Here is a 117,942-nt window from a genome sequence, read left to right as displayed (position 1 = left end):
ATATAAGCATATTGTTGTATGCTGGGGGTCATGCTAGTTATACCAATGTGGATTATGACATTTTTAACATTCTATACCATTTACAGTAGCTGATAACCAGTAATCAATGAGGGCACACAGACTTTAAGGCTACCTGATCAGTGTCTTCACTATGTCTAGAGAGCTGTGCGGGTTGGAGAGACCTCGGTAAGGCTGTGAGGTTGTTCAGTGTATTTTCTGCAGTCAAAAGTCAATGCACCCAGCAGAGCCCAGAGGTAACTTTAAATACAAATACATGATTTTTTATGATTTAAATACATGATCAGTTTTAGAGATCAGAGTGTCCTGTGGAAGGCTTTTGTTGTCTAAAAACTAACATTAACTCTTTAAAGTGACGTTTCAACCACACTGAGAAATCCAGATCACAGTTGACAAATGATTTAGTTCGAATGTTAACCGAAAGCTCTTTTTGATACACCTGTCTACTACTATCTCCCTCTTCAATCATTCTGTCTCCTTGGAAAACTTTGCATCTAATGTTGAGACAGGCTAGTTTAAGAAGAGATATTTAGAAATGTCAATATAGTGTCCATAATATTTGCTATTTTAGTTTCTCATAGAAATGTTTATTTGATAAACAACCCAGGCTGATAGCCAAGCTTGAACTGCCAACCCCACACATATAAGGCACAAGCTTAAGCCATCACACCACAGACATAATCGCATGGAAGAAAGTGAAACTGAAGCAGACATATCCAAAGAAAGTGTACTACTGTGATAATTTGAGCTACAGTACTAATATAATTATATCATTATTAATTTCTTTAGATACATGATTCTATATTATCCCTATTAATCAAATTCTAAAAGTATGCCTTTGTTTACTGCAATAACGAGCATATTTGCAGAAAAGGTTAAAACATTATAACTTTTAACAAAGTATATAAACTTAATATAGTCAGAAGGAGCACGTAAAAACATTTCCAAAATAACCACATGTAAGACTTTGATACTTAAAATGTTTAAGAAGAAAGTGGAATACTGGTGCGTATTTTTTCTTTAAACTACCAATACCAGCCATATACAGTTTACATACAAATTACATAAATATGTTTATATTCCTAAATTAATATTGTTTATGAGCATATGAAAGGTATAGTGAATCAGAGATTCTCAAAACTTGCTTTGTATGATTGGAAACAAATACGTGATTGGATCAACAAAATGCTGTGGTGTTACTATTTGTCAATGAAAGTCTTTTCGTTTACAAAAACAGTTACAAAGAAAGTTGACCATGGTTATATTTTGAGCTTACAGCTTGTCCAAGGTCATTCATTATTAATACTATTAGTAATATCTTCCGTAAAGACTTTGATGCATAAAATATTTATGCATATTTAAAATATTTATGATAAAGGTGGTAGGTTGTGTGCTTTTGTCCAACTGAGCAATCTTGTTTTTTTTAAATATACCGATTTTTTTATGTTTAATGATTAACATGCTGTAATACACAGTTTAAAATGATTAAAAGTCTAAAGAGAATGCAACTTAAATTCTTAATTGGAAAAAGATTGTCTTTCAACATTGACAGGATTTTTTTTTGATTATCAGAGATGAATAGAATCATCTTCATCATTACAGCCATGACAGCTTGTTTCATGCACTTTCACTTAATTCTGTGCAGAGGTGCCTCCTGTTCTTGAATGGAAATACTCTTTCCACACCTATTCCTTTCCCCAGATCCAGCCTTGATCCAGGTGGTGATCTTGACATAGGGCATCTGATAACCTAAGACCCCTTCGGGATTCTGAATTTTCAACCAGTCCTGATTCCTCTCCTGTGTTCTGTGTTTTCACTGTGAATAAAGTATGCAGTGTACCTGGCTTTATTCAATGTGTTTTAGACCCAAACCTTCACCAAAAGCTACTCTACCATCACACACTGGACAAGGGGATGGTGTCCTTATAGAACAACAGGGCTGGCTAACAGGTGAGGAACCCTTGCAGAAAGCACTAGAGAAAACATAACCTGCTTCGAAGCACTTTGTTTTCGTTTTAGAAATTTTCATCGTTTACATTGAATATGCATTTCTAAGCCAGTACAATTATTTTATCTCCAGACCTCACTGATTTTTACCAAACCTTGGAAAACATTGAAGGCCCAAACACCCTCCTGTACAGTAGCACCAGTTGTGTTTCCTACTGTTGTAACAGAAAGAATAAGGTTCTGGATCCCGAGATGAAGTAAAACAGATGAGTTATTGCATGCAAGGAACAATAAAGCCAAAGTCTTGTTTCCCGCAAGAAACAACAAAACCGAGGTATTGTTCAATGTGCCGGTACAAATTTGAGGCTTATATAGTCCTTCCTTGCTGTTCTGATTCGTCATTCATTATTATGGTAAAGGGGGGAGGTCACGGGTTTGACCAGTTTACAGCTTTTTGGCCAAATAGACAGGGATAAGTCCCCAGGGCGTTCACTAGCTCTCCTAGCTGGCATCTGGAATCCTTATCAGTTAACCCCCCTTCCTGCCATAAACTCCAGTCTTAGAAGTCTAATCTTCATGCAGAAAGGACTTAAAATTAACCCCATCTTCACATCTTACTTCACTACTTTTAAAGAGATTTCTTCAAGAGTAGATCAGAGTTGTTGGTATAAATACAGGCACATGAATTCTTTGTTCTCTGCCAGTTTTAGGGATAAGAGTAATTACTCAGGCACGCTTGGTTGAACACATATTTGTTTATAATGACAATACAAACAGCACACTACACACAGCATACAGTAAACACACAATACAACACACAAGTTACTGTATTTAAAAGTATACAGACAAGGCCTACATCTAGACCAACATGAAAACCTCAAGCTGCTACTGAATACTTGGCTTTTTAATAATGCCTACAGAGGCCAAAGGAGAGATAAGCTGCCTTCTAAACTTGATAGGATACAATCTATGCTTGAATCTCTCTCTCTCTCTGCAAACCCAGATGCCACATAATAAATGGGAGCCGAAAAATGGGAGCAGAAAAACAATTCTATATATGGTAAGTTTTAGAGCACAGCTTCAGAAAAGAGGATATGCGGTCAACATTTCATAAGGCGTTGTGCTCATGCTATTGTTATTCGTGCTGAAACAGCATCAATCCTGTGGTGCTTACAGAGGAGCAAAGGTGAACAGTTTACTTCTTTGCCGAGAAGCAAGAAAGATTAAAGAAGAGTAGTTTTAACATTTTTTAATTCCCTCACACCCAATAAGCAGGAGAGACAATTTTAAACAAAGCAATTTTTCAGGAACTCCAAGTTTCCTAAAAGCTACTGAATAGCAAGCTGTCTTAGCATGATTCAGTTTTTGAGCTCCAATTGAGACTTTTCAGATGATCTTGAAGGTGGGACTCTTGTCTGGCACAATCTTCAAGTGACGTCTGCTCCTGTTTTCTCTTTCTTGTAGTGCTCTACTTTTCCTTCTTTGTCATTTCTGTCCTCCTCTTGATGTGATCTTATATAGTGTCTTTCTGGACTTCTGATCGACACTTAAGCATTTACTGAGATCTTAATTAAGGTAAACTGAGGTAAACTTTATGACTGCTTTGATCACAGGATCTGGACTCTCTACACCTCAGCAAACATTCCTCCTGATTTGAAGCTGGAAATGTTTACACTGCCAGGTGTTACACACTTTATCTAGATTCTTAGACATCTCAATTTCCATCTACCTCAGCCTTAAAAATATTTAACAAAAAGTAACAATATTTACAAAAACAAGAATTCAAATGTTATTTAACATGAACAATTTTAATATGAATATATGAAGGATGATGAGCACTAAATGCAGGAACCTCTTTTAAATATTAACTTTTTAGCTGACTGACTGTACCCCCAGGCACCTTGAAGACCCCTTGAAGACAAAGATACCTTTACCCCTGTAACAGGCACTCAAAGACTGTTGACTATCTGTCACTGAGGACACTGTTAAGAGAACAGCTATTTGTTACTGTTTCTGGTTCAAAAAATGGGGAAGTTGCTCCACCTTATGGCCACTCTGAGTTGGGGCTCTCTTGCTTGAGCATGTTTGTGTCAGGACTGTACATTGATCTGAACCCAGACGGAAGAGCCTCAGGCTTGTAACTGGACAGCTCAGTGTCCAGCTACCAGCCCACTGTCTCTATCAAGTGTACATGGTTCAATTAAACAAAGACAACAAGAGGTACTGATTGAGCACAAAGGTGTAATTCTAATTATGTTCATTTTCAATTAAAATATGACCTTTATTGGGAATTGATTATTTCATTATTTTATCATCAGAAAGTACTAAATAAAAATAAAAAAATAAATTTGCCATTTCCAGAGTCAGGATTACGACATGATGCATATAGGTTGTGGAATGGGCTGTAGACGGGCCCCGTCACACCTCCTCCTCCCTATCCAACCACCTCCCAGATCTTTCCAGCCTTATAGTTTAATCAGACATTGAGTGTCGGGACAGAACATCTGCCACTTGATTACAAGCCACAGGACAAAGACGAACCTGGAATGGATATGGTTGATGAGAAAGATACCAAAGTTCAGGATCTCAGCCGTTCTGCCGTTCTACTTGCCATCTCTACTGCTCCCACTGCTGCTGCTGTACTTCCATCACAGCTTCCAGTAGCTCACTAAGATCTCCAACAGCTCTTTTATCCAAAGCCTTTTGTGGAGCTATCCCCAGGGCCAGCAGAACACTCTGAGAATAAACACTTGTTCATGCTGCAGCTCCAGCAGTCCTTTTTTACCCATGTCCTGGCATCTTAATTGATGTAGAGGTTATCCGCTCCAACTTTTCCACTCAGACTGTACTACATGTTTTTGGTCTGGCATCTGTGTCCTTAACAGTAGTAGTATCTGGCATCCTCCAGACATTTTCACTGTGGTCAGTTTCCATCCCACCCCTTACACCAACTGTCACTCTCACTCTTTTCCTGCACAGTCACCTGTGCTCAGCTCTTAGTAGGTGCCCAATTAAACCAATCCACAATCAAAAAGATACATAAAAAGTCCTAATTTATTTATAAAGCAGCAGGCACAGTTACTCAAGAGAACAAACTCCATTTCTCCAAAACCCATAACAATGGGACCAGAGCAGCTTCAGCAAAAGGAAAAAGGAAACTGGACTGAAAAACTCATTCTATTTTGTCCAAAAATCAATCTTATCAGTTTTAATTGTGTAATATTAGAGTACTTTAACTTTGTCTTTTGTATAAACTTACAATATTTTCTTGTTTCAACATTATTTTCACTTAGAATGTTCTGTAACGCAATTCTTGCCTCTCACTAGTAGTTTGTCACATTTTAAACTAGAACCTGTTTCAGTTATGAATAGTTACAGATGCAGCCATTCAAAATGCGCTGGCGATACCGTATTATTTTCCGGTACACTGTACGCAGTCTACCGCGAGTTACCGGTAAATACCGCTAGTTACCGTAAATTCTCCTATAATACCGCAAGCAAAATAATAGTATCCGGAATTTCCGCAAGGTGGAGCTAATAAAGCTCAACCTCTCATGTTTGAGCTGTCGCCATCAAAGTCTTTAACGAAGATATTACTAATATTATTAATAATGAATGACCTTGGACAAGCTGTGAGTGTAAAATCAAAGTATTGCCCTGGTCCACATTCTTTTTTTCATTGACCGTCTTTGTAAAAGTAACACCACAGCATTCCGCAATCACGCATTTGTTTCCAATCATGCAAAGTACAGTAATTTTTGAGAATAGATTCACCATGCCTTTCACATGCTCATAAAAGAGATTGATTTAGGAACATAAACATATTACCGTATGGAAACTGTACTGTATACAGTATGTATATGTATATTTAATGTCTTAACTGTGCCCGTTTAAGTTCTGAATATTTACAGTGCCTTGCGAAAGTATTCGGCCCCCTTGAACTTTTCAACCTTTTGCCACATTTCAGGCTTCAAACATAAAGATATAAATGTTTTATTTTATGTGAAGAATCACCAACAAGTGGGACACAATTGTGAAGTGGAACGAAATCTATTGGATTTTTGAAACTTTTTTAACGAATAAAAAAATGAAAAGTGGGGCGTGCAAAATTATTCGGCCCCTTTACTTTCAGTGCAGCAAACTCACTCCAGAAGTTCAGCGAGGATCTCTGAATGATCCAATGTTGTCCTAAATGACTGATGGTGATAAATAGAATCCACCTGTGTGTAATCAAGTCTCTGTATAAATGCACCTGCTCTGTGATAGTCTCAAGGTTCTGTTGAAAGCGCAGAGAGCATCATGAAGACCAAGGAACACACCAGGCAGGTCCGTAATACTGTTGTGGAGAAGTTTAAAGCCGGATTTGGATACAAAAAGATTTCCCAAGCTTCAAACATCCCAAGGAGCACTGTGCAAGCGATCATCTTGAAATGGAAGGAGTATCAGACCACTGCAAATCTACCAAGACCTGGCCGTCCCTCTAAACTTTCAGCTCAGACAAGGAGAAGACTGATCAGAGATGCAGCCAAGAGGCCCATGATCACTCTGGATGAACTGCAGAGAACTACAGCTGAGGTGGGAGAGTCTGTCCATAGGACAACAATCAGTCTTACACTGCACAAATCTGGCCTTTATGGAAGAGTGGCAAGAAGAAAGCCATTTCTCAAAGATATCCATAAAAAGTCTCGTCTAAAGTTTGCCACAAGCCACCTGGGAGACACCCCAAACATGTGGAAGAAGGTGCTCTGGTCAGATGAAACCAAAATCGAACTTTTTGGCCACAATGCAAAAGGATATGTTTGGCGTAAAAGCAACACAGCTCATCACCCTCAACACACCATCCCCACTGTCAAACATGGTGGTGGCAGCATCATGGTTTGGGCCTGCTTTTCTTCAGCAGGGACAGGGAAGATGGTTAAAATTGAGGGGAAGATGGATGCAGCCAAATACAGGACCATTCTGGATGAAAACCTGTTGGAGTCTGCAAAAGACCTGAAACTGGGACGGAGATTTATCTTCCAACAAGACAATGATCCCAAACATACAGCAAAATCTACAAAGGAATGGTTCACAAATAAACGTATCCAGGTGTTTGAATGGCCAAGTCAAAGTCCAGACCTGAATCCAATCGAGAATCTGTGGAAAGAGCTGAAAACTGCTGTTCACAAACGCTCTCCATCCAACCTCACTGAGCTCGAGCTGTTTTGCAAGGAAGAATGGGCAAGAATTTCAGTCTCTCGATGTGCAAAACTGATAGAGACATACCCCAAGCGACTTGCAGCTGTAATCGCAGCAAAAGGTGGCTCTACAAAGTATTAACGCAAGGGGGCCGAATAATTTTGCACGCCCCACTTTTCATTTTTTTATTAGTTAAAAAAGTTTCAAAAATCCAATAGATTTCGTTCCACTTCACAATTGTGTCCCACTTGTTGGTGATTCTTCACATAAAATAAAAAATTTATATCTTTATGTTTGAAGCCTGAAATGTGGCAAAAGGTTGAAAAGTTCAAGGGGGCCGAATACTTTCGCAAGGCACTGTATATGGAATTTTACCACTGAAGGGAAATCTTAGTGCCTGAGCATAAAAAGAATAGGAGCATACTGCAACGCGTGTGAAGGCCATAAACGATATAAATTTTGGAACTTAAACATACAGTATATGGCTGGTCTCGGTACTTTAAAGAAAACATACACACCAGTATTCCATTTCTCCCTAAACATTTTAAGCATCAAAGTCTTTAACTAACGTGATACCGGAGTCAACAAGCATACTTTTAGAATTTGATTAAAAGGGAATATAATATGGAATCGCGTATCTAAAGAAATTAATAACGATATAATTATATTCATGTACCGCAACACAAGAATAGTACACGCTGTACATTGTCTGTCGATAATGTTTCTGTAGTGCTTTTTCAGCTCTCTGCATGCGACTGTGCTGATGGCGCTGTGGGTTAGTTTCCTGACTCCCATGTCACATGGTCTGTGATCAAATCCTACTGGCACTATGAATTTACTTTTCAACAAACATTTCTTTGAAAAAATGAAACGTTTCCCTTGGTCAGAGATTAAATAAAACTTCACTCGCACCAAACAAATTTATATTTCTAAATATCACAACATGAACGAAATCGCGTATCTAAGGAAAATTGGAGTATAACTTTGTTCATGCACAAACAGTGGCATGTTACATTATTAATTTAACCTCTTGCCAGAAAGCTCTAAATTGCATTTTGAGTGCGGTTTTTGACTTTTTCTAAATTGCAACCCATAAATAAAGCTGATACAGTTTAGACTTACTGTATTTTAAACTGTATTATAGCAGCACATTGGACAATGCAACGTAAATTGCAAAAATGCACTTGGAATCTGTCCAAGCCCTACTTTGTCAGGCATCTTCTTTTACTGCAACAGACATAAAAACTCTCTTGCTTTTAACAGAGCAAGAGAGTTTTTATGTCTCATGTGTTTCATAATTTCTAACTACGAAAATTATTTAAGCTGCGACACTTATCATTCATCTTTAAATAAACTTTATTTTATATAGCGTTTTAAGCGAATAGGTAATTAGATTAAGCCTAATCGCTTTTTCTACATAAACACAGCGTGGTTGCTCTCTGAAAATGCCTTTTCTTTATATTTAGGCTCAGATTTCAACTATAGATCGTATTATTATAAACTTTCTTGGAAAAATGTATTTTATGTAAACCATGTTTGCTATTAATTCATTTAGGGCTAGAATACGTTCATTGTCTTCCAATCGAGCCGAGTTGACATTGGAAGCTTGCCACGCCCGGACTGTTACACCAACGCATTAGCATGTTAAAGCGATTTCATTGAGGAGCCTAGCTTCCTTAACTAGTAAGTACTGTACTTCCTACTTTGAAAATACCTGTGAAACCGGTTTAATTCGTCACAGCCAGCACTCCCGCAGAGAGGGGGGTTGTACTCGTTAATATCTTAGCACAAAGCAGAAACTTCTTGTATTTTCCAATGACATACAAGTGGAAAGATTACAGATTTTAATTGTCTTTTTTCTGAACCAGGGAAAATCTGATCATGTTTCTCTATAACAATAATAAAAAACTTTATTTTACATTATTTTACATATCCCGCTTACACATCGCACGACTTTAATAAATCTATTCTTTATTAATACTAAATAAATAATACTAAAAATACTACAGCAAAGAGGTCACTTGATTTTTGGAATAATTCCAAATAGCACAATGATCCACTGGCATCCCTGAAGTCTGTTTAGTCCATAATCTTCCAAATACAATCACTAAGCAATTATAAGAATTATACCATCCTATTTCTTTGTGATGTCCTGTAAAAACGAAACCTATTTTTATAAGGCTTTTACTCAAAAGATTTCCAAACACACAAAGCATTTGTGAAATACTATAGTATTTCTAGAGGTTACTGGTACAACATCAATCATTAAAGCTTAACAATAAAGTTTAGATTGCTGACTATTGACTAACTACATTAACTAACTGCAATGCAACAGTATACATTGTACAAGTAAGAATATCTGGTTGAATTATTGCATTTGTAGCCAATTTAATGTGAGAGATTTTAAGTTTTAACAGAAGAAAACTACGAATATGAAAACAGCCATTCATGTTCATGTACAGCTGGAAAAAACAACTTCTAAAACAACAGTGAAGGCTGCAACATTACGCCCATGCTTTTCCACACTTGTAAGGATAACCTTAAAACTTAGGCTGTTGAGTCCAATCAATTAAAGCTGGAGTTCTGCAGGTTGTACAGGCTTAAAAGGTAGATCGGTAGTTTATCTGCAATATAGTCCAGTACTTTAGATGTTTCTTGGTTTAATTTTCCTGCTTATTAATGCTTACTTTCCTACATTTCCAATGCAGTTCTCTATCATTATACACAAAAGCAAAACCATAAACTTTGAAGCTAGCAGACTTCAAGAAAACACCTGTTGGTGTTAAATGGTGAGGTTTTATTATAATCTAAGGTATGAAAACAAACTTGCTACATTTTTAACACACTTTATAATACACCACTTGTTTGTTGTATCCCAAGTGATTTGAAACATTTCTGTTTTAATTGAACTTCTAGAGTTATTTCTCCAATGTTTAGGAGAATATCGCCATAATAAGGGCATGCTTGTCATATGCTAAAAGAATAGCTTATAACAGGAAATGCAAAGTCTGTTTTTTTTAAAAAAGCTCCTTTAAAGCCTGTGCCCCAGAAGGTCCATTTATCTGTCCAAGCCATACTTTGTCAGGCATTTTGTTTTACTTCAACGGGCATAAAAACTTCCTTGCTTTTAACAGGGCGTTTCATAATTTCTAACTACGAAAATGATTTAAAATGCGACACCTATCATTCAACTAGAGCTTAAAATATCACAAGGATCCTCAAGAGCACAGCAAAGAGTGTATTAAAAGACACTTGTATTTATCAACGCTTTCTTTTCCGTATACCAGATTTTATGGAACCACTTCAGAGGGGTGTTCCAGGAATCGGCACTTTAAAGAAAAAAATACACACCAGTATTCCATTTCTCCCTAAACATTGTAAACTTCGAAGTCTTTAACTAACGTGATACCGGAGTCAACAAGCATACTTTTAGAATTTGATTAAAAGGGAATATAATATGGAATCGCGTATCTCAAGAAATTAATAACGATATAATTAGATTCATGTTGCAAAAGAACTGCAACGGACATAAAAACTCCCTTGCTTTTGTAGCAGCGAGGCTTATTAATAAGGCAGAATTAAGTGTTTCTGAGCCTTCCCAAATTAGGCCCCATTTCTCTGTTCATCTGTTCAACAGAGAAACCATTCATGCAAGATGTTTTCTTTTGATAAGGACAGCTCCCAAAGGGGGATGCACTTAGCTAAGCCTGGCTATCATGATCAATGGTCATCCATTGGCGCCTATCTGTCTAGGGAGTGCCAGTTGGACATCTGGACTGCATTACTAGGTGTCAGGACTAAGTGACTCATATCTCACCTTGATCAACCAATCAGGGACTGGTAGGGCCGAGTAACCCACGTGGGACTCTGATGCCCATGGAACTTTCAGCCAATCAATGAGCTGAAGTTCCTCCAGGTAAAAACAGGCAACACAGAGAGCCTGAGAGATTCAGATTCAGATTCAGATTCAGATTCAGTAAGATTCTGGAGAGGATTCTGTGGACTGTTCTAAAGGGAATTCAAAGGAGAATTCCAGGGCAGGACGGCCCAGGAGCAGAAGGCTCCCAAGGGCAGGACATTCTCACAGCGCGCCTCCTGACCATCCTGAGACTCAGCCCGGACAACCACGGAACGGCCAGTGTGTCCGAGTGCCAGAACTTTCCTTTGTTCTAAGAGTCTGGAGTGGAGGTTGCCAGAGAGTAACCAGCAGCAGGCCTCGTGAACAGGTCGGAACTGTGGAAAGCTGAATCACTATTCAGAACTAGCTCTTCATCAGGAACGAACCAGTCCTCTTCCTGACTTGCTGGGACCCACAGTCATCTTTTCTCCTGTGCACAAACTTTGCTAGTTAAAGCCAACAGTGAGCATCAGCAGCGCACCGTCACAAGCCGCACAGCACAGCCTGGCACGGAGCCAGAGAGCGCGGATTGGACAGCCACAGCCTGCAACTGTTTCTTTGTGCCCGCAGGAGATCTGAATCCCCAGAGATTGGATGAGTATTCAACTTCAATGCATTACAGCTCGAGAATTCAATTGTTATCCAAACCAGTTGATATCAATTTAATTCCTAAGAGTTATGTACTTGTTTGAGTATCTAATGTAGAAGTTATAACCAAGTTCATTTATGAAACGGTCTTAATGAATGATATAATGAACGTATGTCCTCTTGATATGTATAACTCTTTGTAACTGACATATACCCTTTTTTATTCTGATAACCCTCTCGATAACATCTGTTAGGTTTCTATGCATATTCTATGTATTAATAAATGTATCCTCGTGTATTAGTACCTGTGTGTGCGCGTTGTTTGAGTTATGTCGCATGGTTGGATTCTAAAGCCACCAAAAGAATCAACTTTGTGATTTACTGCTACAATTAATAATTGTCTCAGTAAATGCCCAAACCCTACAGAACTGGTGCCTTCAGAGAGCCACTATGATGACATATTTGGCGTCCCTGAACCGGTTTTCCCTACACTTTTAACAGAGCGTTCCATAATTTCTAACTACGAAAATGCCAGGTGAAAGGATTTGTAAACATATTTTGTTAAAGCAAGTCAGTTTTTTCCGCAGCACATAAAATACATTTTTCCAAGAAAGTTTAGCCTTTGTCACTAATGAAACCACTAAATAAAGACATAAATATAGAAATCTTAAGATTTGTTTTACTTAATGTTGGTAGCAGGATGAACTGTCAGAGTGTATATTTTGTCGCAAAGTTGCTGCAAGATGTTAACAGTGAAAAAGGTATTTAGAAATGAGTTATTTCAAGATGAAAAAGAAAACATACACGAAACATGGTTTCATTACGACCAGAATCGGTCTTGAGATATTTTTAACTTGATTTACAGTATTTGAGAGGTATGTCTTAACACCGATACTACAGTGCTTAAGTACTGCTCACGTATATGTTTCTAGGTTTATATTATGCATTTCATACGGTCAAATTACTTTTGAGCAACTAATAAGAAGCGCGAAATGGTATGCGTTTTACTTTCGTTTTGTGCTGGGACCCGTGGATTGATTAGAGATATCAAGTACATACAAGTCAGTTTTTAAATGTTGTAGTTCGTCTTCAAAAAATGTTACGAGTACATCATCTATCAACAATCACACAGGTTCTGTTTCCATATTGCGGATTTTGGTTAGGTATTATCAAATCCGGTGGCGCTGTTAGTTTACTGAGTCCCATGTCACATGGTCTGTGATTGAAACCTGTAAAACCGGTTTAATTCGTCACGGCCAGCACTCTTCAGGTGTGAGGGTCTTCTGCTCAGAATGAAACGCTAAAATGTTTGTGTATATTCTAATGGTAGTGGGGGCAGGGTGTGTGGGAACAGGTTTGGTTGAAATTGCATTGGAGATCTATGTTCTTCACACCTGAAACATTTTCTCTGAAAGCATTTTCTTCGCAGTTTAACCGATCTTGTTACAGCATGTTACAGTTTACTATTATTAACCATATTAATTTTAAGTGCTTGATATAAAATCTTGTAAAAATATATTTTCATTGTTCAAATATACATTAAGTCTGACTATCATATAATAAGTTAAATACAAAACTAAAGAAAAAATAGGGTTAAATATAATTCAAAATATTTTGCTAACAATGTTAACTGTTTATGAATAATAAAATGTATTAACTAAGGAGTAGGATGGCACAGTTGTTAGTATGTTTTTTGTTTTGTTTCTTTTTCATAAATACAACAGTAGTACCTGATGTCTCAGTGGCTTTCAAAATTAAATTATGCATGCAAACCTGTGAACTAGAAAGATAACTAAGATATCCATCCATTATATTCCATAATATCCATGAAATATATGGCGCTGAAATATGTGTGACGCAGTGGTGGCCTGACACGGTGAGGTGCCCTGGCAGCTGTATGATGCAGTGGTGGCCTGGCACGGTGAGGTGCGCTTGCAGCTATGTGACACAGTGGTGGCCTGGCATGGTGAGGTGCGCTGACAGCTGTGTGGTGTGGCGCAGTTGTGGCCTGGCACGTTGAAGTGCGTGGTCGGTACCCGACCACCACTGCATCACACAGCTGCCAGCGCACTTCACTGTGCCATTTTAGCATTTCATTCTGAGCAGAAGACCCTCACACCTGAAGAGTGCTGGCTGTGACTAATTAAACCGGTTTTACAGGTTTCAATCACAGACCATGTGACATGGGACTCAGTAAACTAACAGCGCCACCGGATTTGATAATACCTAACCAAAATCCGCAATATGGAAACAGAACCTGTGTGATTGTTGATAGATGATGTACTCGTAACATTTTTTGAAGACGAACTACAACGCTATAAAAACGCTATAAAATAATGTGACTTGGCACAGAACAAGTTTACAGCACAGTACAAAAATAAATGCTGACCATGACTTTAGAAGCATAAATTGCCTTACACTCAATTTAAACACAAGCTGTCTTTAGCCCTCTAAGCTGGTTCATACAGAAATGTAGAGATCCAGGCTCAGAACACACAGCTTCATTAGCGAATACATATGCAGGACAACTAGAGAAGACGTTTTACATAGGATGGATTTTTAGAAACATCCCATCAGACATCCCATCATATTCACAACGTGAAATCTAGAAAATAATATAACGTAACCAAAATCCGCAATATGAAAACAGAACCTGTGTAATTGTTGATAGATGATGTACTCTTAACATTTTTTCAAGACGAACTACAACATTTAAAAAATGACTTGTATGTACTTGATATCTCTAATCAATCCACGGGTCCCAGCACAAAACGAAACTAAAACGCATACCGTTTCGCGCTTCTTATTAGTTGCTCAAAAGTAATTTGACCATATGAAATGCATAATATAAACCTAGAAACATATAGGTGAGCAGTACTTAAGCACTGTAGTATCGGTGTTAAGACATACCTCTCAAATACTGTAAATCAAGTTAAAAATATCTCAAGACCGATTCTGGTCATAATGAAACCATGTTTCGTGTATGTTTTCTTTAAAGTACCGAGACCAGCCATATACTGTATGTTTATGTTCCAAAATTAATATCGTTTATGGCCTTCACACACGTTACAGTATGCTCCTATTTTTTTATGCTCAGCTACTAAGATTTCCCTTCAGTGGTAAAATTAGATATGAATATTCAATACTTAAACGGGCACAGTTAAGACATTAAATATACATATAGATACTGTATACAGTACAGTTTGCATACGGTAATATGTTTATGTTACACGATTAAAAAATAAATAAATAAAAATGAAAAGTCCAGCACCAGCTGGATTCAAACACACAACCTGTCAGTTGGTAGTCACACACCTAGACCAGTAGGCTACAAGACAGCTCACGTGAACAGGCAGGCGAAACAGCCCTACACAGCCCTGCCGCAGTACACGGATATAATCATACCGTAATTAAATTCTTGAGATACGCGATTCCATATTATATTCCCTTTTAATCAAATTCTAAAATTATCCTTGTTGACTCCGGTATCACGTTAGTTAAAGACTTCGAAGCTTACAATGTTTAGGGAGAAATGGAATACTGGTGTGTATTTTTTTCTTTAAAGTGCCGATTCCTGGAACACCCCTCTGAAGTGGTTCCATAAGAAAAGAAAGCGTTGATAAATACAAGTGTCTTTTAATACACTCTTTGCTGTGCTCTTGAGGATCCTTGTGATATTTTAAGCTCTAGTTGAATGATAGGTGTCGCATTTTGAATCATTTTCGTAGTTAGAAATTATGAAACGCCCTGTTAAAAGCAGGGAAGTTTTTATGCCCGTTGAAGTAAAACAAAATGCCTGACAAAGTATGGCTTGGACAGATTCCAAGTGCTTGTACAAATGTGCTAAAGAAATTATACTTTGAGTATACAGCTTGTCCAAAGTCATCCATTATTAATACTATTAGTAATATCTTCAGTAAAGGCTTTGATGCATAAATATTTCTGATAAAGGTAGGTTGTGTACTTTTGTCCAACTGAGCAATCTTGCTTTCATAAAATATACCAACATTTTAATGACTGATGATTAACATGCTGTAATACACAGTTCAAAATTAAAGGCTCAAATGCTGTACATGAGAGGTTAAGCTCCCCCTGGCGGTTTTACAAGGCGACGCCGGATAGTTTTTTTTTTGTGATGGGAACTCACCTATTCCCTTGGTGTATTTATGCTATATTGTCATGTACGGCCAGAATGTGTTCATTGTCTTCCAATGAAAGGCAGGTTCCTTTTGCCGAAGTCAGGAGACATTAGAGGCTTGCCACACCCGGACTGTTAAACCAACGCATTAGGACGTCAAAGCCCATTGAGGAGCCGGGAGCAATAAGTGTTTTGTCCCTTGATTTTCTGATCTGCATTAATTACAGAAATCAAGTTCCTGCTCTATGCAGACGACCCGGTCCTGCTGTTGCCCACAGAACAGAGGCTGTGGCAGAACCTGGCACTGCTGGAGCAGCACTGTCAGACCTGGACAGTCAATCTGGACAAGACCAGAGTTCTGGTTTTCCAGAAAAAAAGCCAGACCTCAGGGAAACAGGTACAAATTCACACTTAACAACAACACATTAACACCTAACAATGGGTGCAGGGCCGAATTAGGCCAGTACCCACTATTGTTAAACATACAGAAAAGAATATTAAATTATTGGCTTTAATATTAGCCATACAGAACATTAAAGAGCCCCTTTCCATTCAGCGGGTGTCTGAGCCGTTGTGTCCTATCTTCTGACAGTCACTGTTGTGAATGTCTGTAGAGTGTATCTTATTTTTAGTACTAGATTTTTATATTATATTCCCTATTAATCAAACTTTAAGAGTATTTATCGGCTTGTCCCCCCCTCCCGCCCCTCTCTGTGTACAGTAGAGTCTCCTGTCCTGGATGGTGGAGCCCATACAGCTGTGTCTGGAGAGAATCCAGGGAGAATCAGCTTCAACCACATGGCTGTGCAGCTTGTTCCCCCCTCCCGCCCCTCTCCGTGTACAGTAGAGCCTCCTGTCCAGCCAGTTAATTGTCCATAATATTGCTATTCTATTTTTTCAAAGAAATGTTTGTTAAAAGAAAAGTTGCAGAGCCAGCTAGATTTGAACACACAACCCATAGGTCAGTAATCAAGCATGTAGACCAGGGGGCTACTGGGGAAGTCACAAGAAAAGAGAGGTGAAACAGCCCTACACAGCCTTGTTGCAGTACACAAATATAATTATATAATTATTAATTTCTTTAGATACGTGATTCCATATTAGCAGAAATGCTTAAAACTACCACTTTTGTACACGCTATTTCACATGCTAAAGACTTCGATGCTTAAAATGTTTAGGGAGAAATGGAATACTGGTGTGTATTTTTTCTTTAACGTACTGATTCCTGGAATCTGACTGTCTGACACCCTTCTGAAGTGGTTCCATAATATCTGGTATACGAAATGAAAGCATAGATAAAAAGCTTGGATTCTCATGTACCTGATACAAGTATCTTTTAATACAGTCTTTGCTGTGCTCTTGAGGATCCATGTGATATTTTGAGCTCTGGTTGAATGAGTGTCGCAGTTTAAATAATTTTAGTAGTTAGAAATTATGAAACGCTCTGTTAAAAGCAAGGAAGTTTTTATGCCCGTTGAAGTAAAAGAAAATGCCTGACAAAGTAGGGCTTGGACAGATTCCAAGTGCTTGTACAAATGTGCTAAAGAAATGAGAAATATTGTTTTTGTTCAATTCGTTTTGAAATCTAACGTTAAAGAGTGAAGAAATGACTTTAAGCTCTGTGGTAACTGCATGGGGTTTTTTTTAAATTTTTTTATCATAGTAATCAAACTATCAAAGTAATTCCTTTATCATATTGGCTAGCTAATGTCCTGCCCTCATTAGTTAGATCAACGAAATGCTGTGGTGTTTGTCAAAGAAAAAAATAAAAGTATTTTCATTTAAAATGACAGTTAGAATGAATGTGGACCAGCGTAATACTTTGAGTTTACAGCTTGTCCAAAGTCATTCATTATTAATACTATTAGTAATATCTTCGGAAAAGGCTTTGATGCATAAAATATTTCTGCATAATTAAAATATTTATGATAAAGGTAGGTTGTGTACTTTTGTCCAACTGAGCAATCTTGCTTTCATAAAATATACACCCACCGCAGTATACCGCGAAATACCCCACCTGTTTTGAATGGCTGCATCTGTATATAGTCTGGGTCTTCTTCGCAATATAACTTTTCTATCTTGGGCAATTGACATGGACAGACAGCTGCTCAGAGAGAAGAAGTTATTCAAGTAATTTGATTCCTAACTTCAGCTCCCTGTGATTTGAGATTACCTTCCTGCATTTTACTGGATGATTTAAATCTTCAACATTCCAGCTCACAAATTTGACTGTATTTGATTAGTCACTATCCAGTAAAAGACATAATAAATACACTAGCTATCAAAAGCGAGAGATGTAGTGGAATGGGAGATATCCAGATGCCTCAAAAACTAAACCATGAAATAAACTGAAAAAGTTAGAAAGAAATAAAACAAAATCCCTACAGCCCCTCAACCTCTTCCCAAAACAGCTGCCCTGGAAATGAGTAGCACACAGAGGTCTTGAAACTTGCATGAACCGTTGCCACCTGCAGCACCGATTCCTTGTCTTCATACTGGTGAAATCACATGATGACAGGGTGAAGCCCTGGGCTAGGAGCAAGGGAGCAGGGGCTTCAATTACTTCTTTCCCCAGCAGCTCCATAAAAAAGCAACTCAGAGAAGATATAGTAGCACAAGGCCCTTCAATTGACTCAGACAAGCCCACATTCTGTAGATCCTGTCTTCTATTACAGTTCTCTAGATCTGTCAGCTTGGCCTTGACAGCTGTTGACTTTGAGCCACCTTCAGCTCTGAGACACTAACCAACATGTCTTTGTCTATGTGTCCCAGGTTGAGAAGTTGCTGGACCTGCAAGTTTACAGCCAATGTATTGGAGTCAAGCTTTTGGCTCAGTACTGCAATAGAGCTGAAAAGGCTATCCATTTCTGATTTTGCAGTTCTGGAAATACCACTGCGATTGTGGCTACAGCTATATCAGCCAAAGAAAAGGAAAGATGTAGTTGGGCTGATACCTGTAGCTGCAAGCTCTTCACTTGGCAAACTGCAATAAGCTTTAGGTTTAGACAAAGTTATGGACTGTAGAATGAATAATAACTAATTTAAAATAGTAAAAATAATCATGCGTTTTAACAATTAAAAATGAAAAGTGAGCAAGAGCATGAGGAGAACACATTTACATTACTGAGCACCTAGCCAGAAGTCCCCTCACAGGGACAGTTTTTCTCAACATCTTACATAGCATGTGAAGTAAATCTGAGGTACTTCCCTAAAGGTTTTTGTTATCTTTGCCACAGGTAGCAATCTCTGTACACATTCCTCTGACGTGGCATATTCTCTCATGTTGAAGACATCAATCTCTTTCTCAAACAGCAGTGAAAAATAAGCGTGCTGAACACCGGGAAGGTGAGAGACTTTGTCCTGAACTTTTTGTTTTATCCAGAGTCACATTGAACTCGTCAATTAAAGACTGATCCTTTAGTTCACTCAGACAATGGAAAAGGTTGAAGCATCTTTCAGGAGAGGAAGTTTCTGTAATGAGCTGCTTGATGTATCCTGCCGTTTCCTGGATGTCACTAGAGTGATCTTTTGTGCCTGAAAGGAATCCCTTCAGAAGCTCCTGGTTATTTTTCATTCCCATTCCCAAAAGGAATTGGACAAACAGATCAAGGTGACCAGTTCTGCTCTGGATGGCTCTTTCTAGAGCACCATTATTCAGACTGAATAAAGGAATAATAGATGGATAAAGGAATTGTTTCAACCAGGAAAAAAAACAAATTGTTTTCTGTAGTGGGTTAATATTATAGCTTTGATAGGAACCAAAAACATGCAGAGCTGCAAAATATTCCTGGACAGTCAGGTGTAAAAAGCAGTACACCTTTTCCTGAAACAAGGCTGAATTTTGCTTGAATACTTCCTTGTACACCCCTGAGTAAAGTGAAGAGTTGAGATCAATGTCATATTCTCTCAGATCTTTTTCATAGAATACAATGATGTTTTTCCTCAGACTTTCAAAAGCCCATTTTCCCAGCTTCAGAATTGCTTCTTGATTTGATTTGAGGACATTTTCTTTTCCTTTCTTCTGTTCCTTTGCTGTCAGTTAGACAATGAGATAGACTGTATAGAAATCTGTCAAAGTCTTTGGATTGTCAAAACTCTTCTCTTTCAATGTGTGCTCCAGAACAGTAACTACAATCCAGCAAAAAAAACAGGAACATAGCACAAAATGTAAAGACTCTTCAGTGTCTTTATATGTGAAATAATTCTGTCTGCTAGAGCCCTGTTCTTACAGTTCTTTCTGATGTACTCTTCCTTCTGCTGATCTTCAAACCCCTGGACTTCTGTCACCCTGTTGATGAGCTCTGGAGGGATCAACCGGTCTGGAAGTGATCCAGATGGAAGAGTCAATGGGAAAGTTTCCCTTGATGAGGTTTGTTAACAACGTATCCGCTGAAGTTGGCTTTTTCACATCAGACCAGATCTGGTCTGTTTGAAAGTTCAAAGGATGTCTGCTTTCATTCAGACCATCAAAGATAAACAGGACTTTACAGTAATCTAAAACATTAGAGGATTTTATCTCTGGGCAGAAACACTGAACCAGTTCCTGTAAACTCATCTCTGATGTGATCAAGTTTAATTCACAGAATGGAAGAAAAAATATAAAGCCAAAGTCCTGGTTGTCTTTTCCAGTAGCCCAGTCGAGAATTAATTTTTGCACTGAGAATGTTTTCCCGATGCCAGCGACTCCCTTCATCAGTACAGTCCTGATGGGTCTGGTCTGTCCTGGCAGTGGCTTGAAAATATCACTGCACTTGATGGAATGGGTCTCTAAATGTTTTACTTTAGGAGACCGTCTCTATCTGTCTGACCTCATGTCCATGATTCACCTCAACACAGCTGCCCTCAGTTATCCATACGTGTGTAAAGACATCATTGAGTAGGGTCTGCTCTCCTGGCTTAGCAATTCCCTCAGACACAACTTCAAACTTCCTCTTCAGAGCTTCCTGGTGCTTGTCTTTCAGTGTCTCCAGCCACCCTAAAACAGACAGAACACATGATAGACAGAAAAGACAGAACACAGTCTGAGGCTGCAGGAGAAATCCTGTCAGTGTGACGTGATGACAGATTTCAAGTGCGATACCCAATCAGAACAGACGGACACGGTCCGTAAAATACAGTCCATCAGAGTCAGAGCTGGAGCTCCAGGTAGCAATCCTTCATTTTTAGTGGCCCTCTGATAGTCATGTTCTGCTCTCTCACAGACTCACCCTGGCAGGAGCAGAGCTTCCTCACAGGGAATATTTTCATTCCCTAGAATGGAGACTGGTTCTGCTCTATCCTGGATCTCAGAAAGCTTCAGTTGAAATTAGTTCAAGATGTTGACAGACCATTGTGGCAAAAGGCAAATGTGTCATAATTCTTGCATATATTTAAAATATTTATCCACTGTAGTGACATGATTGTTGAATTTACTAGAACAATTAGAAAAGAGAACAGTATAAGCACTATTTGCACATGGTTTAAAAGTACACAATAATGTAGTAATACAACAGCAAAATGTGCACAGCAAACCAAAAAGAGTATTTATACTGTGCCTATAGAACTCTTTCAAAATTGTCACCTTTTGTTGCCTTAAAGAATGGATCTAACATCATACCCCTCAACATCCAAGTGAAAATATTTTACAACTTTTTTAGCAAATAGTAGATCTAGAAACTGAAATAGCTTGGTTAGATAAGAGTCCACCCACTTGTAGCAACGATTCTAAATTAGCTCACCTTCAGAATCACGTGTTTGATTGATAAAAATAAAGTAACAGCACAGTAACACATAGGAGAAATATACAGTAAATCAACTGCAATGAAAATTAAGAAACAATGGCTATCTGAGTGAACACAGTAATAGGAGGAAGGAGTACATTGTTGAATGTCTGTTAAATCAGTGACATTATTTTTCCTAACCCAAAACTTATAATTATATATAGATTGCACAATGTTTCGGCCGTGGAGCCTTCTTCAAGTGTGAGGGTCTGGACTTCACTCACACCTGAGGAAGTCTCCACGGCCAAAACCTTGTTTTCTTTTTTCTCTTTTCAGCATGGAGTAAACCTATTACTCATTCCTTTGCAGCCTACGCATGCTGACGCAGCTACCCACCTGAACTGTACAGTATATTGTAAGGAATCCCTAATGAAGAGATAAGTAGATCCTGTGCAGACACAGGAGTAGGTAGGTGTCGAGGCAGGCGAACAATCCAGAGCATCAAGCAAGATCATGGTCAAAAAGGAGAAAGGTGGTTCGAAATCCAGGAAGTAATAATAAAGGCAAACAATCCAAATCGAAAGACGAGGTCCAAGGTCGAGAGGCAAAAGGAGAACTAGGGTTTAACCAGTAAATCCTCACCTACACCACTGATGCTAGAACGGGGTTGAGTAAATAGTATCATACCTAAACAAAGTCATAATCTTAGGCCTTTCCAACAGGGAACAGCTGAGACTGTAACAGGAGACCATATTACCCAAAACTTCATATCAGAGGGCTCAGCTGATATGCATGACTCGTAGGTAACCTGCCTGGGCTGTTGTAAGGTGGTTTACAGGACTGAAAGGCTTGACCTGTGCAGGCCGAAGATTTAACCTTGAACTCGCAAAAGCTCAGCATGCTAACAATAATAAGAAATGTACTGACAGGAAGTACAGTCCATGAAAACACAGGAAAGAACAAACAAAAGGGAGTGGAACTCAGAGGTTGAGAACAGGATGCCCTCAACTGGGTTTCTTGAGCTATTATAACAGTAAATAGGAAACATCTGTGAACAGCCTTTTGTAAAGACAGGTATAAGCAGCTGTCTGCTTCTGGATTTTTTGAATTGTTGGTGAGACATGGAACTCTGTCGCCGAGATTCTCCCTCTCTGGAGAGTGAATGAAGCTGAATCTGTTGAACTCCTTCTATTAAGTCACTGATTTCTAATTTGGATTTGACACATTAAAAATATATCATGGATTTTATTCATGGATAGATATTTCTTCCCTTAATACATATAATCCCCTTCTTTGTCAAGGTAAGGACATTAATTATACACATATTTTTTCATATTCAAGTGGCTGACAGATTCATCCATCCATCAGTTTTCTAACCTCCATATCTAATTCAGGGTCATAGGGTTGTCAGAGCCTATCCTTCCAAGCAGGGGGCACAAGGAGGGGTACACTCCAAACAGGACACCAGTCCATCGCAGGACACACATGTGTACACACACTCACATAAATGTCATACCACTCCAAAGACATGACAGTATATCCAAACAATACACTGTATTTGACCAAGGTTGTGAAAGGCTGCACTAACTGTTAATGGCTTTTAATTCCAGGATCAAGTGCAATTAAAAGCAGTGCACAAAGTCAGTAAAGGAAGGAGACAAAGCAAGGAGTTAATTGGGCGATACTTTCAAACAATAAACCCCAGGAGGTTGTAGGAAACAATTAAATCTGTCACAAATATGATTGTGAGGAAATGCATGCATACAATAGATGAACTGGCTAAAGCTCATTAATGATTTTTATCATTTTGAGACACAGGATGTTTCTGGTGCATGCAGCAATGTACAGTATTAGTACAGTATTGGTATCAGCTATTACAGTGCTGTTGAAAGACTAGAAATCAATCATAATCGCATACTTCAAATCAGGACACTGTAATAATGTGTAATATGCATGATAATATAATATAAAGTATCTCATTTGGTTTTGAATCTGTCAGATCCATGTAAGTAGAGAACAGTAAATGTGACTCATTTTCAAGCTAGACATATAGACTACTGGAGGTATTTTAGTAGAAACTAACAGATTGGGTTGCCTGGTTACAAATTCGGCACTGCCTTGCCAAACAGAAGTGTGATAGTGAATGTACAGTACAAAAGATTTTTCAGCAATTGTACTGTATGTAATCGACTTAAAATGCATTGGTAACCTTGCTGTCTCTTCTGTTTTTCATTAAATGTAGTGTGAACTCAACCTGTACCCAGTAACCCTTCGTATTGCAGTTGCTCTCTCAGTGACAGCGGCAGGAGCAGAGAATAACGTTTTTTAAAACTCAAGTTTTAAGGCTAAAACTAAAATTTAAAACTTGAGGGTGAAAATATAGGCAAATTATTTACAGAAAGTTTGTTTTAATAAAATGTTCCTATGTACTTTGCCTAGCTGATCTCAACCACCTTGTTGTGGAGTGCATGTGTTTTATTGTTACTTAATGTCATAATTATTTCTACAATTCCCTTCTACAAAGATTTCAGTTCAGTGCTTTATAAGTTATGATTTCTTATCATTTTAAGGTCTTGTTCATCATTATGCATTGTTATTAATGTTTCTGCTTGCTTTCAATGTTAAAATGAGTTATCTTTGTGAAAGGCATGCTTCACTTTCATTTTTATGTTATTATGTGTTCTTTAAAACTTTTAATAGTTTTAGAACTAATTTATTTAATTGCTCTAAATAGTAAAATAAGGTAGTGTAGTGTAGTGTAGTGTTGAGAGCTAATAACAGTAGTGTAGCGGCAGGTCATATTCTGGAGGGGTCCCATTCCAAGATCTTGCCTAGTACCCCAAAAAATTGATGGCGGGCCCCAACTTCAATGACCATGAGTTTAACAGGCTTCCTACCTGATCAGTATAGTAACCTGCCCTGACTGACCAGCCCTGGTGAGTAGAGACATGGCCGGATGCTGCAGTAGCACGAGCCCACTCCACAGCACTCCAGTGAGGGTGAGCATGACAGAGTCTGTATGCAACCTTGTTCAGAACAAATCTCTTGATATGGCAGAAAACTTGTACTGTAAAATTCTTTGCTTGTTGCTAAACCCGAGATAGTTCCAGATTACACTTTGGCTTTGTTGGTTGCCTTGAGATTAAACTGTGCCAACTTTTCCCTCTTAAAATAGAAACCTATTAAAGGTCCAACCCTCTATAGTCATGGAATGTCTTCCATTATGTTTAAAAGATGTTTGTTTTCCGGTATAAAAAGAGCACTGTAACTGCTGAGAAGCTCTGTTAACTGCATATTGTCAGAGAGGCACACCAAGTGATAAATAAATATCTTGTTTAAATTTTTCCTTCAAACGTACGTTCTAATCGCACTCTTACACTTAATATCTTATTAATAACAATAGCAATAATTTCAGGTATTTGTAAACTCATATTTGTAAAATTGAATCACATGCAATTTATGTGGTTGTAGCTGTTTGGTTGTCTGGCTGTTGTAATAAAATTATTAAGAGCTAATTACTTTCTCAATAGACATACAGTACTAGACCCTCCATGAACTGAGACTGTTGTGTGGGCGATGGTCACAATTAATAAAAAATTCTCTAAGCCACATTATTCTAGTACTTGAGCTGGTTTGTTTGGTTTAGCACTTCTGTTTCCACTCAGGTGCTTGACAATCCTCTTGGCAAAGTTGGGTGACTTCCCAATTAACAATACAGCTATTATTTCTGGATGCTGTCTTGTTAGTAATATGCTTCAAATGCACCCCCTTGAAAAGAGCGCATTTAGAAATTTTAGTTTCCAGCCATTACTTAAAATATTTTTTATGTGCGGTCAACTTTCTTCATTCATTTGGGAATTGATGTGCCAGGAGGGCACCGGCAGAAAGTATATTTCTTTCCAGCAAAAGCAAAATGCCTGGAAGGTAGAGCTCACTCTAAAGTGGCCACTTCTAACTGATTCCAGAGCTGGAGAGCAGTCCACAGCACTCCAGCACAGAAACATTCAGAAACAAATACCTGTCTGGGATTGTCAGTATCACAGAATGATGTTTCAGTAAACATACCATAAAATGATTTGGACAGGATACAAACTTCCTTTGGGCTACCAGTCTACAACCCCTTCAGATCTCTAAAAAATAGGCCTCATTGGCCTTCCGGTCAGGGATCTGGAATATGATGTGGCTCCTATTGATTTTTAACAGCAGTAATATTCATTGCAGCAGGTCAGCAGTAATAAGGATAACAACAGCTAATGTTTTACTTTCCTACAGGTCAGTGTCCTGGAAGCCAGTGACCGAATTGGGGGCCGAATTCACACATACAGGAAGGAGAGCAGGGGATAACACCTGCAAAACAAGTTGTGACTCGCCTAGGCTGTGTTAAGTAGTGATGGGGAAGTACTGACCTCTTCTGGGGAAATTGCTGCGCAGTGGAAGGAACAGTTGAAGGAACTCCTCAACCCGGGTGACATGCCCTCCTATCAGGAGGCAGGGACAGACATACGTGGTGCTGGGGAGCCTTTCACTGTCGCAAAAATCACTATGGTGGTCCGAGTACTCCACAGTGGCAAAGCTGCGGGGTGGATGACCAGAGATGTTGAAAGCACTGGACACTGCTGGGATACGGTGGCTAACACGCCTCTTCAATATTACATGGAAGGCAAACTGGGGTGGTGGTCCCTGATTTTAAGAAAGGGGACCAAAAATTGTGTTCCAACTATAGGGGGATCACCTCAGCCTCCCTGGGAAAGCCTATGCCGGGGTACTGGAAAGGAGACTCTACCTGGTAGTTGAGCCTCAGATCCAAGAGGAACAATGTGGATTCCATCCTGGCCATGGAATAGTGGACCAACTCTTCTCCCTGGTGCAGCTGCTTGAGGCTAATCCAGTCCACATATGTTTTGTGGATTTGGTGAAGGCATATGTCAGGGTCCTTCGGCATGAGCTGTGGGAGGTGCTGCAGGAATATGGGGTATTGGGACTGCTTTTGGATGCCATTTGGTCCCTATATGAACATAGTGAGAGCTGTGTCTAAATTCTGGGCATTAAGTCAAATCTGGTCACTGTGGGTGTCAGACTCCATCAGGGCTGTGTCTTGTCACTGCTCTTGTTTATGGTGTTCATGGACAGCAGTAATGAGGTTTCTCTACAGGGCTGCTGCGCTGGCTTTCTGTAACAATTACTTAAAATATTTTTTATGTCAGGTCACCTTTCTTCATTCATTTGGGAATTGATGTGCCAGGAGGGCACAGGCAGAAAGTATATTTCTTTCCAGTATATTTCTGTAGCGATTCAGGAGAACCTCAGAGTAGAGTCATTGCTCCTCCAGATCAAGAGGAGCCAGCTGAGGTGGTTTGGGCATCTCATAAGGATGCCCCCTGGTTGGCTTTCTCTATAACTGTTCCAGGCACATCCAACTGGGTGGAGACCCTGTGGCAGACCTAGGACACGCTGGAGGGATTATATTTCTCGGCTGGCTTGGGGGAACCTGGGAATCCCACAGGAAAAGCTGAAAACTATGGCTGGAGACAGGAAAGTCTGGGCTGATTTGTCTGCTTGCTGCAAACGCGACCCTCACGAGGAAGAGTGGAATGCAAATAGTTGGATGGATGGAGAAAAAAGACCATTTCTAATTGTCTACTGCACCTTTGTTACTATTGCAAAATCTGAGAGTTTTGTCATGCAATACATGTTTCTTATCTCTTAATCTGTGGGTAATATGCTCAATCAGATATATTTCACTCAGAAATTCCTTCTTTTTGGTGAACACTAGTACCATCAAGTTTAAACCAGTTGCTGGTGATTTGTTTCTGACAATTCACAACAAATATAGTACATGAATTGAAGATATTCACCTTCCAATTAGATTATTATGAGAGCAGTTTATCAACAGTATTGGTAATTTTGGTACAATGTTCACTGGAACACTGCATCTGGACCACTATCTCAATAGGTCTTTACTGATGTCCGATTTCTCAGAGTTTACAATGATAATTGTATTGAATTGTATTATTTGCCTGTATGAACTGGATTCCAGAGCCTAAATCCTAGACTCTTCCACACGAATCTACTCAACACTAAGGTGAGGTAGTCTTGATCCTCTGGAGATTCAGAGTACATGAGAAGGACTTTCTTTGACCAAGTGGCTGAGAGGGGGACAACTTCCCCTTAATGGTATAGAAAAAGTGTATAATATCCTTTACCTGGTTGGTCAGGTAACCTGCCTGAGCACTCTTCGAGCTTTGAGTAGTGTCAGCTTGGAGAGGGACATTTACTATTCACCCAGAACTTCGAGGATGGGGCTCGATTACTTTTATCGTGTCTCGTATTTCTGGCCTGACTGCAGTAAATTTCTTCTTCTTTCTTTCGCCTTGTGCAAAAGGTTTCAGAGTCTTAACCTGAACCCACTACTGTTGCAGTTAGCATTCCACTAAAGATGTCAGGGTAGCAGGCAAATCCTGTCCAATAACTATTTTACCATTTATAATGTTTGACCACCATTTTTACAAATTCTGCCTTTGACCACATCCTCTGTGTGGCCTAATCAGTGAATTATCCAGATACTGTAGCATTAGACAAATTTCTGATCCGATATTTCCTACTGCAAACACACCTTGATATTATTACAGCTATATGTGACTACTAAGTGTGTCTACAAGTTTAGATAAAGTGTGTGACACCTGGCAATGCACACATTTCCAGATTGAAAGCAGAGAGATGTCTGTTGATATGTAGGGGAGCCCAGTCCTGTGATCAAAACCAATCATAAAGCTAACCTTGGTTGACCTAGATTATTAAATTGTGGGTAAATGATTGTCAATCAGCAGTCCAGAAACCACACCATATAAGATAACATCAAGATCACTGAGGAGAAGAGATAAAAGAGAAGGAAGGACAGACCACAAGAGAGGAGTCAGGAGGAATTCAAACTTGAGCCAAGTGAGAGCATCTACTTCTTGATCATCCAGACAAAACCCGACTGGAGTTAAGTATTTGAACCTTGCTAGGACCTTGCTAGAAGAGAGCTGGCTGTTGTTTTAGAGGACTTTGATAATATCCAATAATCAATAATAATAGTCAATACCTTGGTTAAAGACAGTCTTTCCTGCTTAGGGGTGCATTTTTAGAATAAGGAGATAGGCTCCCATTAATTTTGTGGCATCCATTTTTGCAGAGAGAGAATTAATGGCAGGTTGTATTGCATTCTTTTTATTTAGAAGGCAGCTTAGCTCTTATTTTGGCCTCTGTAGGCATTATTTAAGAATTTATTATTTGATAGCAGTCTAGGATTTTCTGGGTGATTAGGATGTTGGGTCTCTGGAATGTCTCTTTTGTAAATTTCTCAATATAGTACTGAATTTGAATTTGTTTGGTGTATGTTTTTGCTTTGTGTAGCATAGTTTTTGTGTTGTCATTGTTATAAACGTTTGTTTAACGAAGGGTGCCTGAATTGTTACTCTTTATACCAAAGAGGTGCCAGATAAAAAATAATCCATGTGCCTCTAACTATACCAACAGGCTGGGTATGTTCTGGGAGAAATCACATACAAGTTTGAGGCTATGAATAATTATATAACTTATTGACTTAATGACTAAACCTCTCGGTAAATTCCTGATATTCACCATTATTAATTGCTTATTTATAACAATATAAAAGCACTTTGCTTCACCTTTTTGTGTCAATAGACCCAGAAACTACTTAAAACCTCTTTTAACTACCTTCATTGGTGGAACTAATAACCTGATCTAAACTTTTTCTGGGATTTACCCACTGTATCATATGGATGGGTGAAGGAGGGTAGGTGGAACCAAGTTTTCTGATACAAAATGGAGGGAACTTCTCATTCTCAGGGGATAACCCCAGAGTTCCTTCACATGTCCAGGCTGCTGAGGAGAAGGATATACTGTAGTTTGTGGCTGATCTGAAGCAAGGTTTGCTCTATTCTGTCTAGATAACCAACACTGGAGTTTTCTTTGCAGCTCCTGGAATTAGACTTTCCCAATTGTTCTCCATTATCTAGGTTTCTATGCATTGTAACATGGCTTACACAATCCAGGTCTTTCCTTTTTCTCTGGGCTACTTGCAAATTTTCATGCTTTTAGTTCTAGGTTCCTGATCAGAAATCATTGTCATTATACATGAGTGCACAACATAATCATGTCTCTGTCTGCCTGGTGAAATTATGCAATACATAACCCCTGAAGGCTAACATTCTTACAATTGTCTAATACGTCTAATTTGCTGAATAGCAGAAACCTCTGATAGAGGGTCAGTTAAATTAAATAATCTCATATCATCACCACACACAGTCCTTTAAAATATCTACAGTGATCCATTAGATTGAAAGCTCTTGCATTAAATAATTATAGTGTGTATGGTACAGATGCAGCCATTCAAAATGCGCGGTAAAAACCCGAGGTACAGTAACCTACCCACAAGCCACCGCGGGGCACCGGAGGGCACCGCAGGGCAAGTGATTGGCTGGCCAAAATAACCGACAGGGGCACTCGTGGTGCATTGGTTGGTAGTGCAAAGATTTAATCATTTAATGTCTTTACTGTGCACATTTTAATCCGCTTAGTTTTGAATATTTATATGGATTTTACCACTAAAGGGAAATTTTAGTAGCTGAGCATAAAAAGAAGAGGAGCATAACGCATCTGAAGGTCATAAACGATATTAATTTAGGAACATAAACATTACTGTATGTATGTAAACTGTACTGTGTATGGCTGGTCTTGGTAGTTTAAAGAAAAAATACACGCCAGTCTTCCATTTCTCCCTAAACATTTTAAGCATGAAAGTTTTATGAAACGGTACCCAAATATGCGATTGCTGTATAGAATGAATTTTAATTTAAAAAAATTATTTAACACGAACATTAAGCTGTTTACATCTTCCGCCTGAGAACAGTCACCCGTTGCTACCCAACGCAGAATGGTGATTGGCTGACACCATCTGACACCCCTCTGATTGGAGAAAAAAGACGTGCTGGTTTGCTATACATACTGTACCAGGAAGAGGATTTCTTTCTATTCAAAACGTGTATTTTAAAAGTTTAAGAAGTAAAAACCTTACAGCGTACACAGATTTCTAAACTGATCAGGATCGTTATCTTTGTCTTATGCATAATAATGTTCACCGCTCTGTCCAGCAAATTAATAATAAACTTTATTTTATATAGCTTTTTAAACGAATAAGTAATTAGATTGCTCATAAACCTAATCACGTGCTTTTTCTTTTTATTTAGGCTCAGATTTCAACTATAGATCGTATTATTAATAACCATAATAACAATCAACCAACAAAAACAACCATATAAACATAATACCAACCAAAAACATAGATAACAACCACAATACAAAATCAAATAATCAAACCATTTTACTCTCGCAAAGTCCTCTAATTATCATAATCCCACCCCTTATGCAAAACCAAACCTTCCTCCCATCCCAGTTTATCCTGTTTATCATAAACAAAATCCACCTCAATTTTCAACATAAAGCATTACACAAAATCAATACCTCAACACTCCATACTCAACAACGATAATTCACAAACAGCCAGAACATGTAACTACACATTCCCAAACATACCTAATTTCCATAGCCCCGCCCCTTATGCAAAACCATCATCCCTCCCCTGTTCTCTCTCTCCCCTGGCGGTTGTAATTGTTTTTATTTTCAAATAAATTTTAGCAAAGTCATGTATTTTAAAAATCTTAAGATTTTTATATTTATGTCTTTATTTAGTGGTTTCATTAGTGACAAAGGCTAAACTTTCTTGGAAAAATGTCTTTTATGTAAACCATGTTTGCTATTAATTCATTCAGGGCTAAAATATGTTCATTGTCTTCTAATGAAAGAAGGGTTCCTTTCGCCGTAGTCGGGAGCCTAGCCTTTAACTAGTAAGTACTGTATTTACTGGGTTTTTGAGGGGGGTGTCTTTCGCTGGAAATCTCGCCTCCTACTTTGAAAATACCCGTGAAACCGGTTAAATTCGTCACAGCCAGCACTCCTGCAGAGAGTTGGGTTGTACTTGCAGTGCATACAGTACACGCGTTATGCTCTTCGTTAATGTCTGTGAAGTTTTATTTAATCTCTGAGCCATACTGATTCTTCTGGAAGCCAGTTTCCGCCAGGGAGTAAAAAAACAAAACACACTATGGTATTCTCGCCAATGCAGTGCAGTTAAAAACATACCTCTGATGCTGCTCCTAAATGAATATCGTTTATGACCATCAGAAGCTTTATGCTCCTTTTCTTTTTTCCAGTGGATTGAACAGGGAGAGGCATTTCATGATGTACTTTTCACTGATGAAACAACAGTGGCTCTGGAACAGTTTTCAACCAAGTCGTTTTATAAAAAGGGGAGATATGTACACGTTACTGAAGCTAAAAGTTTAGCCTTTGTCACTAATGTAACCACTAAATAAAGACATATAGAAATCCCTACGTTACAGACTGTATATGGCTGGTATTAGTAGTTTAAAGATAAAAATACACACCAGTATTCCACTTTCTCCCTAAACATTTTAAGCATCAGAGTCTTACATGTGGTTATTTCGAAAACGTTTGTACGTGCTCCTTCTTACCATGTTACTGTTTACTGTTACTGACCATATTAAGTTTAAGTGCCTGTGGGCACTTTTCCTGTCCGTGGGGGGTGGACCGTCTTTCATTAGAAGGTTAGTCTGTTCTACTCTGAGAATGTAGAGGGGGTGGAAAGTGCCCGCGGTCATTTAATTAGTATTAAAATCTTAGTTATCTTTCTAGTTCACAGGTTTGCATGCATACTTTAATTTTGAAAGCCACTGAGACATCACGTACTACTGTTGTATTTATGAAAAAGAAACAAAACAAAAAACATACTAACAACTGTGCCATCCTACTCCTTAGTTAATACATTTTATTATTCATAAACAGTTAACATTGTTAGCAAAATATTTTGAATTATATTTAACCCTATTTTTTCTTTAGTTTTGTATTTAACTTATTATATGATAGTCAGACTTAATGTATATTAATGTATATTTGAACAATGAAAATATATTTTTACAAGATTTTACATTAAGCACTTAAAATTAATATGGTTAATAATAGTAAACTGTAACATGCTGTAACAAGATCGGTTAAACTGCAAAGAAAATCCTTACAGAGAAAATGTTTCAGGTGTGAAGAACATAGATCTCCAATGCAATTTCAACCAAACCTGTTCCCACACACCCTGCCCCCACTGCCATTAGAATATACACAAACATTTTAGCGTTTCATTCTGAGCAGAAGACCCTCACACCTGAAGAGTGCTGGCTGTGATGAATTAAACCGGTTTTACAGGTTTCAATCACAGACCATGTGACATGGGACTCAGTAAAGTAACACACAGCGCCACTGGATTTGATAATACCTAACCAAAATCCGCAATATGGAAACAGAACCTGTGTAATTGTTGATAGATGATGTACTCATAACATTTTTTCAAGACGAACTACAATATTTAAAAAATGACTTGTATGTACTTGATATCTCTAATCAATCCACGGGTTCCAGCACAAAACGAAACTAAAACGCATACCGTTTCGCGCTTCTTATTAGTTGCTCAAAAGTAATTTGACGTTATGAAATGCATAATATAAACCTAGAAACATATACGTGAGCAGTACTTAAGCACTGTAGTATCGGTGTTAAGACATACCTCTCAAATACTGTAAATCAAGTTAAAAATATCTCAAGACCGATTCTGGTCGTAATGAAACCATGTTTCGTGTATGTTTTCTTTTTCATCTTGAAATAACTCATTTCTAAATACCTTTTTCACTGTTAACATCTTGTAGCAACTTTGCGACAAAATATACACTCTGACAGTTCATCCTGCTACCAACATTAAATAAAACAGATCTTAAGATTTCTATATTTATGTCTTTATTTAGTGGTTTCATTCGAAGCTTACAATGTTTAGGAAGAAATGGAATACTGGTGTGTATTTTTTTCTTTAAAGTACCTAGACCAGCCATATACTGTATGTTTATGTTAAGATTTCCCTTCAGTGGTAAAATTAGATATGAATATTCAATACTTAAATGGGCACAGTTAAGACATTAAATATACATATAAATATTGTATACAGTACAGTTTGCATACGGTAATATGTTTATGTTACGCGATTAAAAAATAAATAAATAAAACTGAAAGGTCCAGCACCAGCTGGATTTGAACACACAACTTGCCAGTTGGTAGTCACGCACCTAGACCAGTAGGCTACAAGACAGCTCGCATAAACAAGCAGGCGAAACAGCCCTACACAGCCCTGCCGCAGTACACGGATATAATCATACCGTTATTAAATTCTTGAGATACGCGATTCCATATTATATTCCCTTTTAATCAAATTCTAAAAGTATGCTTGTTGACTCCGGTATCACGTTAGTTAAAGACTTCGAAGCTTACAATGTTTAGGGAGAAATGGAATACTGGTGTGTATTTTTTTCTTTTCATGATAGGTGTCGCATTTTAAATCATTTTCGTAGTTAGAAATTATGAAACGCCCTGTTAAAAGCAAGGAAGTTTTTATGCCCGTTGAAGTAAAACAAAATGCCTGACAAAGTATGGCTTGGACAGATTCCAAGTGCTTGTACAAATGTGCTAAAGAAATTATACTTTGAGTATACAGCTTGTCCAAAGTCATCCATTATTAATACTATTAGTAATATCTTCAGTAAAGGCTTTGATGCATAAATATTTCTGATAAAGGTAGGTTGTGTACTTTTGTCCAACTGAGCAATCTTGCTTTCATAAAATATACCAACATTTTAATGACTGATGATTAACATGCTGTAATACACAGTTCAAAATTAAAGGCTCAAATGCTGTACATGAGAGGTTAAGCTCCCCCTGGCGGTTTTCCAAGGCGACGCCGGATAGTTAGTCACGTGACACACGTGAACCACGTGATACCCCGGTGGGCGTGTCGCGGTATGCCGCGAAATACCTCACCCATTTTGAATGGCTGCATCTGTACTTCAGAGTACAGTACTGTAAAATTCATGTATTGGCAGCCTGCTTCTTTAAAACCACTTAATATAGAATCATGTAACTACAGGGATTTTATGGTATATCAAAATAATAACCAATATATAATGCCTTTTCTGAATGATATAAAAAATATTAATATATGAATATAATTCATACGGCACATAAAGGCATTACAAATCAAAATACTGTGAAATACATATAGTCCAAAGGGGGAATTTTACTACATCAAAGAAAAATGACTTCACAGGCAATAAACAGGAGATTTATATTGTGGACTTTGATCTTTTTAATGTACTGTATCTGGTTTCACAGAAATTGTCAGGAAGACTAGAAATTTCATGGAGTGACTATGAATTAAAAAAACAAATTGTTAATATTGCAATTTTCATTATATTGCTTAAGAATGCACAGCTCAAAACATTAATATCATTTTAGTTATTACTTGTAAAATGTTGGTGTAAATAATTGCATCTACATGAAGGCAGACTGCAAGAAAGCCAGTAATAGTTAATATATGGAAATCTGTGGATTTTACACACTACCTGTTCTCTACTGGTCCCTCCCATCCAGGTACTGACCAGGCTCACACCTACTGAGCTTACTGCTTGATTAGTGATATATACTGTAGTATCTGCTACTTTATATCTTGCAATATAGCAGAACCTAATACAAGATTTAATTCTAATTAGCATTAGGTGGTTTTAATTCTCATTTTTATTAATATTCTCATATAGAGACATTTTTAGCTTACATTGTCAAATTTCTAATTGATATATGAGAATATCAGAATAAACAAGAAACTAAATTGAGTTAATAAAGCTGTTCAGATATCTCTCAGTGAAATTTTAAAATGTAATACATAATTATTAATACTTTACTACTATTTCTTAAATTTCTTTTGATCCATGTTTTCTAAGTGGCAGTTTGCAAATCTGAGTATCTGCAGCAGTGCCGTCAGGGCCAGGACATCAGTGTCATCTTTCAGGCTGGTTTCCACACAGTAGTTCTTCAAGGGAAGAATGCAGTTTATAGGAATGCCCAATATCTGACTAGCCTTTTCTATCTGAAATATAAAGAAAGTGGAGATGAATGCAAAATAAATAGAATGTCCAAGTCAAAGGAATTTTACTTTAAACATTGTCAAAGACTAATGACACATCTAATGATAATGTGAATAAAACCACACACATTAAAATCATGAAAATCTGAAAGAAAAAACAATCAAATATCTCTCTCTATATATATATTTGTATCTATTTTCTGTGAATGCCAGATCTGCAGATCGTGTTATGCAGGGTGACTAATAGTGTGCTGTCCAGACTCTGCTCTCCTTTCTGTTGTGAGAAAATACTCCAGTGCCAGCCCTGCGCCAGCAAGCCATTCCTGTTCCTTAATAACACATCTTATTCATGCCTGCTGTGGCTCACTCAAAGGCCTGTTAGCCAACTCAGTCTCAATCTAAAAAGATCCCTTAACTTCAAAGCTCTTACTGTCTTACTGTCTCCTTCCAGCTGGATGCCGACTGATTATGAAGCACATTAGCAAAGTAATTTAAACTTACCACAATATTGTAATACGGTACAAAACTTGTAGGATTTTTTAAAAATATCTAGGTCAGGATTTGCCTTCTCTTGAGAAGTTAATACATTTATTTTAAATCCCACTGCAGCAAAGTTTAAAATCACCTGTGTTTTGATGTATCTGCTCCTGTACACCTTCTGGAGATTATTTCCTACCAATGGACAAGCTTCATCCACCTTAGTTAACAGCACAACCTGGGGAATACCTGCATAAACAAAATACATTAGTTTTTTTATCAAACCTTCCTTATGCAGAGGTTAAGATTTCAGAGACAGGAAAATGGCAAAAATGGAGCTATTGTTGATTATTGTTTCTGATTTTCTTCCAGGCAATTTGATTTTATACATTGTCTTTTGGTGCTTCACTCATTCGATATTAGGATATTTTCCGGATCAGTCTATCAGGTGTAGTGAATCATATTTTTTGGGCTGTGTAAGGTAAGGCTACACTTGTCATTAAATCCTTGGAATACTTTATACAAATATTTCTTTTATTTGGGGCATTTAATACTTTTATACATTTTTTATTTTGTTTTTCAGATGTAGTGAAAGTGTTGTCTGTACTGTTTAGATTGTATTGTGTTGTGTTTACTTTCATCATTTCACACTGATGGAGAATGTTATCCATCATTATATTACTGGATCAAGAGCACTGAGTACAATTTCTTTCTCAATTTTATTTGACAGTGTTTTAGATGTTGTTGTGAATCTGTGTTTTACCAAGCAGTTTAATAGTGCTAAATGGAAGTTCCCATTTTATTACACCATCGATCAGGTGTAGAATAATTTGGTGCATGTGTGTAAATGGTTGTTGCTATTTTTTAAAATTGCAAAACCTAATGTCCTCATAACTGCTTTATTTATTCTCTTGGCTACAAAACTGTCCATACATCATTACAACTATTTCAGGGTTTAAATTCAGTTTAGGTTGATGGCCACAGCAAAGTAATTTTAAAACTTTCCTTTTAGACAGGACTCTTTCACTTTAACAGCTGTGATGGTACTTACCTCCAGGAGTGAGTGAACCTTAAGGGCTACTACAGTGGTGGTCTACAGTGTGTGGATTCTGAACTATTGCTGTGCAGTGATTGCAGTCAGTCTGACCCAAAACTTTATTAATTCCTTTCATCATTACAGTACAGCCAAATATCTTCTTTTGCAGATTTGTACAGATTGCATATGATATTATTTAGATTTAATGATATTCAAAAATACAGTATAAAAATTATAAAGAATTTGAGAGTATCTTCTATGATACTAGAGGTTTTCATGAAATCCACTGTAGTTTCTACAAATTAATGTCTTAAACAACGTTTACTCCTATTCAAGCACTAAAAAGGTATACTTGTACTTATTTTTAAAGAATTCCTCCTTAATGTTGCTGTGAGCTTCTAGAGGTCACTGTTGAGGAATAAAACAAGGCAATTCCAGACAGAGATAAGTGTTTGACAAATTGCAGTTCACTGCTTGCAATATATTATTCAGAAGCAGCCAATTACAATTGTTTTACTTGTAATTTTTAACTTTTTGAGAGATATTGTTACGAACCGCATTCCTACGTTCACCTCTCCCCGCCAACACTATTTATATTTATACCCCTCACTCCACTCAGTCCCAGCTCACTATTAAGAATAACCTTTGGCTTTCTCTTGTGTGCGTTTACTACTCTCGACCTGATTTCTGGGTACCCAACCTAGTTTTTTCTCCGGCTTCTACTTAGACTATTTTTGATTTGGATACTCTCGACCTGACTCTTCTAATACTCGGCCTAGCTTTTCTACCGCGACTATGACTTTTGCCTTTTGCCCTTGGGATTTGGATACCAAACACTAGCTGCCTACAGTCTCAGTGGCACATAGGGTCCAGCCAGGTACTCTTAAACGACAGCCGTGACAGATATTATCTTGTTTGCTTACAGTAAGTCTTATCAAATAGAAAGACATAGAATACAGTTTGATAATTTTAATGTTACACATAATTATGTAAAAGGGTGTGTGTTCATTGAGTCTCTTAGGAGTTTTTACAATGAGGTCCCGGCTGTCATCCAGCTTGGGAATCCATAACCGTTGTGAATTGAGGGGTTGGTGAGCTACAGCTGTGGTAGTTCTATATAAAGTATATGGCCTGTCTGACTTCACTAGAGAGACTTATGTTCTAACTCATGGAACAAGGGAAACAACGGGAAAAACTTATCCTTAAGTGCATGCACGTTGGTGGAAAAGTCTCCCACACCTGTCAGAAATGTTTATTCTGTGTGTTCTCATCAGTTAGAAATATGAAGAATATACTAGCATATAAAATACTGGCATGATGCAGGCTGGTGTAGTGGCTGGTAACTACGGAAAAACGTTGTGTGTATGTTCGTTGGGCAGCTGGTGTTGTTGATTTTGATGCTACTGAGAACCAGAGCAGACAGATAGTTTTGTTTGTAGGTTCTGCACCCAGTATGCTGTGAGCATTATTATGTCACTGAAGAGATGAAGCTGAAAGTCAACACTGTCCACTGGGGCTCTGAGGGACAGCCTGGTGAGAGCAGACTCATAGACAGCAGAGGTTACTGGCTGTACTTGCCATCGATGAGGCCAGTCTGAACAGTGGAGCAGCTATAGGTTGCAGAAACCTCATAGTGGGTTTGTGTGCTGAGGAGACACCAGAGAAGAGGGTGGATTAATGGCTGAGGGATGATGATCAAAGACATTCAGATGTTCAGGAGGTCTGGTGAGCAGGCTGTGTGTAAAAATGGCGTACAGAAGACAATAAAGCACTGGTGAGGCTCAGCTTCAGCTTCAGTCACCACCGATATGTGGTAGATAAGTTAGTCCCACTGCCTGGAGTGAAGACAGGGGAGATGTGAATTCTGCTCTTGGCTCTGACAGTGAACCAGAGTGAGCAGAGAGAGAGCAGGGAGTGTGGCCAGAAGAACCCTGGCTGTGTTTCAGAAGAGTGAAGTCGGGTGTGTTGGAGAAAGAGAAGGATCCCGGCAGGGGGGAATTAATAAATAAATATTAATCATTAGCAGATGTGCAGAAATGTAACACTTAGTATGAAAACTGTATCAAATTTAAGAAACATTTGAACAAAATAACTAGTGTACAGTACTTTGAGGTGTCCCTGAGAGCTCCACACTCACTAGTAGATTGTTACTGTATTGGTCGACATCAATTTGAAACATGATAATTTTCTTACCAATGTCAGAGGCTTTTGATCTGATTTCTTTCAGAACGTTCAGAACACGATTTTCCATAATGCTCAGCTGATCTGCTGCCATGACGTAGACAAGACAGTGGGCTGTGTCGTTCACAGTGGGATCCTTATTGTAATATGGAGATTGATCACTGAGTGGTTTGATTGGATTGAACTGGTAGAGAGAAAGAGAATGGAAATGTAATGAGCAATATAGCTCTCTTTTCATTACTCTTAATACTTGTTTTTTCTCTTGAGACCTGAGCTCCTCTTAAAACCTGAACCTGTACTCTGAGCTATGGTATACTGGCCATATACAGTACACACGAAGGCAGCCTACTGCAAACTAGAACAGAGGCAGTCCTTCCTGGCTTGAATGTGCATCTTCAATCTTGTAAGAGCACCTGATTAAATCACAAGGTTGTAGTGGAGTCTGCTACTTCTTCTGGACCTGGAACCAGCGGCTTCTCCTACATCACTGAGAACAACCTTAACAATCCTAGACACCTTTTCTCCACCATCAATAGACTGTTCAAGACAAACCTATCTACTACATTATGGGCTTCATCCCAGCTTTGTAACATTCCTAGAATTTCTTTTAGTCTGAAGACAACATCTGGCATCATAGTGTTTGCACCAGCGTTATACTGCTCTACCTCCTCCCTGCATGGCTGTTGTTGCTGGTTCTCCCCTTTCTAGTTTTCACCCTATATCTACTCTTACTTCTTTTTCTGGCTAAAACTTTAGAATGCACTGTTACAATTCAGTTATATCTCATTACAAATAACCTTTTTAAAACCTTCCAATTTGTTTTCAGACAATAACACAGCACAGGAAATACCCCTGTCAACCCTTGTTACTGAAGGGCTCTGTACTGCTCCCCCTACGATTCTGCATGTTCCCAACTGGTCAGTTATTAACATCACAGGATTTGAATGATCATTTCTGTTTAGATGATACTCAAATCTAAGTCCATACTAAACCTCACACTGAAGTAGCTGTGTCTGTACAACCGTTTTGCGCTCACCTGGATTCCTATCATTATGAAAGTCTGTTGACAATGGGGATTCTGGTGACAGGGAAAGGGCTGAATGATCTGGAAGCCGCTAGTCTGGGCTCTGCATGGTAGTGGCACAGGGCTATTGGTCATCAGCAGCTGGGATCTAAGTGACAGCTGCTCCCAGCAGCATGTTTCTGAGCACTGGTTTTAGGGACCACACCATCCTAGAAAAGGTGGGCCACACATTATCCACTCACATTTTCTTAGGTAGGCTGCCTCACCTACTGGGGCATTGAGCCTGGTGAATGAAAACTTTACAACAGTAATGTGTCAATACGACTAGCAATATGGATCATAAGGACTCTTTTGGATAGCAGCTATGGCATGGATAGACCCAAACACAGGGCTGCACTCATAACAGCAGAGTTGAAACATTGTAATATTGATATTGGTGCTCAAAGTGAGACCAGACACGCAAAAGGACTAGAACCCCACTTCTAAGGTTCTCAAGAAATACTAAGAAGAGTGGAGGAGAAATGTACAGAATTTTCTGCAACAATTTCAAAATAAGTATTGGATATCCAAGGTGTGATGCCCTGATGAGCTCCAGTGCTCCTGCACCTTTAATCACCACAGTGCATTCCACACGTGGAAGGAGCTCATCAGGGCCATCGCTAATGAGATCAGGCCAGGCATACCAGCCTTGTTAAGAACCTCACACACTGGTATATTGAGTGAGAATGTGTGTTTGTTATATGTTTCATGTTCTCCAGGGGTTATCCTTTAGTGTTTTCCATTCGCAGCCTTCCACTTCCTGTTTTGCAAATGCTATCACCACTAACTACTAGTCACCCCCTCCTATCTCCATCCCAGACCCGACTGCTTCCCCTGCACATCTCAGATGCCTGCTGTTCTCCTTTCTGCTTGCCCATTAGTACATCCACTCATATCATAAACTCTGCAATCTTCACCGCTAATCAGACTCTGAGGACAATTACTTCACCGTGACCCTTTTTTTTCCTATGAGTCTGGTATAACACAAGGCACATGAAATACAGAAGCATGCAGACAAATATGAAATGCTAATGTCTATGACAACATACTGTACATAGCTATCTCTCTCCCATTAGGAGCACAGATTAATCTATTTAATAAACGGTCAAAGAAAAATAGTACAGAATTAGAGTAACCATTTCCATGTACTCTTAATCCAAACCAACTTCTCAGTTTTGGGAAATCTTCAAATCCTGCCCTCCATCCAGGGTCTTGATCTCCCAGTCACCTTCTCCAAGGTTGATTATGCCATCAGGTCTCACAAAAATTACAAAACTCCTGGACCTGACTTAATCCGAACTGAAATGGTGAATATCGGAGGTTATGTTGCATCAGAACCATTCATTGCTTCATTGTGGAGACAAGGACGTATTCCACATCAATGGAGGGATGAAAACATTATTAGCATTTATATAAAGAAGTCTGTCAGATCCATTTATGGCTACAGCAGGAGGATATCTCTCCTCTCAGCTGGTGGCAAAGGTCTGGCGATGGTCACGCTTCACAGACGTATTGCCACCATAACTGAAGAAGTGCTTCCTGAAATGGTGTGCTTGCCCCAGTCCTATTTAACATCTTCCACCTGTGAGTTACATAACTCCTGCGCAAGCATATGGTTGTAGAGAGTGGGGTATTTTTTAACATTTGGTTGAACGGGAACCTCTTTAATATCAGATGATTCCAAAATGCCATTAAGCTAAGATCAGAATATGTACTTGAGCTCCAGTATGTTGATGATTGTGCTGTTGTAGCAAACACCCCAAAAGCACTGCAAGCTACACTTACAACAGTTGTACAAGCATACAGTAGAATCTTACTGTTCGTCAAAATTACAGAGACAGAGGTTTTGTATCAGTGGTAATCCAGAGCTCCACCTAAATTACCTGCTTTTAACCATTCCTGACTCGATACTTGCTAATGTGCCTCACTTCAGATTTCTCTCCAAGACCTCTGTCTAAAGAGGCTATTGTTGAAACAGATTTTCCCAGAGCAGTTATATTCTGGTGGAATGTTTATGCATTGTGAGTACAATTTACCATGTATCCATCTTTCATATGGCCTTTCATCGCACTTATGAAGTCATCTGGACGTGTCACAAATTCTGTATCGATTCCCATGATGTCATAGATAACAAAAGGGAGAACTCCATGTCCTCCATTTGCACGGTCCACTACATAGAATGGTTTAAACTAAACAGAAAAGACAGAAAAACAAAAACTATAAATTCTGAGAGAATTATCCCCATTGCACAGATAAATCCCCATCACCACAGATAAAATTTAATTACCGCTTTTACAGATGCAGCGATTCAAAATGAGCGGTAAAAACCCGCGGTGCAGTAACCAACCCGCAGGGCAAGTGATTGGCTGGCCAAAATGACCGACAGGGGCACTCGTGGTGCATTGGTTGGTAGTGAAAAGATTTAATCATTTAATGTCTTTACTGTGCACATTTCAATCCGCTTAGTTTTGAATATTTATATGGAATTTTACCACTAAAGGGAAGTTTTAGTAGCTGAGCATAAAAAGAATAGGAGCATACTGTAACGCGTGTGAAGGCCATAAACGATATTAATTTTGGAACATAAACATACAGTATATAGCTGGTCTTGGTACTTTAAAGAAAAAAATACACACCAGTATTCCATTTCTCCCTAAACATTGTAAGCTTCGAAGTCTTTAACTAACGTGATACCGGAGTCAACAAGCATACTTTTAGAATTTGATTAAAAGGGAATATAATATGGAATCGCGTATCTCAAGAATTTAATAACGGTATGATTATATCCGTGTGCTGCGACAGGGCTGTGTAGGGCTGTTTCGCCTGCCTGTTCATGCAAGCTGTCTTGTAGCCTACTGGTCTAGGTGCGTAACTACCAACTGGCAGGTTGTGTGTTTGAATCTGGCTGGTGCTGGACTTTTCTTTTAACAAACATTTCTTCGAAAAAATAGGTAAGCGATATTATGGACAATCAATTGACTTTTATATTTCAAAATATCATTCATCTCTAAATAAACTTTATTTTATATAGCGTTTTAAGCGAATAGGTAATTAGATTGCTCATAAACCTAATCGCTTTTTCTACATAAACAGCGTGATTGCTCTCTGAAAATGCTTTTCCTTTATTTTTAAAGTAGGCTCAGATTTCAACTATAGATCGTATTATTATAAACTTTCTTGGATTAATGTATTTTATGTAAACCATGTTTGCTATTAATTCATTTAGGGCTAAAATACGTTCATTGTCTTCCAATCGAGTCGAGTTGACATTGGAAGCCTGCCACACCCAGACTGTTAAACCAACGCATTAGCACGTCAAAACCCATTGAGCCAGTATTGGCTTTAGTATTCCCCCCTTCTCCCCTCAATTCAATTCAATTCAAGGTGTTTTATTTGCATGACAGATGGGTGCAAGCAGTGTTGGGTATGTATATTGTAACGCTTACGGCAGACAGGCACTGTGTAAGAGCCGACGCACCAGAGCAGCGCACCGAGGGAGCATCTGCATTTATAACTTAGTTTTTAAAATTAGTCAAGCAATATGAAGCATCTCCTTTTACTTAGTGCCTGAGCATAAAAAGAATAGGAGCATACTGCAACGCGTGTGAAGTCCATAAACGATATTAATTTTGGAACTTAAACAGTATATGGCTGGTCTCGGTACTTTAAAGAAAACATACACACCAGTATTCCATTTCTCCCTAAACATTTTAAGCATTGAAGTCTTTAACTAACGCGATACCGGAGTCAACAAGCATACTTTTAGAATTTGATTAAAAGGGAATATAATATGGAATCGCGTATCTCAAGAAATTAATAACGATATAATTATATTCATGTTGCAAAAGAACTGCAACGGACATAAAAACTCCCTTGCTTTTAAAAGAACGTTCATAATTTCTAACTACGAAAATGCCAGGTGAAAGGATTTGTAAACATATTTTGTTAAAGCAAGTCAGTTTTTTCCGCAACACATAAAATACATTTTTCCAAGAAAGTTTAGCCTTTGTCACTAATGAAACCACTAAATAAAGACATAAATATAGAAATCTTAAGATTTGTTTTATTTAATGTTGGTAGCAGGATGAACTGTCAGAGTGTATATTTTGTCACAGAGTTGCTGCAAGATGTTAACAGTGAAAAAGGTATTTAGAAATGAGTTATTTCAAGATGAAAATTGTCAGAATAATTGCAAATCTAGCAGGATAGAGAAAGCACAGAAAACTGGCAGTTAGATTGATCAGATTAGTATGAAAAGTCATTTAGCAAAGGGAATGAGAAGAGTGACAAACTTGTATACTTTAGATCTTTTTTTCTGAACCAGGGAAAATCTGATCATGTTTCCCTATAACAATAATAAAAAACTTTATTTGATATATCACCATTAAAGGTGGCATCTCAAAGCAATACAGTAGATGTAAAAACAGATAAAAGGACCACAGATTACAAAGTAAATGCATATAAGAAAGACAAGCAGTTAGAGGTGCTACCAAAATTAGAAAATGAAGCAGATACAGACACTAAGTCTTCTGAAAAGAAAGGTTCTGAGGTTAGATTTAAACTGGCCCTGGTGTGTGTGCCTTTTTTGAGGCCTGTTTAATTGTGTCTGAAGTCTGATGTTGTAAATTTTATTGTTAAAAAGATCCATGAAAATGTCACTACTAAAGTTAGCTGGTACTGTTGGTATTGTAAGTGGCAAGTAGAGCTCATATTTTAGATTTTGTGTAGTTGCTGGCATTGAACTGTGTGTTGGATGCACATGAATTGAAGGAATGGGCAAACATAGCTGATGCGGATCCACAGAGCCAGCATATTAAGATGTTTATAATTAGAGGCAATTTGTTTAAATAACTAGGTATGGATACTGATGTGCAAGAGAGGTGGAAAGGCTGTTTCCTTAAGCCAGCACTATAAACTGTTTTATTCTCAGTGAGATGCTGTCATTTCATAGTGGGTTTCTAACACTGTGTATGGTTCCATCCACACAGTGCCTTTACTTCCATTTCTAATCTCTTTATCCAGTACAGAGGATTTGGAGCCTATCCCAGTAAGCAACGGACACAAGGCAGAATACACCCTGGACATAGCGCCAGTCCATCACAGGACAGACAGACACAAACACACACACACCAGGGCCAGTTTTCCCATAAACCAATTAACTTACCAGTATGTTTTGGAGTGCGAGAGGGAGTCATATCACACATATGGAGAAAAACCATGTAACCCAGAGAGAACATGTAAACCCCACACACACAGGATGGCAGGAATTGAACCTAGGACCCCAGTGCTGCAAGATAGCAATGCTAACCACTTTGCCACCATTATAAATGGATGGATATCTTAGTTATCTTTCTAGTTCACAAGTTTGCATGCATAATTTAATTTTGAAAGCCACTGAGACATCAGGTACTACTGCTGTATTTATGAAAAAGAAACAAAACAAAAAACATACTAACAACTGTGCCATCCTACTCCTTAGTTAATACATTTTATTATTCATAAACAGTTAACATTGTTAGCAAAATATTTTGAATTATATTTAACCCTATTTTTTCTTTAGTTTTGTATTTAACTTATTATATGATAGTCAGACTTAATGTATATTTGAACAATGAAAATATATTTTTACAAGATTTTACATTAAGCACTTAAAATTAATATGGTTAATAATAGTAAACTGTAACATGCTGTAACAAGATCGGTTAAACTGCGAAGAAAATGCTTTCAGAGAAAATGTTTCAGGTGTGAAGAACATAGATCTCCAATGCAATTTCAACCAAACCTGTTCCCACACACCCTGCCCCCACTACCATTAGAATATACACAAAGCACTCAAATCTTTCGAGCTAATGATCAGGTGACCCGAAAGAGAGCGAGAGAAACACCAAGGGGTGCGGAACTATTTACATGGAAAACGGGTGATCTCCTCAGACTGTCCGCCCGTTTCACTGTTACCTGGATACCTCTTTATTTAGAACTCACTAACACTGATTTGTAGTTTAGAAGGATTCAAGTAGGGTTTTAGATGAAAGGCAGCGACCTTAATCAAGCCCAAATCATAATTGAACCCATTCAGAGCCTACATTACATTTTAGCGTTTCATTCTGAGCAGAAGACACTCACACCTGAAGAAGGGGGAGGTGTTTTTCGCTAGAAATCTCGCCTGCTTCTACTTTACAACCGGAGTGCTGGCTGTGACGAATTAAACCGGTTTTACAGGTTTCAATCACAGACCATGTGACATGGGAGTCAGGAAACTAACACACAGCGCCACCGGATTCGATAACGCTATAAAAACGCTATAAAATAATGTGACTTGGCACAGAACAAGTTTACAGCACAGTACAATCATAAATGCTGACCATGACTTTAGAAGCATAAATTGCCTTACACTCAATTTAAACACAAGCTGTCTTTAGCCCTCTAAGCTGGTTCATACAGAAATGTAGAGATCCAGGCTCGGAACACACAGCTTCATTAGCGAATACATATGCAGGACAACTAGAGAAGACGTTTTACAGAGGATGGATTTTTAGAAACATCCCATCAGTGACATCACTGAAGTCAACTCCTACAGTAGGTACTGTAACTGTCGTGTGGATAGTTTCACAAGAATCAGACAAAGGTTTAAGCATCGCTTGTTCTAGATAAAACTGCAAAAAAAAAACAACAACCTATAATGTACTTCTTTGCGGCTCTGTTTGCCCAAATCATATATTCACAACGTGAAATCTAGAAAATAATATTACGCAAACAAAATCCGCAATATGGAAACAGAACCTGTGTAATTGTTGATAGATGATGTACTCGTAACATTTTTTCAAGATGAACTACAACATTTAAAAAATGACTTGTATGTACTTGATATCTCTAATCAATCCACGGGTTCCAGCACAAACGAAACTAAAACGCATACCGTTTCGCGCTTCTTATTAGTTGCTCAAAAGTAATTTGACCGTATGAAATGCATAATATAAACCTAGAAACATATACGTGAGCAGTACTTAAGCACTGTAGTATCGGTGTTAAGACATTCCTCTCAAATACTGTAAATCAAGTTAAAAATATCTCAAGACCGATTCTGGTCATAATGAAACCATGTTTCGTGTATGTTTTCTTTAAAGTACCGAGACCAGCCATATACTGTATGTTTAAGTTCCAAAATTAATATCGTTTATGGCCTTCACACGCATTGCAGTATGCTCCTATTCTTTTTATGCTCAGCTACTAAGATTTCCCTTCAGTGGTAAAATTAGATATGAATATTCAATACTTAAACGGGCACAGTTAAGACATTAAATATACATATACATACTGTATACAGTACAGTTTGCATACGGTAATATGTTTATGTTCCTAAATCAATCTCTTTTATGAGCATATGAAAGGCATGGTGAATCGATTCTCAAAAATTACTGTACTTTGCATGATTGGAAACAAATGCGTGATTGCGAAATGCTGTGGTGTTACTTTTAGAAAGACGGTCAATGAAAAAAAGAATGTGGACCAGAGCAATACTTTGAGTTTACACTTACAGCTTGTCCAAGGTCATTCATTATTAATACTATTAGTAATATCTTCATTAAAGACTTTGATGGCGACAGCTCAAAACATGAGAGGTTGAGCTTTATTAGCTCCACCTTGTGGAAATTCTGGATACTATTATTTTGCTTGCTGTATTATAGGAGAATTTACGGTAACGCGCGGTATTTACCGGTAACTCGCAGTAGACTGCGTACAGCGTACCGCAAAATAATGCGGTATCGCCAGCGCATTTTGAATGGCTGCATCTGTAATAATACGATCTATAGTTGAAATCTGAGCCTAAATATAAAGATGTTACGACCCCAAGTGTCTAGGGGAAAAGGGGTGTAATATTTAGGATAATTCTTTTGGAAGCAGGTGGGTTTTGGTGAGGGACTAGGAAGCGTGATAACAAGGGTAAGGAACTAGAGTGGTGCCAAAGGAAAGAAAATAAACAAAATGGAGCTGGCTAGGACAGTGAGGGAAAGCTAATCTGACTACAAAAGAAAACCCGAAACACACGGTCTTCGGCGTCTTCAACACCCTAGCTAACCTGCACTGACTACCCAAAACCATACAAGACAAATGGCACTCACCCGTACTAAACTAGTGTACTAATACAAAATCAACTACGTGTGTAAGTGTACCCAACAACCTAAACTAACCTCATATACAAAAGTTCACACAAAAACACAAGTGAACCAGGAATACAAATAAGGGAAAACAAGAGTAATCAACAGGAGCAGGGTACAAAAGAACACAAAAGTTGAACATGTAACACTGGGGCAAGGTAATGACAAAACAAGGATGAACACACAAACAAACGAAAGTACAAAGAAACTAACGTAAAACCAACAAAACAACAAAGCCGAAGCTATACGAAAATACACACACACAAAGCAAAACAAACGAAGCCGAAGCAATAACCAGAAGCCGAAGCAATAACCAAAACCAAACGGGACCGAAGTCAAACAAAAGGCCTCTCCTTGCTGAAAACCTCCATGTTATATAGTGAATAAAATGTGTTCTGATTGGCTGAGGGCTGATTGATGATGACATCATATTGAAACAGTGGTGTGATGGTTGGCCAATGGGGAAGGGAGAACAATCAAGGGTCAGCAGTGTGGAACATAGAAAAAACACACACAGAACACACACTGGGACGTAACAAAAGAAAAAGCATTTTCAGAGAGCAATCACGCTGTGTTTATGTAGAAAAAGAGATTAGGTTTATGAGCAATCTAATTACTTATTCGTTTCTTATTCGAGACTTTCTGTAAGTAAGAATTCCATTGTACCAGTACCAGTTACATATGGCAATAAAGTTCAAGTTCAAGTTCAAGTTCAAGTTTAAAACGCTATATTAAATAAAGTTTATTATTAATTTGCTGGACAGAGCGGTGAACATTATTATGGATAAGACAAAGATAACGATCCTGATCAGTTTAGAAATCTGTGTACGCTGTAAGGTTTTTACTTCTTAAACTTTTAAAATACACGTTTCGAATAGAAAGAAATCATCTTCCTGGTACAGTATGTACAGTATAGCAAACCAGCACGTCTTTTTTCTCCAATCAGAGGGGTTAGACGCTCGGTTAAAAGCAAAGGAAATTGTCTGTTATAGTGGATATAAAAACAAAAGTTCGCTGGCATTATATCCTAGAAGACATAGATCGGCGCCAGACCGGGAGAATGCCCGCAGCGTAAAAGAAAATGCCTGATGAACTGGGGATTGGACAGTTTCCAAGTGCTTGTACAATCGATGGAAATGTTCAAATAAATGTGCAAAAGAAATAAAATAATCATTTATTTCTTTATCATATTGGCTAGCTAATGTCCTCTCTTTGCTAGTAAGTGGCTGTGTTTCTGCGTTGGGTAGCAACGGGTGACTGTTCTCAGGCAGAAGATGTAAACAGCTTAATTTTCGTGTTAAATAATTTTTAAAAATTAAAATTCATTCCATACAGCAATTGCATATTTGGGTACCGTTTCATAAAACTTTCATGCTTAAAATGTTTAGGGAGAAATGGAAGACTGATAATGGAATGGAATGGAATGAATGATAAGTGTCACAGTTTAAATCATTTTCGTAGTTAGAAATTATGAAACGCTCTGTTAAAAGCAAGGGAGTTTTTATGTCCGTTGCAGTAAAAGAAAATGCCTGACAAAGTAGGGCTTGGACAGATTCCAAGTGCATTTTTGCAATTTACGTTGCATTGTCCATTGTGCTGTTGTAATACAGTTTAAAATAAGTCTAAACTGTATCAGCTTTATTTATGGGTTGCAATTTAGAAAAAGTCAAAAACTGAAATCAAAATGCAATTTAGAGCTTTCTGGCAAGAGGAGACACCCAAATTAATAATGTAACATGCCACTGTTTGTGCATGAACAAAGTTATACTGCTATTTCCTTAGATACGTGATTAAAAAAAATACATTTTTTGAATCCACGGCAGAACACATTCCATAAGATTCAGTGCTTTTATATATCGCCTTTAAAGGTGGCTTCTCAAAACGCTTTACAGGATAAAAACAACAATAACAGCAACAACAACAATATTGTATTTCATTGCACTTTGAAAACCAAGTAATAACTTAACTATCTGTGCAAACGTTTTATGATATGTCACTGTTGTGAATGTCTGTGGAGTGTATCTTATTTGCCTGTCTGTCCTGGCTCTCTCGCTCGCCCTCCCCCCTCTCTCCCTCAATTCAATTCAATTCAAGGTGCTTTATTAGCATGACAGATGGGTACAATCGGTGTTGGGTATTAACTTTGCTTTGAGATTCCACTTTTAAAGGTGATATTTAAAATCAAGGCTTTAACTTGCTTTAACTCCGCAATGTATTTAAAAAATAAAAACGATTACAATCTAATCTTTCCACGTTTGATCCCAAGATCCCAAGAAAAATAAATCTAAACGGGGAGAAAGCTATGCTGAAAGTTTATTAAGATACTTAGAAGACAAAGATATCAATTTATGTTGCATTTGTCTGATTGTGAATCAAAAAACACATATATTTAAACCCCCGTTTGCGATTTGAATCAAAATGCGATTTAAATCAATATAAATGTTTATATTGTAACGCCTAGGTGACTATTCATTGTTATTAAAATAACTTAAATTCGATCATGTTGTGATATTTAGAAATATAAATTTGTTTAGTGCGAGTGAGGTTTTATTTAATCTGTGACCAAGGGAAACGTTTCATTTTTTCAAAGAAATGTTTTTTAAAAAGAAAGTCATGGTTCCACAGTGGGATTCAATCACAGACCATGTGACATGGGAATCAGGAACCTAACCAACAGTGCCACCGGCAAGGTCACATGCAGAGTGCTGAAAAAGCACTACAGAAACATTATCAACAGACAATGTACAGCGTGTACTATTCTTGTGTTGCGGTACATGAATATAATTACATCGTTATTAATTTCTTTAGATACACGATTCCATATATTATACATTATACATTATATTCCCTTTTAATCAAATTCTAAAAGTATGCTTGTTGACTCCGGTATCACGTTAGTTAAAGACTTTGATGCTTAAAATGTTTAGGGAGAAATGGAATACTGATGTGTATTTTTTCTTTAAAGTACCGAGACTAGCCATATACTGTATGTTTAAGTTCCAAAATTAATATCGTTTATGGCCTTCACACGCGTTACAGTATGCTCCTATTCTTTTTATGCTCAGCTACTAAGATTTCCCTTCAGTGGTAAAATTCAATATCTACAACGGGCACAGTAAAGACGTTTACTGTAAATCTGTCTACGACAGACCAACGGACCACGAGTGCCCCTGTCGGTCAACCAATCACATACCGCGGTACCGAGCGTCATCGTGCGTCACAATGCGCGACACCATAGCCAATTACCTCCGGTAAGTGTGTGTACCGCGCATTTTGAATGGCTGCATCTGTAATACGTGTCAGCTCTTTTGCCAACGGTAAATAAGGTTCTACAAAAATAGTGTGGGGCTTATCTGCTTTAGCAATCCGCAAGCTTGCATTTTTCCTCATTTCCGTTTCAGGAGTCTGTCTCAGAAGTTAAAAGAAGTTTTTATTTCATATGCATGGGAACGAAACACAGAGACACTCAATGTATTTTTCTCAAATTAACCTAGAACAGTTCTTAAATATTTTTCTGTTATCTATCATGCTTTCCTGCGCTCACAAGATTGCCAGCGTTAGTAGCACGCATTTCTATGCATTCCTGTGTTTACAACATTGGCATTGTTTTAAAGTCACACACATTCTCCTACCTCCCTATTTGCTGGAGATAGCTTTTTTAAAATACAATTGGTCACTTATGTTCATAGAATGCGTTTTTATAGAGTGGTATAGAATTACATTGTAGCTCTGTGTCCAATCAAGTATTAGCACGTGCTGTATCGTAGTACGTAGGCTGCGTTTTCGACATGTATTAAAATAGAAAATATGAAAACCCGTCCCGATTTTTCAGTGCACACAACAAAGTTCCAGGGTCATATGGCGTACCAGCTTGTGGCGCTCTGCGTACCACTCCTGATACCTTTAGAGGTTTTAGAACAAGATGCATAATGCTGTTAATTGCATCATCAGTGCCCCACCGGTGTTTATATGCAAACTGATATGGATCCAGTATAGTGTTCACTTCAGAGCACAGCATGGATACCATAATCTTCTCAAAGCATTTAATCACAACAGACGTCAGTGCTACTGGCCTGCAGTTATTGTTATCTGAGGGACAGGGCTTTTTGAGTATTGGCACAATTATTGCTTTTTTCCACACGGATGGAACAAAGTGAGAGTCAACTGACTTCTAAAAGATAGGACACCATGCTGGTGTTAATTCCTCTGCACATTTTTTTAAAAGAGAGGCAGTGATGCCATCAGGGTCTGTTGCCTTTTTCGCACATATGTGCTTGAAAGATTGTCTGATCATCTGTGGACTTATTACAAGCCTACCAGCACTACTGTCAGCTGTAATAGTATCTAATATACTGTCACATCCACCAGAGAGGTCCTGTGTCTCAAACCTCAGATAAAAGTCATTCAGCTCGTTTGGTTTAGCCAGCTCATCCATTGTATGGAAGCTCTTCTTTGAAGAATTCATGTTTGTGACTATTTTCATTGTTTGCCACAAACTCCTGGAGTTCATTGTTTTAAAGTCCCTTTTCATTGTCTCCTTAAGTAAGCAAGTACTTTACATAAATGAAATGAGATATGTATATATACAATATAAACAGATCTCTGTATGCTGTAGAAGACAAAGCACAGGACAAAAAGGAACATATGTGGAAGTACATTTTAATCCAGGAACAGGAAACATTTTTTGTACAGAAAATTGTGGGAAAATAGAACAAGCTTTCTGGCCATGAGGACTCCCCTCCACCACCACGAGTTGTATCCATTACCATGATGGCAGGTAAACTGCACCAGTACGCTCCCCACACACCAGCTCTCAGTGGGGAGGAAATCGGAGTAATGAAGCCAGTTCAGAGATGGGGATTATTAGGAGGCCATGATTATTAAAAGTCCGGGGGAAATTTGGCCCCAATAAACACCCTGGGATTAAAAAAACACAGATTCAGGATCTTGGCTTTATTTCTCATCTGAAAGACAGTAACTTTTTAACAGAATATTGTTTCCATAGATATACTGTGGCATTAGGACCCACACAGATCGCAGGGCGAGCTTCCCCTTCTATTCAGAAAGGTACTGTAACCTGTGCTTTGTAAAGTTCTTTTTTCAATTTAACAGTCCAAATTTTTGGATGCAGCTCATATTAAGATACATATGGTGGTGAGACAACTGATGTTAATTATTATATATATAATTATTGTGATAGAATGGTTTTTGACTGGACAGCACAGTTAGGATGTACCTGGGAGTCTTATAATAAACTAAATGTGTAGGCAGCGATAATTAGATAATTAGTTGATAACTAGCTGATAATTAGTGCAGACAAGAGAGCAGGAGTGTCTCTTTGGTGAAAGGACCAGTGGAAATAGAGACGGAGAAAGGATACAAGATATATTTACACAGTTGTTATTGTTTGGATGTTTTGAGGTTTGTGACTTGCCCTGGCTTATTTCTCTTTAGGGAAATAATTATTTAAAATGTAGTTGCTGTGGGACTCCAGGAGTATGTTGTTTTGATTGTTTTATTTCTATATATATTAATAATAAACTTTATTTTATATAGCGCCTTTAAAAGTGGCTTCTCAAAGCACTTTACAGAATGGCAACAACAATAAATAAAAAGAATACACAAGTTAAAACACAATTACAATATATAGAGGAGACCGTGGATGGTGGTACTAAGAAAAGCAGAGGGGTGAAGAATGGAACCAGTTAAGTAAAGGCTTTTCTAAAGAAGACAGTTTTGACTCTGGATTTGAAGGAGTTTAGAGAAGGCGACTCTCTGATATCCTTGGGGAGAGAGTTCCAGAGCTTGGGGGCATAACAGGAGAAGGCCCTGTCAACCATACAGTTTAGAGGGGTTTTGGGGACAGTAAGGAGACCAGAATTAGAAGAGCGAAGATTGCGAGGTGGGGAGTAAGGTGATAATAGTTCAGACAGGTACTGAGGTGCCAAGCCATCCAGAGCCTTATAGGTGAGCATGAGGATTTTAAAGTCTACACGGAATTTGAGGATAGGAGTAATGTGATCATTTGCACTAGACCTGGTCAGGAATCTAAATTTTGGACATACTGCAGGTTGTTCAAAGTAGATTTATATACCCCAGCGAGTAGAGCATTACAGTAGTCAATTCAAGAGAACACAAATGTGTTGATCAGCTTTTCAGCCACAGTTAGTGATAGCATAGGGCGTAGCAATATTTCTGAGGTGAAAAAAAGATGTTTTGACAATATGCTGCACATGTGGGTTGATTGTTAAGCCAGAGTCGAATATAACCCCAAGGTTTTTCAATTTTGATTGAAACTCAAGTACAGAACCATCTACAGATAGGGTTACAGGACTGGCTTTACGAAGTTGATGGGGGGTGCCAATAAGCATGACTTCAGTCTTGTCGCAGTTAAGATGAAGGACGTTTTGAGTCATCCAAATGTTTATGTCAGAGATGCAATACGATAGAATAGAGACAGCCACATCAGTGTCAGGTCTGGTATGGATGTATATTTGAGTATCGTCAGTATAGAAATGAAAGCTGAGGCCATGTGATCTTGAAAGTTGACCAAGTGGAAACATGTAAATGCTGAAGAGCAAGGGGCCCAGTATTGAGCCCTGAGGAACACTAGACTTAACAAGACCAATTTCAGACCTATACCCATTAAGAGAGACAAAGTGACAGCAATCAGTGAGGTAAGATTTGAACCATTTGAGAGCAGTGTCAGAAAATCCAAACACAGTCTCAAGAGATCAAGAAGGATGAGTATAGAAAGACAACCAGAATCAGAAGCTATTAGAAGATAGTTAGTGACTTTGACCAGGGTAGTTTCTGTGCTGTGAAGTTGACGGAAGCCAGATTGGAGGGGTTCGAAAAGGTTGTTTGTCATGAGGTGGTTATGTAACTGAAGTGTAACAGCACGTTCTAGAATTTTGTTAAGAAAGGGTAAGTTGGAGATGGGGTGAAAATTGTTAAGGTTGTTAAGGTTAATTGTTAATTGTTAAGGTTATATCAAAGAGGATGTCACCAGCCTGTTGACAGTAGGAAGACTGACTATAAGTGTAACTTTGAATAAGACACTTCATCAATGGGACATTAGTATATTGAGATGAATGAGTGCTACGTTTATGTGTGACCTGTTTATTCTATTTAAATAACATGTAGTGACACCTAGGGGGGATACTGAGAACTCACAGTGAGCTGGTATTTGGACTTGATTATAAATCTTTGGACAGGTAGGTAGGTTTACGTTCCTAAACCCACTAACATCTTACTTACTTGATATGTGCATGCTTAGTGTTTTCCACAATATTACATGTAATCACTTTTCAGAGTATTTGATTTGAGTAGGTGATCACCATTGTCTCCTTGTGTTGGTTCCTTGCATTCCTGAGTTTTGGTTTAAACTCTTTTTGCAGTAATTTCATTTGCACTTGATCCTTGTTTTAAAAAGCGAGTCTTTTACGGTTGATGAAGTTTATCACATCCTTAGTTTTATATGGTTTATTATTTGGGTACACTGTTATGCTTTTCTTGGGTATGACACTGTCCACACAGAAATTAACGTAGTCTGTGACATTCTCTGTTGCCTCATTAACCTCTAGGTTATGAAATATCTCCCAGTCCTTACAAAGAAAACAAAGAAAACACCCTATTAGCATCTCAATACTATCATCTGTCCATACAGTTACAGTCTTAGTAACAGGTTTGCTGCTCTTGAGAGTTGTCCGGTAAGTGGGGATGAGGTGAACAGTATTGTGATCAGAGTTAGACTGAGGCGGTTTGGCTTTGGTGGTATAGGCTTGTTTTATCTTGCTGTAGCATTTGTCTAGAACTCTGTTACCTTTCGTTCCACATGTGACATCAGACCCATGCAATGCCATATCCAGTTTACAGTGGTTAAAATCACCCAAAATAAACATGGGAGCTTCTGAAGTCTGCTGGGGTTGCTCATATAAACAGTCGGGTACCTGAGTAGCAGCAGCCACTGTATTTCCACTGGGAGGAAGGTAAACCGCGCATATAATAATGTTACCGAATTCTCTCGGAAGGTAGAAAGGCCTGAAACTCAGGCACAACAGCTCAAGATTTTTATTGCAGATAATTTTCCTCAAGAGTATTGTCTGCACCACTTATCGTTCACAAAAACACAAATACTACCACCTCTGCTTTTCCCAGATGTTTCAATTCTATTAGAGCAAACATGGGAAAACCCCTCAGTTTCCACAAGAGAGTTCCACAAGTCTTGTTGAAGCCAGGTCTCAGTAAAGATCATCATACAGTGATGTAGGCGAGGAGACGGTGGATGCTTATCCTCTACATCATAGGAATCTGTTGTTTCATTGTAAGAGGTTTGAAGTGAAATCAAGAGTACTTGAGGAGCATGTGAGGCCATCTGTCAAAAAGCTGAAGCTGAACCGTAAGTTGACCTTACAAGTAGACAATGACCCAAAACACTAAAGCAAATCCACAAAAGAATGGCTCAAAAAGAAGAAATGGAGGGAATAGTCAAGTCAAAGCCCAGATCTTAACTCCATAGAAATGCTGTGGGGGAACTTGGAGCGGGCAGTACATACAAGAAAGCCCTCAAACATCACACAGTTGATGGAGTTCTGTAAGGAGAAGTGGGCAAAAATGTATCCAAGTTGATGTAGGAAACTGATAGACAATTACCTAATGCCTATAAGAAGTGATTTCTGCCAAAGGGGGCAACAACAGCAATTGAAGCTAGGGGGTGTACTTATTTTTTCCGCAGCAGACAATTGCATTTCATTGTTATTTGTTAAATTAGATCACCTTTATCTATCAGTATTGTTGAAATGAAGATCAAATATCCATACATGCAAATATGTTGAAAAACACACACCTTTTCATGGGTTGTACTTACTTTTTCACAGCGTAGCGGAGCTAGTTCGGATACGGTGACGTCATCGCCCTCACTGTGAGTAGAAGGGACCTCAGCTGCCTGGGATGAGGGAGGTCTCCTTTAGCTCATGCAGCTGGTTCCCTGTTGTGTAACACTGGATACCTGGGTTTGCGCCCCAGGTGTTGCGGGATGGAACGGGTGGCAGGGGGCACGACACCGCACAGAACCATGACGGTCACAACAGCACTGTATATTAATGTTATATCCTATCCATCCATTTTCTAATTGCTGATTTCAATTCAGGGTCATAGGAGAGCTGGAGCCCATAACAGCAAGCAATGTTTTCAAGGAAGAATACACCGTGGATGGGGCACCAGTCCATTGCAGAGCAGACACAAACACAGACACACTCACACCACGGCCAATTTTCCCAGAAACCAATCAAGCAATCAGCATATTTTTGGACTGAGCACCTGGAGGAAAGTTCATACAGATCATACCCCAGGTACAGAATTGAACCCAGGTTCCCAGTGCTAACAACTGCAGCACCATGCTGGCCATGTAATATTCCATGTTGCAATAAATTAACTTCTAAATATATCTAAGTTAATAAATTGAAGAGTAAAAACACAAAAATATATAATCCTAAATATTGTAAACGTTTTTTTTTTAATTCTTAAAAGAAGAAAAACAAAAAGTACCTTTTCTGCGTTTTTAAATATCAAATGAGTTATCTGAAAAACTGTGTGCAGTAATTCCATTCCCAAAGACTGAGGACAAACGTAACTATTCAGGTTGTAGAATAAGTTTCTAAATGGTAAACTTGACTTTGCACAGGTTAGAAGGATCAGATGAAGCAGAAACCTGGAAACTCTAGCTCTAGATGTTTCTTGCTCTGGTACAATTCTGATCGAATTGAGCCAAAAGCAACACAGGGCCACAGTGATGATAACGATGGCCACAAGATGGAGACAGTTAAACTGTGGCCAGTTCTCATTTTGTCAACTCAAGTCTCTCATTGTTGGTGCATTTTAGACATATTTTTTATAAATCCTTTGTTCTTTTTTCATTATCACAGACATATGACAATTGTGTATTTGTATAGTATTGTAATGTTGTCGGGTTCGGCCAGGATTGACGCATTAATTCAGACTCTCGTTTAAAAGAGAAACGTCACTTTTATTTTTCAGATGGGCGTCCAGCACAGCAAGCATAACCACAGTGCCCACATGCAAGCAGAGAAAGAGAAAAAGAGAGAGAGCGAGAGAGCCAAAAAGAGAGAGAGAGAGCACAACACACTGGGGTATATTTGGGTACAGTTACATAGGGATAAGGTGGAAATTAGGTACAAATATAAAAGGGGTGCAAAACCTTATATAGGTGCAAAATAGCAGGGAACTATTTACACGAGTCTGGGCGATCTCACCACTCTGTACACTCATTTTACAATGGGTCAGCTGCACTGGTCAGTGGCATTCCTAATCCCCACCCTGGCCTGACAATTCCCATCCTGCCCCTCGCCTTGTATTCCAGCTGGGCGCTCTTAAGATGCAGTGCCAGGCGAAGATGCTACACTGCTCCCACCTGAGTATAGGGGGGATACGTCAAACACACAATCCTCCAGCCTACATGGTAACCGGAGAGTGCACCCAATGCGTAGAGGTGGAATCTGGCAGTCTGTCCTTTCAGCTCCCCCGGCCAGTGGAATCTGGACCAGGATGCCCCACTCCCAGTCCGGAGCCCCCTCGCTAGCCCTGAAGGGAGCCAGGCGGTCTCGTTGCAGGACCACCACCCTCCCTTGCTTCCCGAACCAGACACGGTAGAAGACCTCCCCCATGACCTCCAGGACATCCCCAGATCCCTCCCACGCCAGCGCCATCTTCGGGCGGAGGCCCTTGCAGCACCATGGGTTGTCGATCCAGATGAGGTCGCCCTGCAGAGCAGATCGTAGAACCACTTCTGCCATACACTCGCCTGAGTCAGGCAGCTCCGGGCAAAGCTGTGTACTCACAGCATCCTCAGGTCACACTCGTAATCCGGCCTGGTTGGCTGTGCCAGCACTCCTCCCAGCAGCGAACCGATTGCCAAATCCACCTGGGTGCGCATTTTTCGACCAAGCATGACTGAGGTCGGGCTGCATAGCGGTCTGGTACACGTAGAGAGCGAGGGGTAAGGGGTAGTGCCAGTCCCGCTGGTGCCGTGAAACCAAGGTGGCCAGCTGAGGGGAGAGCATCCGGTTAAAACGCTCCACCAACCCGTTGCTCTGGGAAAGCAGCAGGGTAGTCCACGTTTACAGCTTTACTGGTAATGAGGACTCCTCTCCACCACCACCAATGTGCAGCCCCACCTGGATGATGCAATGGCAGCCATAGTGCACCAGACCGCTCACCACACATCAGCTATTAGTGGGGAGGAGAAAAGAGTGATAAAGCCAATTTATATTATTATTAGGATTATTAGGAGGCCATGATTGGTAAGGGACAATGGGAAGTTTGGCCAGGAAGCCGGGGTTACACCCCTACTCTTTTCGAGAAATGTCCTGGAATTTTTAAGACCACAGTGAGTCAGGACCTCAGTCTTATGTCACATTCGAAGGATGGCACCTTTTTTACAGTATAGTGTCCCTGTCACTATACTGGGGCATTAGGACCCACATGGAATGCAAGGTGAGCGCCCCCTGCTGGCCCAAATAACATCTCCTCCAGCAGAGACCTTAGTTTTTCCAGGAGGTCTCCCATCCAGGCTCATACCTGCTTAGCTTCAGTAGGCTGCCAGTTGTGAGTTGCAGGGTAATAAGGCTGCACATAAATACAGATGCAGCCATTCAAAATGCATGGTAGAAACCTGTACCGCACGCAACTGCCTACTTCATACCACGGTATGTGATTGACTGGCCAAAATGATCGACAGGGGCAGTCGTGGTGCATTGGTCGGTGGTGAAAAGATTAAATCATTTAATCTCTTTGCTGTGCATGTTTTAATCCACTTAGTATTGAATATTTCTATGGAATTTTACAATTAAAGGGAAATTTTAGTAGTTGAATATAAAAAGAAGAGGAACATAATGCATCTGATAATCATAATCATAAACAATATTAATTTAGGAACATAAACATATTATGTAAAATGTATATGGCTGGTATTGGTATTTTAAAGAGAAAATACACACCAGTATTTCACTTTCTCCCTAAACATTTTAAGAATCAAGGTCTTACATGTGGTTATTTCTGAAATGTTTTTACGTGCATCTTCTGACCAGATTAGGTATATACACTTTGTGAGAAAAGTGATAGTTTTAACCTTTTCTGCGAATACGCTCGTAATCGGAGTAAACTAAAGCATACATTTAGAATTTGATTAATAGGGAATATAATATGGAATTGCGTATCTAAAGAAATTAATAATGATATAATTATATTCATATACTGTAGCACAAACAGTCTTATAAGACTTTCTATTGATGTGTACAGCTGTTTCAGTGTTTTCCGTGTGAGGTCTGCAGTTAAAGCCCTGCTGTCGTAATGAATTTTCTTTTAAAAAACATTTCTTTGAAAAACGAAAATAGCAAATATTACATTGACATTTTTTATATTTCTAAATATCACATGTTCGAAGCTAAGTCTTATTGTTTATTAATAACAACGAATAATTTCAAACTGCTACTGATATTATTACTGACAATAAATATTATCGACACTATATTGTTATTACAAACGTACGTAATGTCGGCCATACGGCGTATGCATTACTGAAGCTAAAAGTTTAGCCTTTGTCACTAATGTAACCACTAAATAAAGACATAAATATATAAATCCCTACATTTCAGAGGATCCACCCGAGGTTAGCAACAGCAGCAGGCCTCGTGAACTGGCGCGGATTGGACAGCAACAAGCCTGCAACTGTTTCTTTGTGCCCGCAGGAGATCTGAATCCCCAGAGATTGGATGAGTATTCAACTTAAATGCATTACAGCTCGAGAATTCAATTGTTATCCCAACCAGTTGATATCAATTTAATTCCTAAGAGTTATGTACTTGTTTTGAGTATCGAATATAGAAGTTATAACCAAGTTCATTTATGAAACGGTCTTAATGAATGATATACTGAACGTATGTCCTCTTGATATGTGTAACACTTTGTAACTGATTGAATATATATCTTTTGTATTCTGATAACCCTCTCGATAAGATCTGTTAGGTTTACATGCATATTCTATGTATTAATAAATGGATCTTCGTGTATTAGTACCTGTGTGTGTGCGTTGTTTGAGTTATGTCGCATGGTTGGATTCTAAAGCCATCAAAAGAATCAACTTTGTGATTTACTGCTACAATTAATAATTGTCTCAGTAAATGCCCATACCCTACAGAACTGGTGCCTTCAGAGAGCCACTACATTTAATTTTGCTATGGCAACATTACATATTTGGCGTCCCTGAGCCGGTTTTCTTACATATGATATATGTAACCTCATACTGTATATCAGGAGTTTCATAGTTTCTCCAGGTTTCTGATGGTACCAAGCAAAACAAGGGTTTTTTGAGTCACTATCATAACAGGTGTACACAGAGCTGCTGGTCTTAAAGCTGACAGTGACTGTCTGTACTGGGAAAAGAGATTTCACTGCTGGAGTCTGAGTCACAGTAATCTGCCTGCATGAACCTGAAAAAAAAATTATACATTTCACTTTTGAAACACTTAAAATGACATTTCTGCTAATTACAAATCTTCTTGTATTAATTTATTTGCTACTCGCCACGAGTACAGACAACAAGTGTCCATATAAAGACACTGATAAAAGTTATTGTTGCTGTGGATTCTGTTGCCATGAAGGGCAGCTCTCGGTCATGAAGTGTTAAACTCACAGGGCTATAAACACTCCCAGAGCACTGAAGCATGTGCTGCCAATGCAAAGTGTCGTCCTTAATTAATTAACCAAGCTGAGCTGTAAACACGTTTGTGCACTGAGGTCTGTGAAGAAATGTCTGGTTCTGCCTCATTATGCACAATAAACACAACTTCATAGCAGGAATATTTCAGGAGTACCTTTTGTCAACAAACCTGAGGGCTCAGTTTACCTTATGTTTTCCTGCAGATGCAGTTCATGTTATCTGATGGCATTCAGTTTGTGATCTTGTTGTATTCTAATGATAGTTAAATAGATAATTTGCTTGTTATTTTGGTTAGTGCTGCCTGTCAGGCAACACCAGGTTAAATTATTAAATGTATTGCAGTTTTTCAGTAATTCTAGTAGAGTTCACTGTTGCAAACTAGAAATACACTGACTTTCAGTACTTTGGCTCCTCTTCTCTAACACAGAGTGGCTCATCTTTGTCAAAACACAATGATACAAAATAAACTTCAAATGCACACACAGATCACATTTCTAATTTTATGGGTTATATACTGATAAGTATCCAATATAGTATTGTATATTGATCTATTTATGTTTATTTATTCTATATAGATATACTGTAGCATATTGCATTGTAGTCAATGATTTAATTTATTTGCAAAAAAAGAAATTGTATTGCAAGAATTTTAATGGTGTAGTGGAGGTGTGAATACAGTTTGCACTGATTGACAACTGTTAGATGTTTGAAGGCCATATTGTCTCACAAATACTGTACCTGAAAGCAAGCTATTTGTAGGTAGAAAGAATTACAGTATTTAGATACAGTATACATTTCTGATACAGTTTACATTTAATATCAAAACCTCATTGTTTAAACCAGTCATCTACAGTTTCCATGACATGTGAAGCATCCTGGAAACACTCCTGCAGTCAAACTACATCTGTGGTACCCGTTGCACATTTCAGATACTGAATGAGAAGTTTAAACACTGCAGAAGGAACTAAACAAGCAAACGGCCACAAAGAGATTGAACTGACACCACCAGGGTTCAGGGAGCTGTGTACCTGGTTTGTCAGAGAAACACAGAGACAGTCTGATAAATTTCAACTCTCCCATCTGAGCAATTTCTCCCAACAACACAACAACTGACAGATTTTCCCCCACTCCTCTCTCTAAGATGAGGTGTGTATCAAAAATCAATTTGATATTTTTGAAGCACATATATGTATTTCTATAATGTGAAGTACTATATAGATCTCAGTCCCCTCCAAACTCTCAGAGCCCCGGGTCAGCACAGCTGCAGGGAGAGGTCCCAGTCAGAGCCCTGGAACTAGGAATCATTAGGGAGCTCAGGCTAACAGAGTGAGGATCTCCAGGCATCATAACAGAATCAGGATGCCTGGCTCCCTAGGAAGGAATAAAAAGGCTTTGCTGGGGAGCAGGAAGAAGAGGGAAAGAAAAGTAACCCAGACAGCCCGAGAGAAAGGGGTAAGGAAAAGAAAAGAGTCTGATGTAATAATAGGGGCTGACCAGAGCTGTACTCAGACTATAAAACATCCTGCAAAACTGCTGGGATTCAGAGCACCACAGGGATACACCTTGTGTGTAACTTGTTGCATCTCTGCAGAGTGTATGACATAAGAACTTATTCTAGTATAACTGTGAAACTTAAAAATGCCAAAGATTTACATTTCTTTTCCTATTCACTTTGATAATCTAAGATGAATGATTTGAAAAAAATTTAACTAATGTCATTGCCTTTCCTCCAGCACCAGCACATACAAACCACACCAGATTCAGAATTGAACCCAGGGCACCAGCACTGCAAGGCACAATAGTACCACTGTGCTATCATGCTGCCATATCTATTAACTTAGATACATTAGAAATGTATGTGTAAAAATGTAAAATAACAAATATCTACAGTACTTTCAAATATATTCAAAAATAATATGCTGTAGATGTGTACATTATGTACAAACCCAGTGTTGTTCAGTTCTCCTGTAACACCTCTGCTGTTCTTCTTAGTCTCAGACCTGCTGATGAGCCAGAGCAGCTCCTGTAGAGCTCAGGGAGGTTTTTGTACAGACGTGTATCACTGTGTGAGAGGCAGGCTTCTATCCTGCTGACAGTAATAGTTTCCTGCATCTTCAGCCTGAACTCCAGTGATTGTCAGAGTAAAGGCTGTTCCAGACCCACTGCCAGTGAATCGATCAGGAACCCCAAACTGACGGTTTGTTGCATAATAAACCAGAAGCTGTGGAGCCTGACCAGGTTTCTGTACGTACCAGTTCAGTAAGCTGTATCTACCACTGATAACAGAGCTGCTGGCTGTACAGCTGATAGAGACAGTTTCTCCTGGGAGAACAGTCTGAGCTGGAGACTGAGTCAGAACAATCTGATCACTGGACCCTGGAGAGGAAATAGTTATAGATAAGAGAATATTAATAATTGATCTTTATAAACATTTATGTATTGTTTTACATGAGAAAAAAATAATTGCTATAATTTTCATTCAATTATCAGTAAGTTTTATTGTATCACAATTTTCAGAATGAATCACAGAATCACAGAATGCAAGAATTATCTTTAATCCTCACCTTGAGCAAAGAGCCCCAGTGTCCCCAGCTGTAGAATCAGTGGCATCATTGTCTTGTGTGTCACTGACTCTGAAAGGACTGAACAGTGACTGATCCACACTGTGAGTCTTAAAGTGTTTGGAGCAGTGAGGCGGCACAGGTATACAAAGATTCTTCCTGTATACAAATCTGGTCACAGACAGTTAGATGTGATCTGAACTGTGAAAACAGATGGAGTTTTTATAGGAGTCTGTCTCTTTGAATGTCCTCTGTTCTACCCCAGTACAAAGAGTAAGGTCAACGCTTGTGGAGATCTTGAGTTTTGTGGAATATCACAACTGAAATATTTGTATAATATGATAAATATTAATCATATGATAAATTATAAATCTAGCGATTTATTTTCTGAATGAAGCAGTTAGAAAATGGATTAAACATTTTCATTGATTTCTATCCATCCATTTTCTAACTGCTTCACCCAATACAGGGTTATGGGGAGCCAGAGCCTATCCCAGCAGGAAATGGCAACAAGAAATGATACACCCTGGATGGGACGCCAGTCCATTGCCGGACTCACACAGACACAGACACACAAACCTCCTCAAAATGTGGCCAATTTTCTGAAACCAATTAACTTACCACTGTGTTTTTGACCTGTGGGAGAAAACCAGACCTCCTAGAGGAAGCCTATGCAAACACAGAGAGAACATACAAACTCCAGGGTGTCAGGACCCCAGCTCCTGAATTGAACCCTGGGCCTCAGCACTACTGGGCACAAAGGCCAAACACTTCTCCACTGTGCCGCCCTCATTCACTTGTTTGTGAAATTTAAATACTTATTTCCTGAGCAGCTCCAACATTGCAAAGGTGCTGCAATGGAGGACCAAAGAACTGTCCTCATGGCCCCTTTCATGTAGAGTAGCAGGATACTCACTTCATGTAACTTAGTTTTATTTGTTTTTAAGAGGAACGTGACTTTGTTGCCAATGATGACAACAAATGATGACCGGGGGTCTTGTCTGTGTTGGTGGGTTTTACAATAGTGAACGTGGTGGGTGTCCCCAGGGTTATAGAGAGCCGACTGAAGTGAAGGCTTGGAAAGGATGTGGATTAGCTCAGTCTTGGATTGGCAGAGTGGTCGGTCATCATGGAGGAGATGTCTGCTGGACAAGCTGTGATGTGGAAGGAGATCTATGTCTCAGAGGGTGACTGAGGGCTGACTTGACACCCTTCACTCCTCTCCTGTGTGTTTAACTGGACTCAGTGTCAAGGTCAGACATGAGGTAAAGAGGCTTCTGTTTGTATGTCATAAAAACATTTCAAACTCAATTTGATTTTTCAAAGATTAATGTACTTAGTTAATTCTGTAACCCTGCTTTTATCAACAGATATTTGCTATTTGTGTGGAAGTTGCACAAATATGTTTAAATAATTTAATTATAGATGTTCAATTTATTTTTGTGTATTATTTTACATTTTTTCATCACTTTTATTCATAAGAAAAATGTTCCTTATAAGTTCCAACTCATGTACAGCTACATCATTATTGAGCTTGGTGCAGCTATTGTACAGTAACATTGTTAATGAAGATCTGTGTTTGACTCAGGTCAGTTCCTCAACAGGCTGGGTCCTGTGTCTTTGTCTTCACTCTCAGCACCTGCAGGGGAGCCCAGCTCTCTGTGCTGTCCTGCTGAAGGAGGTTTTTTGTAAAGCTATGTAACACTGTGTGAATATAGGGCCGCTTTGGTAACCCTGACAGTAATAATCTGCTGCATCTTCATCCTGGATTCCTGTGATGGTCAGAGTGAAGTTAGTCCCAGATCCACTGCTACTGAAACGCTCTGGGATCCCAGTGTGACGGATGTGAGCTTCATGTATCAGGAGTTTGGGAACTTCCCCAGGTTTCTGCTGGTACCAAGATAGGTAGTGTGTATTAGCATGAACATCAACTGCACTGCTGGCTCTACAGTTCATAGTGACTGTCCAGGGAGGACAGATTTCACTGGAGGATGAGTCACAGTAATCTGTCCAGTGGATTCTGAAAGATAAAAAGAAAAAAAATATATATTTCTCCAGCTGTCATCTTGTCACATTACTTCTTGCTTTGTTTAATTCTTCTAGATATACTGAACGTGCCTTACCATGAGTACTGATGGCAAGAGTCCAAATGAAGATTCTTATTAAAGTCATTATACAGTACTTATGGATTTTGTTGCTATAAAAAGTAAAAGGCAGCTTTCAGTTATGAAATGTAAAACTCACAGGGCTATCAACACCCCCAGAACATGTGCTGCCAATGAAAAGCGTCTCTTCTACGCAAATTGGTTTCCTCTGTAGTGAAGCAAATGTCTGCAAACTCCAGTAGATCATGGAGCGTTATTATAGCAGTGTAATGAAAGCATTCTTTCCAGACCCTATGCAGACTACACAATCCAGGGATGAGTGAGGAAAACACAGGGAAAAAAACATGCGGGAGTCGGGAATGAAAACAGGGGGAGTGTCCATGGTGCGCTGGTGATCGTGGAAGGTGTGGCCGAGGCAAACAATCCAGAGCTGAGTCCAAAAGGGGTATCCAAGATGGGGCAAAAGTCCAAAGCCAGGCGATCCATCCAAGACAGACGAGATTAAAACAAGATCCGGGTCAGAACCGGCACAGGAACGGGAACAGGAACAGAAACTAAAACCTTGACGAGACCAGCCACTTCCAGGTCCCGGACTCGCCTGGTACGGGGACCAATGCAGAGCCCAGAACAGAGTCAGCGTCTGGCTTTTAAGGGAAACTGAAAAGGGGGCTGGAACAGGGAGCAGGTGCAGTAGATGAGCAAAAAACCAGGAAGGGCTGGAGCGTCCTTAAGAGGAGGGGTTTATGATCGTGATAAGCAGTTGCTTGGAGCAGAGGGTTCGGCTTAAATACGATAGCTACCTTTTTTTATGCAAATCCAAAAGTGTGTGACACTGACAGTTCTATATAATCAGTCAGAGTCCGAGATCAGTCCCTTCCACAGATTATCTTTCTCTTATTACAATACCAATAAAATGGACAGCACTGTGGCTCGGTGGTTGCTATTGTGTATTGTGTAGTGGTTAATAGTGGATACTACTGCTGCCTCACAGCACTTGAGCCCTGTGTTCAGTTCCTGGGGTGCTATCTGCATGGAGTTGGTTTGTTTTCACCATGTTTGACTGGGTTTCCTCTGGGTGCTTTAGTTTCTTCAAACAGTCTTAAAAGCCATGCTGATAGGCTAATTGGCTTCTGGGAAAACTGGCTCTGATGTGAGTGTTTGTGTCTGCCTGCGATGGACTGCATTCATGTACAGGGTATACCTGCCCTGTTTGCTTGCTGGGAGAGACTCCAGTTCCACTGCAACCCTGAACTGGATGCAGCAGTTAGAAAATGGATGGATGGAATGTCGGTAAAGTCTAACAACATAAAAAGTCTTTTCAAATGCCTTACTGCTGATAATTGTTCATTATCATGATTTAATTACTCTGTATTTTCTGTAGTTATAGTGATCCCTTGTTTGTGTTTTGTACACTCAGCCCCAGAAACACACAGTCAGTGAATCAGTGCTGTCTTTATTCTCTGCAGTGTGGGACAGGGAGTAGTCAGGGGATTTAGGGAAACTTTGATTTTTGGAGGTGTTTCAGGCATTCCTCCTACCCCTGTATGAACCTATAGACAAGAGGCAGAAAGAGAATTCTAACCTACCAAGTTTAGCTTCTACTGGACTGGTGAGATAAATGAATTACAAGTTGTGGCCACACTGGAACAGCAGACACTCTCAAGACTTTAAAGACAAGGGAGGACCCACTCCAGATCTCCAGCACTGTCCTTCTGTGGTCTCTGTATTACAAATGTTTCCTTATAAGACAAGTTGTACATAAAGTCCAAGAAGGGGAAAAGAAATTGTGTCAATACAGATACAATATTAAGAATTCTAAACAATATCTGCATTGTATTTTCAATATACAATAAGTGTCATTTGTCAAATATACATATAAACTTTGTATAAACATACTATAATTTTCAGATGAGAACAGGGATGTAAAAGGTGCCCCATAGCTTCCTTCACAAGTACAGTTAAAGACTGACATAGCTCAGCTTTCATTACTGCCCTATAATGTTGTGGCTGGAATGTGAAAAGTTGGTAGTTTTGAAAGGTACAAGTATAAGAAGAGAAAATACACCTGGTGTGAGAGGATACAGGAGACAAGGAGATTATCCTGACAGACCTGGAGAGAAGAGGAAGAAGACTGATAGGCTGGAACCCATTCAGGCCAGGTAGAGACAGAAACAGAGCAGCTCAGTGATATTGATATGTTGATGTTGGCAAGGAGCGCCCTCTTGTGGGCATTACAAATGTTTTTTAAGTGCAATAGTGTCATGGGCTGGACACAGGTGTTGGTGCAGGCCGCATGATGAGTGAGTAAACAGGCCTTCATTGAAAACAGATAATAACACATCACCGGGGACTAAAAAGCCTTGATAGAATTCCTCTACAGACAGCTGCACAGCAGTGGAGTGCTCTCACTGCTGAGATATTCAGAAACACTTTTCAGTTAATGCAAATAATTTTGAAGACAGGATAGATACATATTTCTGTCAAACTAGTTTTCACAAAATGTAAATATGAATCTCTGTTGTAACTGAACCTCAGCAGGATTCTGTTTTCACTCTAAACGTCTTTAATACCTGAGAGTTTTGTCTTTAATTATGTGTATCTCTGGGTGAACCTGTGAAAGGTTTTCAGAGAAGGGGCTTTTAGAAGTAAATTCAGTCACTGATCCACTAACACTGAAATGACGTGGGATCTCATACTGAAAGGTAGGAGTAAAAAAAATCAGAGCCTGTGTTGCCTAGTCAGGTACATTATCTCTGTCTTTCCTGTGCACATTGTCACCCATAGAGGAACAGACAGGACTCCTGCTCTGACAGAACAAGGAAAACAGGACTGGACAAAGTGTAGGAGATGATGAGACACAACAGCTGAACCCTTAATCCACTTAACACAACTAGACCAGAGTGAAGTGTGGAGTGACTCTTCAGAGCAGCACTTGACACTGCATGTTCAGAGGGAGCAGGATAATAACTGCCCTGGTGGTCACTCTCAGGACAGAGGGTTAATAATAGGAAGGAGAATTCCTGCTTTTATACAACACCTTTCATGCCAGAGGATCCTTCACACACAGGAGGGACCCACTGCACTGAAGATCAGCACCAGCTGGGAGACGAGCAGCAGCCATTCTGCACCAGCAGCCCCACTACACAGCAGATTCCTGGGAGAAGAGAGTAACAGCAACCCCCTACTGACTGAGCAGGCAGGACCTCAATTTAAATCCTCATCTGATGGGCTGGCAACTCTTACAGCAGAGTGTCTATGGTCTCCAGACAGGAGCAACACCTGGGTATTACTGGCTAAAAACATAGCACAGGTGTTAAGAGTAGAACTAAAATGAGATTAGTATGGTCCTCTGGACACTCATTAAACTGTGTTATTAAATTATGGTTAATAAAACAATAACCTAATTACCTAAATTCTCTGATCACCATTTCTTTCCTCTGTGTTGAGTGGCTCTTGTGAAGTTGTACTATAATCTCACTGTCCCTCAAAAAGTCTTTAGTAACATTATAAGAAACAGAGTTTAAAGACCTCACAGCTCCCTCTGGTGTTACTCAGGACTCTCACTGGCACTGAGGACCACACTGCTGGTGCCTTTCAAGCAGAATGAGACCATGTGTGTCAGTGAATTGCTGCTCTGAACACTTTAAGACACACAGTGTTGATCAGTCACTGTCCAGCATTTTAGAGTCACTGAGGACAGTTAAATTAATGAAAAATATATCACATGTATTTTCTCAGTGTTGCAAGCTGCTTAAAAATAATGAGTGCAACTGGACAGAATCCTTCTCTCTCTATATATTTCTCTCAGTCTCTCTTTCAGATACCGGGCTGTCCCACAGAGTGCAGGAGTGCACCTTCTCTAGCTCTCCTGCCTGCCTCACACCCTGCTGACAAGAGGCCAACTCTTGTATAACAACTGACAGCTGACTCCTCTTAGGCAGTGACTCATTTGACTGCCTGTCACACTCAGGTTATTTCCATTGTTTATACCGTAAATATTCACAATCCATCAACATTTATAAATTATTTTAAATCACTTTCCTCTCGGAGTCAAGATTGTTCTGACTCTCCAGAGCAGACTGGTGTTCCAAGAGGCACTATCTCTATCAGCTGAACAGCCAGCAGCTGCTCTGGTACCTGGAAACCCAGCTGAAGATGCACTAGATTACTGTCTCACTACTGTTAGCTGCTGTTGTGGGTAAGACAGTTATCCAGGTCTGTCCAAAAACCCCACTCACCTCTAAATGAGCTTAAACAATCAGGACAGGGGATTGAGGCTGAGAAGAGTTGCATAACTATTACAGATGTACTAAGCAGAGCTGGGTTTGAACATAATTTGCAAACATTGGTTAAAAAAACATTACATTTGTATTTTAGAAATGAGAAACTTGGACTTTTTTCAAGACAAAATTACAAAAATTACAAATAACTTGAGTTTCTCTGCAATTGATTAACATATACATAGAAGTTAAAAAAATAGTTTTAGTTAGTAAGACCTTTCATCCATGATGAACAAGCCTCAACTCTATACATTGTTGAACAAAGTATTGCTGCTCTGCAGCTGTTCTCAGCCTCAGTCCCCTGTGTTTACAGTTTATGAACAGAGCAGCTCCAGCTGAGTTGAAGAAGGTTTTTGTACAGGCGTGTATCACTGTGTGAGAGGAGTATGTGCACCCTGTCCACAGTAGTAATCTGCTGCATCTTCAGCCTGGACTCCACTGATGGTCAGACTGTAGTCCAGTCCAGATCCTCTGCCAGTGAAACGCTCTGGGACCCCAGACTGACGTTCAGTTGCCCAATAAATGAGGAGTTTTGGAGCTTCTCCAGGTCTCTGTTGGTACCAGTTCAGGTAGTTATAATACCCAGTAATTGAGCTACTGGCTTTACAGTGGATTGTGACACTTCCTCCAGAGAGGACAGAGAGAGCTGGAGGAGTCTGAGTCATCACAACCTGCCCAGAGGACTCTGAAAGAAACAAAGATTAAAACAGGCAGGACTTTTAAATCAAAATCAGTAATCGGTTTGTAAAGAAAGATATAGAAGAATGGATGAGATGTGTTCAATATTACAAATAATAATAATAAAAGCCCTCACCTGGGATACAGATGAGAAGTGTCCAGAGGAAGATGGTGATAAAAGTCATTGTTGCTGTGGGTTCCGTTGCCATCAAGGGCAGCTCTCAGTCATGAAGTGTTAAACTCACAGGGTTATAAACACTCCCAGAGCACTGAAGCATGTGCTGCCAATGCAAAGTGTCTCTTTTATGCAAATTGTCTTCCTCTGTCTGTAGAAAATGGAGAAGATCAGTTGCTGTAGTGGCTCTGGTATGCAAAGCACCTTCTTCTACTGTGTATAAATCCTGTTTAAGACCAATCAATGTGATCTGAGCTGGGAGCAGAAGTAGGACTTGAAAATGGATGGATAGTTTTCCTCTGTTTTGCATCATTCATTAATCACAGGGTTTTGAAAGATGAGAGAAAGGGGTTTCTGGCTGATCCATGACTGAATTTAAGAGAGACATTGAGCAAGGTGAGACCCCCAGTGGGTGAGGGCCAGGGACAGATCATAGCATCTCACTCTGTCCAACATCTCCCTCTGCTGGGGACTGTGGGGAGAGCATTATCATTACAACCCTGCTCTCCTCATGATCTCAACCCAGGAGGAGAAATTTCTCACACACCCTGCTCTCAGCCTCCAGAGGGCAGCAGCTCCCTGTAGAAGAGAGCAGGGACTTGTAGCCTCCAGTCGACAGCAGAGGGAGCTACACTGAGGGGGCTGTTCTTTCCACTTGCTGGAGGGTAGAGTTCACACTTTCACACACCGGTCTGATGCAGAGGTTTTGTTATATACAGAAAATTCAAGGTGGGGGTTGGTGTTGGGTTTTGAAGAGCCTCGAGAGGAAAGATTTGCTTTAATAAAAACTCCTCGCACTGTAATTATTCTGCAATTGCAAGTTTTAATGTTCGGAGGCCGCATGATCCTCATGTCATGAACCCTATTCCAGTGTGCACCTCTGTCCGTCAACACCTGCGCACTAGTTAAGCTATTATCACTTCTCACTCCTTAACCTATTTATACCCTCTCACTCCTCTCAGTCCCCGCTCACTGTTGAGCTTGACTTTTGACTTTCTCTTGTGCACGTACCTCTCTGACCTGACTTCTGGATACCCAACCCCGTTCAATCTTTGGCTTCGACTTCGTCTCTGTCTAGCGTCTTTTGGATTTGGATACTCTCGACCTGACACTCAGGAAACCCGACCCAGCCTTCCTACCCCGACCTCATATTCTTCCTTTTGCTCCTGGGATTTGGACGCCAAACTCATTCAAAATACTCTCTCATCACTGCATAGGGTCAGAGCAGTTATTCTTACATGTCCCTATTGACAACATTGACACCGCAGGTATTTACAGTAGGTTGAGGCAGATATTTTTTTATAGCCAATCACATTATAAATCATAATTCAGCAACAATGATTTTATACAAAGTTGCAGCTTTTTTATTATATCAGTGTTATTTAGTTAGCAGGGTATTTTTTTAATCAATGCGTTTTTCCTTGTTCCCGTCAGCTTGTAATGCTCTAATTGTCTTTATGCTTTCTCTAAGGAATCTAACTACTTAATGTTTGTACAGTATCTTGTGACAGATGGATCTTGTGGTAGTTTGGGAATAATCTCTATGAAAAAGATTACTTTAAGCCTGTCTGTTGAATCTGTCTGTACCGATCACAGCAGAACAAAAGAGATGTGCTGAAGTCAGAGGAACTGATCTAGGATAAACTGTGGCAAAGAGTGAAAGATGAACACAAAGCTTAACAAAGCAGAAAAATGTTCAAAATACTGTAGATACATACAGTATGTGATCTTTCAGAAAGTTTTTTTTATTTAATTGAATGTGAAAATTATAATATCTCTGCTTTCCCAGGAAATGGAGGTATTAGTAATGTAAAATGAGGACTTAGACATCCTACCAAGTATTTTACTTGTAATTACACATACAGTACAGTACTGTAGCGATAATATTTTACTGCATTCAATGGGTAGAAAAAAGCTATTATTTTTGGAAAAAATTGGAGTACTTCAGATTGTGTATGACTCTTCCAGGCTGTATTAAGATTAATGTAGTTTTGAAGCTGAGGTAACCAACTGCAATTCTTTGTGCTGGAAGTGACTCAGCAGAGTTACCAGCAGTGGCAGGAAATGGCAGGAGAATTAAAGGAGAGTCTTCAGTCTGTTCACTTGTATTTCAGATGCAGTACTGTATATACTGTACAGTACCTTATTATACACAACTAAGACTCACATCACATACATTACAATCCACAGGGAATTCTGGGATAAATAAACCTTTACAGTTTTGCATTTAGATAAAGAAATAAAGATTTACTTTAAAAGTAATATGTGTCATTGGATTTCTTGTTCAATTAGCAGGAAAATATTGTGATTGCACAAAGACAGTAAAATACAACAGAAATGCCGACAGTGGAGCACGGAAGTGTACGGAGGCTTATTATTATAAAATATCTCATTTATACGAGATAGCATTGCAGAAAAGTATCTCGTATATGAGAGGCATGTATTGCGTTTACACACAAGTTTATTTGTGGACAATGGTGCCTACTATATTAATACTGTATATTGCACTGTACTGCATATTGTAACGAGACGGGGTCAGCAAGGTTGAAGACAGGAACTCGGGCTCATTTAAAACCACAGCGCTTTATAGTTGGACGTGCGTCCGGCTCAGCACCAGCAACAGAGAAAGGGAATAAAGAGAGAAACAGGGTAGAACACACTGGGGTCATTTCGCGTACAGTACGTGGTATAGAGTGATAAGTGGGTACAGATATAGAAGGGGCTGGAAAACCGGGATAACTATTTACAGGGACTCCGACAGCCTATCCAGGGTGTACACCCGTTCAGAATGGTCAGCGGCACTGGCCAGTGGCTGTCCTGGTCCCCGCCCTGACCACTACCACTACCCCCGTCCTGCCCCTCGCCGCGCACCCCAGCCGGGCGCTCTTCGGCCGCAACGCCAGGCGAGGACGCCACACTATGAAATAATATTGTCCCCTGCAAAGTAGCATTGACTTAAACAACAGCAGAATATTTCCACTCTCCTCTTTTCGGAAAAAAAAAATAAAGTAACACGTGTTCTGTCTTTTGTATACATGAAGTACAACGCCGTGTCAGTAAATACGGAAGCGCATTGCTGCCACCAAGGGTAAAATAATCGCCCTTTCTACGAGATTACAAGATAGCAATGATTACTTCAGTGTATACACAACCTGTTGTGTTGTTCACTGAACGCATATAAAAGCTACCGCTTAGAGCTTGGCTGGCACTTTCGGTTTAATGATCGTGTCAATGTCCGGCGCTACAGAATTAGTACGAATTTACTTCCGGCTGGGGTTTAGTCATAATGAAGTCTTGCGATTGTGAGTAAATATGAACAGAATCATTATAAGCATTAGGACCAGGTGTGGGGGATTTAGAGATCAAAGCAATGATGGCTCCGTTATGAACAGTTACACGTGCAATCAGCTCCACTGCTTAAAACTGTAAGTCCGCACGGAGCGATAGAGGTATTACAGTATATGGCGATCGTGCTGTCGCATGGTCACATAGAGTACGCGAGAATTACTATCTCGTACGAGAAAATTCCTTATCGAGGATTTTGTTTTCTTTAGTGGCAGCAATGCGCTTCCGTAAGTAAGCATTCCCAGGTTAAACGCTTATCGTTTTCGCCGTTTCTGTTAGAAGAGACGTCACGGCTTTCCAAACTTTCAGTATGTTCTTCTTGATGTGAAGCTGCAGAAACATGTCCCCTACATAAGTTGTACATTGCCTCCTCTTTAAACATTGAACGCAATACATTCACTTGACTTGATAGTAAGACTTATGCCAAGTGTTATCGCTGGAAACAGTAAACGGAACGCCAGCCGTGTGCAAGCTGTAATACGGGTTGTGTGCCGTCCTGGAATTTGTCTTTTTCAAAAAGTTTTTGTTTGGCATCACCCTGTCTCTGTACACATGCACAAATACTGTGTCCCATCAAAATGCACTTTTCCTGCATTTTGCTGTGTAAATCCAAATTCAAATTCATTTGATGTCAGCATACTGTAGTCTAAAAGCTTTTAATAATTATTATAATTGCTTACACTTGTACTTTTCTGTATAATGATGATTTTTTTGTAAGAGGGCTGCACAGGGATTACTGTATTATTAGTCAACAGAGGGCAGCACTGAAAACTGAATTGAGAGTCTCCGTCTCTGCTAGCAAACGCTGCTGCTCTTCTTGCTGATGTGACTCTTGTCTCAGTGTAATTGCCATATTACTGACACTAGAGGGCAGCACTGAACACTGAATTGAGAGTCTCTTTCCCAAAAAAACAGTGCTCTGCTCCTCTTATGTGACACTTGTCTCAGTGAGTGAGAACAGTGCTGCTCTTTCATTTCACCCTGCGTGTCCAACAGATTGTTTCATCCTATCAATACAGCCTCTCCTAAGAATCCAGTCTGCCTGATACTGAGATACCTCACCTGTGAACCTATCTTGCTGCCTCACACCTCTTCTTTGTACTTCGGGATGTTCACCAGTTTCACTCTGTTTCATCAGTTTCTGTATATGATGCACTGAAAGTATTGAAATAAGAACAGCATTTGAATCTGCAGCTCATAACAATAAAAAAAACTTGCAGTACAATAATTATACTTTAAGATTACAGTTGAGAGGGTATCTTTGAAACCAACCCTCAGTAAGAGTGATATGCTGCCAAGGTCTGGCAAGATTATTATCTCTGAGTGAACATATGTGTTTTCTTGTAAGTAGAGAATTGTTGGAGAATATGGGCCTGTGCAGCTACACAACCCTTCTCTGAGTTCACGAGCCCTGGCTCTGAGCTTTAAAATCCCTTCACACTCACAGGGAAAGCCTGAATGTGGGAGGTGTCTGCAGAGGATTTCTGGGTTCTCAATGTGCTTCAGACATTCAGAGCTCAACTCAATATTGGTTTTCTTTACTGTTTTGTATTAACAGTATCACTCTGAGCACAATCTAACCTGGTTCATGATCCCTGCAGGTATTGTTTCACAACAAGAATAACATACTGTACATTTGGAAAGCCATGTCATTTCTACTTGTCACAGAAACTGCGACAAACACGCGTTTAAAGTTTGGCATGAAAGTGATTTTGTTTTCAATGATAATACATGTACTGGAACCTCTTCATTACGAATACAGACTTACTCTATACATACAGTACTTGTCTTATCACCTGGAAATGCAGCCTGAAAAATCATTCCTATCCATTGTGATTCAAAATGAAGTTTATGCCCCTCTTAAATCCTTAGATTAAATGATCTTCTTAGCACCAGTTGAGTTCCTGTTTTATTTTATTTTTTTCCATGATGTTCCCCTTGAAGCAGCTCCAGGAGATAAACATGCTCCATTGTTGTCCTGACATTAAAATAAATAATCACCCTGGTTTCAAGCAAGATATAATCATATTAAAATAGAAAAAAGAGACATACTGTAGCTCGTCCAATCTCTATAAATGACTACTACAGCATTTGAGAATTCAATAGCCTAGTAATAGCATGTCTTCAGCCTCTCTCTATAATATTTGTAGATTTCCATGAACATACCTACATTGTCACACCTGAAGAAGGCTCCAGAATCAGAATCATTTTTATTTGCCAGTACTTATCAGGTACAGGAATTTGCCTTAGCACTTGGAACCTGCTCACACCAAAAGCACACAGGAGCATTAACATTACTGAAATATTTACATTGGACAGTATACAAGAGATGGGGAGACACAAAAACACAATCACACTATGTGCTCACATTACAGTTCAGATGTGCAGAAACATGTAGACATCACAGTTATATATAAGACACAGTGCATTTCACATTTTGCAGTACAGTGCTAATGTACAAAAACAATAGACAATTTCAGACCATATACAAGAGTACGATCTGAGGAGTAAGGTGCAATAGTGTAAACATATTGGAAGACATACCAGTTCTTAGGTGCAAAACTTACAATATGTATGAAGCAAGTTGGCAATAATAATAGTTGAAGTTTTTCAGCTGGAATGGGGGATTCACATGAGCAACGGCTTCAGCAGCCGCTTTGTCGTTCTCACGCCAGACCTCCCTCATGGCGGACTTCCTGCACGTCTCGATCCACACATGGTGTTACAACCCCAAGTGTCTAGGGGTAAAGGGGTGTAACATTTAGGATAGTTTTTGGATACAGGTGGGTTCTGGTGAGGGACTTAGGAAGTGTGACAACAAGTGTTGGTGCAAAAGTGATTTATTTTAAGGTGAATAAGTGACTAGTACTGTACATAATAGGACACAATAACACACAGGGGTAAGGAACTAGAGCGGTGCCAAAGGAAAGAAAATAACAAACAAAATGGAGTTGGCTTAGAAAGTGAGGGAAAGCTGACCTAACTACAAAAGAAAACCCGAAACACTTTTTTAAGACTCTCCACACGCGTCTTCAAACACCCTAGCTATCCTTCACTGACTACCCAAAACCACCCATACTAAACTAATGTGACTAATACAAAAATCAACTATGTGTGTAGAATGTACCCGACAACCCAAACTAACCCTATTCACAAAAGTTCACACAAATACATAAGTGAACTACGAATACAAACGAGAGTAGACACAAATAACAGGGCACAAGAGAACACAGAGGTTAATACAATATGTCTGTACAAGGTAATGGCTAAATACAGGATAAACACACAAACAAACGAAAGTACAAAGAGACAACACAAACCAACAAAAGCCGAAGCTCTATGAAAACAAACACACACATGAGGCAAAACGAAGCCGAAGCAAAACCAAAAGCAAAACAAAACCGAAGCTGAGCCGAGAGGGACCAAAGTCAAATGAAAGGTCCATTCATTCAGAAAACCTCCAAGTTTTATATTAAATAAACCGCACTCTGATTGGCTGAGAAGCTGATTGTTGATGACATAATACGGAAACAATGGTGTAATGATGGACCAATAGGGGAGGGAGATCAAGGTCAGGAAGTGTGGAACATAGCAACAAAACACACATGGACCACACACTGGGACGTAACACATGGGCAGGGCAGTATGCTCCCCTGTGAAGCAGACTCTCTGAAAGGGCACGAGCAGGTCCTGGTGATAATCCGTCAGCTGGAAGGGTGTGAAGAGCTCAAAGACACCCAGGCTGGACTCATCCAGGCTCCACTACTTCACCAGCCTGCCTTCGTACAGAGCGCGGGTGCCCTCACCATGGATGGCAGCCAGGTCGCTCAGCACCAGGAAGAACAGGGACTCGTCGGACCAGGGGTGAGACGCCAGAACAGCCCGACTCCGCTCTTGAGCGCTTCACTCACGTAGTAAATAAAGATCGACAGGCGATCCGTGATGGACTTGCCCCCGTGGATCCCTTCCTTCTCCCAGAACCGCTCCTTGAAGACCAGGAAGAGTTTAGTCCAGCTCTCGTAGTGGATGGTCTGCAGGGCCTCTCTCTTGTGCAGGGGGAGAGGGGGGTTAAATCTGATTTATATGAGGGTCCCATAACTATGACATGGAATCCAGGCACAGAGAAACAAGACCTATGGATGCAATGAGGCTGTTAAAGATGGAACTGTAACAGTGGTCAGGAAACATTCGCAGCTCAGAGCTGGAGAGACACAGCAAAGGAACAAGGAAGTATCTGAAAGTCAAGGTCTAGAGAAGCAGTCCAAGTACACAGCAGAGTGAAACTCAAGGAAAGTGCAAAGCTCAAATTGAGACAAATTTGGTCGATAGTCCAAGGAGAAACTCAGATATAGCCAGGAACAAGGTAGTGGCTCAGAGATGAAGCTCTAAACCACAGTCCAGAGCAGAGCTCACTCAGACTTTAAATAGCCTTCTTTACCAGGAGACGGGAGGATGTGGTGATTCACAGGTGAAGCCCGCTTCCTGTCCGACTGCATTACTATGGCAGCCAGCTGACTGATAGAACTGCCAGCTCCACAGCGCCCCCGCGAGGTTGGCAGAGACAACTGGTACATTATACTAACAGCCAGACCCTGACACCACAGTGTTCCTGAGCTGATAAAACTGCAGATTTCTTTAGTTTCTTCTAAAGTTTAAGAAATAAAAACTATCCCAATCCAACTATCTCTAAAACAGACCAGTGGTGTTTCATTAGTACCAGGAGATATAATCTTACACTTACAATGTATCTTTGAAGTATTCAACTGTAAACTTTACAGTTACAGAGGAGGATAAAGACTTTAAAGAAATATAAAAAAATAGGGTTTTTCAAAATGTTTTTTTCCAAAACGTTTCATTCTGTGAGCAGTGTGATTAAAAATACAGTTTGTAGGAATGATTTCTTGAGTTATGGCATCGCTGCCTGGCAGCACTAGGGCACTGGATTCAATTCCCCGGGTGCTAACTCTGTGGAGTTTGCATGTTCTCCCTGTGTTTGGTGGGATTCGTCCAGGTGCACTGGTCTCCTCCCACAGTCTGAAGACATGCTGGTAGAATTACTGCCTACTGAGGAAATTGACCCCACTGTGAGTGGGTGTGTTTGTGTCTGTCTGCCCTGCAATGGACTGGCTTCACATCCAGAGTGTATCCTGCCTTTTGCACCCTTTGTGATTAATTCAAGTAATGAAGCATCATATTGTATTCTGGATATATGTGTTACTTATGTTTTTCTTTCTCTTCCTGTATCTATGTTTTTTATTTCAAACACAACAGGTGCAGGAAAATAAAACCCCTTGAATATCAGAGATGGCAGATAAAATCAATATCTCTCTCTCCTGCCACACAGTCAAACTGATTCAAATGAGAAAAAATTAATCACAGTTCTTTGAATACTGTAACTTTGTGAAAAGATCTCTTATAGTACTAAAATAAACATGTAAGTGCACCTGCAGTGCTGTAGGTCTCAGTCACTGTACATTGCTGCTGAGGGAGGTTTTTGTACGGCTGTGTAACACTGTGTGAACACCCAGTTACTGTTGGGGTAGTGCAAACTCTGACAGTAATAATCTGCTGCATCTTCAGCCTGGACTCCTGTGATGGTCAGAGTGAAATCAGTCCCAGATCCACTGCCACTGAAACACTCTGGGATCAGTATAACGGGAAGATGCATAATAGATCAGGAGTTTAGGAGCTTCTCCAGCTTTCTGTTGGTACCAGGCTAGGTGGTTATTACTATACACTGCAGGACTGGTCTTACAGCTCACAGTGACTGTCTGTCCAGGGAGAACAGTTTTCACTGCTGGAGTCTGAGTCACAGTAATCTGTCCACTGGACTCTGAAAACAAGATAAAACACAGGAAATGCAGGAATTCAAGAACTAGAATGCTTTAATTTATTTTAGCTATTTTTACATTTCTGTAAAGCTTGTACATAATATGTTAATAGCCATATCTTCCATCACAAATTAAAAATATGTTTAAGACAACAACTAGCCAAGTATTAAATTATACCTTGAACAAAGATGAGAAGAGTCCAGATAAAGATGGTGATGAAGGTCATTGTTACTGTGGGTTCTGTTGCCATGAAGGGCAGCTCTCAGTCATGAAGTGTTAAACTCACAGGACTATAAACACTCCTAGAGCACTGAAGCATGTGGTGCCAATGCAAAGTGTCTCTTCCATACAAATTGTCTTTCTGTGTCTGTAGAAAATGGAGAGGAGCAGCTGCTGTAGTTATTAATTAAAACAGTGTGGCTCTGGTATGCAAAGCACTTTCTTCTCCTGTATATAAATCCTGTGCCAGAGCTGCCATTGTGATCTGAGCAGTGAGCAGAGGTAGGACTTGAAAATGGATGGATAGTTTTCCTCTGTTTTCCATCCTTCATTAATCACAGGGTTTTGAAAGATGAGAGAGAGGGGCTTTCTGTCTGGTCACTGACTTAATTTAAAAGAGACATTGAGCAACATGAGACCCCAGTTGGTGAGGGCCAGGGAGAGATCACAAAATCTCACTCTGTACAATATCCCCCTCTGCTGGAGACTGTTGGGAGAGCATTATCATTACAACCCTGCTCTCCTCACGATCTCATCCCAGGAGGAGGAATCTCTCACACAGCCTGTGCTCAGCCTCCAGGGGACAGCAGCTCCCTGTAGAAGAGAGCAGGGACTTGTAGCCTCCAGTCACCAGCAGAGGGAGCTACACTGAGGGGCTGTTCTTTCCATTTGCTGCAGGGTAGAGTTCACACTTTCACACATCGGTTTGATGAAGTGGTTTTGTTACAGTATATACTGTACAAGGAATTCAAGGTGGAGGCAGGTGTTGGGATTTGAAGAGCTTCCAGAGGAATGATTTGCAATGTAATTATTTTTTCTTCTCAAGTTTTAATGTTCTTAGGCCATATGATCCACATCACTTAAGTTGAGAACTGTCACAAATAGATATTTGTATAGCCATTCCTTCACCCTGTGGTATTAACTACCATCTCCCTGCAGTGTTGAAGGAGCCCTCTGCTCTTTGTGATAATGCCATCTGCAGCTGAGTGTTTCCTGTGTGTTGCCTCCTTTTTTACCCTAGGCAAACAGTAAACTATTGGAGGCCTCTATACATTTCTATATATATTTCTGGATGTGCTCATTGTGATTCCAGAACGTTGTTGTAGATATAATCTTGATGGATTTTATTTGAAAAAGGAATATTTTAAATCCAGTTTTATCAGAGGTCTTCCCCACAGCCATAAGACTCCAAAACGCTACCCACTCACAGTACCGCCACTGCTGGGCTTTTGCACACTGCAGCTATCTGAATGCTACTGAACATTACAGTTGTTACCCTACCCAATCAAGTATTAATCAAAAACATGCCTTTTATGTTCACTGCTATTAGTATTTTAGTCTTGCATTTTTTAATTGTAGGTACGAATAGTACAGTAAATAGTAATAGGAAAATACAATATCTTAACTATAGATTTCAGACTTCATGTTTTTGTTCTTATTTCATCTGGGATATGAATAAAGCTGGAGCCACTGAATCTCATTATTGAGCTCCACACTACTATGGAAATGACATTCATGAAATTCAGTGTGTTTGTGTGCAACCAAGCTCCACCTCAGGCTGTGTCCTGTATCTTTGTCTTCACCCTCAGCACCTGCAGTTAGTCCCAGCTGCAGCAGTACAGTCGCTGTGCAGTCCTGCTGAGGGAGGTTTTTGTACGGCTGTGTAACACTGTGTGAACACACCACCACTGTGGTAACTCTGACAGTAATAATCTCCTGCATCTTCAGCCTCGATTCTGGTGATGGTCAGAGTGAAGTCAGTCCCAGATCCACTGCCACTGAAACGACTTGGGGTACCAGAGATTAGTTTATTTACGAGATAAATCAGAAGTCTAGGAGCTCCATCAGATTTCTGATGGTACCAGGCCATGCGTTCACCTGCTGAGTCACTGTAAACTGCAGGACTGGTCTTACAGCTCACAGTGACTGTCTGTCCTGGGAGAACTGATCTCACTGATGGATTCTGAGTCACAGTAACCTGTCCTCTGGACTCTGTAAGAAATAAGACAGAATATGAAGTGCATGGAAGTATAAAATTGTATATTTTAACTAGAATAATGTTCATATATTGTATGTAGTACAATATTTGTTTACATAAATCCTCCACAAATATTGTATCTTTCTACAGTATACTGTATCATTCTTACCTTGAATACAAAGAAGAAAAGCAGAGACAAAGATGGTGATGAAAGTCATTGTTGCTGTGAGTTCTGTTGCCATGAAGGGCAGCTCTCAGTCATGAAGTGTTAAACTCACGGGGCTATAAACACTCCCAGAGCACTGAAGCATGTGCTGCCAATGCAAAGTGTCTCTTCTATGCAAATTGTTTTCATTTGAATCGTGGACACTTCTAGAAAACTGTTTGTCTTTGAATAGAGTTAGATAAGCAGTTAGATTAGTATTAAAACATCCATTAAAAAAACAGATGTATATGGAGAACATGATAAAGTACAAGCAGCTGAGGCCATAATGTATGTGTTAATGTAAAAGAAATAATTTATTTTTTGATAAATTATTTTTAGAAATTATGGTTTGTAACTTGATTACATTTTTAGCTGAAGTCTATTCTGTCTAGTCTGTTCTTATACTGTACATACTGTATGTATGGTGTTCCTATCCTTTCGGTTCTGGTGATAATGACATGAAGGAGGAGTATATGAGAAATAATAAGAATTTATCATTGCATTGCAAAACATCAAAATCCTATTCTTATAAATATGTGTAGTATGATGTTGATGTCTGTTGAGTTGCTATTAAAATGGCAGTATAAAAAATAAAAACAAATTAGAGTTACAACTCCAGAGCAACATAACCTGAGCCTGTTGGTCACACCTGAGAGGAAAAGTCAATTCTAGTGTTGTACAGGAGATCTGACAACCAGACACCAGCAGTGAGATAATTGAACAGAGCTGTCTCTTGAGGCACAATGAGGCAGCAAATACAGTATTTCTCACTGTAAAGTCTTCAGACACTGGTGTCTGATGTTACTTTAATATTTCTGGCAGGTTGCTTGTGAGACAAAATCAGTCACGGTCACTGCCTGTGTGTAATCAAAATGGATTAGCTTGACTTCCTTATGAATAAATCAACTAGCTTTTGAACCAAATTAATGATAAAGAGTTCAAGAGGCACAAATGACTTTTTGTCTTTAATTATAGTGATGTTTATCATTGTGTATTGGAATGTGCATCGTATCACCCAGACTCCTAAATAAAACCCCTCTTCCTCACTGAGCAGCAGGTGAAGCAGGAAAGTGAAGCTGTTCTATGTCTGAGACTGGAGTCATTATTCACACATTGACAATGTTCTAGTCTCTAATGTGATGTATGTGTTACGGCACCAGCATCCCGCCACCAGAGGGCACCCAAACCAGTAGTGCATACCTCATCCATTCTGGTGAGGAGTAGGTTAAGCAGACCTTGTTAATCCATCACCACACCTCCCCTCCAGCCTACTTAAGCCCTGCTCCCTGTTTCATCCTGTCACAAAGCATTCTTTCAGGACCCCATGCAGACAACACAATCTGGGGGAAGTGAAAAAAAGATGGGAAAGAGGCATGCTAAGGGCTGGGAGGAAAACAGGGGGTGTGTCCATGGTGCGCTGGTGTTCGGGGGAGGTGTGGCCGAGGCAAACAGTCCGAGGGAATCCGAGGCAAATCCGAGAGTGTAGCAAATGTCCAAGACCAGGTAATCCATCCTGACAGACAAACAGAGTTAAATCCGGAGCGGGGGAATAAAAAGGGGGTAACAGGACCAGACGCTCCAGTCCCAGTCCCAGATGGTCAGGACACTATGGTGAAGCCGATGCCATCGAGTCACTCCTGGACTCCTTGGTAGGCAGGCTTCCGGGCGTCCATCTTCCAAAGCTGAGTCCAGATTGGCAGGAATGGCTCTTTTATAACACAGGGGGGAGGAACCGGAGGCAGGTGCAGGAGATAAGTACAAAACAAGGAAGGGCTGGAGCGTCCTTAAAGGAGGAGTTTACGATCATGACACATCCTTGCTCAGTATTAGGTTTTCACCTGAAGGTTATACATCCTGTTTTACTATGAGATTCTCTCTGCTGTCCCCTTTTGGCCCATGGACTTTTGCCTTGTCTTTTAACCACAATTTCTGGATTTTCCCTTGGATACTTATTGCTCCAAGACTTTTTGGCTTTTTGACCTATTGGTTGTTTGGACTTCAACCTTGTACTTCCCTGTTTCTTCTGCTTGCAGCTCTTTGAGTTCCCTGTATCTGCATAGGGTCCATCCCTGACTATAAGCTGCTCTCAGCGGAGCAGTATGGATAGAGGCAAAAATATACTGTAGAGGAAAACATGTTTTAATAAATTCAGTAATAGTGAATTAAAAATGAATAGAAAATTCACTCTTCTTTAGTGCAATGGCTCGAAGTCTAGAGCCACACTGAAGAAGTTTGACAGGAAGAGACTGAATGTCCTTAAGTGTTCCAGTCCCAGTCAAATCAAAGACTTGAATACCATAGAAAAGTGATGGAGAAGCCTGACAGCTGAAGTTCATAATCAACCCTCAACAAACCAAGTGAGGACTGAAGCAGCTTTCCCAGGAAGAATAAATACGATTTTACTACACCATCCTGCTGTACACATTGAGGGACATGCACTGTATCCAGGAATGTTGACAATAGTATTTATTGTTAAATTAGTTTCCAACAGTGATTGCCTTAGGGGAATGAATACTGATGCTTCAGTAAATTTCACAGTTTTTGGCATCTTCGAAGATTTACGCTGATATTTATCCTCCTACACCTACTGTATAACAGAGTTCTTTTGAAATGCAATGAAAAAAAGCACTTGAAAAATTACATTAGACACATTACTTGGAATTCAACAAAAGCTGATATCATTGGCAGGAGGTACTGTACATGGTACTTTGCAGTACTACAGCTTTACTTGTACTTAATACTACCCATATGTATAAGTAGGAAAGCTTTGTGGTATGAAAAAAGCCTTAGGTTTTTTCAAATGTAAGAATATAATTATTTATTTCAGGCTTTAAAACCTAAAAATTGCTTGAATCACAAGACTAAACTACAATCAATAGACCAAAAACTCCTGAAAAAGATCAACTGTGTTTTATTATTACTTTGTCACTTTTTGTACTGTAAATCAATGATAGACTATATATTAAACTTTATGAATTGTCTGTACCTATATAGTTTGTTAGATTATTGTATTGACATGTTGTATCTTAACAAAAACATTCTGAATGTGGGAAATGGCCTAATTTACAGAAAGACCTTATTTCTTAAAAATGGCGAGATTAGAAACAGATGCCACAATATCAGAAAAAATGTGCAAATTTGTCTTGTACTGTATGTGAAATTAATAACTGTGGGTAAGAGTGGGGATTTCTTGTACACTAAATAACTGAATAACAGAATACAGTATTAATATAAAAATATTGTATTTTCTCACTTTGTTAATTTTGTTTTTATGTTTGAATATGTGCTTGAAGCTTTTATTTTCCCCGTTGTTTGAAAATAGTATAAATATGAAATTATAGGATTCCTCTAATATTTTTCTTCAATGTTAATCAAACCCCACCTACTGTACAGTATGTGGACTGGGGGCTCAGGATGAGCTGGGATATTACACAGGGTCACTATGAGCTCAGACGGTAGAGACAGTGAGAAACTGTAGGTGTGAGATGAGGACTTTAATAACATCACTGTTCTTTTTCACACAGACTGATTTTCAGATTTATAAAGCTGGGCTTTATGATCTTGTGTTTGAGCTTTCTTTCTGTTACAGAGTGTAGGAATGATTATGATCAGAATTGAATTAATTGTATGAAATACATTATAGAATATGCAAACACAAATTTTAATATTATACCTAAAAAGGATTATTTTGTACGGAAACGTATTGCTGCAACCAAGGGGAAAAAATCTCACCCTTATCTTATAATTAATGATCTTGTAATTATGAATTAGTAATTCTCATGTACTTCATGTGATAACGCAATAGCACAGTTGTCATATAAAACCTATAATATTTCTACGTGCAGACTTACAGTTTAAAGCAGTGGAACTGATTGCAGATGTACATAACCGAACCAGCGTTGCTTTAATCTCTAAATCCCACACAACTAGTCCTCATGCTTGTAATGATTCTGTTCATATTTGCTTAAAATGGCAATTTCATTATGACTAAACCCCAGTCAAATGTAGATCCATACAAATTCTGCAGCGCTGGATATTGAGACCATCAATAAACCGAAAGTGCCAGCCGAGCTCACTGTAGCTTCTAAATGTGTTCAGGGGAACAGGTTGTACATACACTGACGTAAGCATTGCTATTTTGTAATTACAAGAAAACTATCTCATAATTACAAAATAACAAATTATCTCGTAATTATGAAATACCTGTACTTTTCTCGCAATTACTGTTATGCTGGGCATGTGGGTGGAAACGGGGCATGGAGAAGTAATTATTTCCAGAGCCTGTTCAGCGGTGAAGACTAAGGAGTTTATTGGATGATGACAATGGGAAATAGAAGGAGGGATGGTGAACGGCTGAGATGCACAGATGAAGCAGGTAGGAAACGGCAGGCAGGAGAGATCTGCAGGAATGGCAGATGGGTCTGGGATGAGGTCAGGGCGGGTTGATAGATGATTAGCGGTGGCAAGGTCTGGCAACTGGAGCTGGGAGACCAGAAACTGGGGAAAAAAAAAAACTTTAGTTACCTTCTGGAAACTGAAATAGAGAGCAAATAGACACTAGGGTTATTGACTCAATGTCTGAGCCCTGAGGAATACTTCTTCATGAAGCTGATAAGCCCAGCCTGATCTTGTTAGAGATGGTCCTGACGAGCTCCTTCCATGTGTGGAATGTGTCGTGGAATCGGAAGGAATAATTGTGGGAGCATTGGAACTCGCCAGCGTATCACAATTATGAGATAAAGGGGCGTTTTTTTTCCCTTGGTGGCTGCAATGCACTTCCATACTTGTATATTTTATACTGTGTTTAATTATTATTAAAATATTTTCATTCGGGGCATTTCAGTAATCCTTCTTCAGGTGTTTAATTTTAAAGAAATGCAACCATTGGCACAGAAGAGACAAAGCCAACAATGAAAGAACTGGATTGACAAGGGTGAGAACTGCAGGCTGTTCTGTTGGTTTTATCAAGTTGCTGTTGTACAGTGCAGGTAGCAGTGATCTGTCTCTCTCTTGTGATCAGCGTTGAAAACTGCAGTCTGTAACGATTGTCGTTAAATTTAACAATAAACACACTAGGAGAATGATCAAAACTTCTGTGTCTTCAGGCTACTGCTTCATCTGAATGTCATTATAAAAGATCCTGTGTCCTGTGAACAGGCTAAGAAATAAAAAAATTGCCTGAACAGCAGCTTTTGCTTTCTCTTCTCAGTGATTGAAGTTATCATTGGACTATAAACTAAAACTTTACATAATATTTAATATTGTTTAAAATGCTAAACAGCTATACTTTTATTTTATTTTTAATTGTAAAAATGTATAACATATTATTTATTTAGCTGTTAAATGTACAAATCATTCTTCATTTTTAATTTTCAGTTTCATTTAATAATGTGGATATATGTTTACCCAGTAATTTGATACTGACCCCCTGTACTGCTATCAGTACTTGGTACTGCTACCCAGTAATGTGGGTAAAAAAATTACTATAACATAAAAGTTTAATACATTATGTACAAACTTAGTTCTGTTCAGTTCACTTGTAGCAGCTCTACAGTTGTTCTCAGTCTCAGTCCTCTGTGGTTTCTGTTTTTTAGTCAGAGCAGCTCCTGTAGAGTTGAGGGAGGTTTTTGTATAGACGTATATCAGTGCGTGTAAAGTAAGCCAGCAGCCATATCACCCTGCAACTCACAACTGGCAGCCCCACTGAAGTTAAGCAGGTGTGAGCCTGGCCAGTACCTGGAGGGGGGACTCCTGGGGAAAAACTAAGGTTGCTGCTGGAAGAGGTTAAGTGGGGCCAGCAGGGGGTGCTCACCCTGTAGTCCATGTGGGTCCTAATGCCCCAGCATGGTGATGGGGACACTGTACTGTAAACAGGTGCCGTCCTCCGGATGAGATGTAAAACCGAGGTCTTGACTCTCTGTGGTCATTAAAAAATCCCAGGGTGTTTTTTGAAAAAGAGTAGGGGTGTAACCCCGGCGTCCTGGCCAAATTTCCAATTGTCCCTTACCAATCATGGCCTCCTAATAATCCCCATCTATGAATTGGCTACATTACTCTGCTCTCCTCCCCACTGATAGCTGATGTGTGGGGAGCGTTCGGGCGCACTATGGCTGCCGTCGCATCATCCAGGTGGATGGTGCACATTGGTGGTGGTGGAGGGGAGTCCCTGTCATTACCTGTAAAGCACTTTGAGTGGAGTGTCCAGAAAAGCGCTATGTAAGTGTAAGCAATTATTATTATTATTATTAAGATGCTACTCTGCTGACAGTAATAATCTCCTGCATCTTCAGCCTGGACTCCATTGATTGTCAGTGTGAAGACTGTCCCAGAGTAACTGCCAGTGAATCGATCAGGAACCCCAGACTGAAGGCTTGTTGCAACAGAAATCAGGAGCTGTGGAGCGTGCCCAGGTTTCTGCAGGTACCATTGGACGATATTGCCAAAAGATTTACTGGCTGTACAGCTGATTGAGGCAGAACTTCCTGTGAGAACTGTCTGAGCTTGAGACTGAGTCAGAACAATCTGCCCACTGGACTCTGAAGAGGAAACATTTATAAATAAAGGAATATTAATAATTGTAATAAGCCTTTTAATGGTTTTAAATTCAGAATTCAGAATAAATCTCAGACATAGAAAGCAAGAATGATCTTTAATTCTCAAGTTGAGCAAAGAGCCCCAGTGTCCCCAGCAGTAGAATCAGTGGCATCATTGTCCTGTGTGTCAGTGACCCTGAAAGGGCTGAACAGTGACTGATCCACACTGTGAGTCTTAAAGTGTTTGGAGCAGTGAGGCGGCACATGTATGCAAAGTTCCTTCCTGTATGCAAATCCCGTCACAGACAGAAAAGGCCTGAGCTGAGAGAACAGCCTGGTCTCCAGTGATTATCAGTGTAAAGGCTGGTCCAGACTCACCACCAGTGAATCAATCAGGAAACCCAGACAGATGGGCTGTATGCAATATGGATTCTACTCTAGTCCGCAGAGATATCTACACAATTCACACTATCTGAGCCAAACCACACTTTATATCCAATCTTTTTTTAAAAATGCTTTCTTCTGTTTCTCTCATTTCATCTTAATTCTGAATCTTTATACACACGTGCCTCTTTTTTAATGAGTCAGCATCTCTGCAGGATAGAGTAGAATCCAATCTTCCCACAGTAATAATCTTCTACATTTTCAGCCTGGACTCCAGTTATTGTCAGTGTAAACGCTGTTCCAGACCCACTGCCATTGAATCACATCAAGAACCCTAGATTTATGGGTTGTAAGCAATATGGATTCTACTCAAGTCCATAGAGCCTGTAGGTATGCAATGTGTTTAATTACAATCTAGGTCCTGGAGATTGGTAGCAGGATGAGCCGTCAGGTGGGAACGCAGGTGCAGGAGTTTCCCAGGGTGTCAGCAAGGTAAGTGTAGGGAGCTCCAGCTGAGAGATGTGGAAGACAGGCTGATACTGTGCTGAAAGCAGGCTGATAGTTGAGGGGAAGGGCAGGTGGCAGAGCAGAGACACTCTGGGGTAAGACAGACAATGGAGCTGCTGAGCAGGAGCTGTGCACATACTGTCTGTGGAGAAAAAAAAAGTCTCCGCTAGTTCAATGCTATTATTACTATTCATTCTGAAATACCCTATTGATATTTGGTGCAGCCTGGCTCCCCTCAGTTTGCTATTGCCCTTCTGCCCAAGACATTCAGACACCCTCAGCATGATCATTCACTGATGGACCTGATAACATCCTAATCAGTCCTCAGCTGTGATTTCGTACCTTAAAATATAGCCACCAACTCATTTGATTGGTAAACTCACTGGCTCTACTTTTATCTCTGACTAACTTGGCAAATTGGACTTTACCAAGCACGTGACTGCAACAGTCCAGATCAGGACTTAACTTTTCTCCAAGACATACTGTAAGACCCAGACAGTGAGTCGCTAAAGTAAAGAATTCTGCCCGAGATATTCTTCCTACAACACATGAAATCTTACAGTATATATTGCAAACCAATTGTTAATTTCTAATTGATTAAACTGAGGCAGTTGGACTCTTTTTGTCAGCATTCTGAATATCCAGACAAACCTGTATTCAGTTAAGGGTTGTAGCTGGGACAAATCAAGTTTATCCCACCTATCTTCCTTGAGGCTGTATCCAAACAGACAACTGTGACCAGCATGTTTTAAGTGGGCTCTTTCAGGTATGCCTATAAGGAGCAGAGGATGAGACACAATCAGCTGAGCCCTTATTCCACTCAACACAGCTGGAATGGAGTGGAGTGTGGTGAGTCTGGTTAAAGCAGCATATGGCTCTGTGTGTTCAGACATACTGTAGCAGGACTGTAGGATTAAAACTTAACATGTAAGTTGCCATTATAAGACATCAGTTAACTTCTTAATGTTCAGTGACACCGATGATTAAGTCCCTCCTCAATTCCTGCACTTTGTACAGTATGTTGGGCTGGAGAGCAGCACATTCAACAGAACATCTCTGACTTCAGGAATCGACTCTGGGGGAGTTTGCCCTCTGGTGGCACCAAAGTGATTTTACTTTTCTGTGAAAAAGAAATTGCGAAAACTGTGAAAAAGAAAAGTACATTGAATGTACAGTACTTTTCTAAGCCAATATAATTTTCCATCTCCAGAACTCACTGACCTTGTGCAAAACCTGAAAACCATCAGAGAGCCAAACATCCCCTTGTAGCACCAGTTGTGTTTCCTGCTTTTAAAGAGGTTATTTTTCCAAACACTACAATCCCCCTGAAGCACCTCAAATCCAGTACAGAACAGGCTCTTTGTGGGTCCTGGCAGGAAAATAGAGTATCGTTCTGGTTTCTTACTAAATACAATCATATTAAAAATTATACATACTGGAGATCATCGGATTTGTAACAGGTTTCAGATCTGTACATGTTTTGGAGTTTCACTCTGATGCCTGAAATGCAACCAATTGATCTGGAGAAGGAAAAACCTCTCTGGGTGTGTCTGATACCTTGTCTGTCTCCAAAGTGGTTCATAATGTGTCACTCCCACTGTGGGCGTGTCTGATACCACATCACTCCCACCTAACTATTCATCTTCAATTAATCAACTAGTAGGAGCTGTTCAATCAGAATAAAAAGCTGACAAATTAAAAACAGGTCGTGTAAAGATCTGTGTGCCGACGCTGCACAACTGAAGTGTGATAAAAGTGTAAACAAGCAAGAATATCAATGAAGTTATGAAAATGCACTGGAGGAGCAGAGCTCAGCTGGAATGAAAACCAGCAGACTGTGTTTCTGCAGCCCCAGGGCTGGGAGCCACTGCTCTGATTCATTTTCACGTCCAGGGAAATGTGAGACTGACTCTCAGTGAGACTCTGATCTCTGGAGGGGCTCTGCCTGGGCGTACAGACCTCCAGCCTGTAGAGATCACTGTGCTTTGGAAAGAAGAGCCCAGAGGCCCTGCAGATTTTTTTAAAGCTCCGTCTTTATACATGGAACGGCTTCGGCAGATGCTTTGTCGTTCACATGCCGGGCCGCCCTCACAGCAGATTTCCTGGACATCTCAATCCCCGCATGGAGCAGGGCGGTGTGTTCCCCCAATAAGCAGACTCTCTGAAAGGGCACGAGCAGGTCCTGGTGATAATCCATCAGCTGGAAGGGTGTGAAGAGCACAAAGGCACCCAGGCTGGACTCATCCAGGCTCCACTACTTCACCAGCCTGCCTTCATACAGAGCATGGATGCCCTTGCCGTGGGATGGCGGCCAGGTCGCTCAGCGCTGCCTCCTGTCAAGCCTCGTCACTCCTCCCCAGGAAGAACAGGGACTCGTGGGACCAGGTGTGAGATACCAGACCAGCCTGACCCTGCTCTCAAGCGCTTCGCTAACGTAGTAGAAAAAGATCGACGAGCGATCCATGATGGACTTGCCCCTATGGATCCCTTCCTTCTCCCAGAACTCCTCCTTGAAGAGCAGGAAGAGTTCAGTCCAGCTCTCATAGTGGATGCTCTGCAGGGTCTCTTCCTTGTGCAAGGAGAGAGGGGGGTTCAATCTGATTTATATGAGGGTCCCATAACTATGACATGGAATCCAGGCACAGAGAAACAAGACCCATGGGAGCAATGAGGCTGTTAAAGATGGAACTGTAACAGTGGTCTGTAGGTCATAAAATGAACTCTAGAGCTGGAACAGGTCAGCTGGTGAGCAGCAGGCAGGAGCAGCAAACAGGCAAAGCACAGTCCAGAACTGAAGTTAGGAGACAATCGGAGCTTGGAGCTGGAGAGACACATCAAAGGAACAAGAAAATATCTGAAAGTCAAGGTCTTGAGAAGCAGTTCAGGTACACAGCAGATTGAAACTCAAGGAAAGTGCAAAGCTCAAATTGAGACAAATTTGGTCGATAGTCCAAGGAGAAACTCAGATACAGCCAGGAACAAGGCAGTGGCTCAGAGATGAAGCTCTATACCACAGCCCAGAGCAGAGCTCACTCTGAACTTAAACAGCCTGCTTCACCAGGAGACGGGGAGAATGTGCTGATCCACAGGTGAAGCCTGCTTCCTGTCTGACTGCATTACTATGGCAGCCAGCTGACTGATAGAACTGCCAGCTCCACAGCGCCCCCGCGAGGTCAGCAGAGAAAACTGGTACATTGTACTAACAGCCAGACCCAGACACTACATTGTTCCTGAGCTGATAAAACTGCAGATTTCTTTAGTTTCTTCTAAAGTTTAAGAAATAAAAACTATCCTAATCCACCTATCTGTAAAACAGGTCAGTGGTGTTTCATTAGTATCAGGAGATATACTCTTACACTTACAATGTATCTTTGAAGTATTCAACTGTAAACAGATGTAATAAAACCGGCTCAGGGACGCCAAATATGTAATCATAGTGGCTCTCTGAAGGCACCAGTTCTGTAGGGTTTGGGCATTTACTGAGACAATTATTAATTGTAGCAGTAAATCACAAAGTTGATTCTTTTGATGGCTTTAGAATCCAACCATGCGACATAACTCAGGCACACACACAGGTACTAATACACGAGGATACATTTATTAATACATAAAATATGCATGTAAACCTAACAGATCTTATCGAGAGGGTTATCAGAATACAAAAGATATATATTCAGTCAGTTACAAAGAGTTACATATATCAAGAGGACATACGTTCAGTATATCATTCATTAAGACCGTTTCGTAAATGCACTTGGTTATAACTTCTACATCAGATACTCAAAACAAGTACATAACTCTTAGGAATTAAATTGATATCAACTGGTTGGGATAACAATTGAATTCTCGAGCTGTAATGCATTGAAGTCGAATACTCATCCAATTTCTGGGGATTCAGATCTCCTGCGGGCACAAAGAAACAGTTGCAGGCTGTTGCTGTCCAATCCGCGCTCTCTGGCTCGGTGCCAGGCTGTGCTGTGCGGCTTGCGACGGTGTTCACTGTTGGCTTTAACTAGCAAAGTTTGTGCACAGGAGAAAAGATGACTGTGGGTCCAAGCAAGTCAGGAAAAGGACCGGTTTGTTCCTGATGAAGAGCTAGTTCTGAGTAGTGATTCAGCTGTCCACAGTTCCGACCTGTTCACGAGGCCTGCTGCTGGTTACTCTCTGGCAACCTCCACTCTAGACTCTTAGAACAAAGGAAAGTTCTGGCACTCGGACACACTGGCCGTTCCGTGGTTGTCCGGGCTGAGTCTCAGGATGGTCAGGAGGCGCGCTGCGAGAATGTCCTGCCCTTGGGAGCCTTCTGCTCCTGGGCCGTTCTTCCCTGGAATTCTCCTTTGAATTCCCTTAAGAACAGTCCACAGAATCCTCTCCAGAATCTTACTGAATCTTACTGAATCTCTGTGTTGCCTGTTTTTACCTGGAGGAACTTCAGCTCGTTGATTGGCTGAAAGTTCCATGGGCATCAGAGTCCCACGTGGGTTACTCGGCCCTACCAGTCCCTGATTGGTTGATCAAGGTGAGATATGAGTCACTTACTCCTGACACTTAGGAATGCAGTCCAGATGTCCATCTGGCACTCCCTAGACAGATAGGCGCCAATGGATGACCATTGATCATGATAGCCAGGCTTAGCTAAGTGCATCCCCCTTTGGGAGCTGTCCTTATCAAAGGAACCATCTTAAATCAGCCTGCATGAATAGTTTTTCTGTGGCTGCACCACAGAGATGAACAGAGAGATGAGGCCTAATTTGGGAAAGCTCAGAAACACTTAATTCTTTCTTATTAATAAGCCTCACCGCTACACAGAGAAGGATAAAGACTTTAAAGAAATATAAAAAATATGGTTTTTCAAAATGTTTTTTTCTACAGTTTGGTATTGAGCTCATGTGTCATTCTGTGAGCAGTGTGATTAAAAACACAGTTTGTAGGAATGATTTCTTGAGTTACAGCATTGCTGCCTGGCAGCGCTGGGGCCCTGGATTCAATTCCCTGGATGCTAACTGTGTGGAGTTTGCATGTTCTCCCTGTGTTTGGTGGGTTTTGTCCAGATGCACTGGTCTCCTCCCACAGTCCACAGTCAATATCTCTCTCTCCTGCCGCACAGTCAAAATGATTCAAATGATAAATAATTTAATCACAGTTCTTTGAATACTGTAACTTTGTGAAAAGGTCTCTTATAGTACTAACATAAACATGTAAGTGCACCTCCAGTACTGTAGGTCTCAGCTGCAGCTGTGCAGCCCTGCTGAGGGAGGTTTTTGTATGGCTGTGTAACACTTTGTGGACAGAGCTTTACTGTTGATGTAGTGGTAACTCTGACAGTAATAATCTCCTGCATCTTCAGCCTGGACTCCTGTGATGGTCAGAGTGAAGGCAGTCCCAGATCCACTGCCATTGAAACGACCTGGGATCCCAGTTTGACGGGTAGTTGCTGTATAGATCAGGAGTTTAGGAGCTTCTCCTGGTTTCTGTTGGTACCAGGCTAGGTTGTAGTTATTGTACACTGCAGGACTGGTCTTACAGCTCACAGTGACTGTCTGTCCTTGGAGAACTGATCTCATTGATGGAGTCTGAGTCACAGTAACCTGTCCACTGGATTCTGAAAATAAAAATATATATTTTATTTTGTTTTCATTACCAGCATTATATTTTCAAAAGGTACAATGCATTATACAGTACTAAATTTGTATTTCCCTCAAAAAACTATTAAATAATATCTTACCTTGAGTGTATATGAGGAGAGTCCAGATGAAGATGGTGATGAAAGTCATTGTTGCTGTGGGTTCTGTTGCCATGAAGGGCAGCTCTCAGTCATGAAGTGTTAAACTCACAGGGCTATAAACACTCCCAGAGCACTGAAGCATGTGCTGCCAATGCAAAGTGTCTCTTCTATGCAAATTGTCTTCTTCTGTCTGCACAAAATGTTGAAGAGCAGTTTTTGTCGTTGTCAATTAAAGCCGCGTGGCTCTGGTATGCAAAGCACTTTCTTCTCCTGTATATAAATCCTGTGTCAGACTGAACAATGTGAGCTAAGCCGTGAGCAGAGGTAGGGCTTGAAAATGGATGGATAGTTTTCCTCTGTTTTGCATCATTCATTAATCACAGGGTTTTGAAAGATGAGAGAGAGGGGCTTTCTGTCTGATCCCTGACTGAATTTAAAAGAGACATTGAACAACATGAGACTCCAGTAGTTGAGGGCCAAGGAGAGATCACAATGTCTCACTCTGTACAACATCTCTCTCTGCTGGGGACTGTGGGGAGAGCATTATCATTACAACCCTGCTCTCCTCATGATCTAGAAGAGAGCAGGGACTTGTAGCCTCCAGTCGACAGCAGAGGGAGCTACAGTACACTGAAGGGCTGTTCTTTCCACCTGCTGGAGGGTAGAGTTCATGCTTTCATACACCGGTCAGATGAAGTGGTTTTGTTACAGTATATACAGGGAATTCAAGGTGAAGGTTGGTGTTGGGATTTGAAGAGCTTGCAGGGAAAGATTTGCAATGTAATTATTCTTTCTTCACAAGTTTTAATGTTATTAGGCCATATGATCCACATCACTTAGGTTGAGAACTGTCACAAGTAGATTTTTTTATAGCCATTCCTTCACCCTGTGGGGATAACAGGAGTTTCATAGTTTCTCCAGGTTTGTGATGGTACCAAGTAGAACAAGGGGTTGGTGTATTATTAATAATATATTTATATATAAATAATAAAATATACCTCAGATGCTTATTATACACAGTTTCACATTTGAACCATTTAAAATAACATTTCTGCTAATTACAAATCTTCTTGTATTAATTTATTTGCTACTCGCCATGAGTACAGACAAGAAGTGTCCCTATGAAGACACTGATAAAAGTCATTGTTGCTGTGTGTTCTGTTGCCATGAAGGACAGCTCTCAGTCATGAAGTGTTAAACCCACAGGGCTATAAACACTCCCAGAGCACTGAAGCATGTCCTGCCAATGCAAAGTGTCTTCCTTAATTAATTAACCAAGCTGAGCTGTAAACACATTTGTGCACTGAGGTCTGTGAAGAAATGTCTGGTGGAACCTGGTTCTGCCTCATTATGCACAATAAACACAACTTCATAGCAGGAATATTCCAAGAGTTCCTTTTGTTAATGAACCTGAGGGCTTAGTTTACCTTATGTTTTCATGCAGATGTAGTTCATGTTACCTGATGGCATTCAGTTTGTGATCTTGTCGTATTCTAATGATATGTGATAGTTACATAGATATGTTGCTCGTTGTTTTGGTTAGTGCTGCCTATCTGGCAACACCAGGTTAAATTATAAAATGCAATGCAGTTTTCCAGTAATTCCAGTAGAGGTCACTTTTGCAAACTAGAAATACACTGACTTTCAGTACTTTGGCTCCCCTTCTCTCACACTTTGAGTGGCTCATCTTAGTCAACAAATAAAGATAAAAATAGACTTCAGATCCACACACAGATCACATTTCTGATTTTATGGGTTATATACTGATAAGTATCAGATTTAGTATTGTATATTGATCTATTTATGTATATTTACTCTATATAGATATACTGGTGTATTACATTGTAGTCAATGATTACATTTATTTACAAAAAAATGAAAGTGAGAGTTTTAATGGTGTAGTGGAGGTGTGAATACAGTTTGCACTGATTGACAACTGTTAGATGTTTGAAGGCCACAATGTCTCACAAATACCTGAAAGCAAGCTATTTGTGGGTAGAAAGGATTACAGTATTTAGATACAGTATGCACTTCTGATACAGTTTACATTTAAAATCTTAAACCTCATTGTTTAAACCAGTCATCTACAGTTTCCATGACATGTGAAGCATCCTGGAGACACTCCTGCAGTCAAACTACATCTGTGGTACCCGTCACACATTTCAGATACTGAATGTGAAATTTAAACACTGCAGAAGGAACTAAACAAGCAAAAGGCCACAAAGAGATAGAACTGACACCAGCAGGGTTCAGGGAGCTGTGTACCTGGTTTGTCAGAGAAACACAAAGACACAGTCTTACAGGAGCTGGACCCAGGAGGTGAAAAGAAATACATTTCAACTCTCCCAACTGAGCAATTCCTCCCAACAACAGAGCAACTGTCAGATTTTCCCACAATCCTCTCTGATGAGATGTGTATCAACATTCAATTTGATATTTCTGGGGCACAGATATGTGTTTCTACAATGTGAACTACTATACAGAGTTTCTCGTCCCAATCTCAGTCCCTCTTAACACTCGGAGCCCCGGGTCAGCACAGCTGCAGGGAGAGGTCCCAGTCAGAGCCCAGGAACTAGGAATCCTCAGGGAGCTCAGGGTAACAGAGTGATTACCTCCAGGCATCGGAACGGAATCAGGATGCCTGTGTCCCTAGGAAGGAATAAAAAGGCTTTGCTGAGGAGCTGGAAGAAGAGAGAAAGAAAAGTAACCCAGACAGACCGAGAGAAAGGGGTGAGGAAAAGAAAAGAGTCAGATGTAATAAAAGAGGCTGGCCAGAGCTGTACTCAGACTATAAAACATCCTGCAAAACTGCTGGGATTCAGAGCACCGCAGGGATACACCTTCTGTGTGTCTTTGGTGTTATCCAGAAATGGCATTTTTTTACATGAATAAAAACCCATTTCAAACCATCGCTGATCTGTGCTGTAACTTGTTGCATCTCTGCAGAGTGTATGGCATAAGATCTTACTGTATTCTAGTATAACTTTGAAACTTAAAAATGCCAAAGACACCTTTAACATTTCCTATTCACTTTGATGATTTAAAAAAAATTGAACTAATGCCGTTGCATTTCCTCCAGCAATAGCACATACTAACTCCACACAGACAGTGCACCAGATTCAGAATTGGACCCAGGGCACCAGCACTGCAAGACACAATAGTAACCACTGTGCCATTATGCTGCCATATCTATTAAAATAGATACATTCGAAATTTATGAGTAAAAATGTAAAATAACAAAAAATCTACAGCACTTACAAATATAATATAGATTTGTACATTATGTACAAACCCATTGTTGTTCAGTTCTCCTCAGTCTCAGACCTGCTGATGAGCCAGAGCAGCTCTTGTAGAGCTGAGGGAGGTTTTTGTACAGTCGTGTATCACTGTGTGAATGGAGTGCTGTAGCCCTGCTGACAATAATAATCTCCTGCATCTTCAGCCTGGACTCCAGTGATTTTCAGAGAGAAGACTATCCCAGAATAACTGCCACTGAATCGATCAGGAACCCCAGAATAACGTGTTTTTGCATAATAAACCAGGAGCTGTGGAACCTGGCCAGGTTTCTGGAGGTACCAGTGCAAGTAGCTGCTGCTAACATACTCACTGGCTGTACAGCTGATAGAGACAAAGCTTCCTGGGAGAACAGTCTGAGCTGGAGACTGAGTTAGAACAATCTGCCCAATGGACCCTGGAGAGGAAATTGTTATAGATAAGAGGTTATTAATAACTAATCATTAAAAACATGTATGTATTGTTATACATGAGAAAAAAACATTGCTATAATTTTCACTCAGTTATCAGTAAGTTTTATTGTATCACAAAATTCAGAATAATCTAAATCACAGAACACAAAAATCATCTTTAATCCTCACCTTGAGCAAAGAGTCCCAGTGTCCCCAGCAGTAGAATCAGTGGTAGCATTGTCGCATGTGTGTCAGTGACTCTGAAAGGGCTGAGGGGTGACTGATCCACACTGTGAGTCTTAAAGTGTTTGGAGCAGTGAGGCGGCACAGGTATAAGTTTTAATAGGAGTCTGTGTCTTTGAATTTTCTCTGTTCTACCCTAGTCAATGAGTAAGCTAAAAAATGATGTCACTCTTGACTTTTGTTGAATGTCACAACTGTCTAATCTGTATGATATGATAAATATGAATTACACAATATAGTATGATAAATTATAAATCTAAATATTTATATGTTATGATAATTAATATAAATACTGACACATCCTCTATGCTGTCACTTTTTCATTGATTTCTATCCATCCATTTTCTAACTCTTCATCCAATACAGGGTTACGGGCAGCCGGAGCCTTTCCCAGCAGGACATGGCCACAAGACAGGATACACCCTGGACACACACAGACACAGACACACAAACATACTCAAACTGTAGCCAATTTTCCCAGAAACCAATTAACTTACAAGTATGTTTTTGACCTGTGGGATTAAACTAGACCTCCTTGTAACGAATGCGGTGTCCATGAGGTAGAGAAAGGACACCGTGCGTTGTTCTGAAAGTTTATAGGAGATTGTTGGCTACTTTTCCAAATCGCAGGGCCGAAGGTAGGACATCGAAGACCAGGGTTTCCATCAGAGGGGATCAAAGGCTAGATATCCAAATCTGAAGTGCTGAAGACGGAGTCGAGGGATGAAGGAAGAATATTCGAAGACCTGAGTATTAATCCGAAAGAGAATGTCTTGATAGCAACAGCAAGGTAGGAGCTCCAAGGGATAGAGGCTAATACCGAGTGCAGTCCTGAGGGTAATGAGTGTTTAAATATCCTGGGAAGTGGAGGGTTTGGTAATTAGTGTGGTGTCGTGATTGGATAATTGATCTGTGGGCTGGTTCTTGCTGGAATGACCCATAGCTGTGGTCAGTTTAGCAAAAGGTCGTTTATGGTTGCTGGTGGATGTGGCAAATTCTAAACTTTTACAAAATCCTTATACACATCAGAGCCTTTTTAGAATGACTCAGCATCTCTGCAGGCTAGAGTACAATCTGTGTAGCAATATGTTTGCTGCAATCCAGGTCCTGCAATTCAGTGGCAAGGCGAGCTGTCAAGGGGGGGGGCTGTCACAGGTGCAGGGCTCTGGTAGTTTCTGTAAACAGAGTGTAGAGAGTTTCAGATGAGAGATGTACTGTAGACGACAATAAAAGGGCAGGTGGCAGAGAAGTGACACTCTGGGATAAGACAGTCAATGGAGCCGCTGAGCAGGAGCTGGACACAGCAGTAAAAAGCAGAGCAGCTGAATCAGAGCTGTCTATGAAGGCAGAAAGCAGGGAAACTATGCAGAGGTTGCCTGGAGAGAAAACAAAAGTGTCCACTAGATCGATGCTTTTATTATTTTCTTTCTGAAAGGCCATACTGATACAGTATATGGAGCAGCCTGGCTCCCCTTAGTTTGCTATTGCCCTTCTGCCCAAGACATTTGGACACCCTAAGGACAATCATCAAATGACGGACCTGATCACATTCTAATCAGTCATCAACTATGATTTTGTACTTTAAAAGTTATCATCCAACTAATTTCATTAGTTAACTCACTGGCTCCTCTCCTCTCTCCAACTAACTTGGTAAATCTGAATTTACCAACCACGTGATTGCAAGCAGCCCAGATCAGGACTTAACTTTTCTCCATGATGCCACATTAAGACTGTAGTGTGCTCTCATGAGGCACCAGTTCTGTAGGGTTTGGACATTTACTGGGACAATTATTAATTGTAGCAGTAAATCACAAAATGATTCTTTTAATGGCTTTAGAATCCAACCATGCGATATAACTCAAACAACGCACACACACAGGTACTAATACAAGAGGATACATTTATTAATACATAGAATATGCATGTAAGCCTAACAGATCTTATTGAGAGGGTTATCAGGATACAAAAGGTATATATTCAATCAGTTACAAAGAGTTACATATATCAAGAGGACATACGTTCAGTATATCATTCATTCAGACCGTTTCGTAAAAGAACTTGGTTACAACTTCTACATTAGATACTCTACATAAGTACATAACTCTTAGGAATTAAATTGATATCAACTGGTTGGGATAACAATTGAATTCTCGAGCTGTAATGCAGTGAAGTTGAATCCTCATCCAATCTCTGGGGATTCAGATCTCCTGCGGGCTCTCTGGCTCCGTGCCAGGCTGTGCTGTGTGGCTTGCGACGGTGCGCTGCTGATGCTCTGCGCTGCTCTCTGACGACCAGCTAGTTAGTTTTGGCTGAAACTAGCAAGAGTTTGTGCACAGGAGAACAGATGACTGTGGGTCCCAGCAGGTCAGGAAGAGGACCGGTTCGTTCCTGATGAAGCGCTAGCTATGAATAGTGATTAGGTGTCCACAGTTCCGACCTGTTCACGAGGCCTGCTGCTGATGCTAACCTTGGGGTGGATCCTCTGGTTACTCTCTGGCAACCTCCGCTCTCGACTCTTAGAACAAAGGAAAGTTCTGGCACTCGGACACACTGGCCGTTCCGTGGTTGTCCGGGCTGAGTCTCAGGATGGCCAGGAGGCGCGCTGCGAGAATGTCCTGCCCTTGGGAGCCTCTCTGCTCCTGGGCCGTCCTGGCCTGGAATTGTCTCACACCCCTGGAATTCTCCTTAGAATTCTCCTACTGGAATAGTCCGAGTAGTTGATCAAGGTGAGATATGAGTCACTTACTCCTGACACCTAGGAATGCAGTCCAGATGTCCATCTGGTACTCCCTAGACAGATAGGCGCCAATGGATGACCATTGATCATGATAGCCAGGCTTAGCTATGTGCATCCCCCTTTGGGAGCTGTCCCTTATCAAAAGAAAACATCTTTAAATCAGCCTGCATGAATAGTTTCTCTGTGGCTGCACCACAGAGATGAAGAGAGAGATGGGGCCTCATTTGGGAAAGCACAGCAACACTTAATTCTGGCTTATTAACAAGCATTGCCGCTACAAGAGTTTAAGTCAGTAAAAAACAGAATTCTGTCCAAAATACTGTTACAGCTTAAGGTGACTTAGACACTGATAAGAGTAAGCACTTCTAACTTCAAAGAGAGAGAGGATGTTTGCTGAGGTGTGCGAGGTCCCTTGAGCAGAAACAATGGTTAATAAATAAAGTTTACCTTAGTATACCTATGGAAGTTATGGATTAATTATTGGTAAGGAGCAACACAGTAAGAGACAATATAAGATCTCATTAAGAGATGCAGAGGAGGGAAGACAACGAGGCAGAGAAAGGAGAGAAGCCAAGGAGGCAGAAAGAAAGGACAAGAAAGGAAGAGGAGAGAGACAGGAGGAGAGAGCAGTCCAGCAGAGTTGGAACTTCAAGCCAGGTGAGAGCCCCTATCTCTTGATCATCCAAAATCAAACTGGACTGGAGCTACGTATTTGAACCTTGTTAGAGAGAGCTTGCTATTCTGTGTTTTTGGGAACTTGGGAATTTCCTGATTAAAAGAGACCTCAGTTAGAAACGTCTTTCTATATATTTCAATAACTATAGGGATGTAGGCTCCCATTTATTTTTTTGGCATCTGAGATACAGAGAGAGAGATCTAATTGCAGGTTGCATGGTATTTAGTTAGAAGGCAACTCATCTCCTATGTGGTCTCTGTAGGCATTAAGAGTTTAACTCCTTAGTGAACTCTTGTTTTTATGTCCACTAACAGACATAATTTCCCTTGCATTTAACCGACCGTTTGACAATATAACAACCACGTGGTTCAGTACAGAATGGAGCAGGTGTAGGACTCAGCAAAAGGGATTAAACAACATAATTATTAACCGGGGAAAAGTACATACACGGGGACAGGGGTTACAGTGCTGCACCTACACTAACACATACACAGAAGGGAAAAGGCTGCCTCACAGCCTTATATACAGTCTGGTTCCCCTGAGTCCCGCCCCTCAGGCGCTGTTCCCAGCATACGCATGGACAAAGGCCATTAAAGGGCCCTGCGTGGGGGCTACTTTTCTAATGATTCTGTTCATATCTGCATAAAAATGGCAAGATTTCATTATGACTAAAACCCCGGTCAAAATCAAATCCGCAGAGGTTTACATTGACACAATCATTAAACTGAAAGTGCCAGCCAAGTTCACGTTAGCTTCTACTGTTCATGCGTTCAATGCACAATGTAACAGGGTGTGCATACCCTGAAGTAATTATTACCATTTCGTGGGATACGTATCTCAGAATTACGAGATAAGGGAGGATTATTTTCCTTGGTGGCAACAATACGCTTCCATACAAATGTCAGCAATGGGAGAACTGAGTTGACTATTGTTGGAAATGAAGCCGTTACAGCAGACACTACTATGACCTGTTCTCCCTCTTGTGGTCAATATAGCTACACTGTGTTTCCTGTGGTTCTGTTTGATTAACACATCTGAAGAGAGAGAGAGAGATAAGATATCACTTTATTGGCCATATACAATTTCTTGCATTAACAATTTGTATTTTCACATACCCAGCTTGCTCTCCATGAGACACACAGACAGGGAGAGAAGCATGGGGTCAGAGCACAGGGTCAGCCAATAACACAGCACACCTGGAGCAGCTGGGGTGAAGGTCTTGCTCAGGGGCCAAACAGAGTAGACTTCCTCTGCTAGCTGTGGGATTTGAGCCAGTGACCTTCCAGCCACAGGCACAGATCCTTAGCCACCGAGCCACCACTCCACCTTTGAATTAAAAACATCCAGATGCCCAGTGTCTCACAGTAGCTTCTGTGATCTGTTTTGATTGGATTGTTTACATAATAAAATAAAATAGAAATACAGTACACTAGTTATGATGAAAATATTGAAATATGTATTTTTGAGGGTATTTATTAGTTATAATGCAAAGTAACGAATTATAATTATCAATTTCATAGCCTATTAAGTTTTATACTTAAATACATCTACATATCTTTCTGTGTGTTTATTACACAATATTAATAAATTATGTAAAAACTCAGCTCTGTTCATTTTAATTGAAGCAGCTCTGCAGCTGTTCTTAGCCTCAGACCTCTGTGGTTTCTGTTGATGAGCCAGAGCTGAGGGAGGTTTTCTTACAGACATGTATCACTGTGTTACGAGCTGCTACTTGGCTGATAATCTCCTGCATCTTCAGCCTGGACTCCAGTGATTGTCAGTGTAAAGACTGTTCCAGACCCACTGCCAGTGAATCAGTCGGGAACCCCAGAATAACGGTTTGTTGCAGCATAAACCAAGACCATTTCATTTCAAAAGATTTGGATAAAACTCAAGAGTTTGCATGCAGATATGAAAGTAAAAAAAGTAAAAAAATAAACTACTGTATAAACATAAAATGGGAAACACTGAGCTGGAAGAGCTGGCTGCTTATTGTATGAAATAGACCTGGATGTTGTGAGGAAGCAATAAAAAAGGCAAACGCAACTTTAAGCTATACAGTATACTCACATATGTAGTATTCAAATCAAGGGATGTTCTGTTAAAACTAATTAGGCCTCATTTACAATACTGAACACAATTTAGGTCATCGTGTACCAGTAAACATATTGCTACTCTGGAATCAGTCCAGAGAAGAGCAGCCAGATGCAAGACTATGGGGGAACTTTATACAAGTTTTCAAAACCTTCAAAGACATTGAAAAGGTCGACATAGCAGGCAAACCAGAGGACACAAGGGGGAAATATGTGGAAGTGCATTTCAATCCAGGAGCAGAAGGCATTTCTTTGTACGGAAGATTGTGGGAAAATGGAACAAGCTTTCTGGTCACCACCAGTGTGTAGCCCCTACCTAGCCAGAGTCTGCCAGTACACTCACCACAGATCAGCTATTAGTGGGGAGGAGAGCAGAGTGATGAAGCCAGTTCAGAGACGGGAGTTATTAAGAAGACATGATTGGTAAATTTGTCCAGGACAGTGGGGTAACACCCTACACTTTTCGAGAAACACCCTGGGATTTTTAATGACCACAGAGAGTCAGGGCCTTGGTTTTACTCTTTGTCTCAACTGAAGTACAGCGCCTTTTTACAGTACAGTGTCCCCATTAGTATGCTGGAGCATGAGGACCCACACGGACTACATAACTTCCATAACTTCTGTTTTAAAGAAAACTTATTTTTTCAATTTCAATTTTTGAGTGCAACTTATATTTTGATAGATATGGTAGATGACTATATGGATGACTTATTAGCTTGGGTAATTTTATATATATAAATATACCTAGTTGTTGTGAAGGAACCTACATTCTTGACTGAACTGCACAGCTGGGGTGTTCCTAAGAGACTGATAATTAACTAGGTGTGTGCAGGGATAATTAACTGATAATTAGAGCAGGCAGAAGAGAGTCGGAGTGTCTCTTTGGGATAAAGACCAGTAAAAATAGAGGCAGAAAAAAAAGTTATACTGAAACAGGTGTTATTGTTTGGATGTTCTGAGGTTTGGAATTAATCCTGCTTCATTACTCTTTAGGTAAAAGAATGTTTAAAACATATTTTTTTTAGGATTCCAGTAAGGACAATAGTTTTTGTTTTACATTAGTATATTGAGGAGAATAAGTGCTCAGTTGATGTGTGACCTGTTCATTCTACTTAAAAATCCTGTAGGGACATCTAGAGATGAAACTGAGAACTGACAGTGAGCTGGTCGCTGGAGTTAATCCAATAAATCAAAGGTTCTCAAACTATGGTATGCGTACCGGAGCGCCCCCAGGTGGTACTGTAGACGACTCTGGAAATTTTTTGTGTGCACTGAAAAATTGGGAATTAAAAATTGAATAATTAAAAAATTATGTGAATGTTTCATCTGAAATTTACTTAATCGGATTCAGACAGCTTGAGACAGGTTTTTACATTTTCTATTTTAATAAAAATAGTTTATGTGTCAAATACACAGCCTATGCACTTTAGCGACGTCCATGCAGCGTGTGCTAATGCTTGAGTGTTTATACTCTCGAGCGTTCAGAGACACAGTTTAGCACCACATTCACCAACAAAAGTGATGAAAAATGAATACCTCGCAAGTATTATGTCATGGCTGAAAGGAGTAGATGCCAAGAGTACTGTCGATACTGGCTCCGATAGATCATGCACACCCATTGAGAGTGAGTGGTATTATACAGTACATCGGCCACTAGGGTTTTACCATATTTGAACATAAAAAAAGCGGACACCCTGAGAAACTTTCCTATTGCCTTTGTAGCGGAGCTAGTGTGGTGACGTCAGCGCCCTCACTGTGCGTAGCAGGGACCTCAGCTGCCTGGGCTGAGGGAGGTCTCCTTTAGCTCACGCAGTTGGTGCCCTGTTGCTGTATACCAGAGACCCGGGTTCATGCCCCAGGTGTGTGGGATGGAACGGGTGGGGGGGGCATGACCCATGCGGAACTACAAAGATCTTACCTTATCTGGGAAGGGGGTCAGGATGGATACAGTTTTCAAAATATCCCACGTTTTATGTTCATTGATAAAGTAACTGTGATGATGTTTAACTTTGTGAAATGCATAAGTCCCCTCTGCTGCAATAACAGTATCCTCTGTTTTGCTGCCAGATTTTACAAAATAATCTGTTAATTTGGTTGACGAACTCTCGCCTCGAATTGCCTTTTTGTGTTTGTCCGAGTCCACATGAGTTTGCAAGTCAAGTACACCTTTATTAGTACCTTGCTTACACAACAAACAGCTTCCCTGTCTTCTCTGCCACTTCAAAAACATGGAAATTTATTTTTTAGTTCTGCTGTGAATTTACACTTTCGCTTTGGCATTATGTTTGAGGGTAGGAAAACGAGAAACAAAATGGAGAGCCTTTCGAGGAAATGCTTCTGCACTGCACAGACTGAGTAAAGACACTGAAACTGACGCCCGATTCTGTTCTCTCATGGCATAATCATACACGTACAGGATGAAAACTAAATGATAACGTAGGTCAAGAAGCGAACTAGAGAAGTTAAGACATTCTCTCGCCCTCTTTCTAACCTCCTCATCTGCTATCTTTAAAACTTTTGTTAATTATTCTTCATGGTGAAAATGAAGCATTGGCACTACTAGAAAATGAATGACTAGCACTGTTAGTGTTAGCAAGCATCGGAAAACAGCCACAAGGTGGTACGATCTAAATTATCTAACTGCTCAGTGCTACTTTTATTATGTGTGTGTGAGTGTGTGCACACGTTCTTGTTGGTCATTGTGATTTTCTGTGGTTCCTTTGAGAAGATGACTTGTAGGTGGTACTTTGGTGCTTTGGTACTTGGTGGTACTTGGTCCAAAAAGTTTGAGAACCACTGATATAGACAAACTATACATACTGTATACCCAATCACCCTCAGAGATCATGATCAGGTTGCTGCAAGAAATTCATATCATCTCAGTGCGCAAAGTTTAAGTTTTTTAAGATTTGCAACTGTAATTGCTATTAAAGGTGCTTCCTCTATCTAGTGACTTAGGGGTGATCACTCCTAAAATTTTAGTTTTGTCATTAACATATTTTTCTCTGCAGTTTTTAATAACTTTCAGGTTCTTTCAAATACAGTCTAAAAGTGAAAAATATTTACTATAAACTATATCTAGATGTAATTTGTGCTTCAATAAGTTGCGAAAGCACTGGAAAGGTGTGAACACTGCAAGGAACTGTAAATCTGTGTCATTATTAAGCTCAGTACTGTTACAGAAACTAAGTTAATTGAATTGATTTCATCCTCAGCACCTGCAGTCGATCTCAGCTGCAGTGATGTTCTTCTTCTGGGGGAAGTTTTTGTATGGGTGTATAACACTGTGTGAGCAGCAAGTTACTGCTGATGTCATGAGCACTCTGACAGTAATAATCTGCTACATCTTCAGCCTGGACTCCTGTGATGGTCAGAGTGAAGTCAGTCCCAGATCCACTGCCACTGAAACGCTCTGGGATCCCAGTATAACGGTTAGTTGCTGCATAGATCAGGAGTTTAAGAGCTTCCCCTGGTTTCTGCTGAAACCAGGATAGCAGTCATTACTTGAAGCGCAGAAGGCTACTTCACTGCTGGTCTTACAGCTCACAGTGACTGCCTGTCCTGGAGTTACAGATTTCACTGCTGGAGTCTGAGTCACAGTAATCTGTCATCTGGATTCTGAAAACATTTTATTTTTTTGTATTCATTACCAGCCAGGTACAATGTACAATGAATTATACAGTACTTCATTTGCATTTCCCTAAGAAAACTAAATAATGAAATAATATCTTACCCTGAGTGCAGATGATGAGTGTCCAGATGAAGATGGAAATGAGAGTCATTGTTGCTGTGGGTTCTGTTGCCATGAGGCGCAGCTCTCAGTCATGAAGTGTTAAACTCACAGGGCTATAAACACTCCCAGAGCACTGAAGCATGTGCTGCCAATGTAAAGTGTCTCTTCTATGCAAATTGTGTTCCTTTGTCTGTAGAAAATAGAGAAGTGCAGCTCCTGTAGTCGTTAATTAAAGCAGTGTGTTTTCTTCACCTTCTTCCATACAAATCCTGTGCCAGGCCTGCCATTGTGATCTGTATGGAAGCCTGTTTCCGCCAGGGAGTAAAAAAAAAAGAGCTATGGTATCTCAGAATTCTGACTTAGTAAGTCAGAATTGCGACTTAGTATCTCAGAATTGCGACTTAGCAACTCAGAATTCCGACTTAGTATCTCAGAATTGCAACTTAGCAACTCAGAATTACGACTTTATCTCACATTTGTGACTTCAAAATAGCCATATTTCATTGTCTGTCCTTTTGTTATTGTAACAGATTCAGGTTCTAGGGCTTGTGCCCTCGCCACTCCCACCCTAGTTCGTGCCTCGCTGCACTGGCTCGAACCTGAGTCTTGCCAGCTGAGCTAAGGAAGACCTTCTTTTTTAAGTAAAAAAGGACATACAATGAAAATACGTAAAAAGTATGTTTCAGCTTTTATAATTGTGAATTCTTCTGGATGTGAAGTGTCTATTTCTGTATCTTATTTCATATTCTGTCTACATAAATAAAAACTATTTTTAAAAAGCCCACAGTGCACTATTCCATCTGGGTACTATGGAAGCCTCACTGGCGGAAATGGGATTCTATAAAAATTTGTGTAATTAATTTGATTTTTATCAGGCCACTGTACAAGCCAAGTCTTCAGGCTTATAGATCCTATGATCCTGTACGATTCATGAAAATAGTGTAACGGACCGGCCAACACACAGGTTGTACGATCTGGTTGCAGTGTGGTGACGGCACCGCCCTCCCCTGCGCATAACAGGGATGCTGGCTGCCGGGGTTAAAGAAAGTGTTCTGTAGCTATGCTGGCAAGACCTGGGTTCGAGCCAATGCAGTGAGGCACGAACTAGGGTGGGAGCAGCGAGGGCACATGCCCTAGAACCTGAATCCGTTACAATAACAAAAGGACAATGAAATATGGCTATTTCGAAGTCGCAAATGTGAGATATAAAGTCGGAATTCTGACTTACTAAGTCGCAATTCTGAGATACTAAGTTGGAATTCAGACTTACTAAGTCGCAGTTCTGAGATACTAAGTCGGAATTCTGAGATACAAAGTCGGAATTCTGACTTACTACGTTGCAATTCTGAGATACTAAGTCGGAATTCTGAGTTGCTAAGTCGCAATTCTGAGATACTGTCGGAATTCCGACTTACTAAGTCGCAGTTCTGAGATACAGTCGGAATTCTGAGATACAATGTCGGAATTCTGAGTTGCTAAGTTGCAATTCTGAGATACTAAGTCGGAATTCTGAGTTACTAAATCGCAATTCTGAGATACTAAGTCGGAATTCTGAGATACCATAGCGCGTTTTTTTTTACTCCCTGGCGGAAACGGGCTTCCATAGATGTGAGCTGGGAGCAGAGGTAGGACTTGAAAATAGATGGTTTTCCTCTGTTTTGCATCATTCATTAATCACAGGGTTTTGAGAGATGAGAAAGAAGGGCTTTCTGTTTGATCCCTGACTGAATTTAAAAGAGACATTGAGCAACATGAGACCCCAGTAGGTGAGGGCCAGGGAGAGATCATTACATCTCACTCTGTACAACATCTCCCTCTACTGGGAACTGTGGGGAGAGCATTATCATTTTAACACTGCTCTCCTCACGATCTCAACCCAGGAGGAGGAATTTCTCACACAGCCTGCTCTCAGCCTCCAGGGGACAGCAGCTCCCTGTAGAAGGGAGCAGGGACATGTAGCCTCCAGTCGACAGCAGAGGGAGCTACACTGAGGGGCTGTTCTTTCCACTTGCTGGAGAGTTCACACTTTCACATACTGGTCTGATGAAGTGGTTTTGTTACAGTATATACAGGGAATTCAAGGTGGAGGTTGCTGTTGGGTGTTGAAGATCCTCCAGAGGAAAATTTTGCTTTAATAAAACTCCTTGCTCTGTTATTATTCTACAATAAAGATTTAATGTGCTGGGACCACATGATCCACAGGTATTTAGGTGAGGACTGTCACAAGTAAATATTTTTACAGCCAGCCTTGGGGTTAACTACCATCTCTCTGCGGTGTTGAAGGAGCTCTCTGCTCTTCACTGTGATAATGCTATCTGCAGCTGAATGTTTTCTGTGTGTTGCCTCCTTTTATACCCCAGGGAAACAGTAACCTGTTGGAGGCCTCTATATACGCTTGGACACATTAATTGTAATTGCAGAGTGTGGAACGTTATTGTTGTTTTAATTTTGTTGGATTTCATTTTAAAAAAGATTAAAAAATATTTGCAGTATTTAAAGAAGTATTAAAATAAGTCTTTGCCACAGCCATTAGACTCCTGTACTCCTAAACTCTTAATTAACCAGCCCCCACTAAAACCCACTATTTCTGCACTGAACTCACAATACTGCCTCTGCTTGGTTTTTGCACAATGCTGCTGTCTGAAAGCTAGTGGACATTACAGTTGTTATACTCCATTATACTACTGTTATTGTATTCTGTATTAATCACATGCAGGCTCCTGCCAACTACAGTTTTATTTTATTTATTTCATTTTATACGGCTTCTTACCATTACTGTATGCTGTTGGCACACATGCCATTATGTTCCTGTCTCCATCAATATGTGCTGTCATCTGTTATGTCATGTGTTATGTGAGGAAACAGGCAAGTAAGCACTTTATTGTACTCAGGTACATATGACACTAAACTTGAACTTGAGGTGTGAACAGAAGTGACCCTTGTGTTTTATGGGAATCAATCAATTTTTAATCAAAAACAATTTGATTTTTTTAATGCTATAAGTGTTATAGCATTGCATTTTTAGAATAGATTAAATAAAGCTACAATATCTTAAAAATAAAATATGTCTGTCATATGATGTTGATCGTTCCTGTTTTATCTAGGGTATGAATATAGCTACAGCCACTGTGTCTAATTGTGGAACTCCATATTACTACAGATATGTCATTCATGAAATTCAGTGTGTTTGTGTGCAGTTGAGTTCTATTTCATTGTCTTCTCTCTCAACACCTGCAGTAGGCCCCAGCTGCAGCAGTTCATTCGCTGTACAGTCCTGCTGAGGGAGGTTTTTGTACGGCTGTGTAACACTGTGTGAACACATGGTTACTGCTGGGGTAGTGGAAACTCTGACAGTAATAATCTCCTGCATCTTCAGCCTGGACTCCTGTGATGGTCAGAGTGAAGTCAATCCCAGATCCACTGCCACTGAAACGACTTGGGGTCCCAGAGTTTAATTTATTTACTAGATAAATCAGAAGTCTAGGAGCTCCTTCAGATTTTTGATGGTACCAGGCCATGCGTTCACCATTGCTGTCACTGTAAACCGGACTGCTGGTCTTACAGCTCACAGTGACTGTCTGTCCTTGGAGAACTGATCTCACTGATGGACCCTGAGTCACAGTAATCTGTCCACTGGACTCTGAAAGGAACAAGACAGAACAAGAAACAATAAAAGTTATACTAGAATATTGTTCAAATATGTAGTACAATATTTGTTTACATATATCTTCCACGAAATCTTTCTGCTGTATATCATTCTTACCTTGAACGCAGAGAAAGAGAACAAAGATGAATATGGTGATGAAGGTCATTGCTCCTGTGGGTTCTGTTGCCATGAAGGGCAGCTCTCAGTCATGAAGTGTTAAACTCACAGGGCTATAAACACTCCCAGAGAACTGAAGCATGTGCTGCCAACGCAACGTGTCTCTTCTATGCAAATTGTCTTCCTTGATAGGGCAGGACTTTTAGCCAAGAAGAGCTGTAAACAGTTTTTTGTGCACTGAGGTCTGATATGAAGACATGTCTAGTGGAATCTGGTCCAGCATCATTCTGAATGTTAAATTTAAACAACATTTTTGCATCTTTATTACAAGAGCATTCCAGGAGTCACTACAGATAACCCCCATGCCCAAATTTAACTCATGTTTTCCTGAAAAGGTAATCCATTGTTTCTGATGAAGTTCAGTTTGGGATCTTGTTCTATTCTAACAGCATGTGACATTAACTGAGATAATGTGCACACTGTTGTGTTTAGTTGAGACTCACCATGTGGATGAGTCACTGTTCAGCCCTTTCAGGGTCACTGCCACACACAGGACAATGATGTTGTCATGAAACGTTTTTCCAGACCCTATGCAGATGATAGAATCTGGAAGGGAGTGCAACAAACACGGGGAAAGAAGACTAGGATCGGGGCTGGAAGATGAACAGGAGGACTTGACAACCATGCTCCGGTGCTTGGGGGGGCATGGTTCAAGGCAAACAGGTCGAAAAGGAGTCCGTAGGGGAAGCCAGGGTGATCAAAAGGTCCAAAGCCGGGCAATCCATCCATGACTGATGAGACAAAAGTTAAAAGCTGGAGTGGGATCCGGCGAAGGGTCAGGGAAATAAAAAGGGGTAATGGGGCGAGGCGCTCCAAGCCCCGGACCCAGATGGTCAGGGCACTGTTGCGAAGCCGATGCCATTGGGCCTCTCCTGGACCTGCTGGTAGGTGCGCTTCCAGGCGTCCATCTTCCAAAGCTCAGTCCACAATGGTAGGAGCTGCTGGCTTATATACGGAGGAGATGGAACAGAAGGCAGGTGCAAAGAACGAATAGAAACAAGAGGGAGCTGGAGCACCCTTAAGAGGAGAGGCTTACGTGACAGATGCCACTGATTCTACAGCAGGAGACACAATAAAGCATTGAAACAAAAAATCAATCTACCATTGTTTGACTTTAGTTCTACTATCTTAAAACTAACATAAATCTTAATCATAATTGGTAAATTTAAAAAATGAAATAAGTAGAAATGTAGCAAATATGTTTTCTCAGGCAATTCACTACACGAGTGTGTACAGAAAGAATTAATTCATTATTGTTGCTATTTCACCTCCAGAGTCCAGTGGGCAGATTTTGAATCATTCTCCAGCACAGACTGTTCTCCCAGGAGAAACTGTCTCTATCAGCTGTACAACCAGCAGCTCTGTTACTATTGGCAGTATCAACTTCTTGCACTGGTACCTGCCGAAACTTGGTCAGGCTCCACAGCTCCTGGTTTATAACACAACAAACCGTTATTCTGGGGTTCTGAATCGATCGACTGGCAGTCGGTCTGGAACAGCCTTTACACTGTCAATCACCGGAGTCCAGGCTGAAGATGCAGGAGATTATTACTGTCAGCAGAGCAGCAGCTGGTAACACAGTGACACACATCTACACAATAACCTCCTACAGGAGCTGCTCTTTTTTATCAACAAGAACCACAGAGGACTGAGGTTGATAACAACCACTGAGCTGCTACAGATGAACTGAACACTGTTGGGTTAATTAGGAAATCAGTAATACATAGTACAAATGCAACATAAACTTGATTTTTTTAATCTATATTACAGTGTGAAATATATTTCCTAAAGAGTTTTAAATGCACTTCTGTGGTGACATAGCAATTATTTGAATACACCTGGGCTGAAAAAAAAACAACCTGGTCTCTGATAGCTCTCCAAGAGGATGACCAGCTGAAAAATCTATCTGTCCATGTCCAACACATCAACATCTGCTGTTCAGACTCAAGGACTAAAGGTCTTGACATTACTAAGAATGGTCACCCAAGTGGACACAATCATCCAGAACAGTGGACATCACCTTCATCCTTGTGATATATTCATGCTTCAGCCTGTTCCTGAGAGCTGAATTACTCACCAGTGTCTTGTTGACTTTATTCAGGGCCTTATTTGCTGTACAGAGTAATGAGGACACTATAAGCTGTGCTCTCTTTCCAGTAATCGAGAGGAGATTGAAGAATAGATATCCAGTATTGAATCCTGTGTGGGGATAAGCTTTGAGGATGAGGCACCTTGAATTGCTCGGTGGGATAGTCAGCTACAGTTTTGTGGGTTCAGTATCCCAGGCAGTATCCCAGGCATTGTGGGTTCAGTATCCCAGGCAGGAATAATAAAGGTTCGAGTAGAGGGGTGCTTCAGTGTGTGATCTGTAAGAGATAGAGGTTTAAAACACATTCCCTTGTAAAACTACTTATTTGATATTTAAACAGGTGTGTCATTAGCACAGGTGGAATTTGTATAAATGAGTTCCAAAGAAATCCAGAGAAAAAAAAGAGCTTTCAGATCTCACAGAACCCTGAGAGCCCAGAGACCTTGCTGTCTTGCAGGACACAACAGTGGCCACAAGGTGGCGCTTGTCTCAACATTGCACTTCATAACAGTCTTAAAATTAGTAAATCTATTTTTTTTTTAAACAGGTGACCTGAACTGATTTTGTTTTATTTGAAATATTTGAAATATTAAAAATATTTCAGATATACAGTATTTCCTATAGATGTTTTTAAATATCAACATGGCAGGATGCTATTAACTCAAGAATATTATAAAAGTATGAACTGATAAGTTGTTTGACCTCTATTTTTACTGGAATGTAGCATAGTATTTTATGTGACATATATGGATATGATACATGTATGTTATTTATTCTTTGTCTTTCTTTTGTTTTTATGCCTTTTTTGTATCTCTGTTATTCTATTATTAACCACCCCCAAAACAAATCCTACACTATAAACACCCCAAAGGGCTGGTTTGGCTGTGAAGTTGTCTTCGACTTTCACTTTGTGTCCTTTTCTCTTATTTAATATTCTTAAAATATTAAATCATTAAATCACCAGTTTCTTACTCTGTATTTTTGAGATCAGTATCAACAGGCTTGAATTTATTTTCCTGGAAATCAATGTGTCCACAAAGAACTTTGGTGAAATTCACTAATTCTTGTGCTTCTCCTGCAGGTTCTTTCTGGTATCTACCTGTATATTTGCAAGCAGTGTGGTTCATTGCCTGTGAAGATTTAAGACCAAAAGGGAAACAGAAGGAGGCCATTGGACACGTTGAGGTTGTTTGGTTGCTACTATCTCAGTGATCTGAGAATCTCATGCTTCTGTTTCTTGAAAGAAGCCAGAGTATCGGCTGGGAAGGTTTTTCCATACTGCTACAGCACTGTGGGTGAAAAAGAGTGGATAAGATGCGGTATTTTGTTAACCACTCTATCAAACTTGAATTGTTTAAAATTTAACTAGTTTGATAACTAAACCTGGAACTGATGTTTATATGGACCAGGAAGATGATGGGGCCAAAAACACATCCTTGAGGCACACCACTAGTTTCATCTTCCCAGATAAGTGTGGTAACCCTTAAGATTATGCATTACGCTCTTAAGGCTATACACATTATGTTCCCTGTTTGCCAGTTACCAGTCCATATACAGTACATAAGGAAAGGAGACTTGAACAGTTAATTTTGCAGTGCTGTGAATGTTTTGTGCTTTGACCATCGTGAGTTCTGTTGCATTTCACTCACATTTCAGAGGAAGGTGTCTTTGTTCCTTCTTTCCTTTTAAGCCATGAGGTGTTTTGGTCTCTGTTCCATTTTAAGCTTCAAGGTGAATTTTTACCAAACTCTACAGGACGCTGTTATTGTTTTTTACAGCATGTGTAGGCTGCAAAGGAACCGGTAAAGGTTTATTCCAGGATGAAAGGAAAAGAAAAGAAAAAAAAAACTTTCAGGTGAGAGAAGAAGGATCCACAGCTGAAACGTTGTGTCTGTTTTATTTTCAGCATGGAATAAACCTCTACCTGGTTGTTCACAAAGATATTTGTTAAAATCTGACATATGAATTATACAGATTAATTTAGTCTAAATTCCCACCAGAATCTTAATTCACGGTGTGTGAGCAATGGCCTTTTCCAGGGATCATCTTCTAACATTTGTGTAGATCTTTTGTGATTCCCCATTTTATTGATTTTAATTACTGTGTTTTTATTTATACTAAAATATT

General features: G+C 40.0%; 1 protein-coding gene, 2 long non-coding RNA genes, 1 pseudogene and 1 gene segment (V, D, J or C); all 5 read right to left on the bottom strand.

The window, feature by feature from the left end:
• Positions 1-18,923: 18,923 nt before the first annotated feature.
• On the bottom strand, positions 18,924-26,294 carry LOC148646810 (NACHT, LRR and PYD domains-containing protein 3-like; annotated as a pseudogene).
• Positions 26,295-34,760: 8,466 nt separating this feature from the next.
• On the bottom strand, positions 34,761-59,552 carry LOC148646809 (interferon-induced protein 44-like). The gene is made up of 6 exons (XM_088609381.1): positions 59,361-59,552; positions 59,019-59,252; positions 42,352-42,504; positions 39,265-39,436; positions 36,184-36,284; positions 34,761-35,561 (listed from the first exon to the last, which is right to left on the bottom strand). Exons 1-6 carry the CDS (start codon positions 59,550-59,552, stop codon positions 35,379-35,381), a joined length of 1,035 nt encoding a protein of 344 aa, XP_088465507.1. The 3' UTR covers positions 34,761-35,378.
• A 3,290-nt stretch (positions 59,553-62,842) lies between these two features.
• LOC148646808 (uncharacterized) lies at positions 62,843-66,786 on the bottom strand. The gene is made up of 2 exons (XR_015927748.1): positions 64,774-66,786; positions 62,843-64,585 (listed from the first exon to the last, which is right to left on the bottom strand). It is a non-coding gene; the product is annotated as an uncharacterized LOC148646808 (long non-coding RNA).
• A 4,919-nt stretch (positions 66,787-71,705) lies between these two features.
• On the bottom strand, positions 71,706-72,098 carry LOC148646807 (uncharacterized). The gene is made up of 2 exons (XR_015927707.1): positions 71,970-72,098; positions 71,706-71,840 (listed from the first exon to the last, which is right to left on the bottom strand). It is a non-coding gene; the product is annotated as an uncharacterized LOC148646807 (long non-coding RNA).
• Positions 72,099-79,115: 7,017 nt separating this feature from the next.
• LOC148646806 (immunoglobulin kappa variable 4-1-like) lies at positions 79,116-83,683 on the bottom strand. The segment is given in 5 exon segments: positions 79,116-79,202; positions 79,265-79,399; positions 80,854-80,993; positions 83,192-83,395; positions 83,551-83,683. Coding segments are annotated over 5 exon segments (639 nt in total).
• Positions 83,684-117,942: the final 34,259 nt, after the last annotated feature.

Source organism: Lepisosteus platostomus, chromosome 16 (genome assembly GCF_059453375.1).
Source record: "Lepisosteus platostomus isolate fLepPlt1 chromosome 16, fLepPlt1.hap1, whole genome shotgun sequence".
Lineage (NCBI taxonomy): Eukaryota > Metazoa > Chordata > Actinopteri > Semionotiformes > Lepisosteidae > Lepisosteus > Lepisosteus platostomus.
This window is presented reverse-complemented; position numbering and strand designations above follow the sequence as displayed.

Excerpts from the sequence above, each read along its gene's own strand:
- LOC148646809 (XM_088609381.1), bottom strand. The coding sequence starts at position 59,552 with ATGCTCTCCCCTCAGCTGGCCACCTTGGTTTCACGGCACCAGCGGGAC. Across the intron at positions 36,285-39,264 it reads ATCAAAAGCCTCTGACATTG|GTATTCCCCAGGTTGTGCTG; the intron begins GTAAGAAAATTA and ends TTGTTTATGCAG. Across the intron at positions 35,562-36,183 it reads GCAGATACATCAAAACACAG|ATAGAAAAGGCTAGTCAGAT; the intron begins GTGATTTTAAAC and ends TTTATATTTCAG.